The following is a 144,179-nucleotide window of genomic DNA, read 5'->3' on the forward strand; positions in this document are numbered from 1 at the left end:
AAGAGGCTTCATCTCGTTAAGAACATGAGCTTAATCAGCTCCATTAAGCTGATTGACCCTGAGTACTGGTTTATTTTCTTTCTCTTGGAAGGATTTGTTATTTTCAGCCTCCATGAGTGATTTAGCGGGGTGCCTCTTTGTTCCCGACGGACACAAAATGGGGAGAATTTTGCCAAAAGTAGGGCAACTCACTGGAATCATATGTAATAAACTTAAGTATCTAGTTTCTTTTCTTATACTGTGCTGGAAATATGTGCTTTGAGGCATTTTATACAGTATTTTCCCTCATTGAGTTCAAAGATATGAAGAAGATTGGATGTCTGATTTAAAACAGTGCAGATGTGGCTCAGATAGGATTGGTGGTATTTTTAGCACACATGAAGAATGGGAAAGAGAAACTGGACCAAACGACAGTAAAGTTTGGCAGACATGACGTCTTCCCTTTGAGCTGCAGCCGGTGAACAGACGGAGATGGGCAACATTTGCTCCATCACAAGCTTGAAAATACTTCCCATGGACGCGCTCTTCAGCCGGCGTACACAGTTTACAGCTCGCCGCACTTCAGGTCTAATGTTCCCGAGCCTCCCTTCACATTTCCACTTCAACACCCACTTTAATGCGTGCAAACGACTCCAGTTACTGTTTCATTACCGGCCTATAAACTCTACGATAAGTGGCTCAGTCACATCCATCTGAAGAACGTCCAAGACTAGCCCACAAAGTGGCCGATCCAGTGAGCAGCCTGCGTGTGTTTGGGCTGGACCTAATTCTGCATTTATTGCCACTGACTGGTCCATTGTAATCTCTATCAGATGGTGTCCCAGCCCTTTGTTTTTGAGTGGAGTACAAAGAGTGGAATCAGAGGCCTGCAGACTTTCTGAGGGGCTGAAGAGGAAAGGCAGCACTTTGTTTTATGTTCTAGTTCGGGGTTCATACCTGGTCAGATCAGAGGGGCATGTGTGCAGCTTTTTGATGAGGTATCAGGAAGAAACTGAAGAATGGAAACAAGTTTTTTACAGTTATTCTTTTTGCATTTATTTTACTCCCTGTAGATTTCCTTAGTGGTGAAATAGTTTTATGCACTGCAAGTTTACAAAAGCACTCCCACTGTAAGGTACACTTTTTAAGGAGCTTTTAATGGTATCAATCTTTCTTGAGACCTGCAGGGAAAAGAGGCCCTATAATGCTTTCCTGTAGTGTGTTATACAGAATGTGTGCATGTAAATGGTCTGCAAAGGTTACAATCCCTGTGTTCCTTACAGAGGGAGTTACTTTCCCGCATGAAACGCCTCCATTGGCTAGCGTTCCAACACATTGTACGTGATATGCTAAGGGTGGGGACATCTCTAAGCGGTGGACCAATCTCAACAGAGCCGGCAAGCTAACCAATCAGAGCAGACTGGGCTCTGGTTTCAGACAGAGGGTGAAAAGAGGTGCTGCAGCACAGGCAGTATGAGAAAAATAAAGAGCTTAGCATGGAGACATGTCAGAGTAGAGACACTAAATACAAATATGAACCTGGAAATCAAGCAATATTTGTCCTATTTTAGATGTGTTTGCTTTGGTGGAATAACTGACTAATCTATAGTCTGCCAGTAAAGCACTCTGGCCATCACCCATTCACACTGGTTAGAGACATGGACTGAAAACATAACTTCCCGAGGTGCCAGAGAGCCGTTTGTGACTCTCTGAGGCGAGCGAGAACCACCTTGTTGTGGTGAGTTGTTGAGTTTCACACGAACCTCTTCGCTCATTGAGGGCTCAGAGAAGCTTCTCTCTAATGGCTCGTAGATTAAACAAAACAAGACGCACATCTGATGAAACAAAGAAGAAGAAGCCAAACACAATGGATCTGGAAATCAGGAAACATCCAAGAAGCTAATTGCGTCGGGTAATGCTAATGCATGTGAACATTTATCAAGCTGCTCTGTTTTCCCTCCAAATCTAAGACACCCGCAGGAATGCTTTCATTTGTAGACTGCAGGCCGAGCTGTCAGCACGCAGCATTACAGTTTCTCAAAATGCTATGGAGCAATGAAAACACTCCTCCAGAAACTTAATTCTTCCCAGGATGACAGTACTATTTGGCCCGTGTCAGCTCCGTCCACTTCAAGCCAATATGTCTGCTCGTTTCTCCCCTCGTTCCCTGGACGCCGCTCACACAGTTCGTAGAAATCCCCTCTCCGTTCAAACAGCGAGGATTGTTTAAATTTATGGACGGGCTTTACAGGACTGTTGGGAACCGGCGTGCAATCACTGCGCTGCAATGAAATACTCTGCCTCCGCCGTAATGGGCTTCATTCTGACCCCAGTCAAGACTTTCAAACCAAATCAGGGAGTTTTCTGTTGCAACAAACTCTAGATCCTCCAGCTGCACGTTTTTTTTAATAGACAAACTCGTGTCAAAGTTGAAGAGGTGGCAGGAAGAGTATGCGAGGCCACAGGGGGAAGTAAAAAGTTCATGGAAATTAACTTGTTGGACTCTGAAGACAGATGAAGGGCTGTTTATTGAAAGGGTCATTCTCAGCTTGGTTTAAATGAACACAGTTTATCTACATTTACAGTTTAATTAGAAGCATCTGTAGCTTTGTTTTTTTAAAGGAAAAGTCGGACATTTTGAGAAATACGCTTTTTTATCGTCTTAAAGGGGACCCATTCTGCTGATGTTCAGGTTCATCAGTATGTAGTGTCTCTGACATGTCTCCATGCTTTAATGTTCAAAAAGGTTGTTTTTTTTCTCATACTGTCTGTGCTGCAGAACCTCTTTTCACCCTCTGTCTGAAACCAGAGCCCAGTCTGCTCTGATTGGTTAGCTGGCCGACTATGTTGTGATTGGTCAACGGCTTAGAGATGTCCCGCCCCTCAGCGTATCACGTACAATGTGTTGGAGCACTAGCCAATAGGAGCACAAGTTTTACATAGTGATGTCACTATGTTCAGGAAGTGAGGGAGAGAAAGGACAGTCCAACCCTTTGAGATATTTTGTAGGAGAAGTATAAAGTAATTGCCTTGAAAAAAAGAATCTGAATTGAAGTACAAGTACCTTCAATTTTGACTTAAGACAGTAGTTGAGTAACTGTACCTGATTCCAGCACTGTTTATAAGATTAACAAACAAAAATACCTGTAAATAAATCACAATTTGTATCTGCCTAAGTTGGAGCTATGTGCAGAAAACTAACGACACAAAGCCTTCTTTTCTTTTTTTTAAATCACCCGTCCTCTCAGTGTTTACGTGAGCTCCTGTTCCTCCACGCTCTGCTGCTGTGATGGATCGTCACACAGAGAGGAAAGTTTACTGAAAACAGAGGTCACACACACACACACACGCACACACACACACACACACACACACACACACACACACACACACACACACACACACACACACACACACACACACACACACACACACACACACACACACACATACAGACACTCACACAGACACACACGCGCACGCACGCACACACACACACACACACACACACACACACACACACACACACACACACACACACACACACACACAGACACACACACGCGCACGCACGCACACACACACACACACACACACACACACACACACACACACACACACACACACACACACGAAAGCAAACGTTTTCTACTTAAACTGAGGACATTTTGTTTAGTCTGACTTCCTGAAATCCTGTAACTTTTTAACATAAACTTGAGGATGAATTGTTCATTTATGTGTCGACAAAAGGATCCTGCTTCTTCGGTTAAAAACACTATTTTAAAAAGCCTCTTGGATCAGCAGTAAAATGCAACACACACATTAATGCAGCAGCAGTATTTTAAATACATAATAATGTTGCTTTTTTAAGAGTAAATGTTTGCTGGGCAATATTCTTTTACTTATTACTTATATATTTAACATATGTATTTAGTTTTATGTTTTTATATGTTTAAAGTAAAATGAAATCCTAATATATACAAAATAAAACTTAAGAAAATAAATAATAATAAAATAAAAATATATGAAACAAAAAATACAATATAAAAAATAAAGAACAGAAATAAACATAAAAATATAAACGTAAAAAATAAAAATAATATGACATTTTATATAACAGTACAACCCAGTCTCACGGCATTTCGTGGCATTTTTTTCGTGTCACAGAACGATTTTAAAAGCAATGTATTTCTAGTATGTTTCGTGCCTGCGCCACGTCTTTTTGTCCGGTCGGGTCTTGGGAGACCAGAAGCTGTGTGGTTCATAAAAACATTTTCTCACTCAATATCAAGCCACGATTATTGTTTTTATTTTAAATCGTATAATGTCGGACTTTCTTTGCCGTCCGTGAGGAAAATAAATGGGGCTCAGAGCCTCAGAATACTGAAATCTGTATTTTTTAAATATTTTTTTCATTCTAATTTGTTATTATTTGGTGCAGGCACGAAACATACTACCAATAGAAATACATTGCTTCTAAAATCGTTCTGTGTCAGAATACTGGAATCTGTATTTTTTTTAATCGTTCTGTGTGACACGAAAAAAATGGGGAAATCATGTTGGTGAACACGAATCAATAGATTAATTTCGTGACTATAACACGAAATGCCGTGAGACTGGGTTGAACGGTAAACCACTAACAGGGACATTTTGATAGCATGATAAATACTTCAATCTTTCATATTTTAAGTACATTTCAATTTCACTTAAGTCAAGTTTTAAATACAAGACCTGTATTTTCATAGTGTAGTATACGTTCTTTAACTAAAGGATTGAAATACTTCTTCCAGCTCTGATTAATACTCATTCAGCCTCCCTCAGCTTGGCGTCTTAAAGTCGGATGTGGTGTTTACAGTGTTGCCGGTTTAGGCCCCGCCCCCCACTAACGAGCCGAGCTAATTGAGGTGAATGTGATGCTGATGGTGGTGGTGAAAGAGTGAGCTGCAAGCGAACGCTCTCATTAAGCTGATTGATTTTTCTTTTCCTCACAGCTGCAGATTACATGTCACTGAAGGTCATTAGTTCCTCCTCTGCGCGAGAGAAATGAATCTGACCTGAGACCTGCAGACAGGACCACATGAAGGATTACGAGTGAAATGGATGGAGACTTTCAAACTGTGTTTTCACTTAAAACTTTCATCAGTTTGATGGAGGTGTCCGTCTGACCTCTCCATTTTCAGTCAAGTTCTGCTGCTGCTAATCTGCTGAAAATGTGGTGGATTCGACATTCAAGGCTTTATTGTAATGTGCACTTAAACTGCAGTGTAGATATCGCCATGAAAAACTGAGGTCACAGGCTCCTCAAGCAGTGCAACTTGAATATATATAGGACATAAAACAAATAAAAAAGATAAAATAGTGCAAGAGAATGTTTTGACATGTGCAAGTAAATATAGGTAAAATAGAAATAGAGTCTATATACAAGTAAATGGACTATTATATCTAGATAAATAATTTGCAAGATGCAAACAGATGAATGTTTATGGATGTTCTTTGTGTTTAAAAGTCTTATAGGGTAGGTAAGAATGGAGAAACCAGCTTGAGTGCGCTAGAATTTGAAAGTACGCAGCCGAAACAAATCTGCCCCTTCCTTCAGACTACCTTATAGAGCCCCTCCTCCAACACACACGAACGCGCACATGACCAATGAGGGCACGAGATAAGTTTGTGCACAGATGGAAGGCTGACAGGCAGGTAGGCCATCCAGTTATTTTAGCCGGGCCGGCTCAGATGATTGGTCGTGCTTTTTACAGCGCCACGGCTTCCACTGATGAAATATTTGTATGTATTTATTGTCAAAGCATTTCATGTATTCATTGCTATCGGGATGTTAAGAGCATTCCATGGAATATAACAAAAAGTGTTTCTGAAGTGAATTACCTACCCCACCTTTCATTCATATGTAATGTTGTTATGGCCTGTGGGATGAAACTGTCCAATGAAACGGTCCTGTACTTTAAAATACAGTATTTAGAGTATTTTTTTTACACCACACTGAAAATGCTCCCCTTCAAATAAAAGTCCTGCATTTATAACCTTACGTAAGTGAAAGTAAGAAAGTAAAAAGTGATCTTTGTACAGTAAAATGTCGTCTGTCTGTGTTTAATGAATGTATATGATGTTTTTGGATTTCACTCTTGTGTACGTAATGTTTTGAATAAGCAGGATTCAGCTTTCTGATTTGGAAATCGCAGTGTACTTTGTGGGTTGTATCAATGTGAAATTATAGTTTGTTGACTTGACTTGCTATTCTTTTATGAGTGAAAGCAAATCGATAAGGTTTCCATTAGCAGTGTGCGTCTAACGTCAATGCCTTTTCAAGATTTTAGATTTTTTTCACGTGCAGTTCATCTGCCATCTTTTCTTGTTACAGTGACTTTAAAAAAAAAAGGTATTTGTAATGCATTCAAATTGTATTTTCATAAACAAAACATTTTATAGATGGAGATAACATGGTCAACTTGATTAAGTTAGTTTAATGTAACGTATTTAGCGTTAACATCAGGACTGAATCAAGCAAGCTATCGTCAGGTGATGCTAACTTTAGCAAGCGTTAAGACTGCTGCTATTCCGGCTAGCGAGCTTGTTGCTTTCCTATGAGAAATGTCAACTTTTCATGAGTTTCTGAGAAAAAGCAGCCCTGTTTTCAGCTTTGTGACATTTCCAGCTGATCCGCGAAGGTTTAAACATTGTTTATTTATCTTAAAGTGGAAGAGAATTTTCTCAGCAAGTAAAGGAACATTTCAACCTTTCAGTTTAACCTCTACCTCTGCTCCTAATGTAACCTCTGTGGACAACATCGTCTGTGAATGACCTGCATGTTCAGGTGAACACATGATGATTGTTTCCTCTCCTCCAGGTCTCCTGTCAGGGTAAACTGACCCCCCCTCCTCGTCTCCTCATCTCCCCCACCTCACCTCCTCCCCCTCACCTCCTCCACTTCCTCTCTGGAGGTAACCATGATCCTCCCCGAGTCTCTGGATCCTCTGTCCGACACCGAACACCTTCCCCTGTTTGCCCCGCACATGGAGGAAACACATTTAATCCCTCCTGAAGCAAGCATTTAATTAAAGGCGATAAATTATCCAACTTTGTGTTCGCTGCTGCTGGATCCCACAGATCTGAGTATTGATGGACCCTCAGGTCACAGGTCCAGACCTGGAGGAGGCAGATTAATGTCTCCCTGGAATTTGAGGTCTGCTCAGACTAACGTTTGTTCCTCGAGTCCAAATTAGGAGTGGGTTTGTTTAGATAAACCTCGTTACCTCCGCCTGCAGCCAGAGGGGGTCATCTCCTCGGGACCAATTTATCACCATCTGAGCAATCTGCTGCATACTTTCCTGCTGAGAGAACACACGCACGCACGCACGCACGCACGCACGCACGCACGCACGCACGCACGCACGCACGCACGCACGCACGCACGCACGCACGCACACACGCACACACGCACACAAACACACACACAAACACACACACACACACACACACACACACACACACACACACACACACCATTACTCACACTCATAACATAACACTGACTTCCCTTTAGTCATACTTACTTGCATGTGATGTCCTCAACTATGCTTAGAAAAAAAGGTTTGTTGGTGTATTATGTGCTGTCATGTTAGATTTTAGACATACTTTTGATACTTTTTAATGCTCTTTGTGCAAGACAAATAAAGTATTTAATCATGCATTCATTCATTTAAAAAGAGCTCATTAATTAATGAAATATATAAGGGGTTTCCCACAAAATTGGTGGTCAGTGCAGGGGCAAAAGTCTACATACTGTCTGTACAATCCCTTAAACCAAAATTGTAACTGTTATTGTTGTATGAAGTGTTGATTATTCTTATTAATACATTTGGTAGTCGACATATATGTAATCTACTTGATAATTGACAAAACCATTGACTTTGGATATATTTTATGTCATGTAAAGGAGATTGTAAGGTTGTCAGTCTGGAGCTAGTTTTATACTTTTTGCTTGTTTTCTATAACAATTCATCTTATTTTATAAAATTACTTCACAAATTGTGTTTTTACCTGTAAATGCTTAATCTTGAATATACCACAGGGGTGTCCAAACTGCGGCCCGTGGTCCATTTTGAATTGGCCCGCAGTACATTATAAAATTACAATATAATTGAATATGGCCCACACATGAAACTTGTGCTTGTCTTAAATTGTACTTCTACGTAACATTTTCTAACAAATCTTAGTTGACAAAAAAAAGCCCAATAACTTATTAGTATAACAGGCTTGAAATATAACCTTCCTATTTCCCCTAATTGTCCCGTCAGTCCGTCCCCACTTACAGTATAACTTAATTTATGAGGCAATATACAGTAACTCGCCTCTATTGAGTGGCCTTTCATATATTTTTCTGTATGCCGCCCTCAGTGAAAAATGTTTGCACACACCCCTGATGTACCATGTAACTATAGCTTGGAAATAAATATATAAAGAAACCTTAAATGTGGACTTAAGTACGGTACTTGAGTTAATGTAAAAATTATTTTGAACTCCAATGCTTATCAATAGAGTAAATATGGCACTAAGCCAAAATGTACATGTTACCCCATTAAAAACAGACAAACCGGTTAGAAATCGTGACAATATTCACATTTAATATTCTCAAATATTATATATATATATATAATTATAATTTTTTTGTTTATAAACTGCAGTTATAGTATTAACTGTAATAAATGTCCTGCATGTGCACACGCTGCATTCACTCTCTGTGTAATCTGTGGGACATGACAGCTCTACATTTAACGTAATTAAAATAAAATAAAATGTCCTGTTATTTATTTTTGCTGCCGCCAAGTTGTTGTCACACAAGCCACCATCTCCAGAGACTTCCACATGTAGTTCCTTTTTTTGTATCTCATATTTGTTTTTGCATTTTTTAAGCGACGTACGTTTGATTCTGACTGGCTAATCACACACTTCGCTTTAAAAAACAGAGATGAAGGCAGTTTGCACGATCCCCTAAAGAGGGCAGTCAAACATGGGAGTTGAATCTGCCGCCTGTCACTCAGCTCACAGAGAGAAGCACAGGGAGCTCTGAGGACGCATGTTTGCTTTAAATCTCATGTTTTCTCCTTAAAAAATACTCTCAAGATGGTTAGAAGTCACAAAGAGCATCTGAGGAAGTTATGTTTGCTGCAGGAGGCTGAACATCTGCTCTCCTCTACTGCCTGCTCCGAATTAATTCAAGTAATTGATTTTAAGAGGAAGATAAATGATCTTCTTTGTGGCCGCCAGCTTTGAAATGAGGTGTATCTAGGAAACTCCCAGCGGATTGGGAAAACACATCCATTGAGGAGGCCAAGTGGAGCGTGAGGGGGAACTAATCTCTCCATTTAAGAGTTTGGAGCAGATTTACGTAAAAATCTCCCTCTGTTTTCCCCAACTCCTCAGTCAAATTCCTGAGGAAGAGTGAGCGGCAGGACTAGAACACTTCTCTGAGGTCTGCATGTGTGAAGTGACCGATTTGGTGGGTGGGAATTATTTTAGAAGCCAGAAAGAGCCAGCTGCTGTTGGCGAAACCCTTCAAGCTCTTAAAAATTACAAATTAAAGTAGTAATTTTAGTTTTCCCTCAGTTCTGCTGAAGGTTTTTTGGCTCTTTCCACTCAAAAAGAAATCCAACGGCTCCTCATGTGTGATGATTTGAGGTGAGTTTGAGCGAGCTGCCATGTTGGCATTCAGAAATGGAAAATTAACAAAATGGTGACCAATAGTGAGACGACAGAATATATATTTAAAGGTATAAAAGTTGGTTTTCTACATATGTCTGAATCCAGGAAGAAATTCTTTATGTGAAGTAACAACAATCTCAATTGAAAAATATTAGTTTGGAAGAAAAAAACAACATTTAAGCAGCAAACAGTCAAAAGTCCAAAGTCTAGCATAGCATTTTTAGGGATTTCTATAACTTAGTTTTGTGTTGTCGAATAAACTACAAGTCATAAAAAAAGAGAATTGTAAGGAAAGGGTTTTCAATCCACTCGTTGTTTCTTTTAGTTTTTAGAAGTTGATCTAGAAGTTAAGATTGAAAACAGAACAATGAGTCGTGATACAAGCAGCTTCAAACGTCTCAAAATGTGTTCCTTTACCCTACACATAACCAACCGAAAAAAAGTCCTTCTGGATTTTAGTAGCATTCAAAAATATGTGAAGGGCGCAGACTTTAACATCTGCCAACATCTGTGAGGCTGAATCACATGCAGGCCTTCAAGTGTGCATCTCTCAGTGACTTGAGTTTAGTGTTTATCTGCATGTTAATATATTCTTAAAATCAAAAATCCTGTAATGAGACAGCGTACCAACGTCCCTTATATTTAAATTACCAAAGCATTTAACCTTATTCCAGGAAATGTCCAGGAAGTTATTGGCAAAGTAAAAGACCTGTGAATTAAAGCATTACTGTAAATATATATATATTTATATTTTATAAAATTGGGATTAGAATTAAAATCTTAATCTCCTGTGACTCCTGCTGTCAAACAAAATGTCGTCAAGTAAAATTCGAGGAGGAAAACGGAGGCAAATGTTCTGAAATAGGAATACACAGGTAAATGTAAAACTCTAAAGTGCACTTAAGTACTTATCTGAGTTAAAGTAAAGTTAAAGGGCCCCTATGCCATTTTCTTAATGTCTTTCATTTTTTGTAAAGCACTTTGAATTGCCTTGTGTTGAAAGGTGCTATATAAATAAACTTGCCTTCCCTTGCCTTGCCTTGCCTATGATGCTCGTTGGAGTTTTCCATTTCCTATAGTGTGTTATAGTTTGTGTGCATGTAAATGGTCTGCAAAGGCTACAATCCCAGAGTTTCTCTCTGCCTCCATTGGACTCCTTTGTTTACTTCCTGGACATAGTGAAATCCCTATGTAATGGGGTGGGACATCTCTACCAATCACAACAGAGCCTGCCAGCTAACCAATCAGAGCAGACTGGGCTCTGGTTTCAGACAGAGGGTGAAAAGAAGCACAAAAAACAAAACTGTACCTAAAATTCAGCATAAAAGGTCCCCTTTAAAACTTCTGCTGTCAGATGTACGAACATATACTTGTTGAGTTTGACTTTAGTGCCGATAACAAAATACTTTGAATCCAGGAACAAATTTGCTTCACTTTTTTATTTTAGAACTCAAAGGGTTTGCGGGGCTCGAGGGAAGATAGAAGTCTATGAAAAAAAGACAAACACACACAGTGTGAAAAGTGAAAGTCCTTTCCTTTAAAACAGTACATTATGTAAAAAGGCAGCAGCGTCTCTCGTCCTCTGAGAGTCCGCGGTAAACAGCCCGGTCACGTGACCTCTGCCGTCCATTTATCAGAGATTCAGCCTCTTGGAAAACAGTTTGTTGACGCGCTTTGAAAGAACGCTTCGGTAAATACAGACATCAGCTTCCTGTCGGCCTGTTTGAGGAGAGGAGGAAGCTCTGCTGGTGTCAAAATGTCCACTCGAGGCTTCTGTAGTTCAGAGAGGGTACATCTGTCGGATCACAGGAAATCAATCCAGAGAGATGGAGTCTATGTCCTGACGCAGAAAGATCCTCCAGTGTCATGAGTGAGGACACAAGTGTTTATTAACCCTTCCAGTATCTCCATCTGTCCCCACAGTGTTTCTTTTGTGTTTGGTTTTCATGCCACAAAGCGTGGGGTCCTGCTCCACGCTGGCCAAGGACACTGCTGATGGAGTCCTGCAGAAGAAACAGAGGATAACATGTCAACAGGAAGTCAACGTTAAAGAAAAACTGAACTGAGTAGGATCATCTTTTGTTGGAGGATGAAATCAATGAGAAATCTGATCGGAAAGTCTGGAAGAAAAATAGATTCTCAAGACTCTGTTCTTTTTCCAATGTTATTCAGTTTTTCACTTCATGGCGTTGTCGTAAGGGATGCAGTTCACCACAAACATGTACAGCAAACACAATTCCCTCTTGCATTTCTCATCAAATCAAGATAAGATGAATTAAGAACAGATAGAATCAGTAAAGATTATATAAATAAGATAAGAAAAACTAAGTTAACCTTCTGAACAAATGGAGTTGAAGTGGTCATTTTCTTTAGTATCGGTAACATTTGTAGTACTATCTGTAGTATCTGTAGTATCTGTATAATGTGTAAAACTATCTGTAGTGTCTGTACATTGTGTAGTACTATCTGTAGTATCTGTGGTATCTGTACAATGTGTAGTACTATCTGTAGTATCTGTAAAATGTGTAAAACTATCTGTAGTATCTGTACAATGTGTAGTACTATCTGTAGTATCTGTAAAATGTGTAAAACTATCTGTAGTATCTGTACAATGTGTAGTACTATCTGTAGTATCTGTACAATGTGTAGTACTATCTGTAGTATCTGTACAATGTGTAGTACTATCTGTAGTATCTGTACAATGTGTAGTACTATCTGTAGTATCTGTACAATGTGTAAAACTATCTGTAGTATCTGTAGTATCTGTACATTGTGTAGTACTATCTGTAGTATCTGTGGTATCTGTACAATGTGTAGTACTATCTGTAGTATCTGTACAATGTGTAAAACTATCTGTAGTATCCGTACAATGTGTAGTACTATCTGTAGTGCGTGCGTGCGTGCGTGTGTGCGTGCGCGTGTGTGTGTGTGTGTGCGTGTATGTGTGCGTGTGCGTGTGCGTGTGTGTGTGTGTGTGTGTGTGTGCGTGTGTGTGCGTGTGTATGTGTGTGTGTGCTGCATGCATGGCTGCATCAGATCTCAGCTGACAGGTGTATTGTTTCCCGAGAGCCATAAGCTCAGTAATGGCAGCGGGGAAGAAAGGAAGGCTTCTTCTGAAGACTCTTTAATTGTCTTTGGTCCGAGTGATGTTGCCGTCTCACTGACCACATTTCCACGTTTCATCTCCTCCTCACCCCCTCCTCTAACTCCTCACCCCTTCCTCACCCCCTCCTCTAACTCCTCTCCACTTCCTTTCCACACATTAGCATCCTCTTAATCTTTCCTCCCTCCTCCTGCAGCTTAATAATGAAAACTGCTTACGGAGTAATTGGACTCGGTGTAATGAAATAAAGAGATGAGAGCGTTGTGCGTCCCTGGCTAACGATCAGTTCGTTAGACAGAATGTGGAGAGGGTCTCAGAGGATTAATTGACCTTTAAATCAGATGGAAATGCTTTAATTAGCGAGGAGGAGCCCAGAGCACTGTGATAGGAGGAGAGACATTTCATGACGTCTTGTTTTGTTTTTACAGCGCTTTGTCTGCTCTATTAGCTCTCGTAGTGCAGGAGAGTCATTAGGTAATCAATTTAGACAGGACTTGTATTTTATTTGAGTATTTCCATTTCTCTAAAAAATAACGGACTCAAACATTGTTTCTTATAGATTTAGTTACTTTGAAGATGTACATGTATAATGCAAAATAAAATCAACAAATCATTTTTGAATGAATTATTGTACAGTAGCTTAAAGGTGGGGTAGGTAAGTTTGAGAAACGGGCTCGAGATACACTTTGAGTTATATTCCATGGAATGCTCTTAACATCCCGATAGCAATGAATATCTTAAGTGCTTTGACAATAAATCCATAAAAAAATGTCATCTGTGGAAGCCGTAGTACTGTAAAAAGCACGACCAATCATCTGAGCCGGCCCGGCTAAAATAACTGGATGGCCTACCTGCCTGTCAGCCTTCCATCTGTGCACAAACTTATCTCTTGCCCTCATTGGTCATGTGCGCGTACGTGTGTGTTGGAGGAGGGGCTCTGTAAGGAAGTGGCAGATTTTTTCCGGTTGTGTATTTTCAAATTCTAGCGATCTCGAGCCGGTTTCTCAAACTTACCTACCCCACCTTTAAAATAAACGTTATCGACCGCTTGATGAAAATCACAAGCTACGCAACAGTAAAAAACATACTCAATATTTACGGATTGCATTAAAGTGATGTAGACATTATATCATAAATATAATCCAAATACCTATACAATATCCAGAAATATATAAATATATACGTTTTTGTGCATGTAAATGGTCTGTAAAGGCTAGAATAAACATAGTGACATCACTTTGTAACACATCTCTAAGCGGTTAACCAATCACAACAGAGCCGGCCAGCTAACCAATCAGAGCAGACTGGGCTCTGGTTTCAGACAGAGGGGGAAAAGAGGTGCTGCAGCACAGGCAGTAAGAGAAAAATAAAGAGCTTTTTGAACATTAAATTACATTTTATATTGTGTTTCTGCTGACGTCTTTCATTTTTGTAAAGCACTTTGAATTGCCTTGTGTTGAAAGGTGCTATATAAATAAACTTGCCTTGCCTACATTATGTAAACATGTCACAGTAGAGATACAAAATACAAATAGGAATCTGCAAAATATGTCCTCTTTAAAAAGGGGTGGAGAGAGAGAGAGATGCTAGATATCACATAACTAGAGGTGTTGAAAACCTGTATGAATGGATACCAAAAGAAGTAGGTGAAAAATGTGTAATGTGAGCGACTTGGCTCTAAAACCAGCTGACTCGTGTTACTCACGGTGTTTTCCCAGACGCTGGGCGTGTCCTCAGGCGGCAGGAGGAGCTGCTGGAGCTACATGTAGTGCCACTGCCCCTCCACTCCCATCCCCATCCCCACACCACCTGCAGAACACACACACACACACACACACACACACACACACACACACACACCACAATACACACAACACACACACACACACACACCAAACACAACACACACACAACACATCACACACACAACACACACACACACACACACACACACACACACACAACACACACACACACACACACACACACATCAACACACACACACACACACACACACACACACACCACACACACACACACACACACACACACACACACACACACACACACACACACACACAGAGAGAGATAACACATTAATGTCAGGTACGTGCTAAACATGAACTCTACGATACGATACGATAATACTTTAATGGTCAGATCAAGTCTAAAATTTGACTTGCATCACAGCAGCTCCATGTGTAACTGTGTGTGTGTGTGTGTATGTGTGTGTGTGTGTGTGTGTGTGTGTGTGTGTGTGTGTGTGTGTGTGTGTGTTTACCAGGTGGTCTGATTCCCATGTGTGTCTGTCCGTCCATAACGAAGCCTGCCATTGGCTGACCATCTGGGCCGTACGGTCCTGCATGGTTCACTGCGGACAGGCGGGGAGAGATTACTCTTTTTAATTATCTGGCTGCCGGCTGTCCCACAGTGATGACATCACACTCACACTGCGAGGTGGAGGACGGTGTGACAGCTGCTGTCTGTCTCACACACTGAGACACCGTCCTCTCGTTAGAGTGAGACAGTGTTTGAAAGTGAAATATCTAAACAACTTTTTTTAATTAAAAGTGGATATTCCTGCTCCCAAGAAGAAAAATAACAATGATTTTTCTGACATTTCTGATGGCCCTAACCTAAGTTGACTTATTTTTCATCACAGAACTTTAATATTCAAAGAGTTTTGGATTGTACAGTCAACAAATACTATTGTACATGCTAATGTGAGGCTTCTTTTTGCCCAGAACAAAGGACAAAAACTAACAAAGACAAACAAAAAACATCAACAAACCACTAAAATTCACCAGCTATGGTTACAAGTGGCCATTATCAGATGACGTTTACACATAAATTGTAAAGATCTCTTGGAAATCATTGCATTAGTTCACCTTAAACATTATCATTTAATATACTAACACTTTTTCAAAAACATCATATTCATAAACCTTGCAATTCTGGGAAAATCCTCCTACTTCTCACTTGATTCATAACCTCAGTTAACATTTCCCTGACGAGTTGCTTGTCTCAAATGCTAGTTTCAAGTCTTCTCTTACACAGCCTGACGTTCATTTTGTATTTAGAGTAAATAAAGACAATTAAGCAGCAAATTGGGCTACCTTGTGATGTACAGGTCACAACCAAGTTATTCTTCCTGTTTTTGTCTTACTATAACTTTGTGTCTTTGCAATTAATGAACTTTTATTTTGGTTGCCTAAAAACCTATTTTTCAGTGTCAGACTCTGCTCCACCATCTCGTGTCACAACAACATGGCGACGACCAAAAGGTCACAGTGACAACTTCCGATACTTAAACCAGGGGGGTCAAACTCAATTTCATCACGGGCCACATTATGGTTGCACTCAAAGGGCCGGTTGTAACTTTAACACTATATAAAAATACATAAATAAATATTTAATATATATAAAATAATGTATTATATTACATGATTGCCTCTGCATTGGATTATTATCAGATAGGGTAATAACTTCATAATTAACTACGTCTGAAAGCAGAAGTCTTGGGCAAATAATTGCAAGTCTCTTCAGTGAGAATGTCACAAAATAATTTGAAAAGAAAAGCAAAATTCGGGAAAAACAAAAAAAAAGAAGTGACATTTTGAAATAAAAAGTAACATTTTGAAGAAAAAAAAATCTAATTCTGAGAAAAAAATGCATATTTTGAAGAAATGTCAAATTCTGAGAAAAAAGTCAAATTTGAGATGCATTGTGGGACATGTAGTTTATGGGCAACGTGCTTCTGTAAAGTAGCATGTAACCGTATAATAAACATATTATATTCTTTGCAAGCTCTTGTGGGGCCACAGAAAATGAAGTCGCGGGCTGGATTTGGCCCCCGGTGGGCCAAAATTAAAAAATGGGTACTAGTCGAGGGCCGGACTGGTTCAATGTTTATTGCAAAATGTATTGAAATGAACTTATTGCACATGTTAAACCTGGAACTACTGTAACAAAGCTTAAATGATTGCCTATAAAAACAACATTAAACATTAAATAATCAGTTGCATTCATTTCTCATGGCTCTATCTGCAGCTTTTCCAGAGTCATTTCTTATGATTACATTTTCCCACAGGCCAACAACAGCTTCAACAAAACTATTTCCCTCAAAGAACAAACCAAACATGCCCTGTTGTCGTGAGAAAGAAAGTGCAGAAGGAAACATCCATTAAACTCAGTTTGCTCTGTGATGCTAGTTCAAGCCAGATACTTGGCATCTCATCTTGGGTGCAAGTTCATCAATGTTTGGGGTCAGGCTCTGAGCTGAGGAGATCCTCAGGATGGAGTGAAGGTGTGCGTGCAATATACCGGCGGGCCAGATCTAATAGTAATTAAACATTATCCTGTGGGCCGAAATTAAATCCACCAAGGGCCTGATTTGGCCCCCGGGCCTTGAGTTTGACACATGTGATTTAAGGCATATGATAAGGCATCTTTCTTCGTCTAAGTCAATACATAAAAAGTGTAAAAAAAGAAAGTATCGTGAGACTATAGAAAAAAACCCTAAAGACAAATAGAAATGAACTAAAAACAACAAAAATAAAGTCTTCAGTTTCACAGTTGAATTCTGTAATTGCTGTAAGTCGTGTTTTATATCTGTTATTTATGACATTAAGTCTCTCCCTTTTCTCTAAACTTGTTTATGCTGCCGTTTATTTCCCCTTTTCTAATCATCTGATCTTTAGAGGGAGGAGAAGAGGAGGAGGGGGTCTGTCATTAATGAATAATGAGATAACTTGAAATAAAATGTGTCCATCCTCATGGGGAAAGGTTTCATCTTGAGAGGAAGTGAGGGATGTTTTTCAAAGTACACTGTGTCACATTCCCAGGACTCGGAGTCTGTAACAGTTTCTCTTCGCCGTCGTTCAGCCGTGTGAAGATGCCTTTGTGTGGAAGTCAGCACCGGGGTAAAAGCTAACAAAGCTCAGGGGCCAAAAGGCTAGCGGCACTTTAGCCCCGCTTTAGCCAGGCTGCTATTTGTTTTAATCCCAGGTTAAAATGTTCAATGGAGTGGTCAGTCGAAGCGATTAGCGTCTTTGTCTGGAGGTAATCCTGCTGGGGTTTAGAGGCCTTTCAATCCTGGAGTTTAAGCTTCTCTGTTCGCTTTAACTCACCGGGAGAGAAGCCAAGAGAGCAAAAGACACAGAGAGAGAGGGGGGGGGGGGGGGGGGGGGGGGGGGGTCACCGTGGAGGCTTTTTCAGTTTGTTTATCTGATCAAAAGCAAGTGTGTTTACATGCATTTTGTCTTAAAGATATAATCAAGTTATTGGAGTATCTTAGATTTACAAATTAAGGTGACTACTGCAGTCTGAATTGGCAAAATGAAGATACTATTAACACCTAGACATATCTTTAATACAACATGCCTATAAACACTATAGGCATTTTGTATTAAAGATATGACTAGGTGTTAATAGTATCTTAATGTAGTCAATTGAGGCTGCAGGAGTGTGTTTACAAGCATTTTGTATTCAAGATATGACGGAGTGATTGGGAGTATTTTAGGTTTGCAAATTAAGGATGCAGAAGTGTGTTTACATGCACTTTGTATTCAAGTTTTGATTACGTCTTTGGAGTATTTTAGGTTTGCTAATTAAGGCTACAGAAGTGTGTTTACATGCAGTTAGGACTCAAGTTATGACTAGGTGTTAAGAGTGTCTTAGATTTGCCAATTAAGGAAGCAGGAGTGTGTTTATATGCACTTATAGTATTCAAGTTATGATTACATGTTTGGAGTATTTTAGGTTTGCTAATTAAGGATGCAGGAGTGTGTTTACATGCAGTTAGGACTCAAGATATGACTAGGTGTTAATAGTATCTTAATTTAGCATATTAAGGATGCAGGAGTGTGTTTACAAGCATGTTGTATTCAAGCTATGATGGAGTGATTGGGAGTATTTCAGGTTTGCTAATTAAGGATGCAGAAGTGTGTTTACAAGTTCTCAAGTGATGACTAGGTGTCGAGAGTATATTAGATGTGTAAATGACTGCATCATATCCTGGTTTCAGAGATCTGGATAAACCCGTATTCATGTTTGAATAGTCAGCTAGGATTCTATGAGACTTAATCAACATACTCTTCAATCACAGCATTTACAGTATTATATATTGTTGTTTTTCCAGATCTCAAATATCAAACCTCTCCTATCTCAATTGCTCCAAACGATTAAAACAAAGTATTATTGAATCAATTCCCACTGTGTCCCAGAATATGAGATGTTATCGTAAAAGCAAAGTTAAAAAAAGGTAGGTATCAGGCCAATAAGTTAATATAAAATATTTAAATCTGTTAAATGTACCTGCTCTATTTGACTGGTCGATCATTGGCTGAACGATCCGCCGCCGGGCGTTGATGAACCTGAGGAACAGAAGAACAGAAACACATAGAAAGTTTAGGAAAGCTGTTTCAATGTCCTGTCTGTAAAGCTTCTCAAGTTTAAAAAGAACTGTCCATAATGAGCCGAGGACTGCCATATTGCATTAAAATGTCATTAATTTGTTATATATAATAGCTAGAAGCGCAGGAAACCAATGGTTTTGCATCAGTTTGGTGGTTTCAGGAAGCTTAGGCGTGGGTTGAATAGGAAGAATGTTTTTTTATTAGCTAGTGATTCAGTTAATAAGCATAAACTTAGATTGCTGTTGGCTTAAAGTCAGGTTCAGTAAAGCTAAACTGTTTTATTATCTAGTGGTTTGGATAAGAAGCATCAACTTAAACTACATTTGGATGATCTTGTCTTGACAAAACGGCATCTCATGCAACTGGAAAAGCAGTTTATATGTATCTGATATTTGTATAATCCTGTGCTCCTTGGTATTACAACATAAGCTAAAAGTCAGGTTCAGTAGCTTAAATGTTTCTATTAGCTGTCGTTTGGTTAAGATGCATAAACTTAAATCGTTTTTTGATTGTAACCAAGTCTCGTTAATAAGTAGCTAAAACGTGGATTTAATAGGTCAAACGTTTTTGTATAAGCTAGTGGTTCACTTCAAAAGCATAAACCTAAATGACTGGAAGCTTAAAGTCAGACTTAGAAGCTCAAATGTTTTTTTTATTAGATAGTTGTTCAGTTCAGAAGTAGTGTCATGCTAGCTAAATGATCAGTTAAATCCCATTGATTCAAGTCCTGATTTACACCTATATGCAGTTCAAACAGATGAGGTCATTTGTCACAGCTCGGCCATCTGCTAAACAATGAAAAGCTATTGTTGTAACCAACAAGGCAACGGGCAAACTGAGTCACATTTCAGAACAACTCATTTTTTCCACAGGTAGCGCTGCACACACACAGAAGGGTAAACTGCACTGAACCAGAGTCAGAGACGCAGAGAGGCTGCAGGCGTGCATTCATACATGTCCCTTTCTAAGTACACTCTTGAAAGCCATCATCCTGGTATGTGTGACCTCTGACCTGGCACCTTCTGTGACCCCCCCGCCCCCCGCCCCCCCGCCTCCCTAAACTCCCCCTCTGCTCTGGTCTTCCTCAGCTCAAAGCCTGTCGACCCCTCCTGACCCGCCCCGGAGTGAAAGCTGTGGTTCCCCACTTGATTTATGTCCCCTACAACCACCTCCTCAACCCTCACCCTCCTCCTCCTCCTCCTCCTCCTCCTCCTCCTCCTCCTCCTCCTCCTCCTCCTCCTCCTCCTCCTCCTCCTCCTCCTCCTCCTCCTCCTCCTCCTCCTCCTCCTCCTCTTCCTCACCCTCCTCCTCTCAGCACCACTTTGGTTACAGTAAGCTTAAAACGTGGGTTTAATAAGTAAAAATCTAAAGCTTAGATTGCTGTTGGCTTAAAGTCAGGTTTAGTAAATCGAAACTGTTTTAGTAGCTATAGTGGTTTGGACAAGAATCATAAACTTAAACTACATTTCACCCTCCTCTTCCTCACCCTCCTCTTCCTCGGGTCCATTTCAACTTGTTGGGAAAAAGAGGGAGGAGAAGGGGGTCAAAAAGAAAAGAAAAGAAAAGAAAAGTGGGGGACGACCCTGTTTCCTTTTCAGCAAAACAAAGCCACGGCAGCCTTTTCAGGGAGTGAAAAAAAAGGGCAAGCGGGAGGAGGGGGGGGGGGGAGGAGGAGGGGGGAGGAGGAGGGGGGGAGATACAGAGGGGTTTTTTTTTTAGTAAAAGAGGATCTGCTTTAACTCCAACAGGAAGCTAAACTGTGTCACTACTTTTAGTACATTTTGGGGGGTTTCTTGTCGGATATCGATGGAGCTTCGTCCCTGAATTCACTTTTTACAAGATATGCAACAATTTGTTGATTTACTAAAATAATCACCAACAATTTTGATAATTGTTAAAGTGATTCTCAATGCATAAATACTGTAGCGAAACAATGTCTTCAAGCCTCTGAAATAGGTATCTTTCCTGCTTTTATATTTGTTATCATCTTTGGACATTAGACTTAGATAAAATACATTTAAATAAACCCCTTTTTTACGACTTTCTCAAATAATTGACTCGCTCTAGAAACTCTTGATACATAATTGATCCAGAAATGTTTTCATGTTGGATTATTGGATCATGTATTTTCATGGGGGCAAACTGTTTGAATCAAATCTTACTTTTCTCCAAAATAGTGTTTTCAGTCTGGTGCCTGATTTAGATCTACAGCTGTTGCTCAAAAAGAAATAACAGAAAGTGGAACAAGAGGAGAAAGTAAAAACAGATCCTTGGACTTGTCTGTTTTTGGCTGCTGAAAAAAAATTGTTTTAAAGATGAAAATGAGTTGCTTTCACTGGTTGGTGTCAGTGGCTGCAAAACAACAACCTCACATCTAGTATTTTTACATAAAAAAAACAGAAGTGAATTTCTGCGCCTGCCGCCTCCAGCCCTCCACCAGTTTTTGAGGATGAGGAGGAGGAGGAAGAGTTTGGGGGGTGTTTTCTCCTTTCTGTACAGTCGGACGCCTCCACTGAGGTTTTAAACAAAGCAGCTACACAACCACAATCACCAAACACACACACACACACACTTCAACACACTGCTTGTAAAACAGTCAGTAAGCCCCGCCCACCTCGGTGTCATTCTCAGGTCAGTACACCCCCCCACCCCCCCCCACCCACCCCCACCCTCCTCACCCTCAACAACGTGTGTTTAAATAAACCAATCCAGCTGTTTGCCATGAAAATGCCATTTACACCAACGGCCTCCACTACACACACACCTCCGTTACACACACACCTCCACTACACACACACCTCCACTACACACACACCTCCACTACACACACACCTCCGTCTCATTAACCAGCAAATACTTAAAATAAGAAGTAAAGCAACGCGAAAGCTGATCGGACAGTTTGACCAATAATTACAATAAATAATAATAAGATGATGAAATGAACATGTGTGTTTTTGTTTTTTGTGATGATTGTAAACCGCAAAAAATCTGTTTGATGTGTTTGGATACAAAGACGAGGAAGAGTAAAAGAGGTTATAGAACATTTGTGATGAAGAGGACGGGAGGGTAAAGCAACACAAGAAGAGGAAGCGATGCAGAGAAGATATAAAGAAGGAGATAATAGGATATGAGAGATGAGATGGAGCAAGGACACAACAGGTGAGGTGAGGAAACAGGAGAGGAGAGGAAGAAAGGACACGTCGGGAAATGTGAGGAAATAAGAGAGGAAAGGAAACAAAATAGGAGAGGAAGAAAAAGACATCTCAGGTGAAATGAGGAAACAAGAAAGGAGAGGATAAAAGGAAACGACAAGAGAAGTAAGGAAACAAGAAAGGAGAGGATAAAAGAAAACGACAAGAGAAGTAAGGAAACAAGAAGAGGAGAGGAAAGAAGGAAACGACAGGAGAAGTAAGGAAACAAGAAGAGGAGAGGAAAGAAGGAAACGACAGGAGAAGTAAGGAAACAAGAAGAGGAGAGGAAAGAAGGAAATAACAGGAGAAGTAAGGAAACAAGAAGAGGAGAGGAAAGAAGGAAACGACAGGAGAAGTAAGGAAACAAGAAGACTGTAGAACAGGAACTAAAGTCAAGCAAATGAACCCTTAAGGAGAGGAGACATACATTATAAAGGACATGACGGTGTCTCCTTCTGATTCTGCAGCATCAGGAAAACACTGCACACAGCTCCAGAGGCTCAACAACAACAACAACAACAACAACAACAACAACAACAAAAGGAGGGAGTGAGACTGACTGACATAACGGCTTCAGAGGATTAAGAAAACAACTTGAGTTTATCACTTTAGGATTGTGTCCCATCAGAGTCTGAATTCATATTTGACACTTACAACTAAACTTTGCTTTTCTGTTTATTCTCTAAGACTGACCAGATGATTAGAAGCAACTATAACATCTGCATTTTAAGGGACTTATTTGATCCAAGCAACAATGTGGGATTGTCATCGCTTCTACATCGAGTCAGACAAATGTAGTGGATATAATACTCAAGTAAAGTACAACTCAATTTAATTTATACTTGAGTACTGACTTGAGCACATGTACTAAGTTACAATCCACCACTGTTTGGGTAAGAAAGTGTAGGAAAAAAACTAGAATACGGGCTAGAGATATTACAAAAATAGGCAAAAACGTACTAAATAAACCGTGTATGTAAAGGGGAATTGAACTGTATGCTTACACTGTGTTATGGTTAAATCCCCAACAGTGAAACTTAGCAACGTCTTCATTTGTGTATCAGTAAACAGAAAACACCAACAAACCTCCTACAGGTCTCTACCTCCCCTCTCCAAGCTCCAATTAACTCTCCAATTAACCGCCTCCCCCTCTGAAACTGTAATTGGGGGATATTTGGAGACAAGGCAACCCCACAGGAATGAACTCAAATCATTATGCTGCTGCCTCTGGAGTGTGTGTCTGTGTGTGTGTGCGTGTGTGCGTGTCTGTGTGCGTGCGTGTGCGTGTGCGTGTGTGTGCGCGCGTGCGTGTGTGCGTGTGCGTGTGCGCGCGCGTGTGCGTGTGTGTGTGTAGGGGGGAAGAGTGTGTTGTTGACAAAAACTCACCAGTTGTTGACCTGCAGGTTGGTGAGGCCGGTGTCCAGAGCCAGCTGCTTCTTCTGCTCCTCCGACGGGTAAGGGTGCTGCAGAGGGACAAAACACAGACGTAAAACACACTGTAAAACATCACAGGGCTTCTTCTTCCTCTTCATCTTCTTCTTCCTCCTCAAAGAGTGAGAGCCTCAAAGCTGCTAATTAGCGTTAAAGAAGGGAGGCGGGGTTAGACTCATTAAGGGGATATGAAATGGAGCATAATTAATGGGAAGAAATGGTGAGCCAATTAGAGAGGGAAGCCAAGTGGAGAGAGCCCTGTTAATTAGTGTGTGTGTGTGTTTGTGCGTGCGTGCGTGCGTGCGTGTGTGTGTGTGTGTGTGTTGGGGGGGGTCGTTCAGGCTTGTTTCAGAACAGACCTATGGCTGCACAGCATCGTCCCTAGAGTCTGTTTTTGTGTGTGTGTGTGTGCGTGCGTGCGTGCGTGCGTTCGTGCGTGCGTGCGTGCGTGCGTGCGTGCGTGCGTGCGTGCGTGGCTTTCAAATGTTATGTTTTCTGTGTGTGTTTAGACTGTATATCTTTTAACGCTCGCGAGTAGGACTGTCCTTGTATTTGACTTTCACAGCTCATTTATCGTGGCCAAAGAAATTAACGATGGCTTTTTTATTGCACTATATTAGACGATTTAATTTAATGAATTACACTTAATTAGTGTAAAGTGGGGCATTGGTTACGTACGGTGGCTGACAGGTGCAAAAGCGCTACAACAGCCCAAACATTTGAACATTAAAAGGCCTTGGAAGACATCTTTCAGTTCTGGTATCAGCTAAAGTTCATGTAAAGCTGTGAACAATAAATAATGTTTAAGTGCAACAGCTGACAGCAGCGAGAGTTTCTTCATCTGAAACCGACTGAAAGCAGCTGCTGCAGATCCTCCGCTGCCCGTCCCTGACCCAGATAGAAACCCTTTCAGGAGCTATTTCCACTCTGATGTAACACGCAGCGCTGCTAAAGTTCAGAGCCATAAAACCCAAAGAACAGAGGGGAGCATCCAGAAGAAAACAGGCCACATGGCGGACACACGTGCGACCAAATATTTAAAAAATAACTTAAGAACAGGAAGTATAAGGGGGAGATGCTCCAAGATGAGTTTTCACTTTGGGAGACTTCCGACATTTTGGATGGAAAAATGTGGCCTAATGCGGGAAACACTTTATTTAAAAAGAGACTTGTAGTGTTTTGAGAGTAGTTGTCGCAATTGTCTCTTGTTTTAAATGATTGGACAAAGAACAGAGGGAAGCATCCAGAAGAAAACAGGCCACATGGCGGACACACGGGCAACCAAATATCTAAGAGATAACTTAAGAACAAGAAGTATAAGTGGAGATGCTCCAAGATGAGTTTTCATGTCCTACCTTTTGGATGTGGCCTAATGCGGGAACCACTTTATTTAAAAGAGGCTTGTAGTTTGTTATTTTTTTTTTTTAAGAGTACTTGTCGCATTTATTTTCTCTTGTTTTTAAACCAAATTGTTGACCAAAGAACAGAGAAGAGCTTCCAAAAGCGACTGGCCAACTACATCTTTGAGGAATAACTTATGAACAGAAAGTATAAGGGAAGCTGCTCATGACTTTCATTTTGAGAAACTTTTTACATTTCAGAAATTGTTCTCAAATATCGTGCACTTCAAATTTAAAATGTCCCTTAAATTGTCAAACGGTCCAGGCCTGAAGAATAATTCAGTCCATTTATTTACAGCCTTAATCTTGACTAAACGAAAAACAATAAAGACTTGTTCAATTAATTTAAATTGGTTCCAGGATGGCCTCCAATCCAACTTTGAGGGAATTCAGACGACTGGACCTCTGGGGATATTGAGGATTATATTTGTCTCATTCTCACTCTTTTAAAACTCACTGTGTGTTGTTTGTTAGGATTTTAAACCAGGTACACCTCAATAAAGCCCGCCTTTTTGCTATCGTGGCTCCCAAATGGTGGAAGGAGCTTCCCACTGATATCAGGACAGCTGAGAGTCTACATATCTACCGTCGCAAACTGAAGACACACCTGTTTCGCTTAAACCTTGCAGAATAATACAAAAAACCGAACTTTAGAGTTTTACTTATTCACCATCGATATTGCTTGTTTGAAGTAAATATGTCAGCACTGTTATTGTTGTCCTTAGTTTGAATTGTTATGGTTTATTGCACTTATTGTAAGTATCTTTGGATAAAAGCGTCAGCTAAATGCAACGTATGTCATTAAATTAATCTTAATTTCAAAAGTGTCTTAATTGCAAGAATGTCAAACATTTCTGGCACACTTTTTAATTACCTAAAATGCAAGGATGAGCCAACGTACAGTTAATAATGATAACGAATGTAATGAATGAGTGCTGAGGTTGATAAAAAAAATGGTAGAAAACAATAAAATGAGTGCAGAAAAAGCCCAACTAAATACCAAAAGAAAAACATAACATCAAAACTAACTAAAAAAAGTGTTTTAAAGCAGGATTTTTACTTCAGTTAATGCTTTGATTACATAACAGGTCTGAAGTAACGACAGGCTGAGTTGACGAAGTGAAACCAGAGTTTGTACAATAATCATAATGTTTTGTTTTCACTGTAGCCAAGCCGACATATAGCCGAGATATAATCGGCACACAGAGGGATTCCTCCACCATTCATCACCTCCTCTTTTACAAGAAGCTTTTTGATTTTAAGTAAGCCAGTTTAAACAGCCTCAAGCCGACACCGGAACATCCAGCACTCAGTTTGTGGTGAGGAGGGAAAGTCTTTGAAGTCTTCTTTCCTCCACCCTAACCATCATCCCTCTGCCAAAACTGCAGCGCGTTGCCTGTGATCTGATAGCAGGTAATTGGCCTAAAGTGCATCTAATTAGCCACAATGAGCGATAATCACGGGGGTTGTTTCATCACATTTTCAGCCTCTGAGTCTCAGTTTTCTCCAGGGCGGAGCTTTAATTGTTAACTGACGTTTTCCTCGGAAACAAGGCGAGACAAAGAAAGTGAAACAGTTTGGAGATAAATATAAAACAAACAGTTAAATGGGCAACACACACGCTGGTTCAGGAGAAAGGATGTCTCCTTAGCTGTGCCACCTCCTCATGAGTGTGTGTCTATAAGGTGTGTGTGTGTGTGTGTGTGTGTGTGTGTGTGTGTGTGTGTGTGTGTGTGTGTGTGTGTGTGTGTGTGTGTGTGTGTGTGTGTGTGTGTGTGTGTGTGTGTGTGTGTGTGTGTGTGTGTATGCGTGTGTGTGTGTGTGTGTGTGTATTTTGGGCCTTTGTGTGTAATTGTAAAAATAAGAACAGAGTAAAAAACAAAGTCAGAGTTTCTTTGACGAGCTAGAAGTTTGAAATGAGGTCTGTTGTTAACTTAAGATTTTCACAATTTGTTCGACAACATAAGATACGTGAGTAAACACCCCACTGGTGAACGTCTGAAGCTTCAACGTGTTATTAAAACGGTGGTGGCTAACAAGTGTCTAAATGAGTCGACTAAACGTCATCACGCCCAACATTAGCCGTCTTTAGCTTAGCGGTGGCGACGTGAAGTCATGTGACCGTGCTATAATTCCTTTATAAGCTAACGTTAGCTTTTTAATATTACTATGACAATCATAAAAGGTGGTGATTATCCTGCTGAGCACAACAAGGAAGTATCCTCAACGTATGTTTGTCACAGAGTTGCAATATTCCGAAATCCAATGGCAAATCCCTTCTTGTACATGGAGCAATTATGACGCTAACTTCCTGTTTGGCCTATACAAATATGGTTCCTCTATTCTCTGACTGCTAACAGCTCACAATTTAGCTTAATGAGGAAAAAAGACGGCTGCCCCTAGATGCACGAATAGCAAGTTAACACACATTTTCTATCATCCCTGTACAATTAGACCCACACTGCTACAGTACAGAGAAATGTCACTTCTTCATAATTGTTGGCAAAGACTCGGTAATAAAATACAGGTTCTTGCGACATCCCGCGTCAGGATCATCCTTCTGCTCTTCCTCAAGTCCCTTAAAATCTCCCAGCAGCAGCGGCAGCTCATCACACCCGTCACATGAAGCACAAAATCAACCTCAATGTTTAAAACCACACAGTCTTCCCTACACCAGATGAGGCGAGAGTTAAAGCACATGGAGCTCGGTTCACCTCCCAGTCTAAATTCAGAGTTTCCACTCAGGGTTTTAATCCGGAGCCTCCTGCTCATTATCAAATTATAATCCATTTAGCAAGGAGCTCAGCGGCTGGTCTGCAGTCAGTTTACTTTTAGTGTCGTTGTGAAGCTATATCTCAACTCAATAATGTGCAGGAATGACAAATATTTCCTGCACAGACTGCTACAGCTTGTTTAGTTTCCAAAACGCATATTTGACATAATATATTTCAAAATGTCTCTTAACTTTCTGTTGCAGGACTTGCTTTTATCTTGCACCAAAGAACCAACTCTGATTCCACGTTAACACATTCTTCGTACTGCCTGTCAATAAACAATTACATCAATACTAATATCAGTGTTTCCCACAGAATTTGATTCTATTTGTGGGGGCACCGCACCCCCCCACGGCAAGACAAGCCAAAGGCCCCTTAACCTATTCGGGTGGCCCACGCATCCACCCCCCTCTCAAATAAGAAATTACATGCGAGTTCATGGCTACTGTAGACAACGTTATTGTTGCTCTGTGTTGCGTTGTTAATGAGTGAGACACACCGGAGTTGAGGATCTGTGGGGTTTATTCTCACAAAAATACAATTTAGCCATTTAGCAGACGCCTTATTCCAAAGCGACTTACAATGACCAATTACAGGGACATTCTCCCTGGAGTAACTGAGGGCTAAGTGCTCTACTCAAGGGCACACTAGTAGTGGTGTTCCAGGCGGGATTTGAACTCGCAACGTTCCGATCATCAGCCCACCTCACTATCCATTACACCACATTATTTTTAATATCTTTTATGAGATCCATTTGTGGCGGACGATATTTACCACAAATAAATCAATGTATGGGAAACACTGAATATGCCTGTGACCTAAGTTGTCATGGCCATATCACTGTAGCTAATGTGCAAATGACAATAAAGCCATGAATTGAATTGAATAATAATAAAGAGCATTAACGTGAGGGCATAGTTACATTTAGGCGTATACAGATTTCCAATTTGAGCCAAATAAACAACACTTAATTTGACCAATAAGCATTTTCCGTAACCATCATTATTTTGACAAAAACTAAATCTTGTTATTGCCAACACTCATGGTTTAATGTACTCTCCTTGTTGAGATGATGTGCATGTGTACTGCAGGGCACTTTGACATCATTAAGTGTGTTATCCTGTTTTCAATGCCATTTTTTTTATTTGCAATAAAGTACAAACCATTTGAAAAAATCTTGAATTTGCAAAACAGGTTTTTAAAGCTTGGCTTAAAAAGCTAAATTCAACAAATTGCAATGGAAATGAAATGTAGCAACGTCCGCTACAGCTTCTGAACTCATTTTTTACAAAGATCTGGTGGGTTTCCTATACTGGAGAACTGCCTGCTTTTCTCAATGAACCATCTCCTACTAATCCCATTACAGTGGTGAATGGATTTTGCATTTTCTAACTCCATTTCTTAATATTGAGTATAAATGCGTGATACATTTGGACAGACATCAGGCGACTGCTAGGTGTGGTTACAGAAGCAACAAAACACACACTGGTGATCACCGGCTGTTGTCAGTGGAGAAACTTGTTCAACCAAAGAGGGCAGTATAACTTGAACTCTTTAACTAATTAAAATAGAGCATAATAACAGCAAATGTTATAAAAAAACACAACCCAGGGTTTTACAGAAGTGCTTGTTCTTTATCAATGTGTTGTAAAAATACCTGCAGCTTCCCAATCATTTGCACTTTTACATTACATTAAGCAAGTAAGGCTGACTGGTAGATCGACACACACACACACACACACACACACACACACACACACACACACACACACACACACACACACACACACACACACACACACACACACACACACACACACACACACACACACACACACACACACACACACACACACACACACACACACACACACACACACACACACACACACACACACACACACACACACACACACACACACACACACACACACACACACACACACACACACACACACACACACACACACACACACACACACACACACACACACACGACTCTTAAAGCATGTTGCACACCTTCAGACACACACTATTTCACGCTGTGTTGTGGGGGAGGTGTTGTTGTTTAGTGTCCCAGTAAACCTGTTAAGAGACTGTAATTACTACTCATTTAGAGAGTGTGTGTGTGTGTGCAAGTGTGTGTAACAAACATGTCAGCACTAGTCTAGAGTTGTCGACCTCTTTTGCTATGGTACAATTTAGTTTAATTGATGAATATTAAAGGAAAGAAATTATCAGAAAAAAGTATTTACGGGAAAACTGTTGCAGATAATTGCAGGAGAACGTGAAAAATAACATCTTATTAAACTGTGATATTAAAGGTTGGTTTGAATTGTGTCTTTTTCCCCTCAAAATGTTTTCCCGGGGTCACACCGACCGCTCGAAATCTTTCCCCCCATCTGTCGTCTGATTGGCCTCGCCTCCTCGCTTCATTATCTGACGGACGCTCATTTACGCTGTCAGGGAAGAAAGGCCGCTCCATGATGTATGGGACCACATGCTGGACATTTTTTGTGTGAGTGTATGTGTGTGTGAGTGTTTTGGGGGGGTTGAGAGGTCAATAAAGGCGACCCCCACAGAGAGCCAGGGGGGGGGGGGGCTGTCACAGAGGTAATGGATGATGTTTTCACTGCAGGGTGAACAGCCCTCCTCACACCGCGGGGAAATGGACGTCTGATCACAGAGGCCTCTATTTTTTAACCAAACACAGAGAGCTAGAGGCTCAGATTAGACGACCTGCAGTCCTGATTGTTGGACTTTTTATCTTAAAAAAAGGTAGAGATTTGGTTCATGGGAAAGTTAATAAATAACGACGTCCGACCTAGATGGATTGAATCTTTGTTGCAAGATTTTTCTGTATTTTTAAGACGATTAGTTGTTTCAGGAAAATTAAAATGCAATTGATTCATATTATTTATTACACTTTAAAGGAAAAAACATTCAGGGTGATTTGTTTTAAATACTCAATAACACCTTTTATCTCTGTGCAAAGTTAAAAATATCATTTAGGGGGAAACTTCTTTCTTAAAAAATGTAGATATATTAGCTTTAGAAACCCTTTTGTCACTGAGACAAGTTTGCTTTTGTTCCAGAAAATAAATCAGGTACAACAAATTCCCTGAACATACAGTAGCTTGAAATAAAAGCAGAGACTTTTCTGGAAGGGCCTTAAATCCAAAACTAGCTTTGATGAAATGAAGGTAGATATTCTGAGTTTCTAACACATGCAACACGTTTTGTTTTTTACATGCGAGCAGTTGCAACACAAGCAGCATCGTATACCACCCAAATAATAAGCAGCCAGGAAAAGGTTTTTGCTTTTCAGCCTCGATCATGATCCAAAATCTCCTCAGGCTAGCTAGTTTGCTAACTGCCAGTAAGCATGTGAGCTACTTGAGACTGGAAGTTAAGTCAAGAAGCGTATTTGAACCATTGACTGCTGTTATTTGTTTCATTGACTTCACTCTTAAGCCTCTGGTGAAGAGTATTTTTATGTTTGCGGTCTAGGCTATACGAACTTTCTATACGTTTTCTTAAAAGTCAGAACTGTGAAGATGGCTATTTTTGAGCCGTCAGCACCTATTTGCTTTTCAAAGTTCACACAAGTTAGCTTTCAATATACATCCCATGACAGCTTGATGCATTCTGCACTTCCTCTCTCCCTGGGGTGCATTTTGAGTTGTACAATACATGGAGGTAAGTACTTTCAGGCAATATTTTTTTACAAAAGCTTCCTGATGTTTTTTCTAACTGAGCAAATTGAAAATGTGCATGGAAATAATAGAATCTTTGGCATTTGCATCCAAATTGGTGGATGGAAACACACTTTCTAGGTAATATGATCATGTATTTCCCATTGGTGTTTCACAGGCATGACTCTGGTGAGGTGCTGTAACTGGTGGAGGGTGTTTGGCAGAGGTGGGAAGTAGTGGAGTACAAATACTTCGATACTGTACTTAAGTACATTTTTCTGGTATCAGTACTTTCTACTTCTTACATTTTGAACACAAATACCTGTACTTTCTACTTCTTACATTTTGAACACAAATACCTGTACTTTCTACTTCTTACATTTTGAACCCAAATACCTGTACTTTCTACTTCTTACATTTTGAACCCAAATACCTGTACTTTCTACTTCTTACATGTTGAACACAAATACCTGTACTTTCTACTTCTCACATTTTCCAAACAGGCTGGTTCCTTTAGTTTGAATGTGTGTTTGGTGGCGTGATCATTAATATTTAGAGTCATTGCGTGCCTATTGATTTGAACACGATCCGTGTATCCATCATTTCCTGGTCTTCTCTAAAGAAGAGGGACCAATGAAAACGTTGTCATGTTGCCGTTGTTCAGCATGGAAACATTCATTAGCTAACAATGACATTATTGTTCTATTAATATAAAGGGAGGTCAGGTACTCTTTAAAACAGCTGCTAGTTATGGGTACTTTTTACTGAAGTACATTTCAAAGCCCATACTTCTTTACTTTTACTTGAGTAAAGAAGTTTAGTCAGTACTTCTACTTTTACCAGAGTATTTTTAAACACGAGTATCTGTACTTCTACTTGAGTAAAGGATGTGTACGTTTGCCATCTCTGGTTTTCTGGAGGTTTGGTTTATCTCTCCACGTGTTGCTGCCTGCGGGTCGCCGTGGCCTCGCCGTCACCCACATCTGCATCTGAGGCTGTAAACAGCTGCTGATGGATGGATGGAGGTGTCCCGGTGACCTCTGACCCCTGAGGGAGGGGGGGGCAGGGTCAGCGCCAGGGCTTCCTGCTAACTCATCTGTCCAACCACGGCTCGGGAGGCCCATTTCTCAGACTTAAGTCCTTCTCTGTAATTGTGGCGCTCACTTTGAAGTTTGGCCTGACGGTTTTTTATTGTAATTCTGTTATGTTTTTAATAAAAACCATAACGATTAAAACTCTGAACAACAAAGTGAGAGCTGATATATCCACTTCAAGCGAGGCAGACGGTTGTATGTGCTTGAGAATTAGTTTCATGGCCTAAATTAACCTTTTAAAGTGCTTTTATTTTTGTATTATTTGTATTTAATTGCCACGGTACAGTTGAAGCAGATGGGTTTTCAGGTAGCTGTTATTTGGATGTTGTTGAAGTGCTTTTTTATGTAAAATAATTCAAATTCATCGTGAAATTATTCGCCTTTTCCAGCCTTTTGACGGTGTAACATTTTATATATTTTATTAGAAGAAATTCATACTTTTCCTTGGTTTCAATTTGTTAGTTTTCAAGGTTTTAATGGCAGTCATATATATATTTAACTCTTGGATCATTTACTGTATAAATAAGTAGTTTTTATAATGCCCATGAGTAGGCATAATATTTGCCAAATTAATCATAATATGTAACCAGATAAATGAATTAATAACTTGTATTTAATTGTATAAATAAACCAGCTTTGAGCAAAATTATGTCAAGTAGTTAATTCACTTATATTAAAGAGATATTTTATTAATTCAATTAGCTGTAAAATTAAGAAAACAAATAACAGCTGCAAGTTTTCCAGTTTCATGTATTAGTCTTTGCAGTAAATACACATTTTAATATCTGGAGATGTAGTTTTCAAACCTCTTAATTGCTTCATTATTTTCCTTATTCCTGCATTGAACGTACTGCAGTCGTTTTCTCCCGTCTCTTCACACCGAAACTGGAGTTTTTTCGTGTGCAAATATTCTGCCCGCTCTTGGACGTGCAAAGTCTTTCCAGCTGTTTTGATGGAGTCACATGTGTAATTTGTAAGCCAAAGCAGCTCTTTAATGAGTTGGGCGACTGTAAACAAATGGCAGCGTACACAAAGCTTCCACCACCTGTTTGTGCTCGGGTTTGTCGAGAAGTCATTTAAGGAGGCAAATAACATGTGTGAGCGACAGGGAGGTAGATTACGCACTAATTACACTAACAGGGAGGACGCCTCTGTTGGTTTCTGCACCTTCACACGAAATAAACACGTAAAAACGCAAGGGTGTGTGTGTACGGTGTGTGACGTGTGTGTGTGTGTGTGTGTGTGTGTGTGTGTGTGTGTGTGTGTGTGTGTGTGTGTGTGTGTGTGTGTGTGTGTGTGTGTGTGTGTGTGTGTGTGTGTGTGTGTGTGTGTGTGTGTCTGGTGTAAACAGCACGTCGGTTTGTGGCTCGGCTTTTATGAGCTGTGGCGCAGAGGAGGCTGCTGGAGTTTGTGGACGACTTCAGGGGGAGTAAGCCATGAAGCCAGAACGAACACACACACACACACACACACACACACACACACACAGAGGCAATGCTGCTGCAAGGCCTGAGACATGAGGATTTAAAAATGCCCCAAGATTATAAGTAATAATTACAAAAAAGTTATTTTAAGTTATTATTTTCTCATACTTTTTCTGGATCAGACAATATCCACATGTTGCTTTTACACCTTCCTTCATACACTCGTATTCAATTTACACGTAAGGAGTGCAGAGATCTTTTTTCACTTAAAGTCGATGCAATGAACTGAAAATGCATGTTTTTCTATGCAGTGAATTTCCACTTGAGTATCTGGAGATGTTTTTCTTTATTTCGTCCCACAGAGGGGACATTTACATTTTTTACAGCAGAAAAGAGCCAAAGACAGCTTAATGTTACCTAAGAAGCATGCATACACAAATATTAAAGATCAAAAGAATACAAAAATTACACAATTTACAAAATACACATCCTGTAACAATATACTGCTTCATTATTTTCTCCGCTGTGTGTTTTGTATTCCTGCGTTGATTGTACTGCTGCTGCCCTTCACACAACCTTCACCTCCTTCACCTCCTTCCCTCCTTCCCTCCCTCCTCAGGTACAGTTCCTCCCCCTCCCATCTGCTGCAGGACTCTCTGTCCTGGCAGCGTCTCGACCCCCGACGAGCAGAGACAGATTTAGCCTCTCCATGTTTGGAGGAAAGCGGGGAGGAGGTATTTCTGCTGGCCTCAGCCAAAACTATGAGTCAGCCATTGCTGGTTCTTCCACTTTAACTGGACGCTTCATTTCAGCCTCACACTCGTAAAAAATAATATTTCCCGTCAGAGGTTCGCACTATTAGAAATATTGGAATTTGATTTATGTATCTCGCTGATTCACAGACATATTAATATAAAGCTTTGTGGGAAAAACTCTTGATTTAATCCTTCAGACACACCCTGTCTTAACCCAAGGCCGAGCTGAGCTTTCACAGTAACCGAAGGAGTGGAAATTGAGCGTGATTGTGTCTCATTCTACTAAGTAAAAATCACGGATCTCGTCTTAGTTATTTACATTTTTCTAATTTTATAATGTGTTTCTGCTGCACCATTTCGTAATGCTCTTAATGTCTTCCAATTTTGTAAAGCACTTTGAATTGCCTTGTGTTGAAAGGTGCTATATAAATCAACTTGCCTTGCCTTGCATTTCTCGCTTGGTCTAATTAAAACGGTAATTCACCAAAGTATCAGTGGAAGATGTGCTAACTCAACTGGCTGTTTTCCCCTGTTGTCAGACAAAGTACGAGCCAATGACAAGAGCAAGACGTACGGCCCAATCACATTAAAGAGGCCCATTTTCTTTCTTGGGGTTTTTCCCTTTCCTGTAGAGTGTTATATGGTTTGTGTGCGTGTAAATGGTCTGCAAAGGCTAAAATCCCAAAGTTCCACCATTGTAATGCTTTGATTACTTCCTGAACATAGTGACATCACGATGTAACACTTGTGCTTCTATTGGCTAGCGCTCCAACATATTATACATGATAGGCTGAAAATATCAATAAAGACAATGTCTAAAAAAATAAATAAAATACATGATAGACTAGGGGGCGGGACATCTCTAAGCGGTTGACCAATCACAACAGAGCCGGCCAGCTAACCAATCAGAGCAGACTGGGCTCTGGTTTCAGACAGAGGGTGAAAAGAGGCGCTGCAGCACAGGCAGTATGAGAAAAATAAAGAGCTTTTTGAACATTAAAGCATGGAGACATGTAGAGACACTACATACTGATATACACCTGAACATCAGCAGGAGAGGACTCTTTAAAGTAGAGACACTACATACTGATATACACCTGAACATCAGCAGGAGAGGACTCTTTAAAGTAGAGACACTACATACTGATATGAACCTGAACATCAGCAGGAGAGGACTCTTTAAAGTAGAGACACTACATACTGATATACACCTGAACATCAGCAGGAGAGGACTCTTTAAAGTAGAGACACTACATACTGATATACACCTGAACATCAGCAGGAGAGGACTCTTTAAAGTAGAGACACTACATACTGATATACACCTGAACATCAGCAGGAGAGGACTCTTTAAAGTAGAGACACTACATACTGATATACACCTGAACATCAGCAGGAGAGGACTCTTTAAAGTACATACTGATATACACCTGAACATCAGCAGGAGAGGACTCTTTAAAGTAGAGACACTACATACTGATATACACCTGAACATCAGCTGGAGAGGACTCTTTAAAGTAGAGACACTACATACTGATATACACCTGAACATCAGCAGGAGAGGACTCTTTAAAGTACATACTGATATACACCTGAACATCACCAGGAGAGGACTCTTTAAAGTAGAGACACTACATACTGATATACACCTGAACATCAGCAGGAGAGGACTCTTTAAAGTAGAGATACTACATACTGATATACACCTGAACATCAGCAGGAGAGGACTCTTTAAAGTAGAGATACTACATACTGATATACACCTGGACATCAGCAGGAGAGGACTCTTTAAAGTAGAGACACTACATACTGATATACACCTGAACATCAGCAGGAGAGGACTCTTTAAAGTAGAGATACTACATACTGATATACACCTGAACATCAGCAGGAGAGGACTCTTTAAAGTAGAGACACTACATACTGATATACACCTGAACATCAGCAGGAGAGGACTCTTTAAAGTAGAGACACTACATACTGATATACACCTGAAGATCAGCAGGAGAGGACTCTTTAAAGTAGAGACACTACATACTGATATACACCTGAACATCAGCAGGAGAGGACTCTTTAAAGTAGAGACACTACAACCAAATTAAGAAGTAACTGGTATTTCCTCTGGATTTCAAATTAAACCATGTGGTACAAAGAAATGAATCAACCCAAAGCCAAGAATCTGAACGACTGAATACTGCCACAAATAAGACAAATGTTTTCTACGGATTGATGCCCCGAACAAAGCAAAGTGAAAAGAGAAAAGTAAAAACAGTCAAAGGGTCTCTTACACTCAGTTCAATCTTGAATACTTCTGGGTATTAAAAGGTTAAAAGGTATAACTTTCATTGTTTGAACTGACAAAGCTCACTGGCCAATCAGTTTTATAGTTTTGTTATTCTACAGTTGGACGTTTTAGCATTGATTGATTGTGGGCGTTATGCTGCTGCAGAGTTCATGAGCACGCTCCTCCCTGCCGAGTAAATAACTCATTGTGTCACTCCTTTCTTTTATTCATCTCAGCTACACCTGTTAGCACTTGTCTCTTCCTGTAATGCGTCATTAAAAACCTTGTATACATGTGTTCAAGCATGCATACCCGCTGATGAAGACAAGTTCAGAAGGTCACTTTTAGAGAATAATTAGGCGGGACTTTACATGTTCTTCTGAAAGAATATCCATCAATCTAAACATGAGACACCAGTGGCCATTGTTACATGGTGTTTTTCCACTGAACCCTGACGTTTAAATAGACAGAAATTGTTAAATGACATTCCTTTCAGTCATAAGTCAGAACTCTGCCTTTCCTCTGTCAAGACGCCTCTGAAGAAAAAGCCCACAGGTGAAATACCTGGCTGGCAGCAGAGGTCAAAGGTCATGACCCCTGTCCTCAGGTTGTGAGCAGGTGGGACGGTGAGAAGGTCAACGAGACTTCAAAGTGGACCGAAACGTCGGCTCAGAAGTGGAAGGTCACGGGTTCAAAACTCCCAAAACAGCCAGGAGAGCTGATTAAGTGTTTATTAGAGAGACTGTCGAGCCAGACTCTACCTGGGAGCTTTTCAACAACCATTCACACACAGTTACGCTGATTTAATATGTTCATTATTGTTCATATATGTTCATTATGTCTGATATTTTGAGTTAGTTTTTATGTCTTTTACTGCTAACTGTATGCTATGTGATATCAATTGTCTGTGAAATGTCTATGTGAAGCACCTGGAACTGCACTCATTGTATGAGAGGTGCTATACAAATAAAGATTATTATTATTATTCTAACATGCAATTATCTGTTATTTAATTTAAGCTCAAATGTACCAAACACTTTTATGTGAAAGAAGTAATAACTGATGACTAAATAACTTATTTGCAATTCCACTTTGACACAGCTTTAAAGTAATATTCGTGACCGTTCATTATGTCTTCCGCGTGAAATAACCTATATTTAATGATTTAAAAAAATTATTGCAATTTGACTTTTTTTTAATAACTCAGTGATCTGCTATTTGTGTATATATTCATTAAGTCTTCAAATTATTTTCAGCACAAATGAACCAAATATATGATATCATTTCTGTTAGCACTCACGATGCTAAGTAAAGCAACTGTTGTTTATTCTACTGAAGGGGCTAGCTTGGTTATAACCCAGCATAATAAAGTACCGATGCATACTGTAATGAAGAGTTAGCATAAAGCTAACTCAAATTCAACACACAGCATGCTCAAGTCTCTACAAAATAAAAGTAGTGAAGTTGCATTTTCAACATGTGCATAATAGGGGTTTAACAATCCATCGATATGGATCAATATATGTCAAACCCCACTGCAGTCAGCATGTCGTTGTGTCCCTGAAGACACTTCACCCCAAATTGCTCCTGTGGGGATTGTCCACAGTATTGAGTATGTAAGTCGCTTTGGATAAAAGCATCTAACAAGTAACATGTAATGTAATGTAATATATTAACTAATGATCCACGTTAAAATATAATTGATTCAAAGTGATAACATCGTTACAGATCAGCTATCTAGTGTATCTATCTCATCTTGAAGGTAGGCCTTTATTTTGAAATTCCCATGGCACGCCTTTTCATCATGTGTGTCCATATGCAACTCCCTCCCATAGAGTCCAGTATTAAAAATGTCTAATCATATTTTATTGTCTTTTCGTGCGCTGATACAAATGTTACTGATCGTGTTCAATGGGCTCATCATATCGTCTCATATTGATCACAGACGCCTGAATTGATTTAAATCGAAATCCCATTGCTGTAGACTTTGTGATATATCATTTTCTAAAGACTTGTTTAATCCTACTGGGATGAAACGTGTGATTCCCACCCCGAGTGTGTACATGCACGTAAGTCCTTCAGTTGAGTCAACTAGGAGAGAGTCATGTCTGCATATCAACACAAAGATCTTTCAAGGTACTATATATATATATAACTGAACATGACATTGCATCAAGCCTTTCACACACACATCTTGACTTGAGTAAGTAAATGCCAAACCCAGCGAGTGAGAAAGAAGCAGGTCTTACCGTCAGGTGCTGAAACAGCCAGGCTCTCAGGATGTTTGTTGCCACTTTGGGGAAGATGCCTCTCTTTTTGTTGTGCATTCGTTCTCTGTCGGGGTCGTCGTCGTCCCCCGTGCTCGGAGAAGCCATGCCGTTATCCAGGCCGTCACCTAAACCACACATAGAGAAGGAGAGAGAGATTTAATTGTATGTTCTCAACAAGAAATCAAAAAAATGTTTAACTGGCTGGTACACATGTGACCAACGTCAACAATTTAGCCCAGACCTAAATGTCATTAACCAGCATTTCAAAGACAAAGTGCTCAGGATATATCGGTTGTGGTTTGTTAAAACAACATTCAACGTCAGCGCTTCCTCACCAGCTCAACAAGGTTTATGGTGTTTACCAGCAGGTGCCAAACCTAGATGAACCCAAAGACCATAAAGGATTTACCGCTATATAATTGGCATTTTTCTGGCGCTGTGTACGCAATTTCCGTATCTTTCCATTAATTGGCGCTAAGGATCTTGCACATTATTGTAGTGTTTTTCTTAATGTTGAAGTCCTGAAACGTCCTGAACGCAGCAAAGTGAGAATAACACAAAATACAGGCAGAAGAGTAGAAGGTACTCTGCATATACAGACATGTGTGCTTGCTCTTTAAAGTGGACCTATCATGCTATATTTGAATAATATAGTGTAGGACCATACCTATATAAGGCATATTTATACTTTTTTTTTTTCAAAATACCAAACAGATCATGCATTTTAGCCATGCCTCATTTCGCTCAATTTGAATTTTTTTAGCTCTGTTTTTGCAAGGGCTGATTCTGTGAGAACAGCACCACCTACAGGCCTGGCATATGTACTACAGCGTCTCCAGCGCTTTCGAACGGCAATGGCCGTGGCTGTCTCCTCCTGATTGGTGGAGTTGGCCCAATAGCCGTAGCGCCACTGTCCTGACGTCAGGACAGTGTTCAAATCTGGATCAGTTTTTATCAGATCCGTTGCAGCCCCTTTTTTAGAGATTTGGGTATGGAGGAAAATAGAGAGGGTTGTGTTTTCTGACACTTGGTGAGTTCCCTGGAACACCGGGGACACATATTCATGTATAAAAGACGTACAAAAGTGCATTTTGCATGATAGGTCCCCTTTAAGGAAAATCCTGCCTAATGTGGCTTCAAAGAGCACGTAGAACGTAACACAGTTTTATAGCGAAAGCTTATGTGATGTTCTCTCGAAAAAGGCAAAGAAAAGTTCCTCGTTTGGCTTAAAGACGATATTTTAAAGGCACTTACATAAACAGAGGAAAAACTAAATTAACTAATCACAACTAGAACACATTAGCTAAATGCTCTTGGTATGTTTCAGTTTATTTACTGTATTTTCCTGTGATTGTAGAGCGATGTTACGCAGCAAGCTAGCTAACATTAGCACTCGTGTACACGGAGCCTCTCAGCACTTTTCTGAGGCGCCTCTCACATGCTTTGACTCGTGTCCTTTCCCTGCACAGATTTCCCCACTTGATGAGGGCAGTCTGGGTTTACCCTGCTTCGTAATCCTCTCTGTGCCCCCCCCCCCCCCCCCCCCCTCCATCCCCCCCTCAGTTTTTGGATGGTGGCACATAATGCTGCATTTCATCTAAAAGAAACACTAAAAAAAAGCTAAAGCCCGGTGTTTTTACTGCACTTTCTCTGCCCGTTTAATGAGGCTCATTTTCTCCTCAGTGTTTTTAACAGTGCCGGGCCAAGGTTAGGGCGACGGTCCCCGAGTCAGCGGAGGACCGGGCCTCCCTGCGCCCGAAACACAGCAACGCAGAGCCTGAGAAGGTGGAAATAATCATAAAAATGATGCGTAACTCCATAAACAAGCTCTCAGCCTCATTAGGAGGAACCGCAAGCTCCCCGAGGCTGATTTACACTCCACACACACTCCACACACACTCCACACACACTCCACACACACTCCACACACACTCCACACACACTCCACACACACTCCTTCTCTCTCCTCTCGATCCTCAGAGAGCTGAGAGAGGTACGACACAACCTGCTAATGGTTTGTGACGACTCGGCTTCATAACAACCTGTGAACTGAAGGAGAGAAAGACGTTTGTGGGCGATGAAAAGAAGGAAGAGAAGATGGATTTAGTCTGCTGCAGGATCAGACGTGTGTGGAAAATGAGGAGTAGAGAAGAACTGAGATGCACGTCCAAGAATGATCTCAAGTATTCTCATAGATGTCACTTTTACTTTAGTTACATTTCCATTAAAATATTGCAGGAATTTTAATCTAAGTTCTTTATTTTCTGCATCACTGCTTGTTCACATCACCTATTATAACGTAAACATTTGTATTTACAATATCACATAATACACCAAGCACCAATAACTTCCGTACAGCCAGTCTTTCAAATGTTCTCCCTCCCTATGTGTCCATCCCGAAGGTCTAAAACGTTGTGTCACAAATATATTTAATTTAATCTCTCGACCCCAATGTTTAAACAGAGCTCTCGTGCCCCCCTGCTTTAATCTTTTGCACCCGTTGGATATGTTTTCTAGCTCCAACCCAGTATGTATCGCTGAAATGTTCCAGTGTCCACTACCTGGACCATAACGTGTATTTAGAGCCAGTGCAGCCTCCTTTACGTCTTTCTCTCAGCAGGATACTTTCATTTTCATCCCAGTCGCCCGTCTCACGCTGAGGTCCCGTTTATTGAAGCGTTGGATTGGCTTTTCTTCATCTGACCCTCCCACTGACGCCAGCTGAAGAGAAATGGTCCAAACTGGAAAATAAAGACTCTCTTCGTCTCCATTTCTCTCTGGCGAACGGACCACGGATAATAAAGCTTTGCACAAACAGTTCTTAAAGTATAGCGATGGTCTGCTTTATGTGTTTGTTTTTGACTTTATCTCACATGTGCAGAGCAGAGCGACTTCGGGTTGTGCAGACAGAACAACTGTACTTCACATTTGATGTTTCTTGGCAAACTTTAAGGTTTTTTTATTAGGTTGTTTAAAGTGCATTCAACCATATTTTGGTGGACTATAACAACGTCTGCAGAGTAGAAGAGAGTAAGGAATGTACTTTGCCAGTTTGTTTTTGATTTACAAAACAAAAAGACACTTGTGCATGACGCTGAAGCTGCATTTTCTCATCATGAACTTCTTCCTATCAACCAGTTGTATTTTTACATCCTGGAAATTCCTTAATGTATATACCCATTGGCGGAGAGATAAAAGACCCAAGCTCCATCTTGGAGAAGACACTGCTAGTCATTGAAAAGCTTACTGCTCTGCCTTTCCCTCGATAAAGTCATTACAGTATAGTTTCATTACCATCCACCTGCCTTTCTTTTACCCATTTCCAATTATTGCATCAAGAAATCTAACCCTAAAGCCAAACACATAAACAATATTGTGTGTTACTCTTGACTAATTATAATAAAAGCTGTCAGAAACATGTTGACCTTCTAGTCAGAGCGGAGCATGACTCCTGACTTTTCCTTGTGTTTTTTTTAATATATATATCTGTTGTAATTTATTGTCTTTTATTGTGATTGTAGTAATGTGTTTTTATTACATGTACAGCACTTTGGCTCGACCAAAAATCGCTTTTAAATGTGCTTTATAAATAAAACTTGATTTGATTTGATTTGATATGACAACACAATGCACGCTAAGGGGTCATTGAAAATGGTGTCTCTCAGTGATTGTGATGTTATGTTAAATGTTTGTTGTTTGTTTTTCATGTATTGTGTCTTGATATTTGTCTGTTGATGTTACACATGGAGCTGCTGTGATGCAAGTCACATTTCAGACTTGATCTGACCAATAAAGTATTATCGTATCGTAGGTTGAATGATCAGGGAGCAAACATTAAAGAGGCCCTATTATGCTTTTTGGGGTAATAGAGCCTCTGCTTCTATACGTCCATAGAAGCAGTTATGGAAGTATTGGGGACGTTGTGTACGGATTACATTCCCTATACAATTAGTTTTTACGTCCAAAATTGACGCTAGAGGTCACATTTTGAATTGTAATCTCCCTCATTTGACCTGACACTGAAGTGCATTGCTCTCTCTCTTCAGTGCGCATTCAGCAACATAGAAGTCCCACTCAAAGTGACAGTGTTACGGTGTTATATGCTGATGACATGTTTCTCTGTTTATGTTCCACGGGACGGCAAATTAACACCGAGCCTCGGCCAAACACGCTGTGGAGTTTGGCCGAGGCTTCTGAGTCAGCAGATGTCATTTGAAGTCCCGCTGAACTGAGTTTTTTTTAGTCACGTCAAAGAAATCTCTTATTAACTACATTTGGCTTCATCGCGGAGGTGAACATGGGGAGCTGGCTGCGTGTAAAGTGAAGCTTAAAATCAGCCAACAGAGAGCGAGCAGAAGCAGCTTGAGCTCTGGCTCATGGTAGATGCGTTTCCAAATGAAGGTGTGACAGTTTGTCTTTAGTTAAATAGACAAAAAACAAAAAATGTGGAACTTTAATTGATCCAACCAATCTAGTGTTCATTATTCCAGACACAAGTAACCACAGCTCTGTATCCAACAAGCAACATGAGATTATGATGGTCCGTTTTAAAGGGGCCCTATTATGCCTTTTGAGGTGTTCCCTTTCCTGGGGAAGGCTAAGGGGCGGGACTTCTCTAATCTGTTGACCAATCACATTAGAGCCGGCCAGCTAACCAATCAGAGCAGACTGGGCTCTGGTTTCAGACAGAGGGTGAAAAGAGGTGCTGCAGCACAGGCAGTATGAGAAAGAGCTTTTTGAACATTAAAGCATGCAGACATGTCACAGTAGAGACACTACATACTTGTATCGACCTGAAAATGAGTTTAAAGGCTCCTTTAACCGTCCCTGGCGTCATTGTTGCTTAAAACAACGATTATATTAGAATTTAACAGCTACAGATCCCATGAGCACCACTGGCATGCTGTCAAAACCTCCAGAGAGTTGTTGAAAGTTCACAAAATAACTACAGTCTTTGATTTGAAATGTGTTCAGATGTCCAGAACAGCAGTACGGATTCATTAATCAGAGAAAATGCATAAAACACCGGGAACATTTCCAGAAAGGCAGATGAAAGAGATGAGGAAAAAACATTTTCTGGCTGAAGCTTTAAAAAAAAAGAAAAAGCAAAGAGCCAAAGTTGATCACACTATTAAGGCTAGTATATGTTTGGATTGTAAATGCTTCATTATCAAAAGTTTTATTTCATGAAACGCAGCTTGTTTTAGAGGTCAGACTCGCAGGTGAACGTGTCGGTGGTCCCCACTCAGTGGTGTAAACGTGTAAAAGTGTGCAGCAGATAGAAAACAGCAGGGCTTGTTTCGGTTGGCGCGCTCACAGATGCATGAAGCCAGAACTGCTGCACCCGCTGTGTGTGTGTGTGTGTGTGTGTGTGTGGTGTGTGTGTGTGTGTGTGTGTGTGTGTGTGTGTGTGTGTGTGTGTGTGTGTGTGTGTGTATGTGTGTGTGTGTGCGTGTGTGTGTTTTAAAGGGTGACTGCATTTAGTGTGTGCGTGTTTACTATACCAAAATAAGTTTCAGTTTTTCTATCATTATACTTTATGTGTTTGTATGTGGCGTCAAGTCGTCATTGTTTTGTTTCAATAAAGTTGCCAACCATTTTTCCTAATTAATGAGGAAATTGATTGTTGTCTGTAAAACGTCAAAAAACTTGGTATATTGATATATAAAAATTAAGTTTACAGTCATTTTAAACAAGATGATGTGCAAATATTCACATTTACAAGAATAATCAAATGGTCCCTAATTTTGAATGTGACTGAAATCAAATTACTAAACAACAGGGAGGAACATTTATATTTTAAGTTTTGTCTACTGACGACTCTTATTCTTCACTTTTATTGGTATGAATAGGAGCTGCAGCTAACAGTTAGTTTAAATGGATTAATCTTCAGGGTATAAGATTCATTTTTTGGTCTGTTTAAAGTAAGAAAAAAATAGAAACATGCCAATCCTAGTTTCCCAATGTCTAGTTTAAATGTCTTGTCTTTATCAAACATAACAATATTCACAGAAAAGAAAGAAAACGATATAATTGAGTGTCTAAAAATAACCTTTTCTGCCATCTTTGCATGAAGAATAACTTGTTTTATTGACTTTAAAATGTACTTTTTTTTAATGAATTGCTGCAGCTATAGTCTGAATATTGTGTGTTGTTTTAACTTTCTTCCCAAACAGCCAATCAAATCGGTTTCTTTTTAACCATATTGAAATAAAAGCACTAACGTCTCCATGCTATAATGTGCAGACAGTCAGATTGGAGACACATTTTTTTTAAAGAATCAATTTAAAGTAAAGCTAATGGAAACACTTTGTGGAAGTTTAGTGTGTATTTCTACATGTACAGTATATTTGTGTTTTAGAGTCCGTTTGTTTAAGTGTGTACTCTGTGTGTGTTTAAACAGTTTCAAATGTGAACGTATATGAATTCTGTTAGTACACGTGTGTGCTCTGCATGATGTGTTATTTCTATTCCAGTGTGCGTGCGTGCGTGCGTGCGTGCGTGTGCGTGTGTGTGTGTGTGTGTGTTCTGGGACATAAAGCTCTCTTTCTTTCAGCTCCTCTCGTTGCTCAGGTCGTCTGTCAGCCTTCATCACTCTCTAACTCAAACCTCTTTTCCTCCACCGTCACGTCTGAAAACCTCTGCCACCCTTCATAAACCACACACACGCACACGCACACACACACACACACACACACACACACACACACACACTACTAATAGTACTGTACAAATTCGAGGAACTTAGTACTGTATTTTTTACATTTCTCTGACACCTTTTCAGTTTACAGGTCTCTACCCTTCCTGTCCAGCATAAACCATCTATTCCCACACGTTTTATTCATCAATGTTTCTGAAAAGCTGAAGGACAAACTCTCCTACTTCTTAAGCTGAATAAAGTCTTTAAAAACCCTTTTGGATCAGCTGGAAAATGCATCGTCACAAAGCTGAAAACATGGATGTTTTTCTGACAAACTCGTGAAAATGTGACTTTTTAGAGACACAAACTTTCATACGTGGAGAATTACCTAAATGAAAGGATCTCAATATAGCATCCTCCCCCACTGGCATTCATAGAATTCATACACATTTGTAAAACACACAGAAGATATATTAATGGATGTATACGCAGAGGTGGGAAGTAGTGGAGTACAAATATTTCGTTACCGTACTTAAGTACATTCTTCTGGTATCAGTACTTTACTCCACTACTTATTTTTCTGACGACTTTTTACTTTGACTTCTTACATTTTGAACACAAATACCTGTACTTTCTACTTCTTACATTTTTAACACAAATACCTGAACTTTCTACTTCTTACATTTTGAACACAAATACCTGAACTTTCTACTTCTTACATGTTGAACACAAATACCTGTACTTTCTACTTCTTACATTTTGAACACAAATACCTGAACTTTCTACTTCTTACATGTTGAACACAAATACCTGAACTTTCTACTTCTTACATGTTGAACACAAATACCTGTACTTTCTACTTCTTACATTTTCCAAACAGGCTGGTTCCTTTAGTTTGAATGTGTGTTTGGTGGCGTGATCATTATTATTTAGAGTCATTGCGTGCCTATTGATTTGAACACGATCCGTGTATCCATCATTTCCTGGTCTTCTCTAAAGAAGAGGGACCAATGAAAACGTTGTCATGTTGCCGTTGTTCAGCATGGAAACATTCATTAGCTAACAATGACATTATTGTTCTATTAATATAAAGGGAGGTCAGGTACTCTTTAAAACAGCTGCTAGTTATGGGTACTTTTTACTGAAGTACATTTCAAAGCCCATACTTCTTTACTTGTACTTGAGTAAAGAAGTTTAGTCAGTACTTCTACTTTCACCAGAGTATTTTTGAACACGAGTATCTGTACTTCTACTTGAGTAAAGGATGTGTGTACTTTGCCATCTTTGTGTATACGTGTAGTATTGTCTCACCGTGGTCGCTGCTGTTGTCTCCGCTGTGAGACGTGTGTCCTCCGCTGGACGGTCCCGGCGTCCCGGCCGAACGAATCGATGCTGCGTCATCTTGATCTTTGCTCCATGAAATCTGCAGAGAGGAAAACCAACGAGACACAGATCAGATAATGAGCATAACACAGCCCCTTGAATAAAAAGTGTTCCACTGATTAAAAGCTTGTGTTTGATGGTGTTGGTTTTCAATCACATAATAAATGGTTGAGACAAAAAGAGGTAGGTACTGTAGGACGGCAAATACTATAAGACAAAAATGTGAGTGTTTGTTTTCATTATTGTTGTTTAAATGCAAGGGACACCTACAAAAATACAATAGTTTGAAAGTCACAACAATGTAAATAGATTTAACATTTATCTACTGAACTTCTTTGCAAAGTATTTTATGTAAATCATCATATGATAAGATAAGATAGGACTTTATTTATCCTGAAGGAAATTGTTGTGCCAGAGTTACAAAAATACAATAAACACAGCAGCATAATAATAATAATAAAACTGTAATAACAGTGCAGTAAAAAGAGCATGATATGAATTGATTTCATTAGTTTCTGACTATTTTAAAAAGCACCTTGTGGCACCCAGTGTCTTTGATTGACAGGTGATTGGTGCAAACACCCACTCAGTAACAAAGATGGAGATTAACACATTAGGACCAGAGGCAACGTGAAAATGAATCCGGTCACCCGACACTGAGCTGCAGGAGTTCACACTGCGGTGTTTAAAGGGTTAAAGGCTGACAAGTGGCTGCTGAGAGCTTCACGACCCGACTCCTTAGTTTCTGTCTCTCTGGGAAAAAAGAGGAAAGTCTTCATCGCCCAAGAGAAGAAAAGAGAAAAGATCAATGTGTGATCTGTGGTTAGACAGACGAACGCAGGGACAATAAAAACTGTTTTGGGAGGATTTAAACATTTTGGTTTTGTTTAACAAACCCTGCAGAGCTGCTAAGATTTAAGCCAGAATTGGAGTAATATACTGTAGTTTGACAAAAAAGTGTTGTTTAGTTTTTTGCGCACATAATTTCATCACTATTGTACCAAAGAATATAAGTTGCCGTTTAAGTCGTTACTGTTGAAACTATGGAAGTTATACTACAGATTGGCTGTAAAGTTTAATTAAGTAACAATAAAACATTGCATCAACATTGTTTAACTTCTGAATACTGAACTTCCCTAACAAAACCTTTACACTTGAATGTGTACCTACACAAATTGGATAGTGTTTAGACTTTTAGGCATTATTCACTAACAAAACACCTGTAACTTCTTTTAAAAATGGTATACATGATTTATTTCATTATTAAAAGTGATCCGTGTATCTGCTCTTTCTAATACTGCCATGACACTGTGGCCGTCAGCAGGAGAACTATGGAAGTTATACTACAGATTGGCTGTAAAGTTAAATTAAGTAACAATAAAAACATTGCATCAACATTGTTTAAAGGGGACCTATCATGCAAAATGCACTTTTTGATGTCTTTCATACATAAATATGTGTCCCCGGTGTGTCGGGGAACTCAAGAAGTGTCAGAAAAAAAAACCCTCTCTCTTTTCCTCCGTACCCAAATCTCTAAAAACGGGGCTACAACGGAGCTGATCCAGATTTGCGTCCGATATGACGTAATATTTTAAATGTGGACCCACGGCCCTATCAGAAACGTTGCTATCAGAAACAATGCCCGACTGTTTTGGACGTAATATGGTCGGTGTTTACATTAGCATCGCTAACACTCAGAGCTAACCTGTACTGGAGAGCATGTGTGTGAAGAAGCAGGAAATAAAAAGGAACTCACCTTGTGGTATAACCTGCAAGAGAGAAAGCCTTTGAGCTCCATACTGTTTCAGAAATAATCCTTGATAATCCATGATATGGCGTTTCATCACGGCAGTATTTAGTTTAGACGGTAGCTGCCGGGTCCCGCAATTTTTCTTTTTTTATTAAAGCTTTATACCCCAAATCAGCACTTTTCAAACAGGAAGTGAAATAGAGGGATATGAGGCATGGCTAGAATGGGTGATCTGTTTGGTATTTTGAGCAAAACACTTCATAGACATGTTTTTTCTATATTTGTATATATCTGAGACCTATGCTATTGGCTAGAAATAGCATGATAGGTGACCTTTAACTTCTGAATACTTAACTTCTCAAATAAAACCTGTACACTTTAAGTGAACCTTGATCAAAACACATTACTAATCATGAATGTGTACCTACAAAAACTGCATCGTTTTTTTTACTTTTATGCATCCAGTCACAAACAAAACACCTGTAACTCTTTAAAAAAATTGGATATATGACTTATTTCCTGGATAAAAGTGATCTGTGTATCTGCTCTTTCTTATTCTGCCCTGACACTGTGGACGTCAGCGGGAGAATAAATGTCTCCACACACAAAAGAGACCACATTTCGCCTGTGCTGGAATCACTGCATGGTTACCGGTGTCCTTCAGGATTGATTTTAAAGTGCTTTTAATGATTTACAGGCTTTACATAACCTTGCCCCAACATATGTAAGTGACTGTCTCTCATTGTATCAACCTGCAAGGATAGATCCTCCAATGTTTCACTTTTAAAAGTGTAAAGCACTTTGGGCTGCGTCAAGCATGAAAGGTGCTATATAAATCAATTGTATTTGTATTATGTCTGTGAGTTTCCAGAGGCCTGTACTACGAATCCAGTTCAACATACCCTGGATATGTTTGAGTTACCCAGCTTACCTAATCCAAAACAAACGCGCTCTCGCTAAGCGGTCCCACGACGCTGGTTATCAACTCGTTAACTCAAGCCAGCTTTGCCCTATCTAGTTATGTGCGCGTTCACATGAAAGGGGCGGGGTTAGCAACATTTGGCCAATCACAAACATGGACAAGCGTACTGACAGTAGTACAGGCCTCTGGACTCACCTGATCCATGTTGTTCCCCGACGACCGGAGGAAGTCCTCGCTGTCCGACTTGTTTCCGTCTTTGTCGTCCATCACCAGATCGATCGGCATCTTCCCTTTCAGACAGCTGATGTATCGATGGCAGAAGTTATCACACAGCTCATGGACCTGGAAATTAAGAAAGATATTAAAGGTCCCCTATTATACTGTTTTTCATCAATATATTACAGGTCTCAGATATATACAGAACCTGTCTCTGATTGGCTGAAACACCAAACAGATCATTGCAGCATCCCATAATCCCCTCTGTTTCAGCCCTGTTTCAAAAGTGCTGATTCTCTGTCTGTTACTTTAGATGAAAATAAGGAGCCCCTCCCCACGCCCCTCTGAGAGATATTTGGTTAAAAAGAACACAATGGTGCTCTAGGAGGAGATTCAGGTGATAAGGTGGGGGGGGGGGGGGGGTTACCTTGGTTGCTGATTGGCTAATGGTTACACAAGCCAAAAAATCGTTATGACATCACAAAGTGGCCAAAATCTGATCAGCTCATTTTCAGACAGGTTTTTATATAAATGGATCAGGACAAAAAGAGAGAGAATCTTTGTTCCTGAAACTTTCAGACTCTCTTTCCACAGAGGGGACGCATGTTGATGTAGCAGAGACATGAAGAAGTGGATTTTGCATAATAGGTGACCTTTAAGAATAAAAAACAATCTCAACTCAGACAATACTTTTTAAAATGTTAGGTCAACATTTTGGGATATTTGTGCACTTTGTGTCATATACTCAAGTGATTTGCTTAAGTAAAATCCAGCGTGTCGACATTGTTCTTGAGTGTTTATTAAAATAAAAAGTCTAAGGTCACTGAGACGAGTCTGACCTTCTCGAGCTCCAGGAGGTGGAAGCGAAGCACTTGTATCGACTGGACCATCTACAGAAAAAACAACAAACAAATAAGTGATAATAATGAACAACTGAGACAAAAATAAACACTTTGAATTTAAATATTTAAACTCTTGAAGTCACTCACCAAATTATCCAGCTCTGGGTTTGCTGAAAATAAAGGCCTCTCTGATCGTAACTAGACACAGAACAAATATGTATTATGATTAGTAAACAACACAGCCCACTGCCCTGTTGATTTGAGTTTCTAGTCAAATACAAGAACCCTAGCAGATGTACTATCCCTGGAGGATTTACAATTAAACATTCAGAATTAACAATACGTTTCATAGTTAGTTTGAGGAGCTGCAGTTCAACTTTCCATCTGAAATAACCAACCCTCTCATCTAGCAGATATCATGAGCTGCAGGATGCTAACATATTACCACATTTTAGCTCAATGCGTTGGTTGATAACTTTTGATTTCAGCTTAACCGCTTTCCATGTTTATTATTATTAGAATAATAAGCCTATAATCAAATTAGTTATTGTCATCAAGGCTTGCATGTTTCACTGACAATGAGGTCAAATGTATGAGTCTGTTCTACGGTGGCCGAGAGGTGCAAACGCTCCGTGCATTTTATAAAAACAATGCAACATGCAAATGAAGAAACATCTTCACAAACTTCACAACACATACGCAGCATTTAGAAAACATTCACAAACTTGACAAAACATTTAATATGTTTACTAAAAGTGCTGCAGAAACTAAACACAGCATGAAGCTCAAAACACAACGGAAACCAGGGGACACTAAAGAGTGACGCACACAGCTGGGACCGGATAGTTGCCAAGGCGAGAAAAACAAGGTAAACAACAACAAAACAAAGAAATTGTAGCGGAAGATACTGGAGGGTATATTAGTTGCATGATAATTGCAGTTCTAAACAACTTGTTAATGGGTCATGCTGACTTTAAAGGTCCCATGTCATGGCCATTTCTACTGATCATAATTCCATTGTTGAGGTCTACTAGAATAGATTTATATTGTGCAATTTTCCAAACTCACTTTGGTTTCTCATACAGCATCTCTGTATAGTATGTGTATTCACTCTCTGTCCTACATGGCTTGTTGGAGCTCCTGCCCCCCCCCTCCCTGTGAGCCCAGTGGCCGTCAGCGAGACACCGCGGAACCCAGCCCGAAACACACACACACCCGCAGCCTGGCTGGGAGTTTGTGTGTGTGCCCAGACTGAGTTCCGCGGTGTCTTGCTGTCTCGCCGACCCCACTCCAGTGAGCCAGCTCACACTGTCCCGCTCCTCGCAGCAGTGAGCCTCGCAACGTCCCGCCGAGTGTGTGTGTGTGAGGAAGTCCGCGGATTGGTCCAAACGTAACGGCTCCGCGGACCTAACGTAACTATACCCGAAATACGTCACTATACCCAAGAAGTAAACAATGGAAAAAGAGAAATCTCCAACGAGGTGTTCTGGGGCAGCATAGACAGGTCTTTTCTGTGTTAGAGTTTTACTCACTACAGGGTGTACTTTGAGGGTTTGTGACTCTGCAGACCGTTTACATGCAGAAAAAGCTACATAACACACAAGGGGACGGGTAATAACCGGAAAAGCATGACATGGGACCTTTAAATGGGTACATGCTATAAAGTCCTAATATGCACTTAATAGCTACATATCAAGCTACAAGACTGAAGTTAAAACCAATCCAGCTTAAACATCGATCACTTTAAAATGCTGCTCTCACATTAGTGCATTGATCATAATATTCTCATTCTGTATTGTGCACAGAGAGTAGCTTTATACTTTTAAAACTTTAAAGTACATTTTGCTGAAAAGACCTACTGTTATTGCAGGACTTTCGATTTCCCCTTTTTTAAGTAAACTATTCTTCTTGTCTATGATTCTGTTGCACTATATCTTAATGCTTTCAGTAAAGCACTTTGAATTGCCTTTTGTTGAAAGATGCTATATAAATAAACTTGCCTTGCCTTCTTCCAGAAAAATAAACAGACAATCCACAAGAAGTGGGATAAATCTGGGTTCAGCAGGGGCCTAAAACACATTTGCGCAGATCTGTTCTTTATTATCTCCAGCACATGGATGAAGAGCGTGTTCCTGTACCTGCTTGGAGAACACGGCGATGTCCTCGTTGAAGGAGTCCGAGGAGCAGACGTCTCCTCCGGCCACGCCGCTCTCTCTCGGCGTGTTCGTCGCCAATTCACATTTTTCAAAAATCAGTGCGAGGAGAGGGAATAAAGGATGCCTGCAGGAGAGAGAGGAAGAGGAGGAAGAGGAAGAGGGATCAGCTCAGACTGTCATACAAGTACCCATCGTTAATACTTTTGATTGCAGGACTTTTACATGGAGGTGTTGCTACTTTTACTGAAGTTATGGAGCTGGAAATACCGCCACTATCGAGCCAAATTTGTCAGTTTTGACCTCCTTGCTATCAAGTCTCTTAACCACTGACTCACTGATAATGTTTGTCTGGAAAGAAAACGTTTTCACAGAAGAAGAAAACTGTCCTCAGAGAGCTTTCTGTCCTCATTAGGTGTGTGTTTTTGTTGTGCTTTTTAAAGTGTCAGTGAACTCATCATCCATGTATAATGTGTCCTTTTGATTTTGATACTTGCTGCTCTCACTTATATACAAGATTTTGACTATTACCAAACAAATATTGTGATTGCAGGACTTCAACATCGATGTGTGGCTACTTTTCTTAAAGTCAAGGAGCTGAAAAAACTGTTTTCTTCACTTTTGAGACACATTTTTCAGTTTTGACCTCCTTGTGATCTAGCAGCAGGCTTCACTTCATCAACCTAACTCACAGATAAAGTTGGCCTGGCTCAGCTCGGCCTGGAATGGAAAAGCCCCGACAGAGAGAAGTCAAACAGATAAATCAAACCTGACCTTAACCCTAACACAGAACAAGTTTTTACAGAGGAAGAAACTGTCCTGAAAGAAGCTTTTGTCATCAGTTGTGTGTTTTTGTTGTACTTTTCACAGTGTCAGTGAACTCAGCGTACCCATAAATGTCATTTCTGACAGGAGTTATTTTTCTGCATCACGAGTTCTCTTCCTTTTGCTGCTCCAGTAGTTTTCATATATTTGTACGCAAGTCATACTCAGTTTCAAGACTTTGCTTGAGTTTTACACTGAGATGTTGCTACTTTCACTTAAAGATCTCCTATCATGCTATTTTTAGGCATATATTATGGGTCTCAGATATATAAAAATATATAAAAACATGTCTATGATGTGTTTTTCTCAAAATACAAACAGATCATGCATTTCAGACATCCCTTATATCCCTCTATTCCAGCCCTGTTTAGAGAAACCATGGATGTATAATAAGAACTGAATACAGCGTGGGAGGCGGGGTCTCGTTCTTTCCTATGAGAGCTGCTCATTGGCCCAACTTTTGAGAGAGCGAAACGTCACAGATTACCCATCATGCCTGGCTGTCAGAGCAGAAGAACCCGTATGTGCGCTCACAGAGCATGCGCCCTTTAAGCCCCGCCCCCGAGCTCCCACTCTCGGCTCACTAGAATGAATGGAGAGAGAAAATAAATCTAGATTCGGCTTTTAGTGCATTTTACAACTTTAAGGACCGAATGATTCTAATAAGGGCTATAAAATAGTTCATACTGGGTAGTTTATTTAGTTAAAAGTTAAAAGTTGTTTTGGGCCGGGTGACGTCACGGACTGATACGGAAGTTGCAGTACCGCCGTTTGGACACAACGAATATCGGACACAGAGTCCGGCGCACTTCCTGGGGGCTTGAGAGAAACGCGGATTGTGGGTCCTTAGCTTTAAAAAAAAAAAAAAGAGGAGGCGGAGCTAATGCCTGATCAGAATGCTACCGGAGATAAAGTAAAATTCTGCTGTGATAAAACGCCATCCTGTTCTAAACCACATCAAGGAATATTTCTGAAACAGTATGGAGCTCAAATTCTTTTTCTCTTGCAGGTTTATCACAAGGTGAGTTCCTTTTTTTATTTCCTGCTTTTTAAACACGTGCTCTCCAGTACAGGTTAGCTCTGAGTATTAGCGAGGCTTGCTAATGTAAACAAAGACGAGATTACGTCCAAAACACGTCAGGCGTTGTTTCTGATAGCAACTCTCTGTGGGTCCACCATCCGAAATTACGTAATATCGGCAGCAAATCTGGATCAGCTCGTTGTACCCCCGTTTTTAAAAGATGTGGGTACGGAGGAAAAGAGAGAGGGTTTTATTTTCTGACGCTGCGTGAGTTCCCTGACACACCGGGGACACATATTTATGTATAAAAGTGCATTTTGCATGATAGGTCCCCTTTAAGTATATTGAGGTAAGTCACTTTTTCCGCCAACAATTCAGCTGCATTTTTCAGTTTTGACCTCAGAGTTACTTCATCACACAAACTCAGATAATGTTAGTCTGGCTCAGCTCGGCCTGGAATGAAACTACATCAAGAAAGAAGTGTCCTGCCTTTTTGTCCTTATCTGTTTGTTTTTTGTTAGTTTGTGAACTTTGAATTTGATACTTTCTGCTCATTTCAAGACTTGTACTTTTACTGAAGTAATATTGTGATTATTGGACTTAAGGATCTGAAAATACTTTTTACGTCACTCTTGTAGACTCTCCTTGCACTCTTTCTATTCTATTTTATTTGTATTACTTGCACTATTTTAACTATTTCATCTGTTTTATTGTGTTGCACCGTTGGAGGAGCCTGTGACCTCAGATTCTCATCCACATATCTACACTGTAGCTATGAACACATGACAATAAAAGCCTTGAATCTGTTGAGCCACATTTTTGAGTTTTGTCTTCTTTGTGATCAAGCAGCACTTCATCAAACAAACTCACAGATAATGTTGGTCTGGAACGGAAAAGCTCAGCGCCTTGCCGTTGAAAGTCAAACAGATAAATCAAACGTGAAGCTAAACCCAGAAAAAAAAAAAAAAAGGTTTTCACTCTCCTGAAAAAGTTGCCACGTCATCATGATGTGTGTTTTTGTCTTTCGTCAGTGAACCCATCTTAAAGAAAGAAATCTAAAGAAACCTCAAAACACCTTTGTACAATTTAGCCTTTTAGGAAGCAAACTCCTGCTTTGCACACCTTTATTTTAATTAAAAGTATTTTTTTATATGTCTAATCTGTGCTATTTTTTGTTTGTTCTTATGTCTTTTATTGGTAACTGTATTCTGTCTGATATCGTGAAATGTCTATGTGAAGCACTTTGGACATGCACTTGTTGTATGAAAGGTGCTATACAAATTAAGATTATTATTATTAATGCTTAAATTGTAAGCATCAGTTTGCACGTACTACTTTAAAGCAGATGTGTGTCTCTTGGCGTAAAGAAGTGGAATTATTTGCCGAATGATTTAAAGGGCTGTAAGACCATTTTTATGTTTAAGGAAATAAAGAAAGCGTATTAGACAGTACGAAGTTGACTTTTGATTGTGTTCTGGGTTTATGTTTCAGTATTTGTAAGCAACTGTGACTGAAAAAATATTGCTTTTATTTCATTTTATTATTTTATTTTTTGTAAGAAGGGGCAGGTCAAATAAGATGTTCTTCTCCCTGCTCCTTTCCACCATGCGCTATAAAACAAAACAACCAGTATAAGTGTACATGTTTTGTTTTAAAGGTCCCCTATTATACTGTTTTTCATCAATTTATTACAGGTCTCAGATATATACAGAGCATGTCTCTGATTGGCTGAAACACCAAACAGATCATTCCAGCATCCCATAATCCCCTCTGTTTCAGCCCTGTTTCAAAAGTGCTGATTCTCTGTCTGTTACTTTAGATGAAAATAAGGAGCCCCTCCCCACGCCCCTCTGAGAGATATTTGGTTACAAAGAACACAATGGTGCTCTAGGAGGAGATTCAGGTGATAAGGGGGGGGGGGAGGGGGTACCTTGGTTGCTGATTGGCTAATGGTTACACAAGCCAAAAAATCGTTATGACATCATAAAGTGGCCAAAATCTGATCAGCTCATTTTCAGACAGGTTTTTATAGAAATGGATCAGGACAAAAAGAGAGAGAATCTTTGTTCCTGAAACTTTCAGAGTCTCTTTACACAGAGGGGACACATGTTGATGTAGAAGAGACATGAAGAAGAGGGGACACATGTTGATGTAGAAGAGACATGAAGAAGAGGGGACACATGTTGATGTAGAAGAGACATGAAGAAGAGGGGACACATGTTGATGTAGAAGAGACATGAAGAAGAGGGGACACATGTTGATGTAGAAGAGACATGAAGAAGAGGGGACACATGTTGATGTAGAAGAGACATGAAGAAGAGGGGACACATGTTGATGTAGAAGAGACGTGAAGAAGAGGGGACACAGGTTGATGTAGAAGAGACATGAAGAAGAGGGGACACATGGTGATGTAGAAGAGACATGAAGAAGAGGGGACACATGGTGATGTAGAAGAGACATGAAGAAGAGGGGACACATGTTGATGTAGAAGAGACATGAAGAAGAGGGGACACATGTTGATATAGAAGAGACATGAAGAAGAGGGGACACATGTTGATATAGAAGAGACATGAAGAAGAGGGGACACATGGTGATATAGAAGAGACATGAAGAAGAGGGGACACATGTTGATGTAGAAGAGACATGAAGAAGAGGGGACACATGTTGATGTAGAAGAGACATGAAGAAGAGGGGACACATGGTGATGTAGAAGAGACAGGAAAATGTTGCATAATAGGTGACCTTTAAAATAACTGCCTTGTGTGGAATAAACAAATAATAAATAATACAATTATTATTATTATTATTATTATTATTATTATTATTATTATTATTATTATCTTACCCATAAATGGCGTCTTTGTCCCTCTTGACGGCGTCCCCGGGCCCCATGCTGCTGCCGCTGGTGTGTGTGGACTGGGAGAACTGGTGGGGGGGGAACGGACCAGCAGCAGCGGCGGCGGCGGCCATGTGCAGCGAGCGGGCAGCGGCGTGATGATGATGATGGTGAGGGTCTCCGTACATCCCACCCAACCCCTCCAGCCCGTAGTGAGCCAGGTCTTCATACTGAAACACAGATAAGAGAAGTGTGACCTTTGACCTTTAGGATGTGTTCACTGACCCCAAGGGAAGGGTCAACGTAAGACTGTTAAACACCGGAGCTTTTGAAAGAACATCCATAACATTCATCTGTTTGCAACTCATATATATCAATATTCCAGTTACTTGTATATAGACTACTCTGTACTATTTCTATTATATTCTATTCTATTTTATTTACTTGCACTATTATCTGTTTTATTGTGTTGCACTGTTGGAGGAGCCTGTGACCTAAGATTTTCATTGACATAACTACACTGTAGCTATGCACACATGACAATAAAAGCCTTGACCCTTGAATAAGAGAGGCGTGACCTTTGACCTTTAGGAGGTGTTCACTGACACAGAAGAAAGGGTAAACGCAGATTTGTACACAAACAAATTATGCATGCATGCTAACTTCAGAACATTTTAAATAAATGATGCTAATGCAAAGTGGTGGAGACATAATTGGACATTTCCAAAAGTAGAAAACAGTAGTAGGGACATGTCCCAGCGTTCCTAGTATGAATGACTACTATGCATAGGTGTGATTTTCACTGGGATGCTGGGGACATGTCCCTATACCACTATGTTGGTTAAAATATTTCATTCACAATAGTCCCTCCCTTAAAAGTTCTCCAGTATTTATCGGTTTGTGAGCCAGGTCTTCATACTGCAACACAGATAAGAGAGGGGTCACCTTTGACCCTTAGGAGGTGTTCGCTGAAACAAGAGGAAAGGGCCAACACAGATATGTACACAAACAAATTCTGTATGCACGCTAACTTCAGAACATTTTAAATAAATTATCCTAATGCAAAGGGGTGGGAACATAATTGGCTATTTCCAAAAGTAGTAGGGATATGCTCCCAGCGTTCCCAGTATGAATGACTCCTATGCATAGGTGTGATTTTCACTGGGATGATGGGGACATGTCCCTATATGAATATGTTGGTTAAAATATTTCATTTACAAATGTCGTTCCCTTAAAAGTTCTCCAGTATTTATCGGTTTGTGAGCCAGGTCTTCATACTGAAACGCAGATAAGTGAGGGGTCACCTTTGACCTTTAAGAGGTGTTCTCTGACCCCAGAGAAAGGGCAAATGCAGATAAATGTGAACGATAAAACTAACTGTGTTTAAAAGCAGGGTGAAGATGTTTTTGTGTGATGATACAGTCGGTCTCATTTTCCCTGGGGACACTATTTTGGCAAAAGTATTTTGTTCACAAATGTCGCTTTATTAAAATGTCTCCAGTATTTATTGGTTTTTTCTTAATGACACAAAACTATACATTAATTGAATGTTGCAATACAACAACCAAAACAACCATTTAACACATTTCTATGCACCTTAATTTACGTTTTGTTTCTTTCACTTGTGATTTATTCTTCCTTCTGTTTTCTGTTCGTAATGCCCTCAGTTTGATTTCAGTATATGACATTGATGTGAGGTCGCCTTTTACTGATGTCTTTGGAAATGTTCAATAAAAATTGGAGGAAAAAAAAAACGTCCCTTATTTTGTCCACAAAGCATAATTAGTTTTAAAAAGGCTTGCTCGAAGAAATCCTACTAAATCTAAAGCACTTTTGGAAAGGTTAAGGGGCCCAATAATAAAACATGAAATGCAATGTGGCATAAATGTGCATTATCATGAGCTAAAGAAGAAACAAACCTGACATACGTATTACAAAATAACCTGAGAAGTCATGCATGTACTGATCAGTAACCTTAAATATTGCTTGAGATAGTTTCTTGTTTTTTCCCAACCTTGGTAAACATCTACTCTGACCTCCAACTGACCCCTCATTTACATCTTAACGTCTATGTTAAAATGTCCCCTTGAGTTATGGCATAATGAACACGAGAAAATGAGACAAACTGAACTCAACAGATGCAAAAATCAAAGTCGATTTTATAAAAGAAACCCGAACCTGACGGAGTTATTTGTAAAATCAAAAAGACCTGGTCTCTTCAGTTATTGATTCTTATTTACTCTTAGTTTTTTTCTATGTTCTTGGCTTTATAATGACTGTTTTAAATAGTATTTAAATACCCTTTAATAATGCGTCTCTTAGCACTTTATCTCAATGCTTTTGATGTTTTATGTAAAGTGCGTTGATGCTGAAATGTAAGGAAGAGGTGGGGGATTTTTCCATTTATGTAAAACAAAACAAACCTCCAACATGCAAAAATATAATGAATATTATATATATTCAAATGGGACAAAACTTCAAGAGAGACCAGAGAGAAGAGTCAACGCCTCTGTCAACGGAAAAAAAAACATAATAGGCAACAGGTGTTTCTGTTATTTCGTCCACCCCCGTTTACTTTCTCTAATATGACAAACACTGTAATGCTTTTGGAATATAACACGTTTTGAGACATTTAAACGCAGCGTTCTGTGATTAAAAATCCTATTCTCACGACCTTATAGTATTTTTGGTCACACATTATTATCTTAGTCTCCATAAAAAAGATAAAACAAGTCATTTAGTGAGCTGGATTAAAATAAAAGCACCTTGAAGCAGAGCAGTGATCCTACTTTGTGCCGTTTTACACATTAAACACAGATATTAACAAAATGACATTAACATCTAAAGACACCGGGGAATTAAAACGTCTCTGACAAACAAAACTAAACTGGCTAAGATTGCACTGCACAGGTGTTCATATTATTTTGTCCACCCCCTGTTTATTTGGTCTGACATGATCAAAGGTTTAACGACTGAACACAGTTATGTTTTTAGATGACATCATAAAAATGTATAACAGTACATTCAAAGCTATCTTTACCCTCAACATAAAAAATTAAAAAATACGCTTATATTTGAGGGAATCGTGTATAAAGGGGGTGGACAAAATAACATGAACACTTTAAAGGTCCCCTATTATACTGTTTTTCATCAATATATTATATGTCTCAGATATATACAGAGCATGTCTCTGATTGGCTGAAACACCAAACAGATCATTGCAGCATCCCATAATCCCCTCTGTTTCAGCCCTGTTTCCAAAGTGCTGATTCTCTGTCTGTTACTTTAGATGAGAATAAGGAGCCCCTCCCCACGCCCCTCTGAGAGAGATTTGGTTAAAAAGAACTCAATGGTGCTCTAGGAGGAGATTCAGGTGATAAGGGGGGGGGGGGGGGGGGGTTACCTTGGTTGGTGAGTGGCTAATGGTTACACAAGCCAAAAAAACATTATGACATCATTAAGTGGCCAAAATCTGATCAGCTCATTTTCAGACAGGTTTTTATAGAAATGGATCAGGACAAAAAGAGAGAGAATCTTTTTTCATGAAACTTTCAGAGTCTCTTTACACAGAGGGGACACATGTTGATGTAGAAGAGACATGAAGAAGAGGGGACACATGTTGATGTAGAAGAGACATGAAGAAGAGGGGACACATGTTGATGTAGAAGAGACATGAAGAAGAGGGGACACATGTTGATGTAGAAGAGACATGAAGAAGAGGGGACACATGTTGATGTAGAAGAGACATGAAGAAGAGGGGACACATGTTGATGTAGAAGAGACATGAAGAAGAGGGGACACATGTTGATGAAGAAGAGACATGAAGAAGAGGGGACACATGTTGATGTAGAAGAGACATGAAGAAGAGGGGACACATGTTGATGTAGAAGAGACATGAAGAAGTGCATTTTTGCATAATATGCTACCTTTAACACATGATGTAAATACATACACTAGGTTAAAATGAGGACTCTCTGAACATAATGAATCTTATATATCCCACTGCCTTATTCACTATACAATTCATTTTTTAATAATAGTCATATTTTCCACCCCCTCTACATTTTCTTAACCTCACTCTGCAGCAAACAATGATATTACATTGTATAGAAATAAAACAGAATTTGATCATAAATGTTTATGCCTGAACTATTTAAGTTAGTGTATTTCTAACAAGATATAAAAACAGATATTGTTGTTAAACAAAAAAAATGCTGAGATCTAAAAGGTTAAACAACTTATTTTTGTTTTTATTTTTAAACACCGTGTTTATGTGTCTCTATGTGTCTTCATTCGTGTAATTTAATTTAATTAGAAATCAGACTAATTAAAAAAACGTATAACGTGTTTAGTCTCATATCTAATCAATGGGAAAAGTCAATGTAATTAAAAATCGGTTTTAATTTCAAAATAAAAACAAGAGTTTAGTTGTATTCCAGTAGAAACTTCTATATGTAAAATGTGTATATTTGTGTTTACTTAAACTTTTGAATGCCTTCCAGACTGTGTTAATATATCAATAAAGCCAAAAAAGGATCGTAAAGTTAATTTCAATAACTGGAATTATTTCCCATTACTTTTTCTTAAAATATTGCTATTGTTGCTCTTAGTTCCCTTTTTCTAACTAACATTTAACGAGCAGCTCCAGGTCATCACTGTGACCATATAATACGTCAGATATTTAAAATGTAAAGTTAAATAAAGTTAGGAAAAGTTTTAATAAGCTCTCTTTAAAGCGTCTCTTTATATGGGCTCGGATCACACAGACCGCCGATCAGAAATCAATGAAACGCAGTTTAAACTTTGACCTCGGTGACCGGCCGTCAGTGAGGATAAAAACGATCTTATATAAGAAAGAGATGTTTATTAAATAAGTCTTTTAAGCAAAGTGTATCGAAGTGTTTGTGTGTTGAGCTCCATCAGTTCCGGCTGAACAGATTTAACGAGCCGTGAAACAAACAAACAAACAAATAAAAGTGTGTGTTCTCCGCCGCTGAAGCAGAGCGGCCTCGGAGCGACTGAACCCGGTCACACACACAATACAACCATTTTAAATACGGTTTATAATATCCTCTAACTTCAGATACAAACAGGAAACTTGGACATCATTTTAGTTTGGGGATAAAGAAGCGTTAGCAACGTTCGTACTTTTTATTCGAGGATTAAATCTACTTTTTAGCTGAAAAATGTTGTCATAAATCAACAAAATGATATTTAAATGTCTTTGAAAAGCTAATAAAATAGGTACAAACAGGAGGTATAAACGTCCAATTCATTTAGTGATAAAGAAACGTTTGCAAAGTTAGTACTTTTTTTCTAAAGGTGAAAACTTTTGTCATAAATTAACAAAATGATATTTAAACAACCTTAAAAAGCTAATAAAATATCCTCTAAATGCAGGAAATCAGAACTTAAAATCTAGTTTAATGAAGTTTGCAAATATAAGTTATGAGTTTTATCTGAGAACACTTTTTAACTATTGTCACAAAACAAAAAGGGCCTACAATTCACAGTGAAATGATAAAACCTTCTTTCACAAATTACAACAACCTTTATTATAACATTTTAAATTATTAGATCCTTTAAACTCTATGTTCAGGTTAGTAGAAATGTTGAAATGCAGCTCATATATTTATTTATTTATCTTATTTAGTGTAAAATAGTTTCTTATAAGCTCCGTTAATGTTTCATTGCAATTGTTTTTATACTTATTATACACATTACAAGTTGTAGTTTTAGATAAGTGCTGTGTGGATTTGTATGACCACAAATGAGATGTTTTAAAAAAGAAAACTATTAAATGAAGTGTTCATATATTTTACGCACATCATTACTAGTTTGTGAAATTAAAATGGAAAACATCAAGCTAAAAAACAACGTACAGTTGAATAAAACATATCACCAAATATGATATCATTCATAAATTAGTGTGAATATTGTTCGCTTAGTTTTGTGTTAATTTGATGAAAAGTTGTTACTTGTTTTCTACAAACTGAGTTTATTGACCAGTAAGTTGGAGTCAAAATAAGGACACTCATTATCTCTCTCATAAAAGTTGATTTTTAAGCACCCGTTGTTGAAAAAAACAAACCCGCTAATAATACCAAATAGGAGTTCATTTATTAATTAGGGTGAATAATGTTTGCTTAGTTTTGTGTACATTTAAAGAAAAGTGATTCCTAAATCCAAACTGAGTTTATTTAGTTTTGCAGCTGAAGTCAAAATGATTGTTTTGACACCGTTTTATTTTCTCTATCAGCTGTGTCTCTTTGCTGTAAAGCTGTACATTTCCCCTCTATAATTTTGATTCTGAAAACACTCATCATCTCTCCAATAAAAGTTGATTGTTTTTTACGCACCCGTTGCGCCATCGGCCCAGTTTCTGCGCCCGGACTCCAGGTGTCTCCTTCGGGCCAAAACACACATCCAACTCCCCGGTACCGGAGCGTTAATCACTTAATCCCGTGGAAGAGAGAAACGCAGAAACACGCAGAGTCCTCCGGTCTCTCCACCGGAACCGACCGACGGCGACTCTCCGCCTCCAGCAGCCCCGCAGATCTGCACTGCTCCCAGCCTCCAGAGAAAACAACCGAACAACCCCAAACGAGCTCCGTCAGCAGGCCGAATCCAATCATCCAAACCGGGGCACAAAGTGAGGCGGACCCCGCTGTCTTCATGCGCGGAGGTGCGTTCAAATCCCCATCGCAGCTCCGGAGCTTCCTCCTCCTCCTCCTCCCTCTGCAGGCCGCCAGGGTGTGAAGGGAGGGGGGGGGGGGGGAGGGAGGGAGGGGAGAAGGGGGGGGAATAGTTTATTTTCTCACTTAAAGGAGCAGAGACTCCCTGCGCGTCCACGAAGCTTCTGCAAGACGTGCCAATGCGCGCCCCTGAGATTTGAGCAATGAAATGGGGGGACAAATATTCAGAGATGGGAAACATATTCTTCAAGTAGATCTTAAGTAAAAGTAGGGTAGCAATACTCTGTTACAAGTACAAAAAATAATTAGCATCAAAATATACCAAAGGTAAGAGTAGTCATCGTGCAGATTGGTCAATTTCAGAATAATATATATGATATGTTTTATAATGATTGATCATTAAAGTGTTCTCAAAGCTGGTGAAGGTGCAGCTAGTTTGAATGACTTTGTATACTGCAGGGTAGCTTGTGAATTTACTCCAGGTGGAACTAAAGTCTGATTTAACACTTGATTATATTTCACATCATTCATCCAGATCTGTGAAGTAACTAATTAAATGCATGTAGTGGAGTAAAAGTACACCTTTTACCTCTGAACTGTAGTAGAAGTAGAAAGTAGCAAAATACTCAAATAAGTGTTTGTCATACAAGTATCTCAAAATTATACTCAAGTACTTGATTCAATGTACCACTGATTATGACTTTGCTTTCTCCTCTTAAAGGATGGTGCAGTAACGTCTTATTAGTTATACAGTTCGTGTACTACACTTATTTTGAATTAATAAGATAAATGTGTGTGTTTCTATAAAATACAGAAATAAGGCCAAAGTTTAAATGTTGGAGGGAAATAAATTGAAGCACATTTACTTTTTTGGCACAAGCTGCTAAACTTTTGTGCACCTCCGCCATCTAGTGTTTGTAAAGTGTTAACACCAGATGTTAAAAAGCTTCTGTGTGTAAAACTGTTGCACAGAACAGAAATAATTTGCTTTAATTGATTCAATGGGAACTTTTAAATCTGTCTCTCTTCCCAACTTTATGCAGGTATTAATGACAGCAGTATTTATTGAATAGTCTTGTGTTCCCAAAGGATTTTTTTATGACGACAACGTGCATCTTTGGAGAAAAAGAGCAAAACATGGAGGATCTAAATGCAACAGATATTTACTTGTATTTTCCTTTTTGGTTTTTCAATCCAATGAGCTGATGAATTTTAAAGAAGCTTTTTTTTGTATTACTTCAAGGATTATTTCTGAAACAGTATGGAGCTCAAAGGCTTTCTCTCTTGCCGGTTATACCACAAGGTGAGTTCCTTTTTATTTCCTGCTTCTTCACACACATGCTCTCCAGTACAGGTTAGCTCTGAGTGTTAGCGATGCTAATAGCCGCGTTCACACCGGAGTACTTTCACCGTACTTTTCGCGTTTTAGTTCCGTGAGTACCCCTTATGTCGCGTTCACACCAAAAATCGTACTTAATCTCGGGTACTTTTACCCCCATTTTTAGAGCCGGCTGAGAGAGCGTACTTTCCTGAGGGTGCAAAGTGTCTCAAAAGTGCCCCAGTGCTGATTGGCTGGGCGAATTGCAAACCACGCCCGTACAACTGTGAAAAATGTTGTGTGGAGACGCCATTGTTTTCCCTCGCTACAAAATCCCGACGGAGCGTTGGGTTTGTTTTTGAAAGCAGTTATGGCAAGCATCAAGAAATGATGAGGAGGTGTCGGCGCTTCTGGAGATCTACGCCGAGGACGTGACCCAGGGAATGCTACTGAAGCCAGTTCAGTAGCTTTCACTCGACCTGGGAATGAGCACAGCCCCACGGCACACACCGGCTAAAAATAAAGAAACTCGGGCAGGACTACAAACGGCGGATTCAGTGGCCAACGATGACGACCACGACGAAGGTAAAATCAACTACATGCACTGGGGTTTTAATCTGCACAATAATGGTCTCAGATGTACTTTTATTTGCTCAGTAGATCAAGCTAGCCATGCTAGGCGGAATAGGCTAACACCGGCCCCGAGCTAGCTACATCTAGCTAGCTAGATATTCTCGGCTGTATGAAAACGTTTTGACTTGTGAATAACTGTGTAGTGTTTCTGTAATTTGCTTCACTAACTCATGGCACTAATCGTCTGTTTCAGGCGAGGATGGACAACTCTCAGGATTGGAAACAAGCGAGCTTTGCATTCTAGATCACAGCGCTAGCTCGCCCCCCTTACCAGCAACCAAACGCAAAGGTACACACACTGTAACTTTGTCTTGAAAGAACGTTACGCATCGAACTGATGTTCACAATCATGTTTATTTCCTTCTTGGTACAATTATGAAACAGCGTGAAAACGTATTCGCCAAGACCGGCATTTACAAATGTCTCACACAAACATTGTAAACATCCGGGCTAGAGGTCACATGACTTCCGGTACGAAAACTTGCCTCAACAACATTAAACAAAATTCAAGCATACATGAAGCACAATCCTCCGTGTTTGAACCTCTTAAATCACTGCATAGCCGGTTTATTTGGACTGGATTATCCCAGAGAGGCTAAACATTCTTTATAACACAGTTTGAGATTTGTGAAACCTTAATTCTATTTGGGAAAATACAAAAAAGGGAGATTTCAGTGCTTTTTCGCATCCTGGCCACATTAGACCAGGTCCTGATCTAAAACCACTATACCTAGACTCATCAAATCTGGACTGGATTATCCCAGAGAGGCTAAACATTCTTTATAACACAGTTTCAGATTTGTGAAACCTTAATTCTATTTGTGAAAATACCAAAAAAACATTCCTAGTATGTTGTAAAACTACATGGCGACTAAACAGATCTTGTATCTTGCTTATTTTCCCCTCTTAGGAAAGCGGACACCGCCCAGGCGTTGGAGGACCGGCGTGCCGTGGTGAAAGAGTCGATGCACGGGGTTCAGATGGTGCTGTTCACCAAGGCCCAGGAAACGGAGGACAAGATGCTCACCAGTTCATTTTATATTATTGTTGTTACTGTTATTATATAGTCTTGATACAACTGACACTTTATTTTATATTGATAATGTTAATTTACATGTACAACTTCTATTTTATTTACATTAAAAATGTGAACTTCTATTTACTGTTAAACAGATCCTGTAGCTTGCTTATTTCTCCTGACACTTTATCTTTTGTGACCTGTGTAGCATCCTATACATCACATGTAAGTGATTATTCTGATACCATCATGTTTCATCGGTTATAAACTGGCAAAGCTTTATTTATCATTTATTTATCATCAATGTTGCAACCTTGTGGAGGAATGGCAGGGGCACATACACAAATATGATAATTTATATAATTTTAAATATTATTTGACCTAAAACTAAATGTTTTTATGATTGTCCTCTGAGGAGGACATGGGGATTTGCAAACCTTTAATTCCCCCCCCCCCATTTTACACAACACAAAATGGAGTCCACTATGGGCCGAAACTAACATTTATGTTTCCATAGTGTTTATGGCAGACGGATGCAGTGGGTCTCAGGAAGATATATATATACTAATAACGGTGGGTTTGCTGCTGAGCCTATTTACTGTGCATACAACACACCTGGCACAGTTTATTGTTATTATATTGCCACACTGTACCCTATTGTAATGTTGCCTGTCTTGACTGGAAAATAAAAGAGAAACATTGTCAAAATGTTTACAATTTACACGCTGTTCAGATGCCTCATAAAGCTGGGTCGCCGGTAAGGCAGTCCATTCGTCCCTGTACTCATTACTTTCACAAAGGTTATGTAATATGCAACATGCTGCCACCTGGATTGTGATCTTGTAGTCGTTTCTTTTCATCAAGCACCGCCACCTGCCCTTCAGTCTGCCAAAAGCGTTCTCCACCACCACTCGTGCTCGGCTTGTTTTGTTATTGTACGCAAGTTGCTCAGGCTGCATTAACTCAGTTACAAAGCTGTATAACATGAGCACAAACAGCACAACTTCAGTCGACTCCATCTCCATCATGTCTGAGGTCGGAAGGTAAACAACAGACGCCTAATGTACAGCGAGTGGGTGGGCGTCGCAGTATACGCGGGAAGTTTTTCTTCTTCTTCTTCTCTTGTTTTGTAGCGGATTGCAAACAACTTTAAGGTGCATACCGCCACCTACTGTACTCGCCGTGAAGTGGTTTGTGGCCTGCCAGTAAAGCCAAAGCAGAAGAAGAAGAAGTGACGTCAGCGGCTCATTTGCGTAATCTTCCCTCAGGGAAAAGTACTCCGTTGTGAACGCGATCTGTACTAAGTGCCCTGGGGTTAAAAGCGCCGGGGCTCTTAGTGCCGGAACTAAGTACAGGAAAGTACTTGGTGTGAACGCGGCTAATGTAAACACCGACCATATTACGTCCAAAACAGTCGGGCATTGTTTCTGATAGCAACGTTTCTGATAGGGCCGTGGGTGTAAAGCCAGCCTACATTTCCGATATTACGTCATATCGGACGCAAATCTGGATCCGCTCCGTTTTAGCCCCGTTTTTAGAGATTTGGGTACGGAGGAAAAGAGAGAGGGTTTTATTTTCTGACGCTGCCCACACCGGGGACACATATTGATGTATAAAAGACATAAAAAAGTGCATTTTGCATGATAGGTCCCCTTTAAGTACGGTGGCAGACGGACTACAACGGCCAAAAACACTCCCATTTTAGGAGAAATGCGCTGCAGTTATAAAAACAGTGCAAATATAGAAACACAAATGTGCCAAAACACATGCAAATGAAGACATATTCACCAACTTGATGAAACATTCGCAGCGTTTACTAAAAGCGCTGCATGAGCTCAAATCAATACCGAAACGGGGACAATAAAAAGTGATGCACACAGCTGGGGAGCGCTTGGTGATGTTCGGGGATTATAAAGTTGGCTAACTGTCACTCAAAACTCAAAATGTAAGTTTTATCGTCTTATTTTAGATATTATTACAGATCTGCTGTAATAATATACTGACAAAACACTTACAATGATGACAAACAGACTTACACAAGTTAAGAAATAGCTATAAACTCTGAGCAGCACATCAGTTTCATGCTCTGTGTTGGATATATGTTAATTTGCATTGTCTCTATAACAAAATTATAATATGAATTAAAGTAAAAGGCAGCAGGTGGATGGTCTACCTGCTCAGTGTTTAGCTCTTTAGAAAGTTAGTCTTCTATACTCAGTTTTTTTTGCCTCATCGTGTCCAGACAAAGTGACTTTTATCAAGATTATACTTCAGCCAGTTCTGTTGTAAGTTACAACTTGTAACTTACAAGTACAAAATGTGCAAAAACAACAATCAGCACTAAAGAGTTTTCACTTTATTCTACTTACAGCCTTCAGCACATGGTCTTCATTACAGTGTTTTACAGAGCAGGAAAAAAGCACAGGGTGTTTCTCAATGTCGAGGACGCTTGCTTGGTAGCACATGTCTTCCGAGTCACTTGCTTCAGAAGCGAGGCAAGAATCCTTCCGAGCCTGGGAAAACGAAGAATGGTGGAACAGGCTAACAGGTGTGCAGGTGTGCGTCATATGAGAGGCCCCGCCTTAAATGGAGCGCGATTTCCGCCAAAGATTTGGAAATTGGTCCGTGCGCAAAGCATTGTGGGGATTTTAAGACCGCGGAGTCTACACATGTGCAGCCTCGAAATTTCCCGCTACGAAGTACGCCGGCCTCGGTAGAATTCCAAGTATGCTGGACATTGGAACAGTCCTTCGGCGGCACTCGATGACGTAGTATCCTTGAAATAGTGGCTTTGGAGCAGATTTCCTCGACATTGAGAAACACCCACGGGGTGTTTCTCAATCGCGAGGATGCTGGCTTGGTAGTCGCGTACTTCCAAGTCACTTCCTTCAGAAACGAAGCAAGTATGCTTCCAAGCCACGACTTCGGAAAACGAAGAAGAATGGAACAGGCTAACAAGTGTGCCACTCTCTCTAACGGTTTCAACATAAACTGTACCGAAAAAATAAATACCTCACGATATCTATCTAATTATGAACTTGCTTTACTTTCACGGAACACATTTTTGGTGATAACAAACAAATGTAACAAAGTAACATATTTACCACATGTTCTACGCCACTACATACTTACATTTAAATGTGTGCTGCGTCGGTTCAGCCATTCTCCGCAAGGGTTTCTGAAATTGGTCCGTGCATTGTGGGGATTTTAAGGACGCGAAGTCTACCCATGTGCAGCCTCGAAATTTCCCCCAAACCAAGGACGCGGCCTCGGTGGAATTCCAAGTATGCTGGAGATTGGAACAGTCCTTCGGCGGCACTCGATGACGTAGCATCCTTGAAATATTGGCTTGGAAGCCAGTATCCTCGAGATTGAGAAACGGCCACAGTCTTTATATACACCACAAGATGGCTGAACATTTTTCCATTATCCAATAAGAAGTGAGCACACACATGTCCCGCCTCTTAAAGACACAGCGCTTCAATTCGAATTTCAAAATAAAAGTGCAGAACAAAGGTTTACATTAATACATGATAGATTAACCAAACAGTTTCAACCTTTTAGCAAAACAAAAATAGATAGAATTTATAGAATTAAAAATCTATGTTATTATCAAATAAAAGCTAATACTGCAAAAAATAATAGATAATTTGAAAATAAACACAAAACCTGTCTGTTGCTTTTCATTCATTTCTCTTTGATAAAACCTCGTACAGAGTATGACTCTTCAACCTCTCGTTTTAAAGAACTACTTAAATACAGAGTGTCCTAATCAATACCATTAAAAAACAAATATTGAATGTTTCTTTTACTGTTTCCCAATATCCCAAAAAGTCTATTAGTTTTTTAATAAGACCATTTGTTCTAAAATTAAACAAAGAAATGACAGAAAAAAGTGTGAAAAAAGTCAGACTTCAAAACAACTTTTTATGGATGAATGGTCAAATAAAAAATGTAAAACTATTTTTGCAGCACCTAACCATCTTTCAAGTCAAGTGTTTCATACTCAAAGGCAACTTATAATGTTAATGGTATCCCATGTTGGTTGTATGTTGGCCTTTCATAGTTTAAACTGACTTCACTTCAGTGTAAGGAGGCGTGTGGCGCAGTGGGCTAGTGCGTTGGTGTTCTGATCAGGGGAGCACAGGTTCAAACCCCACTGCAGTCAGCATGTCGTTGTGTCCCTGAAGACACTTCACCCCAAATTGCTCCTGTGGGGATTGCCCACAGTATTGAGTATTTGGATAAAAGCATCTAACAAGTAACATGTAATATATTGGGTATTCAATAGAGATACTCTATATACTGTATCTTCCGCTTTTGAAATGTATATATTTACTGTTTTTGTTTATTTTTCAATTTTATTTCAATCTTAATCCATCTGCAATATCTTGTTTATATTCTCCTAAATCACAAATATTTTTCCCAGGATGGGTTTAATAAAGTACATCTAATATAATCTAAAAAGAGATCTTAGTTAAGAGTGAATCATTTGAGATATAAGATGGATCTTCATATTGTCTGCTGAGATTCTCTTCAGTAGTTTTTACATGACTGAAAATCACCTTAAGCTCGGTGGATATTTATTAAAATCCCTGGACATGACGTCTAGAATCTGCTCTGGACTGTCCAAATAAAGTGAGGCCAACACAGAAAATACAGAGTCACAGTTAAATAAGGTCTAAGAAATATAAAGTATAACGTCCATGATATTTCTACTCAAATAAACACTCAGGATTGTTATAGTGAGGACAGATGTGGAGCAGATGTGAAGTGCAGCTGCAGTGACATGCCTCTGCCACAAGGTGTCACTAAAACACAGTGCTTTATAAATGTGACAGAAGGAGAGCAGTGGCTGGTTGTTCTGATGGACAGCTGATAATAAACTGATTGGAAAATAAACTGAGGCTCTTATTAAGAAAAATGATTAGCAGGTGCTTGTCAGTCCTATAGAGTCAATTATCAGAACTGAGAATCAAATATTACAGAATAAGGTTTTTATATTTTGTGTAGGTTCAATAGGTTACTCAGATCTTTCACTTCAGTAAAAGTAGAAGCCTAATACTACATTATTGACTACTTGTATCATTGCTATTAGAAGAATATTGTAGGACTTTTACTATTGTTGGCTGCCATCTTTTTTTCTAGTGTTTCAATTGTTTATATTAACGCTTCTACTTTATGCTAATCTCCAACACTGTATATTAGCCTAGCAATTTCTACAAATATATGAAGTTGGGGAGTTAGGCCACTAGTCAGGAAAATGTTAATGTAACTGAGAACAAATATAAAATTAAATTACAACTATTCAAGTGCAGTGACCAAAAGGGGTTAAAACCAGCAATATAATTATAAGTAAAAGCTGCTGTATGTAGAATGAAAAAAATGTTATGTTGCTCTGTTTCAAGTTAAGACTTTAAGAACTTGAGTAAGTGTGAAGTGCAGTGTTGTGTTTACTGACTGGTTTCATTATACTGTATTTTTAGGACTTTTCAGCTTTATTGTCTAGTTTGAGAAATAAGCTAAGAAAGTGAATCCAAAAGTAATCAATGTAATATGTCACTAGTAGTTACATACAAGGTAGGTTATTGTTTTTATTAATACTATTATTTATTATGATTATTTATTACTTTTACCATTATTTTCGTTATTATTATTATATGTTAATACACGTGACTTTGCAGTCCTTCGGGTCTGACGTCACCGCCCCCCCTCCTCCTCTTCCTCTCCTCTTCCTCTCCTCCTCCTCCTCCTGCTCCTCGCTCTTCTCTGTCTGCGCTCACTGAATCCAACATGGAGTAATGAGGAGGAGATGGGGCTCGTCCGGGGCCATCCTCACCGAAACCAGCGCACCATTTTCGGTCACCGCATTCCAGCTCGGGTCGGCGAGGGAGGAGGAAGAGGAGGCGGAAGAAGAAGAAAAAGAAGGAGAAGAAGAAGAAGAAGAAGAAGAGGGGGAAGAAAAGGCGTAGGAGGAGGTGGAAGAGGAGATCAGATGCGCGCCTCTTCGGATGCTCTCCAGTAGGCTAATTGAGGGGTGAAAGGAGAAGAAGAAGAGGAGGAAGAGGAGGTGGTGTTGGTGGAGGAGGAGGAAGAGGAGGAGGAAGAGGAGGAGATCTGAGACCACATAACGCACACCGGGATTTAAAAACCGAGAGGATCGCGGGGGAGAACTGGATTCGCCGCTCCTGCCGCTTCTGCCGCTTCTGCCGCTCCTGCCGCTGAAGGGCGAGGAAACATGAAGACGCCGCACCGTGCAGCCGCGGCGGGAGCTTATTATTACCGGAGGTGAAACGGGAAAAAATGAACGAGGACACGTGCCCAGACGAGTGAGTACACCGCCCCCCCCCCCCCCCCCCCACCACCTGACCCCCCTTTAATACATAATATAAAATAAATCATTCATCTATTTATTATGATTAGCCGCTTGTTTGCGCGCCGCCGCTGTTATTGATCACACGCTCGGTGCTGATGTTGTTATGGGCTCATGTCATGATGAGGGGGTTCAGGGGCCTTTCTCCTCATCCTCCTTCCTCATAAATCTTCCTCCTCCTCGTTTGGAGAGGTTGTTTGAGGTTTCTCCTGCAGATGTGAGACAGTCATCATAACAGTGGGGGTGCAGAGGAGGTTTTTGATGGACACACACATGTGACATTTCTTTATTAACGCCATGTTTGCATGTTGTCCTTGAATCATATACATGTGTGTTTAGCAGAAGCTCCCTTTCTGACCTCTTCAAATGAGGCCACTGTATGTTGTGACTCATCGTCAGGCTGCACATGTCTACAGGTTGTGACCAGTTCAACAAAAGGCGGGCATTATATCTTCTTATAACATGTCCTTATTATTATGAAAGGGACAGTTCACCCCAAAATCTAAAATACATTGTGTTCTTTTCACCTCCATTTGTATTTATGCATCCAGATTGTTTTGGTGTGAGATGCTGAATGTTGGATAAATCTTCCATAGAGATGTCTGCCTTCTCTGTGGTTGTGGTTGATAAAAATGGCAAAGAAATACATTTGAAAAACTGATGTCTCTTTCCAGAAATCATGACCCCTTTACTTACAATAATCCACCTTGTTGTGAGTCATTTAAAGTGTGTTGGAGTGCTAGCCAATAGAAGACAAGTGTTACATAGTGATGTCACTTTGTTCCAGAAGTAAACAAAGGAGTTCATCGAAGGCTTTTCAGGGGGGGAGTGTGAGAAACTCCCTCTGAAGGGAACATAGGGATTTTAGCCTTTGCAGACCATTTACATGCACTAAAACCTATAGAACACACTACAGGAAAGAGTGTATTCCTCGTGCTCAAAGCACCTCAAAAATTAATTTGGGAAATCAAGATCAATGTCTCGTTTTGAAAATCATGACCTGGTTACTCATGATACTCCACAGATCTTGTTGTCAGGTATAGGAAATACTTTGTTTCCCAACTATACGACCGCCATCCGTATCACCACACAGATGCTTTCCGTCATTTTTGGGATAGGGTTTGGAGTATTTGTCCATTAATTGGAGCGTGGAGCAGAGTCCTCAGCCAATCAGATTGTTTGTTCGGGGCGGAGAGAGCGTAGGCAGCAGGTAACCTGACGAAGCAGCTCCTTTCCTTCAGATGGCCTCGTGCTGAGCAAACCCCTGCAGGTAAACATGACTCATACGCGGCGTACAGCCAGATAATAGGCTCCACTTGTGAGATGTTTACCCAGACTGCACCAGGCCGTAGAGAGAAGCAGGTACCAGGCTAAACGTTAGCACAAGAGTGTGATAGATACTGGTTTTTTCGTTGCCTGTTTCGGTTTCAAATATATTTACTCTCTAAAATCTCTGTTAACGGTCTCTTCTGTCCGCCCAGCCAACAAAATCCATAAACATCTCAGGCTACGTAAAGGCTGAGCTTACATCCCCAAACTTGGTCATTTTGTTTTCAGGTGACATTTTATATTGCTATGATGTTCTTTTAATTATATGTAGAATTTGATTCAAATCAATTCAAAATCCATGAGTAAAGGACACAACTTTCGTTTTATTTATTATAGTCTTTTCTTTTATTAATGCAATGCAAGCTACAGAAAGATCTTTTTACAATCAAGATTTAACATTATGTCAACAGGTGAGGAAATGTGTCTTCCGCAAAAAATGTACTTCAAATATGTGGTGGATAAACCATGTAATGGAGACATGATTTCATATTTTCTTGTATTTCTTGTTATCATTTGGTCGATATATTTGCAGATACTGTTATATCCGTAACAAGTCATCAGCTCCAAAACCACTAATATAAACAGACTCTTCATAAGAGCAGGAGACGCAGGAAACTTTCTGTTATTTAAATGTAAGACCCATGCACTGGCACTGAATACCTGTGGAACTACACCACAGAAGACACGTGCAGCTGTGGATCAGTGCAGACAATGTCCCACCTACTGGAATGTGCCGATGCCCCCCGGTGCAGTCCAGAAGACCTGGCAGAACCATCAGCTGTGGCCTGTGCCCGATACTGGCAGAACGACATCTGAGATTGCTACGGACTCGAAGAAGACTGAATACCTCTACTTTGAAGGTGTGTTCAGAAAGAACATAAGACCAGTTGTAACTATACTGTCAAGTTAAGTTTAACCAAAAAACATCCGACAAAGCAGAGTCAAACGCAGAAGCATAATAACGACTAAATATACTCAAGCAGTGAGATCTCTTCAGAAGTCATAATGTATACTGTCGAATAGAAGCTAAATATGCGTCCACGCTAATTCAAATAGAAGGGGGAAACTGTGCAAGTGTCCCAGAGCTTTATGCATCCAACACCTTTCTGCACGTTACACCAAAACCTGAGATGCACCAAGTCGTCAAAGTTAAGATTACAAGTCTAAGAACCATGAAGATATAACAGCAGACAATCTGTAGCTTCTCCAAAATGAGCAGGAGGTGAAATGATACCAACAATATTAAAAGACATACAAGTCTATAAGCTCTGAAACTGCATTGGTGCAATCAGTTATCCCTTTGTTGTCAGTTACATCTAAATCTTTAACTTGATAAAGGGACTGCATGTATAATCAAATACCTGCCGTTCAGCCTTCAATGTGTAAGGTGTCCTCTCTAATGGAAGGTTAAGGTTAGTTGATTAATATATAGCACATTTCAGACACAAAGGCCATTCAAAGTGCTTTAGGCAATAACAAATAACAAATAAAATACATTCAACAAAAAGTCAATTCCTTAAAGAGATAGAAATTAGTTAAAAATATACATTGTAAAAACACATAATGCTGCAAAAAGTGCCAAGGTGAAATGTTAAAACATAGTTGAATGACATCCAAAAAAGCAGCTTTATAGAGCAACGTTTTTCGCAAAGAGTAAGTTGAGGTCTTTAAATGTTTGCTAATTGTTACTATATTTATGCTTTTCCGGATATGAACCCAACAGACCAAATGTTGCGTCCAGTAAAATCTGCTTTGAAATGATCTTCTCTTTTGTACCGAGCTTTTTTTATCTTTTGCGATACCTGCTTTTTTATTGTGGGTCAAGGACTCTTGGTCTCCATTGGACGGTTAGCGACAGGAACTCTCTTAGCCCCTCTCCGGAGGTGTTTTTGTGGGGGTGTTTTCTATTGATCGGGCTAACTGATGCCCCGGATCCGGACGACAGAGAGCAGTCGATAATGCTGGCAGGGGGGCGAGGGTGGGGTGGGGGGGGGGGAGGAAATGACTTTGGGGAAAGGTCAGCCAGTGTCCCTGATCCGGCTCCACCCACACAGGGAAACATCGATTTTATATCCGCGCTGACCTCCATCTGAGCGGCTGGCGACTTCAGAGGAAACACTGTGGTGGTCGTATACATGAAGAGATTTCAGGAGAGCGTCAAACAGAATTCAATATGATCATTTATCTCTTTCCAGCTGTGATTAAAAACACATAAAGAGAGTTGTTGTTATCATAAATGTTAGTCAGACACCCCTCAACTAACCTCAGGTGGCTAAGAAGGTGGATAGATGGATAGATAGATAGATAGATAGATAGATAGATAGATAGATAGATAGATAGATAGACAGACAGACAGACAGACAGACAGATAGACAGACAGACAGACAGACAGACAGACAGATAGACAGACAGACAGACAGACAGACAGACAGACAGACAGATAGATAGATAGATAGATAAATTATTTTGTTACAGGACTAGTGTGCTCAACATTAAAATACGGATACTTAAAAGTGGAAAGAGTTAACAATTAAAATGAAAATGAAAATGAAAAATAGTATATCAATCACTGTAAACAATGTACCACAATCTGGATAAATGTGTCAAATGAGTCATGAAACAAGATATCACTATAGCTGCGGTATCAGCACTGTCTTTTACATACAAACCATCAAATCATTTTAGCAACCTACACACCTTCTAGTCAATGCATTCGTCCAAACTCCACTGATGATCATGCAGTAATGGACCTTATTGCTGAACTCCACTCTACCTGCAGCAGGTGTTGAGTTTTTGCGTGACGATGACCGGACTCCGACCTGCAACGTGACGCCGCTGATGGAAGATGGATTTCCTTTTTTGGGTCCTCTCAAAATTGCGATGCACGCATTGCAGATTGACTTCTACTACTGTCCCGTTGTACACATCCGGCGACAAATAAAAACAGTTTAAAACATGAAAACGTGTCGCAGCTGAAGGTCAGGACTTGTTGGAAGTTCAGTGGCTGTGTTTGTGACAAAAAGAGAAGAGGGAACTCATTGAGAAGTTTGGCAGAGAGCGAAACACCATCTGCTGCTGATCCAAGAAACAACATTTTCTACGCTGATGACCATGATGTCACGAGTGTGCGTGTGTGTGTGTGTGTGTGTGTGTGTGTGTGTGTGTGTGTGTGTGTGTGTGTGTGTGTGTGTGTGTGTGTGGTGTGTGTGTGTGTGGTGTGTGTGTGTGTGTGTGTGTGTGTGTGTGTGTGTGTGTGTGTGTGTGTGTGTGCGTGTGTGATTGACAACATGTGTGTTCCTGAGGGAGCAGTGTGTGTAGTTATGTACTGTGTGTCTTGATGATGGAGCAAACAGCCCACCAGAGGCTATTATCTGCATCTATGGTCATCTCCTGCTGCGTGTGTGTGTGTGTGTGTGTGTGTGTGTGTGTGTGTGTGTGTGTGTGTGTGTGTGTGTGTGTGTGTGTGTGTGTGTGTGTGTGTGTGTGTGTGTGTGTGTGTGTGTTAGTGTGTGAGACTGTTTGTTTAAGTGCATCCACACACTGTTGGTAAAGTGCTGTAAGCAGCCGTTTCATTAGCTTGTCCTCTGAGGACGAGGCCGTTCGAGGGCAGGGATGTCCAACAGGCGGTTTGTGGGCCAAACTGGGCCTCTATTAATAACTCTGTGTTGCCTGTTTCCACTGCAGGAAGCAAGGACATTTCTTATTTAGGAACTCTGGAAACATTTTTGACTGTAAACAAGTGGTTTAATCACAATGAGAAACAGAAATCCTTTATTTGTCCCACAGCGGGGACATTTAGGATGTACAGCAAAGAGACAGTGAAGAGACAGAAGCAAAAATAAGATAGGCAGAGTAACAGAGTAAAATAAAGAGGCCCGATTATGCTTAATTGGGGTTTTCCCTTTCCTGTAGTGTGTTAGGTTTGTGTGCATGTAAATGGTCTGCAGAGGCTAAAATCCCTGTGTTCCCTCCAGAGGCAGTTTCTCTCACACACACTCCAGCATCTTCTTATCAGGACAAATGGACTCTTTTATTCTGGTGTGAGTTTGGTCTTAGGTTGCAGTTTAAAAGGGATATAAACTGGCTCTGTAATGCATTTCTGATCAGAGACTGTTAGTCAGCTTCTATCTCTGCACAGACGGCCAGTGTGAGGAATCATCGGTGATACAGCGCTTACGGAAAAGTAAGCTTGTGTCTAATGGAGAGTGTTACTGTAAACCTGCAAGAGACAGAACGCTGACTCTTAATGATGTCTTCATGTCTAATGAGCAGAGGTAGAAGTACTCAGATCCCTTAATTAAGTAAAAGTAGTAAATACTATGTTCGTAGTATAGTAGAAGTCCAGTAGTATTACCAACTAGAGAAGTAGAGAGAAAAGTGTGTGTTGAGCATAAGGGGCACGACTGCTCGGACAGACCATAAACAAAACTGACTGCAGCCTATGAAAGATATTTTACATCATCAGTCATTTTGTAAGTGAAGGTGTCAGTGTTTGCAAATGGAGGATCTCTCATTTTGGAACCAAACTTGAGTATAAAGTCCTTCCTGTGTGTGTGTGTGTGTGTGTGTGTGTGTGTGTGTGTGTGTGTGTGTGTGTGTGTGTGTGTGTGTGTGTGTGTGTGTGTGTGTGTGTGTGTGTGTGTGTGTGTGTGTGTGTGTGTGTGTGTGTGTCACTGCACGCTGCCGGCAAATGCAGTGATGACTCATGCTACACACACACACACACACACACACAAGCACCATCTGTTTGACAGGCAGGCTGAATCACACAGCGGAGGGAAGCAGTGTGTGTGTGTGTGTGTGTGTGTGTGTGTGTGTGTGTGTGTGTGTGTGTGTGTGTGTGTGTGTGTGTGTGTGTGTGTGTGTGTGTGTGTGTGTGTGTGTGTGTGTGTTGTGTGTGTGTGTGTGTGAGGCCGGTTAGGATGTGGCGTCGGCGGCAGCACCGCTCGACAGCCTGTCGTCAACGGAGACCGCTGTGACTCTGTGACCGTGGAAACAGGATGTACGAGAGATGTCTGAGTACTTAAGGCAAGACGGAGAGAGAGAGTTTTATTATTTTATTTTTTAAATCCAGACCTTTGTATGTTACCTCGACATGCTAAACAACCTAATCACTGTGTGGTGTGTGTGTGGTGTGTGTGTGTGTGTGTGTGTGTGTGTGTGGTGTGTGTGTGTGTGTGTGTGTGTGTGTGTGTGTGTGTGTGTGTGTGTGTGTGTGTGTGTGTGTGTGTGTGTGTGTGTGTGTGTGTGTTTGGTAGAGCTGCAACTAGTTTTCATGCAAAAATGGCTTTTCACAGTTCCTATTAAACTGAGTATATAATCACAGGTGAGTAATCCTAAATTAAAGGTCACCTATCATGCTAGTTTTAGGCAATAGCATAGGTCTCAGATATATAAAAATATAGAAAAAACATGTCTATGAAGTGTTTTACTCAAAATACCAAACGGATCACCCATTCTAGCCATGCCTCATATCCCTCTATTTCACTTCCTGTTTCAAAAGTGCTGATTTGGGGTAAAAAGCTTTAAAAAAAAAAGAATTGATTAATAAAAAAAAGGAGGGGGCTGAGCTCATGCGGGACCCGGCAGCTACTGTCTAAACTAAATACTGCCGTAATGAAACGCCATATCATGGATTATCAAGGATTATTTCTGAAACAGTATGGAGCTCAAAGGCTTTCTCTCTTGCCGGTTATACCACAAGGTGAGTTCCTTTTTATTTCCTGCTTCTTCAGACACATGCTCTCCAGTACAGGTTAGCTCTGAGTGTTAGCGATGCTAATGTAAACACTGACCATATTACATCCAAAACAGTCGGGCATTGTTTCTGATAGCAACTTTCTGATAGGGCCGTGGGTGTAAAGCCAGCCTACATTTCCGATATTACGTCATATCGGACGGAAATCTGGATCAGCTCCGTTGTACCCCCGTTTTTAGAGATTTGGGAACGGAGGAAAAGAGAGAGGGTTTTATTTTCTGACACTTCGTGAGTTCCCTGACGCACCGGGGACACATATTTATGTATAAAAGACATCAAAAAGTGCATTTTGCATGATAGGTCCCCTTTAAGTAAGAACAGCAAGGACGCCATTTTTTGTCCTAAAATATTCGTTGCTGAGACACGAAATAGATCAATAACACTTGACTTCCATCTTTAAAGGGACCAGAGCCAGGTCTGCTCTGATTGGTAAGCTGGCTGGCTCTGTTGTGATTGGTTTTCAGGATTTCATATTAGTATCTAGTGTCTCTCCTTTAAAGAGTCCTCTCCTGCTGATGTTCAGGTGTATATCAGTATGTAGTGTCTCTCCTTTAAAGAGTCCTCTCCTGCTGATGTTCAGGTGTATATCAGTATGTAGTGTCTCTACTTTAAAGAGTCCTCTCCTGCTGATGTTCAGGTGTATATCAGTATGTAGTGTCTCTACTTTAAAGAGTCCTCTCCTGCTGATGTTCAGGTGTATATCAGTATTTAGTGTCTCTCCTTTAAAGAGTCCTCTCCTGCTGATGTTCAGGTGTATATCAGTATGTAGTGTCTCTACTTTAAAGAGTCCTCTCCTGCTGATGTTCAGGTGTATATCAGTATGTAGTGTCTGTACTTTAAAGAGTCCTCTCCTGCTGATGTTCAGGTGTATATCAGTATGTATTGTCTCTACTTTAAAGAGTCCTCTCCTGCTGATGTTCAGGTGTATATCAGTATTTAGTGTCTCTCCTTTAAAGAGTCCTCTCCTGCTGATGTTCAGGTGTATATCAGTATGTAGTGTCTCTACTTTAAAGAGTCCTCTCCTGCTGATGTTCAGGTGTATATCAGTATGTAGTGTCTCTACTTTAAAGAGTCCTCTCCTCCTGATGTTCAGGTGTATATCAGTATGTAGTGTCTCTACTTTAAAGAGTCCTCTCCTGCTGATGTTCAGGTGTATATCAGTATGTAGTGTCTCTACTTTAAAGAGTCCTCTCCTCCTGATGTTCAGGTTCATATCAGTATGTAGTGTCTCTACTGTGACATGTCTCCATGCTTTAATGTTTATTTTTCTCATACTGCCTGTGCTGCAGCACCTCTTTTCACCCTCTGTCTGAAACCAGAGCCCAGTCTCCTCTGATTGGTTAGCTGGCCGGCTCTGTTGTGATTGGTCAACCGTCTAGAGATGTACCGCCTCTTAGCCTACGAGTCTTGAAGATATTGTCTTCAATGATTGCAATGTTACGTTAAATGTTTCCTTGTTTCTTTCTAAAAATGTGTTTTTGTTGGTGTTGCAAATGGAGCTGCAATAAAGAAAGAAAAAATTCATGATTCATATCGCGATTGCAACGTCAGTCACAATAACCGCACGTTGATATTTGATCCAGCCTTAATGCTAACTGATTGTGTCTCTGGTGTGTTGCAGTGACAGCTACATTGTGCGCGTCAAAGCGGTGGTGATGACCCGAGACGAGTCGAGCGGCGGCTGGTTGGCACAAGATGGCTGCCTGAGCCGAGTGGGCGTCTGCAGGCTGCTGGCCAGCGAGCTGCTGGGGCGAAACGCCTTCCTCATCCACGGAGAACGCCTCAAAGACAAGCAGGTCGCTGCACATGCATTGCACTATTACTATTCTATTTTATTTGTATTTACTTGCACAATTTTTTTCATACTTTATTTTTAAGTTGTTGACACATTACAACAAAAACATAACAATAATATATAGGTCACCAGAGGCAATACATTACATGAATATGTTCACAACAATTAGTCCAGTACTATGGGGCACCGTCCCCCAAAACGGGCTCCCAACAAATGTCTGAGCCCGTTTTTTGTAACTTTAAATCACATTTAAAGTTATAACCGGCCCTTTGAGTGCAACCATAATGCTAATGTGGCCCGCGATGACATTGAGTTTGACACCCCTGCTTCACATGCATTAACTCAAAGGAACCGATAAATTGAAGAAAGTCTGTCTGCACATCATTAGTTTACTTCAACCTTTAAAACCACGGATTAAGGTGCACTAAAAGTGTTTTAGTTTTAAGAAAGACTGGTCAGTAGCCTACAGTGAAAACAATTATATCTGTGAGTCTCTGAATCTATGCCAAAGCTGAAATGTATGGAGCCTGCTGAGGGTTATGTTTTAAGTGACATTTTCTTTGTGTGATTATTCTCCAGGTGATTCTGCAGTGTTTCCTGAAGAAGGACCTGGTCTACACGAAGGCCACGCCCACGTTTCACCACTGGTGGGTGGACAACAGGAAGTGTGGGCTGACCTTCCAGAGCCCGTCGGACGCCCGAGCTTTCGACCGCGGGGTGAGGAGAGCGCTGGAGGACCTGACCGAAGGTACAGATCACACACTTAGAGTAAAGTATACAGAAGAAGAAAATAGTATTGAGATACCTTTCAAGAGTCACTACTCTACTTTTTCTGGTATCAGTACTTTACTCCACTACAGTACTTATTTTTCTGACTTTTTACTTCTACTTCTTACATTTTGAACACAAATACCTGTACTTTCTACTTCTTACATGTTTAACACAAATACCTGTACTTTCTACTTCTTACATGTTTAACACAAATACCTGTACTTTCTACTTCTTACATTTTGAACACAAATACCTGTACTTTCTACTTCTTACATGTTGAACACAAATACCTGTACTTTCTACTTCTCACATTTTCCAAACAGGCTGGTTCCTTTAGTTTGAATGTGTGTTTGGTGGCGTGATCATTATTATTTAGAGTCATTGCGTGCCTATTGATTTGAACACGATCCGTGTATCCATCATTTCCTGGTCTTCTCTAAAGAAGAGGGACCAATGAAAACGTTGTCATGTTGCCGTTGTTCAGCATGGAAACATTCATTAGCTAACAATGACATTATTGTTCTATTAATATAAAGGGAGGTCAGGTACTCTTTAAAACAGCTGCTAGTTATGGGTACTTTTTACTGAAGTACATTTCAAAGCCCATACTTCTTTACTTTTACTTGAGTAAAGAAGTTTAGTCAGTACTTCTACTTTTACCAGAGTAATTTTAAACACGAGTATCTGTACTTCTACTTGAGTAAAGGATGCGTGTATTTTTGCTCTCCGAATAATGACATACTTCTTCTTGGACCTCTCTCTGCCTTTCTACTGAATGCAGACACAGGTCCATACTCAGATGAACGCTGCACTCCTCACAATATTACAGAAATGGTTGATTGAATACCTCCTCATATCTTATCATAGTTAAAAAAATGTATGTGCATTGTTGCCATTAGAGAGATTATCTCATGTGTTGGGGAATAATTTGCTTAGGTATTCAACCTTTGACAAAGTTCATCATTTTCTCCTCTCACCGTCTCCTTTCCCATGGCATAAGTTCTACGGCCTTGGGTATTGCTGCTATCTCTCTTAAGGAGGAGCAGCTTGGGTGCATTGTTGTTGCCAGTCTATGACAGAGCACAAGCCGCCATGAGGTAGTTTACTGTTCAGGGACGTAGGTTCCCTGGCGCACATTCTTTTCTATGGACGAGAGCTCTAGTTAGATTCAGGGTCCATAATTGTTTAGTCTCACTGATAAAGAATGTTGATTATTCTCTCTGAACTAGCTAAATTCATGGGTCTGGGGAGAGTTCTTCAGAATTGACGTGGCAACTCTACCGTGAAGTCAGAACCTCTGACTCTTTGACTTGTTTTGTGAATTCTCCGGCCGTAACTCCAAATAAACCCATCAGTGTTTGACATCAAAGCTCCAGCTCTCCTCGTGTCTCTCTGAGTCCTGACTCCAAGTGCTTCAGAAGTTTCCCCCACATCATGTGTTAAGAGAAACTCTGGATAACTGTGTTAGGGAAAGGTCCCAATAGCATCGTACATGACAGAGGAATGGTTCATTGTTAAATGTATGTGGGATGCACATAAAACAGCTATGCATGGGAGGAAATGTCACCTTGGTTATTTTAGCTATAGGAAAACAAAATGAGGAAAAACAAATTGTGAAACCAAACCAGACTAAATAAAACACGAACCAAAATGACTTCCTGCGTTGGACTAGCCAATTGGACTATATCATGTGAAAGCACCCTAATGCTAACCAAACATGGCTGATACTTTCTGGATATTTCTGTTATACTGAACAAATTAAGATAACGCTGTCTCACTTCCTGTCACACTGATTCTCCTGTGCCTCCTGCAGGGTCGACCACGTCTTCATCGACGTTGCAGAATGAGGCGGAGCTCGGAGATGACGACGTCTTTACGGTGAGAAACTCTCCCTCCTCCAGCTGGTAAACAACCGGTGAACTCTGAGGATAACGTGACTACTGGAGTGAAATCAATGTCCCAGATTTTGTCATTTATTTGGCGATATTGAGGGATATCTGTGTAAAGCGATTCTTGTTCCTGATTTTCATTCTCAATGTTTCTATAGCGTGTCAGGAGAACATAGGGAGGGGCTGTTTTTTTGTTATTTTGGCATCGGATTTGGACAGGAGATGCTGCTTTTGTTTTCAGCGTTACGAGCAGACTGTGTGTCTGTGGCCTTGGGGGGGGGGGGGGTGTCGGACAGGAAGTGTGATGGTCGGCAGGGGTTTGGTATCCTGGAGACACATGTCGCCGTCCTGTTTGGAGTTTGTCACCAACACAGGAGCAGCACACACACTTCAGTTGGGAGGGTTTTCTTTTAGACACAGACTACGTTTTCCTCATTTATTGTGCCACATTTCCTCCCATGCATAGCTTTTTGATGTGCATCCCAGATAGATTGAACAATGAACCATTCCTCTGTCATGTACACTGCTATTTGGACCTTTCCCTAACACAGTTATCAAGAGTTTCCTCAACACATGAGATAATCTCTCTAACGACAAAAATGCACATCCATTTTTTGTAACTATGATAAGATATCAGGAGGTATTCAATCAACCATTTCTGTAATATTGTGAGGCGTGCAGCGTACATGTGAGAATGTACCTGTGTCTGCATTCAGTAGAAAGGCAGAGAGAGGTCCAAGAAGAAGTACATCTCATTATTCGGAGTGACAGTTTTGAAAATGGGAGACAAAGGGGATGACATGCGTAAATGTTCCCAGGTCAGATTTGAACTTGGGTTCCTCATTTGGGGTTTCGATTTTAACAAGAGATGCAGATTTTGCCACTAATGACACTGGTTATACTGGAGTAATCTGAGTTAAATGTACCGCAAGTTTCTTCCCTCCATCCTCAGTCTGATGAGGGGTCAAGGTCTTGCTTCCTCTTTCAGGGTCCAGTTTTTCCGTCTTCCGAGTGGCTTCAAAGAAAAAAGGGTGTATTGTTTCCTCAGGATGTCCAGCGCTGGAAAAGAGAGTCTCACCTGTCACTAATCCGTCACCGAGCTCTTGTTTACTTAGCTGGCTTCGTTTAAAGCTGAGTGAGGGGAACGTGGCTGCAGATCATTCCTCTCCGTCCTGTCGGCCCGTCTGGCTCCCTGAAGAGGACGAAGAGGAGGAAGAGGAGGAAGAGGAGGAAGAGACGCCTGAGGATGTAGATCAACCTTCGTCAGGAGTCAATAAAAACCCTCCCTGTCATGAGGACGTGCTTTCTGTCGTGTCAAATTATCATATAATCATTTAAAACATATCGTCTTATACTCTGATTGCCTTTTACACTGTTAAATTGTATTTGTAGTCTTGTATGTGTTTAACAGAGACATATGTTAAAGGTGGGGTAGGTAAGTTTGAGAAACCGGCTCGAGATACACTTTTTGTTATATTCCATGGAATGCTCTTAACATCCCGATAGCAATGAATATCTTAAGTGCTTTGACAACAAATCCATACAAAAATGTCATCTGTGGAAGCCGTAGTACTGTAAAAAGCACGACCAATCATCTGAGCCGGCCCGGCTAAAATAACTGGATGGCCTACCTGCCTGTCAGCCTTCCATCTGTGCACAAACTTATCTCGTGCCCTCATTGGTCATGTGCGCGTTCGTGTGTGTTGGAGGAGGGGCTCTATAAGGAAGTGGCAGATTTGTTCCGGCTGTGTATTTTCAAATTCTAGCGCACTCGAGCCGGTTTCTCCAAAATGACCTACCCCACATTTAAGGATTTATATTTCAGAAGGGCAAAAGGAAGTGTAAAAGGGGGATATGCAAATGTTAAGGACTGGAGGTTTTATGGTTTAATGGTGGGATGTTTCCTTTCATGAGTTTATAGTGTGACTGTAAGCTGTGTTCAGGGTGCAGAACTTCTCTATCCTCTGAGGATGAAGTTGCTCTGCTCCTGCATTTGAGATAGATTTCACTTGCATATTGACTTTCTTTATTACTTTATTAAATAAAACAAAAGACAAACTTTTCCATGAATCATTAATCAGTTTTTCTTAAGAATTTCCTCCACACTTTCCTCTGGAGGTCCATAAATAACGGAGGAGATGTGGAGGAACTGCGGGAATGTGTTTGTTGGAGAAGTCTTTCCACTCACAACTGAGAAATGTGAGAAAGCAGTTCATTTATTTTTGCTGTGAAGTTAGGCAGTTTTTTCTGGTGTTTGAAGGAAGTCTTCTTGTGTGATCTCAGTGAGCCACATGCAAGCTTCAGCTCTGATCAACCCTGAAGATGACTCCACACACGATGCTGAGCAAAACACCGGACTGGGACTCATTTAACACAGACCCAAGACGTGTTCTGACACACTGCTTCGGTTCTGGAGGTCTTTTGCCTAATTGCAAAAGTCTGGTGGTGTGGAGCTCAGGTGCTTTCAGAGAGGAATTAAGCTGAAAAGAAAATAGGAAGATTTTTACTTCAAGATGTCCTCATCATAGTTTTAAAATGTTGCACACAGTGTGTAAAGTCCTCATGTTGGCCTGTAGTCACTGGTGTCCTCTCTGTCCTGCAGACGGCCACCGACAGCTCGTCCAACTCGTCCCAGAAGAGAGAGAGAGAGCCGGCCATGCACTCGCTCGCCCCGCACAACTTCTGCGAGGCGCGTCGACACCATTGCATTCTGGGACATTTCTACGAGCACCACAGGCCCTCGGATCACTACTTCCTGGATCAGGTTAGCTAGGGTTTGAATAACCCAAGATCGAAAATACTTTTTCTTTGACCATATTGACATAGAATCACAGATAGGTTTATTTAATAAAATGTATCTTAATTAACCCTAAAAAGTTCAATTTTTTTTGCACAATAGCAGCACCCTGAACTGAGCAATACCCCAAGTAATACCTGTTTTGATATGTAAAGATGATTTAGAAACTAAAATCCACAGAAGGAACTTTCAAAAAGCTGAGTGATCAGTGCACAAATGTTAATGTGCTTACACTAAAGGAAGGAGTTCAGCTAAGGTGAAACAATGACAAAAAAACCTTTGATCCAGATTGTACAGAACCATTATTTAAAATGTTGCACATACAGTATGTTGAGATGTATTTGTAGAACACATTGAGGACAACCTACCACGAAGAGTCAGTAACATCGGACCTCCGTTAGCAGCTGTGTTTCTGTGTCTGCTGACCTCATGTATCTCTGGAGGATAACATCTAGGATTTAACACAGGGGTGTCAAACTCAAGGTGACTTCATTTCATGTGGCCCACAAGAGCTTGCAAAAAATATTATATGTTTATTATACGGTTACGTTCCGCTTTACAGAAGCACGTTGTCCATAAACTACATGTCCCACAATGCATCTCATTTTGTGACATGCGCACTGAAGAGACTTGCAATTATTGGCAATTATGTAATATAATACATTATTTTATATATATTATATATTTAGATATTTATAAAGTCTTAAAGTTACAACCTGCTGATGTGGCCCGCGATTAAATTGAGTTTGAGACCCCTGAAACAATCACAAAAAACGATGAACTCCTTTGATCCAGATTGTACAGAAACATTATTTAAAATGTTGCACATACAGTATGTTGAGATGTATTTGTGGAACACATTGAGGACAACTTACCATAAAGAGTCAGTAACAGCGGACCTCCGTTAGCAGCTGTGTTTCTGTGTCTGCTGACCTCATGCATCTCTGGAGGATAACGTTTTAAACCCCTCCTCTGTGTCTCTTTAGGCAGTGCACATGTTCCCTCGTCACGTCAGCTTCCACGTGGAGGAGGAAGAGATCGTACGCATCAACCCCCGCGAGAGAACGTGGCTCACCACCGGCTACGAGGATTACCGCCACGCCAACTCCACGCGGGCCAAAATCTCACAGCCAGAAAACCTCGACGCCTACGTACATTTCGCCAAGAGCGAGGCGCCCAAACACGACTATACCTACCCGTACCCGCTGAGCTGCAACGTGACGAGGGGATGCACCGGCAAATCTAACTGCATGGAGTCGATCGGGGGTCGAAGGGCGGTGGTGACGCTGCAGCCGAGAGCCCTGCAGGTGGTTATATCCCCCTACGTGCATTGAGCAGTGCAGTGATGATGTATTGTTGTAGGCCGACCTGGAAGTAAGCTGCGCAAGGGTTCCCTCGACGAAAAAGCAATGGGATTTCTCCATAGGATTTGGGAATATTGTAAAAAATAAGGTCTGTGGAAAACAAGCCTGTTTGATAAATGCACGTTTTGTTCAGCCGGATAATCTCCACATGTCTACCCTACTTTTAAAATGTTCGAATCATAAATCTAATCGCCAGATGCAAAATGCTAACGTTATGCTATAAACGAACTACAGCCGAGTACAGCAGGGTCGCACGACTTCAACGTCACGGCAACTTAAGATCCATATTCAAACATACAGATTCTAAATGTTACAAGTTGAAGCGTTTGATTTAACAGTTTGCAGGAGGCAGGTACTTGCTTTCAAGCAGAACAGGGCAAACAAACTTAGAGGAGTGTTTACGTGTTCGGTGTAATGACGTACAACGTCCTCCACAACTTCTGTAGTCCTATTCAGCCACTTGTTAACAACCATCGTTTTTCAGACACGTTAACTCTTCAGAAATCCCCAGTGGGGTCACTGCTGATGTATTTAATGTTGGAGAAACAAACGTTATCCGTCTCTTAAATTTGTCTCAACCACAGACCTTATTTCCAGCTATTTTCCAAAATCCTATGGAGAATTCTCGTTGACTCTGAGACGAGGGAACCGGAAGTGGTGAAATGCTAACTCACTTCCGGGTTTTAGGACTCATCACTGCACCGCTCTATAGAGGTTACAGATGGCAAAACTAGCAAGCCACATGAATGTCTGGGAGCAATTAATTGTATATGCTACACAAATATGTGTGGATCAAGACAAAAAGTGAGCGAATCTTCTTTCCTGAAACTTTCAGAATCTCTTTACACAGAGGGGACACATGTTGATGTATAAAAGACATGATGGATTTAGCATAATAGGTGACCTTTAATGTCTTTCATTTTTGTAAAGCACTTTGAATTGCCTTGTGGTGCTATATAAATAAACTTGCATTGCCTTTCCTTGCAGCCCAAAGGCAAGCGGAGGAAGGAGGACGGAGAGCGTTCGCGGTGCGTTTACTGTCAGGACATGTTTAACCACGAGGATAATGGACGAGGTCGCTGCCAGGAAGCACCGGACCCCATCCAGACGTGCATCCGGAGGGTCAGCTTCATGTGGTGCGCCGACAGCCTGCTCTACCACTGCATGTCGGACACGGAGGGGGATTTCTCCGACCCGTGTTCGTGCGACACAAACGATGAGAGATTCTGTTTGCGATGGACGGCGCTGGTGGGTTTGTCGCTGCTGGCACCCTGCATGTGCTGCTACGCCCCGCTCAGAGCGTGCTACCGCTGCGGGGTGGCGTGCCGGTGCTGCGGTGGGAAACACAAAGCTGTGGGTTGAGGCGTCTTCTAGTTAACTTTAGTCCATTTGCCAGCTCATAGAGTACTGTTGTGAACCTGGACATGTTGAGTACCCCAAAGTTTTATGATGGAAATGTATAGTATGGGTCCGCAGCACAAAGAAACTGCCGGATGCTAACTTGCATATGTTGGGCAACACAACACTGTGGGTTGAGGGCGTGTCACTTTAGTTTAATTGCCAGCTCATAGAGATCTATTGTGAACCGGAAATGTTGAGTTCCCCAAAGTTCTATGATAGAAATGTATACTATGGGTCCCCAGCACATAGAAACTGCCGAATGCTAACTTGCATATGTTGGGCAATTTGCATAAATTGCATTAATAAGGCTAATCAGACAATAGGTTGAGGCATCTTTTAATTAACTTTAGTCCATTTGCCAGCTCATAGAGTCCTATTGTGATGCCCGAATTGTTGAGTACCGCAAAGTTTTATGTCAGAAATGTATAGTATGGGTCTCCAGCACATAGAAATTGCCCGATGCTAACTTGCATATGTTGGGCAATTTGCAGAAGTTGCATTAATAAGGCTTGCACAATTAGCATAAGTTGCATTAATAAGGCTATTCAGACAAATAGGTTGAACATGGCTTTGCAGATTTGGACAATTTTGGAGTAGTTTTCTGGGTTATTGAGGATGTTGAATGAATCTATTTATGACATTTTCAGGATCATAAATGGCCATTTTAACCAGAAAGTGGCCGCATTTGTACTCCCTGTGGGCTGATTTTGATACATTTTGGGTTGATTTGAAGATTCAAGGGGACTGAAAACTGACTTTTCGATCATAAAAATGTCAGTTATTGCAACTTATGACAATTGTACAAATTGCCCAACTTATGCAAGTTAGGATCTGGCCTTTTCTTTGAGCTGGGAGCCAGTACTAAACATTTCTAACATAAAACTCTGGGGTACTTTACATTTCCTGGTTCACACTGCTGGCAAACACACTACTACCCGATCTGTACCGTAAACCAGATTTGTTCTAAACATTTGCTTAGATTTACGGCGTTGTGGAAAAATTACAGAGGTTTTTAAAAACCGTTAGTGTCAATAACAACGTCCAAAACATACAATTCTGTACTAGTAATCTACACAGTATTTGTAGTATCTAAATGTGGTCCATGTTGTCATACTAAAATGTTCTTACATGTATAAAAACAGGATCATATAATTACCATAATATAATACTGTGAAAATATCCATTCTGCATAAATAGCACTTTTACTTTTGATGCTTGGAGTACATTTAGCTCAAAATTGTGCTAACGATGACTTTTACTTTTGTACTTTAATTACAATTGATGCACTTTTAAGTACAAATTTGAAAGCAGGACGTTAACTTGCAGAAGAGTATTTTAGGGCCATATATTGTATTTATACTTTAAGGCTCAGAGTACTTCTTCCAACACTTTTCTTTGTTAATGAAGGACTTAATTATTCTAGACATTCTTTACCAAAACAAGAGATTATTTAAATAAGGACACAGTTAAGTCTTCTATTTTGTAACCAATCAAATCAAAGATAATGTTATTTTATCTAAAATCCCAGAAAAATGTTGTAAATCGCTTTGACATTATTGAGTTAGCATCATGGGAAGTAGCGGTATATTTGCACATGCGCAGAAAAATCTTGTTTTCAGTACAGATCGAGTAATGGGAAGGCGTCGTAGGCTCAAGTAACACTGAAAAACTGACACCTTGACTTTAATTAAATGTATTATGTCAACAAATGTAACATAACTGTATTAGGTTAGTTGAAAGCAATAATATTAAGTTTCAATCAAATATATTAGGTTCAACTTAATATATTTGCTTTCAACTAACCTAATACAGTTATCTGAAATCTGTCGTTATAATACATTTAATTAAAGTCAACTTTAAAGGTTTTTTCAGTGCACAGGGACAGCAGCAAAGACTCATGGGAAATGGAGGCCGCTGTGATTTTGTGTTTGTCGTTTGTCTCGTCTCCAATTTCCAGGAGCAGAAGAACTTTTATCTCAACAGATGAAAAAGGAAAGAAAGACTGAACAGAGAATATTAATTTCTATATAAAGTTATAAATATAAACATAAATATATATCTTTATATAGATATATATTTATGACAGGTACTTTATATTTTTACACTCATGTGTTTTCAAGGCTTGAATATGTCATTTCTTCAGCGTGGTGTGAGGTCAGTATGAATGTTATTGTGTTTGTTGAAAGGACTGCAGCAAAACCTTCAAACAATTTAGGGTGCTGACAAATCATTTACAATAAAACATGGACAGATCTAGGATTAGTTTAACAGGTGTTTATTCAAGTTAGACAAGAACATGACAATTAGTTTCATGTATGTGTGTTAAATATGGAGCTGGACGTTAGCATAGCTTAGCATACGGTCTTGAAGCAGAGGGGAAAAGCTAGCCTGCCTCTGTCAAAAGTTAAAAATCTATCATCTACCACTAAAGCTACAAGAAACATGTTATATGTAGGTTAATCTCTACACAAACAGAAACATTAAACAGGTCTTAATTCAAGCTGCATAAGAAGGTAGAGTTTCATGTATCTCTGTTAAATATGGAGCTGGATGTTAGCCTAGCTTAGCATGAATTCTTAATTCAGAGGGAAAATGCTAGCTTGCCTCTTTCAAAAGTCAAAAATAACATATTCCACTAAAGCTACAGGTGAACATGTTATATCTAGTTAAATCTGTACACAAACAGAAATGTAGAAGCAACAGCCAGGCTGCTTCCAGTCTTTATGCTAAGCTAGGCTAACTGAATCCTGACTCCAGCCTGCTTAAACGCACCAACATGACATTAGTTTCAATCCTCTCATCGAATTCTCGGCGGGAAAGCTAATGTTTCTCTCTCCAACATCTTATTTATTTTCAATTTGTTGTGAGCTTACTTGTATTTTTGTTACAGCAGCTTCTCCTGTAAAGATGGATGTTTTATTTACCTGAAACCTGCTCTGCTCACCTCCCTCTAAAGTTAACAGATAAACCAGTTTGGCCGACCAGTGAGATGGAGATTCCCAGTCTCGAATAATTCAGAAATACTGTATATGACAATTCGCTTTAAGATAACGTTGTATTTAAAGGTCACCTATTATGCAAAATCCACTTCTCCATGTCTCTTCTACATCAACATGTGTCCCCTCTTCTTCATGTCTCTTCTACATCAACATGTGTCCCCTCTTCTTCATGTCTCTTCTACATCAACATGTGTCCCCTCTTCTTCATGTCTCTTCTACATCAACATGTGTCCCCTCTTCTTCATGTCTCTTCTACATCAACATGTGTCCCCTCTTCTTCATGTCTCTTCTACATCAACATGTGTCCCCTCTTCTTCATGTCTCTTCTACATCAACATGTGTCCCCTCTTCTTCATGTCTCTTCTACATCAACATGTGTCCCCTCTTCTTCATGTCTCTTCTACATCAACATGTGTCCCCTCTTCTTCATGTCTCTTCTACATCACCATGTGTCCCCTCTTCTCCATGTCTCTTCTACATCAACATGTGTCCCCTCTGTGTAAAGAGACTCTGAAAGTTTCAGGAAAAAAGATTCTCTCTCTTTTTGTCCTGATCATTTATATAAAAACCTGTCTGAAAATGAGCTGATCAGATGTTGGCAACTTAATGATGTCATAACGATGTTTTGGCTTGTGTAACCATTAGCCAATCACCAACCAAGGTAACCCCCCCCCCCCCCCACCTTATCACCTGAATCTCCTCCTAGAGCACCATTGTGTTCTTTTTAACCAAATATCTCTCAGAGGGGCGTGGGGAGGGGCTCCTTATTTTTCATCTAAAGTATCAGACACAGAATCAGCACTTTTGAAACAGGGCTGAAACAGAGGGGATTATGGGAAGCTGCAATGATCTGTTTGGTGTTTCAGCCAATCAGAGACATGTTTGTATATATCTGAGACCTATAATATATTGATGAAAAACAGTATAATAGGGGACCTTTAAGTCTGAAAAAGTACATTTGTTCTGTTTGAAGTTACAAACAAAACACAAGTTGCCCAGTTAGACCTTAACAAATAATTTCCTGCTGTACTGGTCATACTGGTCTGTCTTTAATGTTAAAGCTGTAACAGAACAAGGCTTTAGGTTTTAAGCTTAGTGTGTTAGTGTGGCTGGGTATCAAAATGATCTTTTTATTTTCATTGATTGTATACATTTCCACAGAAAGGCCAGAATATAGTAATAATCAGTCTTACTGTTACAATTAAACTCAAAGACATTTTCCCCACATTTCGCTTCTTAAACACAAACAATTTATATTTTTTAATTATAAGTCAATGAAAAGACTTAACTAACAAAGTGTTTCAATGTAGTAAACATAAATTACTGCTGCTCCAACAACATACTGTATTTCCATATTTAAAAAATAGGCAAAGGAAGGAACCATTACAAAATATTTCAGCAATAATTAAATTTTCAAGAAGAGGTTTTGATAGTTTCAGGACTGAGAGCTCATTATGTGGTGCTACTTAATTTCCTGTGAGCATAGAAACAATCTTTATATAGTTTTTTTAAAGCTCTGTGTTTCATTCCACCATCAGTTTATCGAGTATCTCTCATGTTATAGGAATTGATCTTAAACCTCAAATGTAAAGACTGTTTGCTCATTTCACAGACGCATTTTCATCAGTGTCAGCGAGAGGCAACAGGGTTGTGATACTTCTTAAGCTAAAACTAATGAATAAGCTGGAGCAGTTCTGTATGGACGGACTCAAAGGAGACAAAAGCTTAACAGAAGAAGAACAACATTGAGAAAGTGCCCATGTGACGTCATGAAGGAGGGAGCAGGTGCTTTTCCTTATTCTTTCTTTGAATGTCTAACGTGTGTCTTTTTCAATCACATGAAAGCCAACTTGTTATCTTCTGAACGTGTAGACAAGTTAACAGTTTTCTTTCTCCTGCAAGTTACAAGTCTTTCATTTTTGAAATATACCTTTTCATAGTAATTGAAGGTTCAAACCAGTGGCTACCTGAGTGGTATGACGTTAATTAAATAATTACTAATGGACGAGGTTGGCAGTAAATCATAAAACATGAAGACTTGGTGGGAAACTAATATATACATCAGTACGCTAGTTTAATGCACCACAAGTCTGAAGCGAAGAGCAATCAGGAGTGAAGGCCTCTGTTTTAAAGCTGTCTGTCTGTCTGTCGATCAAGCTTCATAATACCACATTTATTTTTCTTTCTGTGTCGAGGAAAAGGAACCGTCAGCGTGTGTATTAAAGGAAAGTGCCTGAAGCCTCCTCTTGATTTACGTCCTGATGTATAAGGTTGTATTCATTGGTTTGTCTTTTTTTATATAATTCACATTTTTACCTATGTAAAAAACAGAATATATATATATATATAATATATGTATATGTATCAAGTGTATGATGTACATTTTCAGTTCTATTTTTTTATTGTTTCTAATATGACGGATGTAAATCTCTTCTAACAGAAAAAGAGACGATGAGACGTGTATAAAAAACATCATCTGGAAACGAATGCAGTGGCCTCTCTTTCTGTGTGTGTGTGTGTGTGTGTGTGTGTGTGTGTGTGTGTGTGTGTGTGTGTGTGTGTGTGTGTGTGTGTGTGTGTGTGTGTGTGTGTGTGTGTGTGTGCGTGCGTGTGTGCGTTGACAACAGCTCTGTGGGTTTGTCAAACTACGGGACGTCATCAGATTATTGTTGCATTTCTAAATATGGGGATTATCAGAATAAGAATGTTACTATACTTTTCAGAAATAGAGAAATATAATGAAGAAACACACACACATTGAAACACTTCACAAGTCTCAACACAGGGTGAAACGAGTCTCAATTAAAACCATAGCTAATCTTCCAGAAACGTCTCCATTGGACTTCTTTGTTAACTTCCGTAACATAGTGACATCACTATTTAACACCCACGCTTCTATTGGCTAGCGCTCCAACACATTGTACGTGATTGGTTAGAGATGTCCCTTAGCCTATCAGAGCAGACTGGGCTCTGGTTTCAGACAGAGGGTGAAAAGAGGTGCTGCAGCACAGGCAGTGTGAGAAAAATAAAGAGCTTTTTGAACATTAAAGCATGGAGACATGTCCCAGTAGAGACACTAAATACTAATATGATAAGTACATTTTCCATATCATACGTAAATACTTAATTATATACGGGCCAGCTAACCAATCAGAGCAGACTAGGCTACTCAACTACGAACCATATTAGCGTTTATTGTAATGCTGGGATCTCTAGTGGTCCAAATGATCAGATGAAGATCATATGATATCATTGAAAGCTCCACAAAGCTTACTTGAAAAAAAAAAGGTAATAAGCATTTTTATCAAAACCATGACAGATGATTTTAAATGTGAGATTTAAGACTTTTGGTTATCAATTAGAATAAGCAGAAAGTGCTCTTCAATCCACTTCAAAGAGATTAGCTTCTAGAAGATATTTTAAATGTCAGACACACACACACCCAGGATAGGAGGGTTGGTGGTCTGCACAGTCACATTTGTTTCAGATTTCATCCGCGTAAACAAAGCGAGGCAGGCAGACTCACTGGGGCCTCTGTAAATCAGGCCCAGACCCTACACACACACACATACATACACCCACATACATGCACACACACATGGTGATTAGGTTGTTTTACGAGTGCATCTTCAACTCTACAACCAAGCTTGATTGCTGCTTCATTTTTTCTTTAGTTTGACACTGTACGTGTGTGTGTGTGTGTGTGTGTGTGTGTGTTAGTCTATGGAAGACAATGTGTGTCTGTTACAGATCGACAGTCGTGGAAAAATAAATGTAACTAAAATGAGTTGCGCTACAGTGTATAAATTCCACCTTAATTCCAAAGATTATGTCAGTAAATCCCTTTAAAAGTGACATACCATCACAACTGTCCCTCAAAGGAGGAAACAAGTAGGAAACAAAGAAACAAACCGAAAAATTAAAACGGAAGAGCAAATGTCTCTTAATACCGTCTGACTTCCTGTCTGTGGCTCTCAGCTCCAAATTCATTGGAAAACAGTGGATTTCTTTGGGACTACTTTCAGCAGCGGATTGATCCACATTTGGTGCTCTAGTGAGTATTTGTGGCAGCAGGATAGTGTGTGTGTGTGTGTGTGTGTGTCAGTTTAAAGGTGGGGTAGGTAATTCACTTCAGAAACACTTTTTGTTATATTCCATGGAATGCTCTTAACATCCCGATAGCAATGAATATATTAAATGCTTTGACAATAAATACATAAAACATATCATCTGTGGAAGCTGTAGTACTGTAAAAAGCACGACCAATCATCTGAGCCGGCCCGGCTAAAATAACTGGATGGCCTACCTGCCTGTCAGCCTTCCATCTGTGCACAAACTTATCTCGTGCCCTCATTGGTCATGTGCACGGTCGTGTGTGTTGGAGGAGGGGCTCTGTAAGGAAGTCTGAAGGAAGGGGCAGATTTTTGTCGGTTGTGTACTTTCAAATTCGAGCGCACTCGAGCTGGTTTCTCCGTTCTTACCTACCCTAACTTTAACAGTGAGGCTCATTTGAGTGTTTTTAATATGTTTGTGACAATAACAGAGCTCTGTGGCACAAAGGAAGTAGATGTGTGTTTGTCTCCAATAAGAAAACTATAGAATATCACCAGAATCTTTATCTAAAAAGGACTAAAATAGCTTCTTCTTCATCTTGCTGAGGAAGGTGTCATTGCTAATATAAGACAACAGAATTAAAAACACAGCAACACCAGGCGTCTATAAATCACTTTGCTTTATTTAAATCAGCGGTTGGCAGTTATGTTATAAACAAAACATAAAAAGGACGACCAAAAATAATATCCGACAAGAATAACTGTAGTTGGCACTCGATGACCGTGTTCGACAAGAGGAAAATTATACATTGATATTTATATATGCAAGTGCCTCCAATATACACATAAGAACCGAGAAGGAAAACCACAAATACCAGCTTTTACGTGGTTTTCCCTTTTGCCTGACACCAGATTCTTATTAATATTACAAAATAATATATCAATAACCCACAAAAATCACCTTCGCCTGTAACCCCAAACCCACAAATTAATCTTCAGTTCAGTCGAGAAGGAGGGGGAGGTGTGGTCACGATCGAAAAGAAAACTAAGGTTTAATCAGAGGAATGCAAAATCAAAAAGAGAGACTGATTTTACTCTTAAGTTTTCTAAATAGTGCAGGTTCAGTGATTGAGATGCACAAACACTACAATGATCTCATTGGTTGAACATTATCGGGTCCAATTGCAACTACGCTGAGGCTTCTGGGTAATGTAGTACCACAATCGAACGAGATGATTTTTCAGCAAGCTGTAATATAATCTTTTATCTCAATAAAATGTTCATTATTGTAAAAGATATTTGGGGAACAAGAAATGTTTGTCCTCTCCAACCTATCATAAAATGGTAGTCATATTATCTTTTATGATTGTTGGGAAGTGAATTAATCCCAAATGAACCATGTGATAGTCATTTTGTTTTGAAAACCTGTCAAAATAAGGGTTATTACAATTGTTTTTTTAGTTATTTGATGATTTCTGTCCGAAGAAAACCTTGAAGCTTTGGCATCCAGAACAAACCATATGTTTCTCTACAGCAACTACTTAGATAACTAGTGAAATTATGATGTAAATGTAATTCATACTGTAAGATGGTTAAGAGGTTTGCACGAAGGTAATATAACATGGCAGGGCGCTTAAGTTAAGAGTATTAGCCATCCTGTCACTTTTTATTTTTACTTCAACACCAGATCTGTTTTCAACCAATGAGATTGTTCATTTCTATGATGCCAACATCCTCAATTAGCTCTGTACGATTCAATAGGCCACACCTCCTTTCCTCCTTCAAGACCAAGACAGGGAATTACTTCCTGTTGGACATTTCCTTCTTAATTCACAATATATTTTATTTATTCCCCCTCAACATCTGACCCAGAACCAGCCAATCAGTTTGTTCATGTTTAAAATGATAGTCCGATAGAGATGGCTGAGCTGTGTTCAGCTGTTGAGGGCAGAAAGCTTCAATGTGACCACAGTGAACATGGGGAATGAAACCGGTCAACAGTCAGACGTATGACAGTCTGTCAGAGAAACCCTGGTGTCCTCAGAGACAAAAAGCACAGCAATGATAAAGAACATCAAGAGAAAAGAAATGCATGTTAAAAAAAAAAGAAAAAGGGAATAGAGCCTCAGTGGTTTTGAAAGCATGGTGCGTTATTGTTAAGAGAAATTATGTAGATTAACCGTCCTGCATGAAGACTAAAGAATGACTTGAGGCTTTGTTATCGACAACGAATGAAAACCCTTCTCATACAAATCCTCTGTGATCTAGAAAGGTTGATTTGTTGGTAAACAGAGACACATCCAACCCATTAAGAGCTTCAACTGGACTGTTTCCAAATCCTACACTCTTTTAAATCACCATCCTTTTCAACACACGTGATTCAGGAAGAAGGAAAGAAAACTAGAAGACTGAGAAACATCCAGCTTTCTTAAGATGTTTCCCAACTATTCCTTTCAAATCTTCATAGTTCAATCTTGAGAAACACATGGACTCCCGCGCTCAAGAAGCAAGCAATCGAGACAAGCGAGGTGCTGAGTGAAACTGCACCTTACAGTGACTCACTGCCAAACAGGAAATGAGAGGGGGGGGTGGGGGTGTTATTTAATAATCAGTGTGTAAAAACACTCGGCATGTAATGGTCTATTTGTTCTTATATCTAATCTCTGTAATGCTCCACACTGTGAGCATTATTTTTTAAGCCGACATCTGTTTTGACAGATTAGGCAGCACATTTTTAGCAAGGCGGGGGGTCTCGTTTTGGAAAGGAAACACATCACTCGTAATAATAACAATAATCATCGTCGCCTTCAACTTGAAAACAGCCAGGAGCTTTTTCTGGCCTCCTGTGAAAGGCACTAGAAACAAAAATACTCGCACATAAGCTGCTATAAAAAGAAAAATGAGAATATCCCCCACTTCATCAAAGTGAACAGCCTGCATCTTAATGCCGTAATAACCGTTTTTTGTTTTTGTTTGACATATTTGAAAAAGCGCTTATTTGCTTACTTGGCAAGACTTTCATGTCAGTTCAGAATAAAGCTTAGACAGCAGCTAGTTAGCTTAGCATAGGACACAAAACCCATCTACAAGCACCTCTAAAGCTCATTGATTAGCATGTCCTTATATCTCTTTTGAACTACTTGAATTAGGTTAACTAAATACTGGAGGTGCCTCATATCAGTATTTTCAATTCCTCTCTTTTCTTGTCTATTCATGGTGAATGGCCTTTTTAAAGTTTTTTGTTAAAATGTTTACAAAACCCATCCTTGCCTTCAGTGACAACTAAAGCGTGTGCCCTGTGCTGGTTGCCAGGTTTTGTTACTTTATAAAAGACTGCTTCCAGTCTTTATGCTAAGCTAAGCTAACAGCGTTCTAGCATCAGTTTCATGTTGAAATGAAAGATATGAGAGTATAGGCTGCATGTACATGTATTAAATTGAATACAAGCCGAAGTGCAACATTATGAAATGTTCTGAATAAACTCTTGTACAAAGAAGTCAAATCCAATATCCAGTATTTTACAGAAAGATGATCCCTTTAATATCGGGAATCATGTCGCAATTGCAAAACCAGACAATATTGAAATGGTGCAGCCATGATGAAAGGTTTGCCAAGGAAGCAAATGTTACCTAAACTCTGGAACTAAATGGAGGACTAAATGGCGCCATCTTGTGCATCTTCAAACACATTTGTCAGTATTTCTTTTTTTTGGAGGGCATATATTCAAGAGCTCTGTTAACACCTCCTTCACCATGAGACTTCTTACCCCGTATCCTTCATCCTCTTCCTCCCTCCTTGCTTTATAAAAATGAGCGTGAATCGACGACACCCCGAGGTGAGCGATGCGTGGATATCAGCTGAGAGGTGTAGATGGAGGGAGGGGAAGTGTTTCTGTTTGTTTTGTGTTTTATCTGACGGTGACTCCGAGCTTCTCCAGCACGCGCGTCCCTTTCTCCTGATACTCCTCCCTGGTCATCCAGAAGTTGTCCTTGTCCTTCATGATGTCGGCCAGCACGGCGCCGCCCAGGAACACCATGTGTTTACGCCGGGGGGGGGTCCTCTATCCGGATCTTGAATTTCTGCGGAGACAAAGCGGAAAGTAGGGTGTCAACAGAGCGCTGACGGAGTGCTGGCACCCAACAGCGAACACCCTCTCTGTGTCTGGGTGTGTGTGTGTCTGTGTGTCTGTGTGTGTGTGTGTGTGTGTGTGTGTGTGTGTGTGTGTGTGTGTGTGTGTGTGTGTGTGTGTGGCTTTTCCCACTTTTAAATTACACTGCACATTTTTTGTTTTTCAGAGTCCTGTGTCAAATTCGTATTGGACTTACTTCGTGTATATATTTATATTGCTTGTAAACTCTTATTTTTTACATTTAATAACATGTTTATTTTACACCTTATCTCCTCTAATTGTGTTTTTATATGCACCATTAATCACCAAAGCAAATTCCTTGTATGTGTAAACCTACTTGGCAAAAAACCCTGATTGTGGCTCTGACATTAAGCTTCATTTTATCCCGTTATATCATTTTAACTGAAGTCTGCAAATTAATGTACTCCAACTACGATACATTTCCAGTAGCCGGTTATTATTAGTAATGAAGTCTAGGCCTTTATTATAAAAGTCTGATACTGCAGTGACTGGAAAATATTCACCAGACATCATCATGAGGCTCTTCATCTTAAGAAAACATCATCACAATTTGACATATAAAAATACCCTTTGACATAACTAAGAGTACATTCAGAGGCAACAAACCTAACTAACAGAGATCGGTTTTGGACATTTTTAGACATATTTTAGTAAAAGTCATCTTTTTTTAAAAGGGACAAGTGGTGTCTTCCCTCGATGCCTCATGTTTTAAATCAAGACATATCCTGACAGGACATATACATTCAAATGACAAATAATAATATGGTAAAACAGAATATGAAATAAAATAAAGTAAAAAATAAAATACAAAATAGTTAAAAAATTAAAATAAAATAAATTAAAATAAATAAATTATACAAAATTAATTAATAATAGTAAAGTAAATACAAATAAATAAAAGCATTTTACAAAGGAGTGACATCTTTAGCAGAGAAGGATCGGTTACACGGGGACATTTTCCATAATGTTCTTTTGAAACTCAATGAAGTTCAAACTGATGTTTTCAGACGCTTGTACTCACAGATAGCTTGTCCACGTCTCCCTTCAGCACTCTCTCCAGGTACAGCTGCTTCATCTCGCGCTCCAGGCGGGACGGCAGGCCGGGGTACATGGTGGAGCCTCCGGACAGGACGATGTGCTTGTAGAACTCAGACCTTATTAGAGAAAAACAATGAGGTTAGGTTTTATTTCGTCACTTAATCCTTGCTAGCTGTGAGAAGTGTTCATCTTGACAAAGTATGTGTAAACATGTTAGTCATCATTTGTCTCAGTGTCTTATGATGACCTTAATTCTGTTTCAGACGGTTTTTCTAACAGTCTAAGGAACGAAAATCAACAATGGACATTTTTTAACTAAATCATATCTCAAAGGTTCAATATTTTTACCGACTTTTTGAGTTGTCTTAGTTTTTAATACAACTTGTCAACATTATTGTTGGTTTTACTATCCAGTGAAGAGATATCAATGCAAGGCCAGTTTATAATGCAGCACATGTCAACAAAAGGCATATCAAAGTTCTTTACAAAAAGCATTTAAAGGGGACCTATCATGCAAAATACACTTTTTGATGTCTTTTATACATAAATATGTGTCCCCGGTGTGTCGGGGAACTCACGCAGCGTCAGAAAATAAAACCCGCTCTCTTTTCCTCCGTACCCAAATCTCTAAAAACGGGGCTACAACGGAGCTGATCCAGATTTGCGTCCGATATGACGTAATATCTGAAATGTGGACCCACGGCCCTATCAGAAACGTTGCTATCAGAAACAATGCCCGACTGTTTTGGACGTAATATGGTCGGTGTTTACATTAGCATCGCTAACACTCAGAGCTAACCTGTACTGGAGAGCATGTGTGTGAAGAAGCAGGAAATAAAAAGGAACTCACCTTGTGGTATAACTGGCAAGAGAGAAAGCCTTTGAGCTCCATACTGTTTCAGAAATAATCCTTGATAATCTAATATGGCGTTTCATCACGGCAGTATTTAGTTTTTTATCAAATCAAACCCCAAATCAGCACTTTTGAAACAGGAAGTGAAATAGAGGGATATGAGGCATGGCTAGAATGGGTGATCTGTTTGGTATTTTGAGCAAAACACTTCATAGACATGTTTTTTATATATTTTTATATGTCTCAGACCTATGCTATTGCCTAAAAATAGCATGATAGGTGACCTTTAAAGCATTAAAACAGACAGAACATGTGTGACTCAAAGAGGGATTTTTACTTGTCCATCAACTATAAAGACGAGCAGTCGCTGGCAGCTCACCTGGTGTCGATGTCTGCGGCCTGGATGGTGTTGAAGAGCAGCTCGGCCACCCCCACCCCCTCCACGTTGATGAGGTGAGGCTGAAACAGAGCCTCGGGGGCTTCGAACCTCTCCCCTCCCACTTTGATCAACCTGCCGTCCGGGAGCTGAGGACACAACAAAATACCAGCCGTCAGAAATGTGATAACGTCTAAAAACATTTAGGTACTGTCCTCATTATCAGTGAAGGAACAAAAAGAAAACAAATATATATATGTTAATAATTGAGTTTTTGGGAGAAGGGGTGGGATTAAATAAGTGTAAACTTCTTCCCACCCCTTTTCGGATGTGTAATTAAGTAGATTATTTGTTTATATATAATTTGTAAATTAGTAATACTTTTGTTTATCAATTTGACACTGCTTAAGTTTGTATAGTATAATAATTCTCATGTTTCATTTCATTATTATTTTTATTTTTTTGTATTATTGTTTTTTATGGATTTGCACAATTTAAAAATACACAAACAAAACAGAGAAGGCAAAAAACCCATTGGACTTATTTAAAGCCTCTACCTAAATAATATTAAAAATCACAATTGTATATAAAACACAAGATCAGTACACAAACAATTGCTTGAATGCAATAAAAATGGCAAACTTTAAGAACACTATACTAAACATTTTAATTAAATAACACTGGTGTGAATGTGAAAACCAGGCATCATAGAGTGGTCTAATTATTTTTCAGGTATTTTTAAAGTAGTGCAGCGAGGTCAAAGTCAACTTTATTGTCAATCTTCCAGTTCCAGAGAGATCGAAGTACCGTTTCCCACAATCCCGAATATAAAAACAAACATATATAAAAATATGTGTGCAAATATGTATATACCTAGGCTATATATACACAATCAAAGACACATTTTTACATGTGCACACATTAAGACCTAAATAAAAGCACAACAATCAGGTAGAGATTCAGTTTCTAATCATGACGTTAACTGACCGTGTACGACTCCACCAGCACGGTGGTCTCCAGCGCCAGCTTCTGCTCCTGCTCGATGTTATAACCCACGTAGCACAGCTTCTCCTTCATCATCCTCACCGTCTCAAAGTCTGCAGAGTGGTTGAAGGCGTAACCTCGCAGCAGCAGCAGCTGGAAGACGGATTTCATGGTTATCAAAGCATCAAAATACATTCATTTAACATTTTACAAAGAATAAGCCACTGTGTAGAACAACTAGCGCTTCAACAAATAGGTTAAGTGAATGCAATACATGTACAACAAGATGGAAAAGACCTAAATATGTGACATGACAGGTAGTGAAAAGATATTAATTATTTTAATATTGAATTCGTTTTTTTTCCTCGAGGGTTTTCCTAAACACTGAATGCTGATTGGATAAAAGGACATTTTTTAATGCACACTTAGGTCTTGATTTGCTTAGATTTTCTGCACAAATGTGTTAAAAATCTGCATTAGGGAGCATCCTACTTGTGTCCATCCACCTGACAGTTGTGACAAGATGCTAATTAGACAGCATGATTATTACACAGGTGTTCGCTGGGCTGGTCAGAATAAATGGTCACTTTATAATGATCCATTGAGGCTAATATAAAGACAGTCCATCACTGTGTGTTGCTGCTGGTACCTTGATGAGGTAGCGTGTTATGTCCCTTCCTGCGATGTCCAGACGTCGGGTCAGGTGAGGCAGCGAGAAGCCCTCGTACACCGGACAGATGTGAGTCACACCGTCACCAGAGTCCACCACCACTCCAGTCAGCAGCCCTGAAACAGAAGAGTGCAAGGATGTGTATTACTTAGTATTCAAGGTGTGCATGTGCTACCAATACCTGTTAATCTGCATTGCTCTACAGCTCCACTGGTAGTCGAACTATGTAGCTCCATGAGTTTTAGAATTTAGCTAGAGGCTTTTGTTAGTAAAAGTATTTCTTGCTTGGATTTTGCTCAGAGAATAATAGCTTTTTTAGTTTAGCTGTGAACATGAGTGCTAAGGAGACAAACTAACCTTGAGCGTAGAGAGTGAGGACAGCCTGGATGGCGATGTAAACTCCTTCAAACTGGTACGTTTCAAACATCACCTGGCAGGAAAAAAACAGAAATAAGGTAACTATAAAAGCATTAAAAAAAATTGTGTTTCTGCCACATTTTCAATACAAATCAATTAGGATGACCTTAGGGCCCATCATCCTGATCCAGTCTCTCAGGCCAAAATGAAAACATGATGTGAGACTTTACATGTGATTGTACCACAGCCCACCTCTATAATCTTTTCTCTGTTCTTGGTGGGGTTCATGGGCGGCTCGGTCAGAAGGATCTTGCAGTCGCGGGAGTTTATGTTGAGTTTCTCGGGGCCGAAGGTGTAGTCCCACAGATGCTTCATGTCGTCCCAGTTCCTGACGATGCCGTTATCCATGGGATAGTTCACCTCCAACATGGAGCGCAGCTCGCTGGCTTCATCGCCCACCATCAGGTCCTGTGAGGGGTCAAAGTTCAATAGATCAGTTAGGTATTTACCTGCTGTTTCCTTAGGCTAATGATCTTTTAAAGTATCCCACAGCCACAAAGTTTACAATTCATCAGCTGAATTATCAAAATCATTTTCCTTGTGTCTTACTTAAAGGTCTCCTATTATACTATTTTTAGGCATATAGGTGTCAGATATATAAAAAACCCATTCTAGCCTAATACCCCTCTATTCTATACAGCCCTGTTACAAAATTGAGAAAAAGATAGAGGTTTGTATTTTCTGACACACATTTTTATGTATAAAAGAAATCAAAAAGTGCATTTAGAATAATAGGTGACCTTTACTTAAGATAGTAAGTTAATGAAGTGAGCCTCGGCAGTGTTTGGTTAAGGTCCAAAGCTGCAAAATCTTTGTATATTATGGACAATAATTATTGCGCTTTCATACATGATCACTTGTGTTAATTAAGACCCAACTTGTTTCCACTTTTCACCATCCCTCCTAATACATCTAATGAAAATATTGCAGTTACAAGGATTTCCATGTTACCTTTATTTCAATGTTGCCAACTTTAGCTGTGGAGCGGATGATTGGCCGGCCAACCAGCGCTGGGAAAATGTGTTCGGGGAAGTTGGAGCCTGCAAAGCCGCACTTGACAAACTAGGAAGGGAATGAAAGAAGAAAAGAAGGAAAAACAATTGTTACAAATACAATATTTGAAGTATAATAGATGTTAAATAAGCAAAATCCTTCACTAGAGCAACATCTTGTAGGTTCAAAAGGGATATAAATACACACTGAGGCGACTTGGTACCTGTGAACCACAATGTACATAAGAATATGATAATGAACTGAGATTGAAACTCAACTCAATTCCTAAATAGCACTGTATGTAAGAGATACAAAATATGTATTAAAAACGTTTTTACTTGGATATAACAGAACTGCTTTGACTTGAATAAAAGTCACTTTTCCTGAATAGTTTAGCATTTATAAAGGCTACTACAAACAAAATCGGCCATTTAAAGACATGCTTAACAGTGGTGGAAAAAGTATTCAGATTCTTTACTTGAATAAAAAAGTACTTCTACCACACTGTATAAATACTTAATATCAAGTAAAAGAACTGCATCGAGAAGTATTAAAGTAACGATTAGGAAAAGTAAGTTAAAGTATTAGGAGTTAAAGTACTCGTAGGTAGCTTAAAAAACCCAAAATGATTAGCAAATCTTCCGATTTAAGAAGCTGTAGGTGACTGTACTTAGTGACACTGATCATTCAAACTGAGTGTCTGCACTTTCTAACGAGGGCGGGGCCGACTGAAGAGGCTACTGAGCTAACCTAGCTAACTAAAACAGAAAACAGAAAAATGGGGATTCTGTAGTAAAGATTATTAATTATTGTATTTCTAACTCGTCCTTTAAGATGGCTCCTGGTGGTTTTGCTTCGTAATATTAAATAAACAAAGCTAAAAGGCACTCAGCTAGCCACCGTGGCTAACGTGTACTGAGCATGTACGGAAATGGTATTAATTGACTTCATGACTTTGAAATGTAAACTACTAAGGTGTCAAAATGGAGTGTTAGATTGAACAGGGGATTGTTTTAGGGTTTTTTTAAGGTTAACTGACAGTGCATAACGTGACCAAAGTTACAAACCAAAGCTAGCTAAACGGCTAAACTAACCGTTAGCTACCAGATTGAACAAGATTTGTATAGAATATTGGGTATTTAATGGTGTGCTACTGATAAATATAACCAAAATGTGTCATCTGTAGCCCTGGTGTAGATGAATGGATCCAGCTGACAGACACATTCCTCTCACAACCCACCCAGACATGCTAACGCGTTAGCCTGTTAGCTCGATAATCACTTCCTGTTTCCAGTTTTCTCTCCGTTTGCTCATCAAATTGCAGGAGCACAAAGAGCGACACGGAGGGAGATTTAAATCCACCGCCTGTTCTCAAACTTACCCCGGTTCCATTGTCACAAACAACGATTTTTCTCCCTTGACTGTCCATGTTTGTTCCCTGAATTCAGCAGCAGCCTCCTGCCAACGTCAAGCTAACCAACCGCCGGAAGCAACACACCTAACACTTCAGGTGGGGTTCTTTCACAATAAAAGCCCCATCTCCATACATACTCATACAGTGGTGGGACTGAGTAGTATTCTGGAGCTTTTATTGAAGGTACAAATACTTATACTATACTGTAAAAACACTCCACTATAGCTAAAATACCAGACTCAGGGACAGTTTCCTCCCACAGGCCATACGACTGTTAACACCTGAACTTTTGAAAGAACATCCATAAACATTCATCTGTTTGCAACTCATACAGTATATCAATATTTCAATCACTTGTATATAGACTATTCTGCACTATTTCTACTATATTCTATTCTATGTTATTTACTTGCACTATTATCTGTTGTATTGTGTTGCACTGTTGGAGGAGCCTGTGACCTAAGAATGTCATTGTCATATCTACACTGTAGCTATGTACAAATGACAATAAAAGCCTTGAACCTTGAATACCTGCCCTGAGTAGATTAGAAGTGGAGGCTGCGCTCCATCAGGACCAAAACCTCTCACCACCTGAACAGTTTCTTCCCCTCCGCTAATGGCCTCATCAACAAGGCCCGGGACCCCCACTGACACTGACTTCTTATCCTCCCCAAAAACATTATGCATTACATTAATGCATGTGAACAACATCTTGTTGTTTTTTGTCTTTCTTAAAGGTCCCCTATTATACTGCTTTTCATCAATTTATTATAGGTCTCAGATATATACAAACATGTCTCTGAAGTGTTTGGCTCCAAACACCAAACAGATCATTGCAGCATCCCATAATCCCCTCTGTTTCAGCCCTGTTTCCAAAGTGCTGATTCTCTGTCTGTTACTTTAGATGAAAATAAGGAGCACTCCCCACGCCCCTCTGAGAGAGATTTGGTTAAAAAGAACACAATGGTGCTCTAGTACCCCTTTCACACCAACGGTGTTTCAGGGCCGGTTCGGTGCTGGTGCTTGAAAAGCACCGGGTTTTCCTGTTCACACCGCAGCGGAGCAGCGTCATAGCTCCGGAATCCGGTTCGTTTCGAGCACCAAAAAGTTGTCCGTCTAGAAGCAAGAACCGCATACGTCACGCTTACGTCGGAGGGGGGCGAGATTAACCTGAGCTAACACTTAAGGCGAGTACGGCAAATAAAAGTTGTAACAAGCAGTAGTGCTGAGCAAAGTGACTAGAACGCAACCACACACTTGTTAAAAAAAACACACTTTATAAAGTCAGGCAACACTAACCAGGCTTCGTGTGATTCTGTTTATTTGTACCTTACTTTGACCATCCGTTCGCTGTTATTGATCATTGTGGAGAGCAGGCAGACGTTTTGTTTGTTATTATAGCAGCTATCGGATGGAATCAATACATGGGCTGCACAGGTTGTCATGTCCGACTATCACAAGTAGAATCATAATGAAAAATACGTCGGTAAAAAGTGCCTGTAGAAAACTGCTTAGCAAGTAGTCAGTTTAGCTTCGGTTGCTATGCTAACATCACCCATGTTATACCAGAGAAACTTTCATAACAGCGTTGTGATGCCAAACAGCGTCAATTCAGACTGACACCAAACAGCGTCAATTCAGACTGACACACATTCACTTAAGGGGAACTGGGGATATGTATCAGCTGCTTGTGTGACAGTCAGACAGTGAATACTTTAGAGCCGTGTGAGCTAACCCGGAGCTAACGGGAGAATACACTCGTGGAAGAGCAGCCGGCCAGCACTGCAGCGGTCGGTAAATGCCGCTGAAACGCATTAATAAACAATGAACCACGGCACTCTGGAGAAAAGTATAAGGTTGGAGAAGTCGTTATTTAATTTAATCTGGCTTCGTATGATTAAAAGCAACGCAGTCCCCGACCCGTTGTTATTGTGAGGTGAGCTCCGGCGTTGGGGAGAAACTCAGCGACGTAAACTGTGACGTCATGACGCAGCAGCGGCAGCACCAGTCGGGCTCTGAGCGGTGTGAAAAGAGCCGGCGCTAAACCGAAGAACCGGTTCTGAACCAGAAAAGCTCTAGCACGGAGCTTGAACCGGAGTTGCGTTGGTGTGAAAGGGGCATAGGAGGAGATTCGGTGATAAGGTGGGGGGGGGGGTTACCTTGGTTGGTGATTGGCTAATAGTTACACAAGCCAAAACATCGTTATGACATCATAAAGTGGCCAAAATCTGATCAGCTCATTTTCAGACAGGTTTTTATATAAATGGATCAGGACAAAAAGAGAGAGAATCTTTGTTCCTGAAACTTTCAGAGTCTCTTTACACAGAGGGGACACAGGTTGATGTAGAAGAGACATGAAGAAGTGGATTTTGCATAATAGGTGACCTTTAATACTGTGAGCCATGTTCATGCTCAACTATCTGACAGCTTTTTGCATATTTTTGCACACGTCTGCACAGCTCTCCACTTTAAAATATAAAACACTGCAGTTTATATATAATAATTGTCCAAAGTGTTTTTGTTTTTTAGCTTTTAAGGTTATTTGTTTAGTTAAATTTGGTGTAAATACTTGTCTTTAGCATCGTTTTTTTATTCTAAATTGTTTCTTAAAAATACTTATTTTTTATTATCCTTATATATATTTTTTCTTTTACCTACTTTGCAACTTATTTTTTTAGATTGTTTATCTTCGCACCACCAGATACCAAAGCAAATTCCTTGTATGTGTAAACGTACCTGGCAATAAACTTGATTCTGATTCTTTATATTCCACTCATAGCAGTTATGATAAAACAAATATTTAACCCTCCTGTTGTGTTAGTTTCCCCCCCTCTTACTTTGGGTTTCGCGCTCAAATTTGACCGATCCTGTTTTAACTGCTATTACAATAACACAAAAACCATTCATCATCACCAAATTTCATTTAACACCCTTTCAAACTGTAAACATTGTATCATACTACTGGTATACATGAAAAACTGCAGTAAATATACAAAGAATAGACACTGAACGTGTATTGCGTGTGCCAGGTGTGATCCATGTGGGGGGATGGGCACATAAGAGCAGGAAATGTATCAAATTGTACTGTTTGTGTGTGTGTGTGTGTGTGTGTGTGTGTGTGTGTGTGTGTGTGTGTGTGTGTGTGTGTGTGTGTGTGTGTGTGTGCGTGCGCGCGCACGCGCGCGTGTGCGTGCGTGCGTGCGTGTTTTATCTGATCCGGATGGTTACTAATTCCTTTTCTTTATGGCGATATATTTCTATATCCAGTTGACCGGGAACACCATGGGTGTTACAAAGTTGACTAAATCATCCAAAATTAAATGAAAGTGGTGATCAGCTATTTTATATGTTCAAATGTCTACTGTGAAGAATATCATAAAGCCTTAATGCAATCGAATGTAAAACCAAAAAGTTATGATTGATGAAAAACCCCAACACAACAGGAGGGTTAAGCATTTCTTTGTGTAGCCCGTGATGGAAAGGAGCAGGGAGAAGATAGTCTAACTTTACCTGCCCCTCACTAAAAACAGATGGTCTGTCAATCACAGCTGCTTGATACTTACAGTAACCTGAAACCAACAACACAATTGAAAGTCAACACAACAACCTACCATCAGCCAAACAGGTTACCTGACATCTTCATACTGTCTAATTATTATTTCTTTATACAAGGCCATCTCCACTGAACATGGTGGGGGTAGTATTCTGATCCTTTTATTGAAGTAAAATGACTGCAAATTAAATTGCCCTGAGTAGAGCAGACGTTTATGCTCTACGTAGTTATTATTCTAATGTGTGCTATGCTCTTAATGTCTTTCATTTTTGTAAAGCACTTTGAATTACCTTGTGTTGAAAAGTGCTATATAAATAAACTTGCCTTGCCTTGCCTTACATTTCTCTGATTGATTCAGTGGGGTATGTTAAGGAATAATTCTTCTAGATATCTAACCTTTTGCTCTGTGACGTGTTATGATCTACTCTGACGTCTGTTATCTCCTTTAAGGAAAGGCCTTGGTGCCATATGTGTTGTTGTCACCAGTTTGTGACCGGTCAACTTGTCTGGCACGAAGGGTAATTGTTGTGAGAACGCTGAGGCACTTCTTTATCGGTGTTTGTGGGCTCTAGGATGTGAAATCCTTGAGGCCATGAGTGTCGGACGCAGGTGGCTCAATGTTCCCAGCTGTTTAGTCTACTCCTTCAGAGATGTTGATTTCTCTCTGTGAACCAGTTAAAAGGTCTAGCATAGAGAGAGGCTCTTCAGAATTGACGTGGCAACTCTACCGTGTAGTCAGAACCTCTGACTCTTTGACTTGTGATGTGAATCCTCCGGCCGAATACTCTGAATAAACCCATCAGTGTTTGACATCAAAGCTCCAACTCTCACCGTGTCTCCTTCCTGAGTCGGTGACTCCATGCATTGCTACACAGAAGTTTCCTCCACAGGGTAAAACCAGTCCACCTGTTCCAGCTGACCTGACTGGAATGTACTTATACCTGTTGCAACATCCTTTCCAGTAAAAGAAACTGAAAGTATTTGAGAGCAAAAGCAGAGCAATAAGAAAGAAAGAAACATTAATCTGAGATCGTAACATCTGCTTTAACGACCAAAAGGCTCTTGCAAACACTGGTGAGTACTATTGATCATATTTTAACCTTTCAACAACCAGCATTTACAAAAATCTTTACTTAGACAGGATTTTTCTCTGTTTTTCACACGCACTCATAGCAAATATTAAACCACCACAGATCGTGAATATGAACATTGTTAGATCCATTGTAAGCTTGTGTGAAAATAGTGTTTCAAAATTATCTTTCTCTAACAATATATCAGACACATTCTTGTCAATCTTTTTTGTTTAATTAAACATTTGTAGAGATGAGAAAAGTCACACAGCTGAGTTTGTATACATGTTCGTTTGTCGTGTAACTGTTTAAAGTAAACTTTAAAAAATTGACCTAAATTAGTTTTCATGCCTTTGTTTGAAATGAACTCGACTTTATTAAATATAAAGTTTGGTAAAACCTCACAAATGAGTACCAATATAAAACATTTGTTTATTAATGAAAGTCATTACTGCTTCATTTTGGTTTACCAGATTACACATATGTCCAATTTGACCTATTATAACCAGTGTGTTGTTTAAAGTTTCAAAAAGGGCTGCTTTTAAGATTTGGGTTAGGCTACCTGTATTATAGGGTGATCCTGACACTTTAGAGAAGGCGGGGTTATTATGCAACCTCTTACATTTGGCTGACTAATAACCTAACAGATAGGTGTGCCTGCTATGGCTTACTGGTATGAACATCACAATAAAGTGAGGCAAGGTCAAACTATTTTCCTATTTTTTTTTCTTTCTGAAGAATCATTCAAGTACATCAGGCTTATCTCCGCAGCAGTATCTCTGACCAACACTGGTAAGTACAGCTGTTATTGTTACATAATGAAGTACAAAAAAAAAACATTTCCATTTATTTACTAAAGTATGGGTAACACCAAATATTCAGCTGTTTGTAATGTAATTTGTAATGTAGTTATATGACAAAGGACTTGAATCCTAAACTAAAGGACCCTGTCTTGACTTGAATATTCAATTTGAGTAAACTCCTTTAAGCAAATGGCTGGCTGTTTTTACCAGTGGCTTTAATTTAATTGTCCTGCATCGTCATTTACTGATTACAACCAAGCTAGAATAAGAATGGTTTCAGAAAAAAGATTATCTGTCCCAAACATTTGATAAAACTCAAAACTTTGATGGATTTCTTGCCACACTTCTCACTTGTGTTCCCTGTGTTTAGATATGGCTACTGCCAGTTGCCTACAATCTGAAGATCAGTTTCTGTGTCCCATCTGTCTGGATTTGTTAATTGATCCAGTCAGCACACCATGTGGACACAACTTCTGCAAGAACTGCATCACCAAACACTGGGATATAAGTGACAAGTGCCAGTGTCCCATGTGTAACAAGATGTTTGACAAAAAACCTGAAATGCGAGTCAACACTTTCATCTCTGAGATGGTAGCTCAGTTCAGACAGTCGGCTCAACAGAAAGCCAGCAGCAGCAGCAGCAGCTCAGAGCAACAAGTCTTCAAAGCAGGAGAAGTTCCCTGTGACGTCTGCACTGAAACCAAACTGAAGGCCCTGAAGACCTGCCTGGTGTGTCTGACCTCCTACTGTGAGACTCACCTGGAGCCTCATCTGACAAAGTCAGGCCTGAAAAGACATCAGCTGATCGACCCTGTGGAGAACCTGGAAGACAGAATGTGTCCGAAGCACGATAAACCTCTGGAGCTGTTCTGTAAGACCGACCACACATGTGTCTGCATGCTCTGCCATGTTTCAGACCACAAGATGCATGATGTGGTTCCTCTGAAAGAAGGATATGAAGGGAAAAAGGCAGAGCTGGGGAAGACAGAGGCTGAAATTCGGCAGATGATCGAAGAGAAACAAAAAAGTATTCGGAGGGTCCAACGAAATGTTAACTATAGCGAGAAACATGCTGAGGAGGAGATAGAGTTAGGTGTTAAAGTCTTTACAACTCTGATGCAGTATTTTAAGAGAAACATGGCCTGCCTCCTTAACACAATTGAAGACAAGCAGAAGACAATACAGAAACAGGCTGAGGATTTTATCAAAGAGCTGGAACAGGAAATCTCTGAGCTGAAGAAGAGAAGCTCTGAGGTGAAGCAGGTCACACACTCTGAAGACCACCTGCATTTTCTACAAAACATTCCATCCCTGAAAGTTGCTCCACCAACCAAGGACTGGACAGAGTTCAGCATCCCTCCATCATCATATGAAGGGACTGTGGTGAGAGCTGTGGTTCAGCTGGAGGAGACACTCAGTAAAGTGATAAAGGAGCTGCTTAGAGCTGATCTGAAGGCGTTCCAGAGGTACGCAGTGGATGTGACTCTTGATCCTGATACAGCACATCCTACTCTCATCCTGTCTGATGATGGAAAACAAGTTAGTCATGGTAATGTAAAGAAGAATCTCCCAGACAAAGAGAGATTTTCTCATTCTATTTGTCTTTTAGGAAAGCAGAGTTTCTCTTCAGGCAGATTTTACTTTGAGGTTCAAGTTAAAGAAAAGACCAAATGGACTTTGGGAGTGGCCAGAGAGTCGATCAACAGGAAAGAGAACATCCAACTGAGCCCTCAGTGGGGTTACTGGACTATATGTTTGAGAAATGGAAATGAGTACAGCGCTCTTAATGTACCCCGAGTCAGTCTCTCTCTGAAGTCTCAGCCTCAGAAGGTGGGGGTGTTTGTGGATTATTCAGAGGGTCTGGTCTCCTTTTATGACGTAGAAGCTCCAGCTCTGATCTACTCCTTTACTGGCTGCTCCTTCACTGAGAAACTCTTCCTGTACTTTGGTCCTTGTCCTAATGATGGTGGTAAAAACTCTGCACCTCTGATCATCTCTACGATCATGTCCAGCAGTGGCTCAGTCAATAGGGGCTCAGTCAGTAGGGGCTCAGTCCGTAGGGGCTCAGTCCGTAGGGGCTCAGTCCGTAGGGGCTCAGTCCGTAGGGGCTTGAACTGTGAGCTGTAGGATTGCCGGTTCAAGTCGACCAGACCTAAATATGGAATGTGGACTGCTACTTGGAGAGGTCCCAGTTCACCTCCTGCCCTGCCGTGGTGCCCTTGAGCAAGGCACCGGACACCCCCCTTCCCCCCTCACTCCCATTGCTCCCCGGGCGCTGTACAATAGCTGCCCACTGCTCCTATACTAGACTCATGGTACTAGGATGGGTTAAATGCAGAGGCCAAATTTCACTGTGTGCTGTGTGCTCTGCATGTGTGACCATTAAAGAGGGTTTCATACCTCACATTATATCTAATCTATCGATCTATAAGTGGCTCCAAGTAGACGAATAATTCGATGTTGCATGAAAGGGAGTGTTGAATACGAGAACAATGGGAACACTCAGTGGTTTTAGTCGGTTTTTCCTCTGAGCTGATTGATTATGATCATTCAGTTTTTATATCATATATTTTTTAACTTCAAGTCTTTATAATCACTGGGTTAAAACACAGGTTTCTCAATGCTAATGATTTCACTTCTGCAAACACTGTGGGAACCAGTGATGTGTGTGGAAGTGTTTGAAATGTGTACATTGTCAGATTAATGAAATTTAAAGTGGAATATATCACACTTTATGTAAAGGTGAAGGTTGTTCAGTTATGGGGTTTTGCGCTGTACATTGTTGTTATACTACGGGGATTTTTTTTTCTCTAACTTAATCACAAATTCTTAAAGTGAAAATAAGCATTGAAGACTTTAAAGTCTAGTGTAATCTTATCAAAATAAACAATGCTCAAGATTGCTAAAATATAGTGTAATTTACAAAGATATAAGAGTCCATGAAAGGTGTCACATCTATGTAATGTACCTTAATTGCCTGATCAGTGTACATATACAACTCTATGTAATGTAAAATGTAATTTTGTCACAGATGCATGCAAACGATATCATTTTGTAATCCGTGTTTCCCACATTAGTTATACTTTTGATATCTTTATAGAAAACAAATAAAAGCAAATGGAACCTTTTCAGAAGTGAGATTTAATTTGGTGTACTTGAATTATTTAGATAATGTCCAGATATTTCACAATTTGAGCAGCATAGAACAGAAAAATGAGACTACCACACAATACATTTATTTTATAATTTACTCCAATTTGAGAGTGTACTTCTGTTGTAAAGGTTAAATATATTACTTTATCTAATATCAGAAATTATATAGATATATTACAACCTTTAATAATGTTATTCATCAGTATTGGAATGTTTACATTGTGACTCAAGTACTGTACTTGAGTAAAACTTGAGTTACAATTTTAATCTTATTCAAGTTCAATCAGGAAAGACTTCATTTTGTTTAAAGAACATTTCTTGACACATGTCATAAGATAAATGTTAAGTCTTTGGCGATTAGACCCCGATCCTGAAATCGTATATCTAAAGGGGAAATGCAGCCGTGAGCATATAGGGAACCCCCCGGGGTCTAGACACTGGTGATGATGCTGAAGATCTGGATTTGATGAGGAGATGGGATGAAGAGGAGGTGTGATGAGGTCTTTGGATTAGCTCTCCTGGCACTGGATGTGATGAAAGGAGGTGGATGGGGAGGAGGCGGGTGGCAGCATGAACACCTGAAATCACAACTGACTGCAGGAGAGAGGAGAACCATTTTAAAGTTTGGCTGCAGCACGGTGATTGGCTGTTGAGATTGAGGTGAATGTAATACAGTAGGTTAACAGAAAGCCTGTGATGAGCTGATTGTATGCAGCTGCGGAGTGAATGTATATCAGTCTTCCTGAAAGAACTTGCGCTGAGCTTCATTTAATTTATTTTTCTACTTCAGTTAATATCACAAGGAAATGTTGTACATTTTACCTCAACACTTAAATATGTTAAAGTTAAATTAAGGTTTTCGCACACAAAACAAATACAATTATACCGATAATTAATTCACAGAAAATGTATTTTTAATAATTCAAGGAAAGTTATTTTTCATGCAAAAATATTTTATGTCTCCAGCAGTGGCGTCGCCTGGCCTGGGCATCCGGGGCTTTAGCCCAGAATGTTTTTTCTGTAGCCCCGGACAATTCTCCCTCAATAATATAATACATTAACCGTGCTTTACGTGAACCTCATCATGACACAAGAGAGGAAGGCAGCACTGTAATTTCCCGTGTTCAGTGAATGCAACAGAGGCATGACACCAGACCAATCAGAGAGTTGCATGGAAATAAACGTGTGCTTGTGTCATTCAAGCTCGGCTCTGTGTGTGTGTGTGGCAATAGAGTGGCGAAGTCCCTCCCCTTCCGGTTGAGCCCCATGGGACCTTATTTCGGAAAAGTTATGCATTGAAGTCAATGGAGAGAGAAAGATTATCTTTCGATCCCGTTTGAATTGTGCCACGAATTACACATATGATGTTTGTCAATTTAAAAGATAATTTTGCAAGTAAAAAAAAAAAAAAATGTGTCGTAAAACTGTGAAGTAACACATTTGTTTGTGTGAAACGCTCAAAGAACTACATCTGATCTCTGGTCAACAACACACGTCACCAAGATGGCCGTCACTACTGTCTTGTCAACACAAGAGACTACCCTCACTATCACTACAATGAAACACGTCCTGAAGAATGTCATGCAAAGCTGCCTGCCTGCCTTCCTTTGATTCTCTCTGAACTGCCTGGTCGTTTTAATGTTTAATGTCAACCATTTGTGCAGATAGCATGAAGTAGAGAAGATCGCTAGCGTTAGCGTTAGCATTTCTCCCCCGGGCTTAAATTGTGTATTATAGAATGATCACACCGGTGACAGTACTATTCAAAGGGTTCACGAAATATGACTACTACTCTTACTGTTTAACATTTTGGGTTACTTAACGTTACTTCATGTTAAGGCTAATACAAATGACAAGGCTGTAATGCTAACTAACGTGCTAGCTACTAGCTAGGTAGCTAACTTGATCCACACACTCCTCTTTCATCAGACGGGAAGCGAAAGAACGAGCAAGACCCATTGCTGGTATAATAACAACCTGGTACTAAGCACACAGGCATCTTGTGAAAGTTATCTTATCTTAGCCAGCGCCATATAGATAGATTCTATCTATATGGCGCTGATCGTATATATACGGTATTATACGTGTATCGTAGTGTCTCAATTGTGACATCACTTACGTGACTCTGGGATTTGTAGTCTTTCTAGTTTCGTATTTTTCAAAGTCTTATATTTCAACAGTTTTAAGACAAACTGTGACTTTTTTGACATGGAAATGATTTTTTAAGATTGACAAACATCATATGTGTAATTCATGGCACAATTCAAACGGGATCGAAAGATAAGTTTTCTCTCCCCATTGACTTCAATGCATAATTTTTCCGAAATAAGGTCCCATACCCCGGAAGTAAGTGGGAGGGACTTCGCCACTCTATAGCGCATTGTGTGATAGAGAGAGAGAGAGGGAGAGAGGGGGAGGGAGGGTCCGGTGTCAGCATGGACTGTGTTGTTAGCATCTGGTTAGCTAGCTGCACTAACGGACGTAAGGAGCTGTTTGTTCCACAAGAAGCTGGAGGAGAGTCCTCTCCTCTCAGACTGAGAGACTCAGGTGAGCTAAAGGACTCTCTGAGTGTTTAGATAGTTAACTTTAGTCTAAGTTATCTCAGTGGGTCTCAAACGGTTTGGTCACAAATTATTCAAAAGATTATTTCCGCGGCACACCTTCATATGATCATTATAGTTATTAAAAAAAAGAGAATAAAGGAAAAACAGTTATGAAATACTATATGGCAGTAAAACAAGAATAGAGTTTAAAAGGGGAGTGATTAGTAAAATATCCATAAAGAAAAAGTACATCTGTTTACAGTTCTGCTTCATATGGGTGTTGAGAGAGGTATCCATAGATCTCTTCATTTTGCTCTCAAAGTGCACCAGATTGATGCATTTAACTTCAATATTTAAAAAAAAATCTTCCCGGGGGAGCATCCCCCCGGACCCCCCTAGAGGAGGTGAGCCACCCACTCATAAAAAATACCACTTTACCCCTGCCTATATGCCGTGAGCTGATTATCGAGCCTTCATTGTACAGTAACAGTCTACTGTGTGTGTGCTTGTGGGGAGTGTTGCAGTAAAAAATGCCACTGTAGTGCCGCCGCCACTGTGGGCTAAGCCCCGAATGTTTTCAGGTCCAGGCGACGCCCCTGGTCTCCAGATTTACAAAATAAAGATTTTGCTGATTTTTCTTTCAATTAATTATGTATAATATGGGGGTTTGGACTGATCTCTGAATCATTTCAATGAGAGTTTTATTATAATCGTGACACCAAATATTTTACAAAATAATCATCAGATTAAAGGTGGGGTAGGTAATTTTGGAGAAACCAGCTCGAGAGCCCCTCCTCCAACACACACGAACGCGCACATGACCAATGAGGGCACGAGATAAGTTTGTGCACAGATGGAAGGCTGACAGGCAGGTAGGCCATCCAGTTATTTTAGCCAGGCCGGCTAAAATGATTGGTCGTGCTTTTTGCAGTACTACGGCTTCCACAGATGACATTTTTTTATGGATTTTTTGTCAAAGCACGATATTCCTTGCTATCGGGATGTTAAGAGCATTCCATGGAATATAACAAAAAGTGTATCTCGAGCCGGTTTCTCAAACTTACCTACCCCACAATCCATCATTTAAAATTATGATTTATTAGATTTATCTGAACTGTAAAATTATACTTTTAGCCTACATTTAAGCCATCTTTATGATTTTTATTTAGGATTTTTACATTTTATTGCAGGACTTTCTGCACTAAAAGTGAAGTATTAGTAGGCTACATTTAAATAATATCCTACTTGCATGTTAGCTGCAATTTGTCCCTTCAATAGCGTTTTATTTGTCAGATAGTTTCAAGATTGTTATCTTTACGGTGTTCATATTTCATAATTGTTTATTTTCTACTCTTTTTCATTTCTAATGATGTGCAATGCCTTGTTTTACACACTGCTGTCAGGAAAACATGTCCCAATTTGGGATCTATAAAGTATATCCTATCTTATCTAATGTTATTTACTGAATAACTTGATCTGATTAATTGTTTCATCATGGAAATACAAAAATACTGTAAATTGTACACCTGACTGCAGTGTAAACGCCCATTGCCACAAGACTACACTACCCATGATTCCCATCGTGGGGTATTTCCGGGTAGGTATTGCTGACACGCATGCGCGGCAAATTTCTGAATTGCGTAACGTCACTTGACTTGTGTCACTACGCGCCTTTGCGTACCTGATAGGTCATCAAAACAAAACACATATTTCGTCTACACGTGTTTCTTGTCAACACTCAGTGGAGTAAACTATTAGACATGTCCAAAAAACAAAAGACATTAAGCAGCCACTTTGGTGTTTTGCTCCCTGCAAAATATCTTCGGACTTTCTTGGACTGATATTGAACTGGGTGCTGGCCGAGCCGCAGGCCATCACCGACGGACCTGGTCCTTCAGCAGAGGACAGCCGGGGACGCTCCCGCCGATATCAGAGATGTCTCTGCTATGTGTGGGAGGTAAGAGAGGACATTTAAGGGCCAGAGTTCCCGTTAGAATATTTTTTTGCCGGTCAACATGTCCGTTAAAGTTGAAATCTTCCGGACAAAATTAGATAAGTGCCGGTTAAAGGTCTTCTTTGTTATTTATTGAGCTTTAAAACAAATTGATATGATTCGACATTAAACAAACTAATTATAGTAGATTAACTACATTATTCAAAAGTGTACAGTAATTTACAAAAACGCGGGAATAATAAACGGAGCGCTCTCTCCTTCTCCTGACAGCCCGTCAGTATCATGCAGCTCGCGGATCCAGTAATGAGTGACCCGACAGTAAAACTAAACATATCTATAACTAGTTTAGGTAGTTTGAGAGGTAATTAAAATAGCTACGTGTGATTTTCTAACCTGAAGTGTGTTTTGCTCTGCTCGCCGCTGCAGGGGATCATGCAGAGCTGCGTGTCGACTCGTCAGCAGCAGCCGATCTCTCTCTCCTGTCAGATTAGACTTTACTCGCATTTATGTCCATATCGATCAGATCTAGCTAGTTCTAGCTAATGATATGACTACCTGCTTGTTAAAAGACACCTAAACAATAAGCGTCGCTATGCAACCGGATGAGGCCACAAAGTATAGCGCAGCATTATGCATTTGTTTACATGCCCACCGGAACCCCGAGGCATTACCAACAGATCAACGCACAATCAACCCATACAGGACATCTCTTTCTCCACATTAAGTGTTAGACATTAGAATTGACAATTTTTGTCTGTCACATACTCTTTTGTCTGTCACATACTATTCTTGTCTGTCACATAAGTGGCGCAACTGATGCGGTATTGCGCTAAGGGAAAATTATTTTGACCGGACATTTTGACCGGAGAGATTTAGATTTGCCGGACTTCAGCATATTTTACCGGTCATTGTCCGGTAATTACCGGCTAACGGGAACTCTGTTAAGGGCTATGTTTGATGTCTTTAAGTATCACCTGCTGGGGTTTAGCTGCTGTCTTGTGCCTTAAATCGTTTGTTTACGTCCCTCACTTCCGTTTCGCTTCTCATTTGCAAGCTGAACAGCTGATCAGAGTGGTTTCTTGGCCCGATAGCTTGTGTCCAACACAATTCAACATGTTGAATCGGCCGGGTGTCGACCGTGAAAGGCCAAATAAGGCGTGTCACGGCCGAGGGTTCGGGACACACCAAATTGACTTTGGGCGACAAGGAACCCGTTTTCGCCCAACAACGCAAGACGGCCGATATCGGCCCGGTGTGTAGGGGCCTTGCCAACCTTGAGACCTCAGAAATCGGGAGCATTTCTGGAGGAAAGGAAAGGAGTGAGCAGAGGGTAGAATTGTCGATTCTTGTTCTGTTTGCTGTGACTATCTTCCTCACCCTCTCAGACTTTCAGTTGCGCGCGCTACGCTACCATGGAAACCAAACAATGGTGTAGCTGTATTAAAGTCCGAGTGGAAACAGTCCTGAGTAAATCTGATTTTGACCCCGGGAGGAAACCGGGAGAGGGCAATGAAATCGGGAGTCTCCCGCGAAAATCGGGAGGGTTGGCAAGTATGGCTTAGGCTGAGTGAGGATCACTGGAGGACAAAGTTGGTCGCAGTGTGCACAGACGGGGCTGCTAACGTCGGTATGTGCAACGGAATTGTGCCAAAACTACGGCAACTGGCTGCGGAGGGAGACTCCCCTGTGCACATTCTGGAGAACTGCGCAAAATCAGCTGATCGCAACATTCACGCTCTGTGGTCAAGCTGCTGCAGTTTTATTTACTACAAAGTGGAGCAAAACACAGCTGCAAACTTACTCAGGGTGTTAATGGAAGAGTTTGAAATCAGACAGAGGTGGAAGAAATACGCAGATCTTGTGTAGGAATACTCTGTTACAGTAAAAGTCCTGGATTCAAAATGTTACTCAAGTAAAATTAGAAAAAGTATTCTCATCAAAATATAGTTAAAGTACCAAAAGTAAAAGTAGTCATTTTGCAGATAAAGGTGCAGCTAGTTTGCATGATTTTGTATACTGCAGGGTAGCTTGTGAATTTACTCCAGGTGGAACTAAAGTCTGATTTAAGACTTGATTATATTTCACATCATTCATCCAGATCTGTAAAGTAACTAAAGGTATTCAATAAAAGTAGTGGAGTAAAAGTACACCATTTACCTCGACCCTGAAGTAGAGTAGAAGTACATAGCATAACATAGAAATACTCAAGTAAGGTACAAGTATCACAAAATTGTACCACAGTACTTGAATAAGTGTACTTAGTTACTTCCCACATCTGAAATCAGATATTACTTCAAGTCATGTGATAATTTCTTAGTATTTTATCCTTCAACTCAGGGCTGTTCACCTACCGGGATACAAACCGGAGGAGCCAGGCATGGAGAGAGGTGGCAGAGAAACTGGTAGGTTTTCGCCTGTTTGGGGAGTTTATATCCAGTTTACTTCGTTTGAATGGACAGCAGGCATAGACAGTATATTTAGCCAGCATGCAATGTTGCATAAAATAGCACCATAGACATGAATTAAAAATCGCTTTTTAGACATTAATGTCTATGGTGAGATTCATACACGGGAGCCTTTTTAAAGCCTTTTTATCCCGCTGCAAACAGAACCCCCCCCCCCCCCCCTTCCCATCACAAACTTTACACAGACCCCCCTTCCAATTATCAACTCCTGTCTTGTTTCCGTAAACGCTTGTGTCCTGTGCAGCTAAAATAATAGACATCGCTTTTTCCAGCTGACAACCCCGACTTTCTGGTCACTTCTTCCATTTTCCAGCCCTTGGGGAGAGAGAGACACGGGAGATTCATGTGATTGGTTGTTGGTCGCGTTGCTCGCGTTAACTCCCCAAGCTCAAGACACGCCCACCGCCAAGCGGCAACGCACGCCGCCGTGTGTAGGCGGCTGCGCGAGCGGGATATGGGTCATTCCAGAATTGGAGAACAATTTAGACACCAACATTTTTGAAAAATGAACCTTTCATTTTATTATTTTTTGTTATGTATTTAGGAAAAACAGATAATAAACCATCAAAAAAAGTGATTTGCCCAGCTAAGGCATCAAATGTATATTTTCCAATGAAGAATTAACCCTGTTACTCTAATTATAGTAACAGGGTTGCAAGTAACAGGGCTGAAAATCAATGCTAATTTTTGCTTTTACCTCAGGAATTAATGCTAGCTGCACAATGTAATGCTATTGTCAAGGAATGGACACACTTAGATATTTAACTAAAGAAAGATACATTTGAAATTAATTTGTTTTAGTCTCATAATTTGAGTAACAGGGTTGCGTTTGTATGAGTGCCACACTCCTTCAAGAGTGACAAGATTGGAAATATATTACAAATAAAAGAGAGGACTTAGTTTTGGTCTACCCATGGTAGTAGCACATGGCTTGCTGATGTCCTTTCCACTGTGTCATGCGACAAACAGTTTTTTCACTTCCTCTGCCAAGCTAAAAAGGTTTCGGTAACAGGGTTGCGCGTATGTTGAGGGACACACCTTCTGTGCAAAATTACTGTTATTTAAAATATGTTTATGATTTAACAAATTGATTTTACCATTACGAGACACATATATCAATAGAATAATACCAAAAAAGTAAATAAAAACCCTATTTTAAATGTTATATTTGACATGCAAGTTGGTCACCAAGAAGCTGGGACAAGAGAAAAGGGCAATTTTAGGGGGTGTTCGAGAGCTATTTGATATTTTAAATAATATTTTGAAACCACTTTTTCGACAACTTTATATGCATCTTGTCTCAAGACAAGTATATTTAACACAACAAGTGCATGTCTTAGCTTTTTGGGCATGGATTATTAGATTTTTTATATGGGGGACATGAAATGTCCTCCAATTCTGGAATGACCCATATATGTTTTCTAGAAGTGAAACGAGGCAGCAGAAAAAGGATAGGTCTGTGATGTATCTTGTGAAACAGAACAACTAAATAAATGCAACGAAGAAGAGCTCGCCTCTCTCCAGTCATTTCGATAAAGTGGGTTATTGAACCCGAAGCGTGTTGCTTCTGCCCTAGGAGACGACAGAGAGTCATCCCCCCTGTTTCCTCGACTACGGTCTGGGAGCTGACAGGAAAGTTCAACAATAGTAACAACACTTTATAATACAGGGTTGCCAACTTTGGGTACCTGGCTGGAGTGAGATTTTGATATCATGGGTTTAATTCAGTTTAATTACACATATGCGCACGAAATGACTGCTATCGTGTCAGCAGCGGGACCTTAGCATATAGGATATATATATACAATATATACAAATACACAATAATGGACACAGACTATAAAGGGCACACAGTTTCATTCACTAATGAAAGTCAAACATGTTTGTTTCCACTGTTTTATTGTGTGCCTGTCGCGATAAACAATTAATTGACTTATCGTACGATAAATAATAATGAACTCCATAACTTTTCTGACCTTGATAAATTGCCATTTACATGAGGATGTGACTAGCAGTTTGAAAGGATGTACTTGAATTATTATTATATATTATCATTATGTCAGTGGTCTAAAATGGTCATACAACGGTGCCGACAATATTATCGTTTATCGCCTAATAGAACAATAAGCAGCAGACTTTTACTTTTTTATCATTTCTACTGGATCTTAGATCTGCGCATGCGCAATACGGGTCGGCAGTTGCGGCTCCAGAGTATTTTTGTTGCGTAATCTATGGTAGGGCTAACCATAGACTGTATATAGGGGCTAACCCATACAGTGGTGGGGCTCAAGTCAGTATTTGCAATGTAATTACATACACGCTCCCCCCGACAGTGAAACGCCACGCGTGAGGTTTAGATTATTTCCCTGTCTCAATCCAAATTGAACTGTATGAAATAAAAAGGCACATTTGTCTTGTAGTAAATAAAAAGGGCGACCTGGAGCCAATCCTGCAATTTCCCCACAGGTGAAAGAGTTGACATGCTGAAAACCCAACCCCTGCAGGGAGGTCTGGGGGGATTCTCCCCCAGGAGATTTTTTAAAATACTAACATAAAATACACATTCTGGTACTCTCTTGAGAAGAAAAATAAATAAATCTATTACTACACGACATATTTAAAAAACAATGAATGCCATTTTTGTTTTTTGTTACTTTGTTCTGAAAGCTGAACCTGCTGCTCCTCACAGAGAGAAGAGGGAAGAGGCTGTGTGAATTACTTTACATTGTGGATAAGGGTGGATAGCCCCCATTGTTCTGTGTGTCAAAATGAAAGACAGCCCACACACCTATCAATCATCAAACCGTGGGGTCTTATTTCATTACGTGTTGATTTCTATCAACACGTAATGTTGTATTGATGTATAGAGATGTACTACCGCAAAAGTATTCTCCGTCGGGACTTCCTGCAACAACACACACGCCGTTATCGTGATTCTGATTGGCCAGAAGACATTATCAAAGATGTTCTATTGAGAAGACGATCACTACGTGACAAAAGTTTTCAAAACCGTTTCTAGTCTTCGGTATTATTGTTTTTGGCGTGAGAATAGTTTGGGCAGCGTGAGAGCGTGAGATTGAGAGTGAAAGCGTGTGTCACACGCCAGATGCGTGAGAGTTGGCAACCCTGCTTTATAACCTGTTGTCAACAATGAATCCCGAATAGTAAGTGGGCATTTTTATTGTTGATTAGTTACTTTACTTGCCCCTCCCTACAGGCAGATCACGCAGACTGCAGAGGGTGCTTCATTTTGCGGAAGGAGCATTATCGGAAGAGCAAATGCGGCGCAGACAGTGTACAGTTTTCGCCGCTGCGAGGCTCCACTAGCACCCCCCGCCCCGTCAACGCTCGCGACACAGGGGGCCTCATCATATAACTTTGCGTGTTTGCTGTTTACTCGTTACTTTACTCGACATCCTCACTTTGGATTCGGAGGTCCTCCTTAGCTATTAGCTTCACGCAGGGGCGGATCTAGAAAAATATTCATGGAGTGGCAAGAGGGTGTCAGGAGATTTGGAGGGGTGGCATCCCCTGGCAGAAGTATAGCTGATTTAATCGCAGTCATATCAATCAATGTTAACTTGGAAAGCCACAATATTTATATTTTAACTCAATAACATTAGGTGACATTATTGTGGCACATCAGTAAAGCCTTAAATATAAATATAAGGTGGCAGACATAATTTAATGAATTTTAACTGAACATTAACTGAATGAGTTTGTTTCACTCTTAGACCAGCAGGTGTAACAGATGTAAATATGCAGTGGGCTTTATTTAATTTAATTTTGTATAATCACACAAATTCTGTGTTTTATATTGTTTTATTCTGTGTTCTTCATTTTATTGAATGTTAAATACCTGGCAAGGTCGGAGATCAGTGGGCGGAACCTCTGAAGTGTGGTCGCTGTGTTGCAGGAGTTTATTGTTGTGAGGACTTTCCCCTCTATATATTGTGTCCCTTACGTTTCCTCTTCCCTTTTTGTAAAATGTTCCACTTGAGAGGAGTCACTGTGAGGGAAATGGATGTAAAACTGATCGTTTTATCTGTTGTCAGTAATTAAACAGAGATCATCTCAACTTTACGCTGGCTCGGGTCTCGTCCATTAACAACACAACGCAGAGACCGCTTAACCACACCGGTTACACAGGGGTACCAAATCTATGCACAGACTGCTGCAATAAGTACATTAATTAACTGTCTCATCGATGTTTGTCTGAATTAATATGATAATATTAACAATCATATTATTCCTATCAGCTGTCAATCACTGTTATGATTCACATATTCATTTATTATTGAATAAACTATATTTTTTGGAGGAGTTAATGATGAATGTTCCTCAAGATGCTTGCTCACCCTCCTTCAAATTTGAAAGACAAATTACTATCATATATCAAAATTCAAAAGGAATCAAAAGAACAGTTCAGCGCCCCACGACTTTATTGCAAACAGTTACAACCTTGACTTTACATCAGAAAGAACAAACATTAAAGAAGTGACTAAGTTAGGGTTACCAAACGTGTATTCAGCTAAAACATATACATCGCTGCAGTTATTATCCAGTGGAATGCCCTTACCTACTGGCCTAGTTAAATCAAAGTGGTTACTTTTTTTTGGCTGGGCAGTGTAGTTTTACGTCTTATTTGACTTTCTCAGGACTTAAAACTGTTTTTTGGGGGCAGACCCCCACAAAGAAAAAATATATATACACACATACAAGGTCATCATCTTAAAGGGCCCATGTCATGGCCATTTCTACTGATCATAATTCCATTGTTGAGGTATACTAAAATAGATTTATACTGTGCAATTTTCCAAACTCACATTGGTTTCTCATACAGCATTTCTGTAAAGCAGGGGTCGGCAACCCCTGGCACGCATGCCACCCCTCGCACGCATGCCACCATTGGCACGCGGCACCGTAACCAGTGGCACACTATAGGAATAAGTGGAATAAGTGTGCAAAATATTAAAATTTTATTTTCGGATCCTGAACGAGACCACCGACAGAGCGCGTCTCCCCGTTACCTGCAGAAGGAAGCCATGCACGCAATGCAGCCCCGCTCTCTTCAACTCCAGGCGACTTTCTGCCGCTTTCCTCTGTGGTGCAGTGCTGATCGTTTCACCACAGAGGAAAGCACTTCACAAATTGCAGTACCCATAAGGAGCTGTACAAATGCCGCAGTTTTTGTGTGGCTGTGTCTTTAGTTGAAAGCCCAGTGGCGATCTGCTCATCTCTCATCGAATTAACATGCTACACAGGGGCGGACTGGCCATCTGTGTGTTCTGGAGAATCACAGAACGGACGATCGTCCTTATTATTATGCCATTTAAACCAATTATTTAAATTTGTTTGTTAAATTCGGCATCATGTAAGTTGCGCTGACGGGTCCACACACTGCTTCCCCGCAGATAATACACAATCGTCGGCACGCTGATAAAATAATTTTTTTTGAATGGCACTTCATATCAAAAAGGTTGCCGACCCCTGCTGTAAAGTATGTGTATTCACCGGTATTCACTCTCTGCCCTAAACGGCTTGTTTGAGCTCCTGCCCCCCCCCCCCCTCCCTGTGAGCCCAGTGTGCTCCGATTGGTCAGCTCGGCCACTCTGTTCTGATTAGTCAACCACCAGAGAGGCTCCGCCCATGTCTAACACAGTGTTTTTTTGGCTCTGAGCGGAGCATCAGTTTTTGTATAAGCTAACCTACGTTTGCTAGTTGTTCAGTGTAATATGCCAACCTACTATGAACACAAGCTAGTGGTTCATATTAGGCTAGCAATAACGTGTTTACAATTGCAATCTTATACGGTAGTCTGCTACGTGTCGGTCATTCTTTTTAGCTTGCATAAAAACAATGTTTTTCCTAGCATGTCTAGCTATAGGTAGCCTTGTTGTTTAGCTTTGTAGCATACATGCTAGGAAAGCCAACTATAATGTAATTAAGTTTCGCGACTGACCGTACGGTAAATCACCCGGAGTATACTGTATATGAGTATTTCGTGTGTGAATGCAAACATTCTCGTGCTATGAGAAACATGTAAGGCCATCTGCTGACATTGTAGTTGATATATGTAAACGCTAGCAACTTCGTTAGCCCAGTTAGCACTGTGTCAATGGCTTGTTCTGTGTAATAAAACCACTATGAACAAAAGCTAGTGGTTCATATTAGGCTAGGAAGAACGTGTTTACAATTGCCATCTTATACGGGTAGTCTGCTACGTTCGGTCATTCATTGTAGCTGGCATGAAAACAATGTTTTCGCCTAACATGTCTAAAAAAAATGGAGGGATTGACCAATCAATCTTGTTATGGAAACAGCTCCTTATATCCATTAGAGTAGCTAGCTAGCACCAGATGCTAACAACAACGATCTCCGGTACCGGCTCGCTCGCTCGCGCACGCACACACAATGGCTCGTGCCACACACACACAGAGCCGAGCTTGAATGAAACACAGAGACCCAGAAGTAGGATACTTGTACTGTACTGTACTGTAACATATTATTTTCGAATGAACAATTTTTCAAATTATGAATTTCACACATAAAAAAAAAAAAACATACATTTCTTGGGGGTGCTTAGGGGGTGCTATGGCTATCCTAGGGGGAGCTGCAGCACCCCCTAGCGCCCCCCTGGCGCCACCTATGATATGATGTGTCCTATTGTTACACCCAACTCTGATCATAATCAACTATAAAAATGCCCACTTACTATTCGGGATTCATCGTTGACAACGGGTTATAAACTGTTGTTACTATGAAAGCAGCAGGACTTCGTCTTGGAATAACCTCAGATTATTAGTAGTGGAGAAAAGCACACCGGTTTTTGTTTTTTGTGTGTCAAGAACAGAGTTGGGTGTAATAATATTACTTTTGTCGGTAACGGAGTAATGTAACGCTTTTATAATTCAGTAATCACACTACAGTTACTAACATTGCCCGACACGCGTTACTTCGTTACTTTTATCAAATCTGTAATCTCACACTACAGTTAGCCTACTAACATAAATAATGACTAGATTCTCCCTTTGACAGACAAGAGGGATTTCCGCAGCAGGTTTATATTTAGGTAACATTTGCGCGACTTGCACGTCCACATGCAGTGCATAAACGAGGGGTGGAGGTATGCCCATTATTTTTAGTTCGTTCGTCCGAAGAAAGGACAGGAATGTGACGGTAAGGTGCAAACTGTGTCCAGGCCAGAAGCTTTTATCCACTGCTGCAAACACAACGTCAAACCTCAACAAGCACCTGCAAAGACAACATGCTAACGTGAAGCTAATAGCTAAGGAGGACCTCAGAATCCAGAGTGAGGATGTCAAGTAAAGTAACGAGTAAACAGCAATCACGCAAAGTTATATGATGAGGCCCCCTGTGTCGCGAGCGTCAACGGGGGGGGGGTGCTAGTGTAGCCTCGCAACGGCAAAAACTGGCGCGCTTACACTGTAGGTGCGCCGCATTTGCGCTTCAGATGAGGCTCCCTCCGCAAAGTGAAGCACCCTCCGCAGTCTGCGTGATCTGCCTGTAGGGAGGGGCGGCCCTGCGAGTAAAGTAACGAGTAAAGTAACGAGTAAAGTAACGAGTAAAGTAACGCGTTACTTTATGTAGAGAGTAACGAAGTAAAGTAATATATTACTTTTTTTTAGCAAAGACCCCATCTCTGATCATGATATTTCAGTACCTGACAAAACATCGTTTTTTTTAATACTTTTTATTTAGATTAAAAAATAAAAAAGTGCCTTTTTTAACAAAATAAACTATTCGAAAATATTTATTAAATAGTCAACTTTACAAAAATGTAAATAAGACAAGGATCAAAGGGCACAGGTGTAAGAACATGACAACACATTCAACCCAAGATTAATTTATAAAGTATTTGTTTTAAGCATTACAAATCTAACAAATCTAACAAGCCAATTATGTGATCAAGGAGTTGTTTTGATAATTATTTTTGCGTTAATGTTGTTTCTCCTCCTCTCTCCTCACAGTGACTATGTATTCAAGCTGCTCCTGATCGGGGATTGTGGTGTCGGAAAGTCTTGCCTCCTCCTCCGGTTTGTAGTAAGTGTTTCAGCCACTGCTACAACAGGCTTTTATGTTTTCGACCTGTCACATGCTGTGATAGTTGTTTGTGTTTTTGTGTTATCCTAGGATGATACGTACACAGAGAACTACAAAAGTACCATCAGTGTGGACTTCAAGATCAGGACCATCGAGCTGGACGGAAAGACCATAAAACTTCAGATTGTAAGGAGAACGTAGCGCATTCGGGCTGTAAAAGAGATAAGCAGTGATACACGTTGAATTATCTTTGAATCTGTTGGACTGACGAGATCTGTTTTTCTTCCTCAGTGGGACAGGGCTGGTCCGGAAAGTTTCTGCACCTCCAGTTACTACAGAGGAGCACTAGGCATTATAGTAGTTTATGATGTGACGGATCAGGTCAGTGCTTCACAAATAATATTTGTTTTTATTGCTGTCGTCATCCAGTCATACAGTAATGCTAATAACTAATTAATGTTATTAACAAGATAAGAAACACTTTATTTAGGGTAAATGAAAGGTTACTAGAAAGAGATGAAGATACAAAATAGAGGATAAAAATAGAGTAATAACAGTTTTTTTTCCAACGTTAATATCTGTTTTAACTGTCCTCTTTCTGCTGCCTTCCCTCAGGAGTCCTTCAATAATGTCAAACAGTGGCTACAGGAAATCGACCTTAACGCCAGCGAGAACGTCAGCAAGCTGCTAATAGGCAACAAGTGTGACCTCACGAAGAAAGTTGTGGATTACACCACAGCTAAGGTGAGGCAATGCACAAAGCTGAGACTCTTTGAGACACTTTGTCCAGATATCTGTATCCAATGGGGAAATGAGATAAGTACGAGCTGACTGAGCAGCAGTTCGGTCGGTTTTCTTTAGCCACTGTAGTCTCACTGTGATAGCCTTGAAAATGTGATGTGCTCAGTTTGTATTGTGAGGTTTGAAAGTGGAACAAATATAAACGTGTATGCGATATTTGTTCACACCAATCTGAGTAGGGCGTGTCGACGCTCATCGTCGGCCTGACGCCCATCGACGGCCATAATCGGCTTGGTGTGTCCGGGCCTTAACAGCGACTCAGGTCAACTTGAGTCAAAGTCAAAATGATTCAACAGTTCTGATTTGGCTCTAACATCCTCAGGTTATTCAGGGCACAAAATGACCGAACCATTTAAATGAATATTTCCTGTAAATAACCAGAAATGTTCTGTATGCTACCTAGACTCTTAACTCCACCTCACACAGCTGTAGTTTGCAACTACAACTAAGAAAACTAGTAACTTAAAAGACTGCACGTTTTGGTTGAAAGCTATGGAAAAAGCAAGCAAGTGGGACTTTTTATTACATTACATTACATGTCACTTGTTAGACGCTTTTATCCAAAGCGACTTACATACTCAATACTGTGGACAATCACCGCAGGAGCAATTTGGGGTGAAGTGTCTTGACCAGGGACACAACGACATGCTGACTGCAGTGGGGTTTGAACCTGTGACCCCCTGATCCGAACACCTACGGAGAACCCACTACGCCACACGTCCATTTATACAATGGACACTAAAGATTTTCCTTGGTCAGAGAATATTTAACTCAAGTTAAATTGAAAATCACCATGAAAACCGAATGGTCTCATAAGCAACAGTTATTGAGTTTTTAGTGTCACACGATCATCCTTAGCAGATAGTATGTTTTCAAGATATTTCATTTATTTAATATCCGTTGATTTTAATCTCTTCGATCTCCAGGAATTTGCCGAAAACTTGGGCATCCCCTTCCTGGAGACCAGCGCCAAGAGCGCCACCAACGTGGATCAAGCCTTCATGACCATGGCGGCGGAGATCAAGAAGAGGATGGGCCCCGGGGCCCCGGACGGGTCCTCGGAGAAGTCCACGTGAAGATCCAGAGCAAGCCGGTCAACACCTCCTCCGGAGGCTGCTGCTGCTGAGACCCATATCTGTGATGGTTTCATCTGAATAATACCCAGAGAGAGACATTTTGAAACAGCCTATCTCCTCGCTGATGGTCTTGTTTGCTCATATCATGTCATGTAAAGGCATCAGCACTATATTGATTGTTTCATAAACACAAGATGAGAAATCTGAGTTCTTCTTTCACCACTGCTTAAAAGTTTATGACAACCCAGAATATCAACAAAGGAGGGAGAAGTACTCAGATCTTGTACTTAAGTAAAAATAAAAGTACCAGAGTGTAGGAATACTCTGTTACAGTAAAAGTCCTGCATTCAAAATGTAACTCAAGTAAAAGTACAAAAGTATTAGCATCAAAATATAGTTAAAGTACCAAAAGTAAAAGTAGTCATTGTGCAGATTGGTCCATTTCAGAATAATATATATGATATGTTTTATAATGATTGATCATTAAAGTGTTCTCAAAGCTGGTAAAGGTGCAGCTAGTTTGAATGACTTTGTATACTGCAGGGTAGCTTGTGAATTTACTCCAGGTGGAACTAAAGTCTGATTTAACACTTGATTATATTTCACATCATTCATCCACACCTGTGAAGTAACTAAAGGTATTAAATAAAAGTAGTGGAGTAAAAGTACACAATTTACCCCAGTTGGCAGCTTTGTTTTGAACAAAAAATTGTGGCTCATCGGACATTTATGAGAGAAAATCCCTAATGTCCGAGTGCAAGTGAATGCAGCACAAAACGTGAGTCTTGTAACCCCTCCCCCGGCCCTGGCGCAAGCGTGGAAATATGATTGGCGGCGATTCCATTTGAACAGGACGGCGCAAAACGAGAAGCATTAGGACAGTCTATGATTCGGACCCAAGTACTGAAGGAATGAGGTTTTTGCGGTCTACAATGACAGAGAAGAGACTGTCAAGTTTGGCTGTACTCAGCATTGAATCAAAACGCACTAAAGCTGTTGATCTTAATAAGTTTGTGAGGCGTCTTGCTGAACAAAATGGTAATCGCCGCATTCAGCTGTAATAGGCATGCCAACTTGATGCTCTGCTCACGGATGAGCATAAACAACTGTTAAGATGATGACCTTGTATGTGTGTATATATTTTTTCCTTTGTGGGGGTCTGCCCCCAAAAAACAGTTTTAAGTCCTGAGAAAGTCAAATAAGACGGTGTGTCACTTTGATTTAACTAGGCCAGTAGGTAAGGGCATTCCACTGGATAATAACTGAAGTCTAAAAGAATGCATGACTGAAGTGATGGAGACCATGTTTGAAGGCAAACAAAAAGAGGAAATAACAGGTCAAATCAAGCAAATCCCTCTCAGATTCCACAGCAAACCAGAAGAACATAAATACTGGCTGGTGATTTGATTAATCAGCTTTGTGATGGAATAAAAAATGCACAGTGCATTTCCTTAGCTGTGGATGAGTCCACTGACACCACTGACAATGCTCAGTTGCTGGTGTTTGGGAGTTTGTTGAAGATGTGTTGGGCCTGACGAACCTCAGTGGACACACAAGGGGGCAAGACATTTATAAAGCAATAATGGGAATGCTGAATGAAAGAGGGTGCAGCTGCCTTTATTCATAACTGTGCAGCTCTTACACTGCGACTCTGAGGGATCAAGCACAGACACAATAACAATGAAAACTGCTGCATACAGATTATTTTTGTTTTTGCAACCTCGTGTTAAGAATCTTGTTGCAATTGTTTAAAAGTTTGAATGACCGTAATAAACTGACCTTTGTCTTATTGGAAAAAAATGTTGGACCTTTAAGATTTGTATTTGAGTACCCCTGGTTTAGACTATATTCTTGTAAAAAAAAGTGCATGCCCAAACGGTTTAGACCAGGGGTCGGCAACAGGCGGACCGCGGTCCGGATCCGGACCCAGGCGCCGACCTATACGGACCCGGACCTATAATCAATACATTAATAGGGGATTTCAATTTTGACGGGGCGATTCTATTTTAGAAAGAAAGAGACATTAGATAAATCTAACCAGTCCAAGAGCCACAATCTTAAATCCTCAAAGGTCCTTCAGGGGCTTTGTGCAGAATGTGGCCTTATTGATGTATGGCGTCAACTAAATCAGGATGTCAAAGATTACACTTTCTTTTCAAATGTCCACAACTCTTATTCTAGAATAGATTCTTTTTTTATTCCCTCAAAATACATGCATAGGGTAAAAGAATGTAAAATTGATTCCATTAATATTTCGGATCATGCAAGAGTTCATGTAACTATTCACTTGGAGAGTGGAGAATTTGTATCCAGGCGCTGGAAATTTGATAACTCCTTACTTAGAGACGAAAAATTCAAATTAAAAATGCGAATGTGGATAAGGTACTATATAAAAGAAAACAATGACCCCTCTATAGATCCGAATATTATTTGGGAAGCTGCAAAAGCTACTTTAAGAGGACTTATTATCTCATACACATCCTTTAAAAAACGTGAAAAAATTAGGCTCAGACAAGAACTTGAAAGAGAAGTAAACAGATGTGAAGCACTTCATAAATCCGCATCAACAGATGAAAACTGGAAACAATTAAACACAGCCAGAGCTAAATTAAATATTGACATAACAAATGAAAATATAACACAAATGAATCTTATCAGACAAAAGAATTATGAATTCGGCAATAAACCAAGTAAACTACTTGCCTATCAATTAAAGAAGGAGCAGGCAGAAAGGGCTATAAAAGCAATTCGTCTGAAAGACAATGAAATAAGCTACCACCCAAAACAGATGAACCAGACTTTCTATGAATTTTATAACAAATTATACAAATCTCAATCTGATTACTCACAAGATGAACTGGACAATTATCTCCATAACATTAATTTACCTACGTTATCTGATTTAGATCAAGAGTATCTAAACTCATCAATTACAGAAGTAGAAGTTCTGGCTGCAATTAAATCTATGCCTATAAATAAAAGCCCAGGGCCAGATGGCTTCTCGGCAGAATTTTATAAAGAGTTTTGGACTGAACTTCAACCTATATTTATGTCAATGGTTACCAACTTCTCTCACAACAGAACACTTCCTCAAACAATGAATCTTGCATATATTACTGTACTACATAAAGATGGAAAAGACTCCTTGAATTGTTCTTCATTTAGGCCTATAAGCCTCTTGGATCATGATTATAAGATTATCACCAAATTATTAGCAAAACGACTGGAAATTATTTTACCTAAACTAATTAGTCCTGATCAAACAGGTTTTGTCAAGGGCAGATATTCTTCTGATAATATAAGGAGACTTTTGAATATTATAAACCATTTGGACACCTGTCAGAGGCCTTCTCTGCTTCTTTCTTTAGATGCCGAGAAGGCGTTTGACAGGGTAGAGTGGAATTTTCTTTTTGCTATCTTGAACAGATTGAATATGGGCTCTCGGTTCATAGAGTGGGTCAAATCAATTTATAAAAATCCTAAAGCAGCGGTTATCACTAACTGCAGTTCCTCGGATTTTTTTCCACTAACAAGGGGGACAAGACAGGGATGTCCACTGTCGCCTTTGCTTTTTGCTATTGTAATTGAACTACTGGCGTCATGTGTGCGAGACAAGATGGGTATTAAAGGAGTGAAGATTAACGATGAACACAAAATGTCTCTGTATGCTGACGATATCATTCTTTACTTAACAGACCCAGAAAATTCAGTACCACATCTGCACGACACGATAGAGCAATTTGGAAGATACTCAGGATATAAAATTAATTTTAAGAAATCTAATGCTTGTTTCTTACATATGACGCCAACAGCAAATCTGGAAAAGTCTTGTTCTTTTCATTTGTCACCAGGTGGCTTTAAATACTTAGGAATAAATATAACACCACACCTGGATAATCTGTTTAAAGAGAATTACAATCCGCTCATTGACAAAATCAAACAGGATTTATCTAAATGGTCCACATTGCCAATATCACTGCTAGGAAGAATCAATGTCATAAAAATGAATATTCTACCGAGATGTAATTTTCTTTTTCAAATGTTACCATGCTATTTATCCGCTGACTATTTTAAATCTCTCAATATACATATCTCAACATTTATCTGGTGTAATAAAAAACCAAGAATCAAGTTAATTACTCTTATGAAACCAGAAACTATGGGGGGACTTGGTCTTCCTAACTTTCAACACTATTTCTGGTCAGCTCAATTAAGAAATGTACTATCATGGTCTCTGGGAAGAAATGATTCACTATGGGTTCAGATAGAAGCCAATGTCTTTGACCCGCTGCCAGTGGAAACTCTTATATTTGTTAAAGATTTCAATAAGGTGAAGAATATGGACAAATGTTTTACAGTGGTCAATACACTTTTAGCCTGGAGGGACTGTACAAAAAAAGCTCATGTTAACTCTGGTATTTCCATCTTTTCTCCTATTTTGAACAATCCGGATCTTAGCAAATATTTGTTGTCAATCGATATAAACAAATGGACGAAATCAGGTATAAAGCAATTGAAACATTTGTTTCACAAAGATATAACAATGAAATCATTTAATGATTTAAGAGCAGAATATGACATTTCAAATAAGGATTTTTTCAGATACCTGCAAATTAGGAACGTGATCCAATCAATTATTAAAAGCAATAAATTGAGACCGGGATTGTTAGAAGAGGAGGAGATATTGATGTCATCGAGCACGATCAAAGGTAAAATTAGTGAATTTAATGCAGTTTTTTCTAAAAGAGCTCAGTCATCATTTCTAACCTTAAAAAAGATCTGGGAAAAGGATTTAGGGATACAGATAGATGAAACTACTTGGCTGAACATTTGTGAAAGAACACATTTTCCATTCACAAGCAATAAAATCAAAGAAGCAAACTTTAAATTTATCAACAAATTCTACCTCACACCCATAAAGATGCATAACATTTCCAAAGAAAACTCTCCAAAATGTCCGAGATGTAAAATAAAAGAAGGAACATTTATGCATCTGTTTTGGGATTGTGATGTCTTGAAACATTTCTGGGATTCGATTCATGCTCTCACAAAAGCCGTTTTAGACATCGAAATTAGCCTAAATCCATGTTTTTTCCTGTTAAATGACATGCCAAACTTTAAACTGAACCCAAAACATTACAGAATACTAATCACAATAACATATTTTGCCAAGAAATGTATACTTTTATTCTGGAAGAATGAACGTCCCCCAACATTTAAACTTTTCATTGATCAGATAACACATTTTTTACCTCTGGAGAAAATGACATTGGAAAAATATAATCGTGGACATATTTTTCAAGCTCTGTGGTTGCCATTGTTTTCGTATTTGGAAATTTACAAAAATAAGGTCAGCTCTTGTTGTTGGTCTCCATCACCTTCACAATCCTGTCTACCAAGCCAAGCATTGAGTGGCTGTTCTGCTCAATTCTGCTGAAAACCTGTAGGAACTCAGTTTTGGCAGTATGCACCTCCTGAAGCATCACCTGGCCCTGCTCCAGTAGCCTTTCCTCCCTCACGTCACTTTTCTCCATATACATCAGAAGGCCAGATGACGAATCCCGCTTCCTTTTAACTACAAAGGGAAAAATAATTAAGTCAACACAGTATTCATGACATGTTATGAGATGTATATTATATACTGTGTGATGAAATGTTGTATTGTTATTATGGCTGCAGTTGCATAACTTGAACAACTACAATGACTATGCCATGATAAATGCACATGGCAACAGGGAACAGTATTACTATAGTGATCACTGTAAACCTTACCCTGTTTGTGTCGGCCCACTGGCTGGATTAGGTTCACCAGACATTCCTGGGAAGAGCTGCTTGTCGTAAGAGGAGACCCTTCCATCCGCACTGGCGAGCTACACGCCGACGGTAGTGGTGGTTCCGACACAGTATACGCTCCAAACCAGATATTTCTGTAAACACAATATAAACACAATGAACAAAAGTAGCCCTTCAACAAATCATAAATCGTTAGTGAGAAGAAAGAAGATACATTGGAGGCGTTAGCTGTCTTTGCCATGGGGATACCTTTGTTTATTATTGTTAGCATTAGCATGCTAGCGCTATTATTGGTTTGGATGCACATCCGGTAGCTGTAGTGAGTTTGGTAGAAATATACTGTATAATAGTACAGTTATAGAAGATGATGCCATATTTGTTGAAGATTTTTACAAATATTCACCAAAATTATTCAAAACCATATTCTTCCAAACTCTCTACTGTAGTATGACCACCAGGAGACTATTGATGTGTGTAGTGAGTTTGGTATAAATATACTGTACAATAGTAACGTTATTGAAGATGATGCCATATTTATTGAAGATTTTACATTATAAATATTCACCAAAATTATTTAAAACTATATTCTTCCAAACTCTCTGCTGTAGTATGACCACCAGAAGACTATTTATGTGTTTAGTGAGTTTGGTAGAAATATACTGTATAATAGTACAGTTATTGGATATTATTGTATTCTCTTTTTTCGGAGTTGCACTTTGCAGACGGTCCCTGAGCACTCGTTTCTTCTCCGGCTGCGGAAAGAGACCAATTTAATGTGTCCTGCTCGGAGGACGGCGCATATTGGCTTTTTTTGATCAACATGTGATTGTAGTTCGTTGTCAACCTTACCACGGTACTTAGGAGACGTAATTTGTGTCTGAATAACGTTTTGTTCATCAGTTATTGATCCATGAAATCCGAATCTGCCAATATCGTTCTAACTTTACTGAACTATATTAGTTCCGATTATGCTGTTCTGCCTGCAACAACCAGTTTAGCCAGTTCTTGACACACACAACAAAAACCGATGTGTTTTTCTCCACTACGCCGCCAGCTCTGAGGTTATTCCGCGACGAAGTCCTGCTGCTTTCATAGTAACAACAGTTTATAACCCGTAGTCAACGATGAATCCCGAATAGTAAGTGGGCATTTTTATTGTTGATTAGTTACTTTACTCGCAGGGCCGCCCCTCCCTGGCAGATCACGCAGACTGCGAACGGAGGGTGCTTCATTTTGCGGAGGGAGCAGGGTTCGAGTTATAAACTGAACTCTATGGGGGTCTTTAAAACTAACGCGTGCGCGCACGCACGCACGCACACACACACACACACACACACACACACACACACACACACACACACACACACACTCAAACACACACACAGCAGCAGCCCTCTACTTGCTACAAACTTAAATATGAAAAGGTTCAACTACGCACGCACACATCATCTCGGCTCGCGCAGCACGCTCACAGGCATAGATTGCGCAATAATGTATTGTTCACCTTGGAGGTGCAGTGCAGGCATATTGTCATTCAAGAGATGCGTAGTTCTTTTGGAAAACATGTTTTTCTTTTAGCCCATTTACCTCGTTAACGTAAATAATACTCATTACATTGACACATGCATTATTTGAGATTAAAATAATGGTTGTTGGTAATGTATTAGCGACCCCCACAGATGTATGATTTCACTGCGTCCGTGGGAGCTCAGGCCCCTCCTTATGGGAGCTCAGCTCCCATTGGCTCCCACATAACTCGAACCCTGCGAGGGAGCCTCATCTGAAGCGCAAATGCGGCGCACCTACAGTGGGGTCCGTCTGCGTCGCGTTACGGCCACGTTACGGCCACGTTACGGCCACGTTACGGCCGCGTTACGGCCGCGTTACAGCGGCGTTACGGCTGTGCCGCGGCGTTTGCAAAGATCGCGGCCACTCTAGTCAATGGGTGCTATTCCACCAGACGCACCGCGTTACGGCACAGAAGCGTCCCAGAAGCGTCTCGGCGCTGGGCTCCGCTCAAAATAGGATGCAAGCAGTGTTCGAATTACCCATTTGCTTTCGGGGGAGCCCTATTTTTCAGTGCACATCCTGCTACTAAATATGTCACACGCACGCTCTGTTGACTGGCGCAGCAGCGCGGATTCGATCAATTGCTATAAAATCACTCTGCTACTACTACAGGCGGTATTACTACGCCGGCGGCTGTGGCCGTTGTTGAAGCCTCTTCAGGCTCCGCATCGGCAGGCCTCTTCCTCGGTGTGGAGCTGTCAAACTCGACCCTAACGCTGCTACAGCCGGCCAACTAAAAGTTGTTCCGTTCACGTTGTCATTTTTAGACTCCTTCGCTTCTTTGCTTGTGAATCCAAAAGCTGCAACGCTTGGCTGTTTTCGTTTTGCCATATTTTTTATTACAAAGCCAGAGTTAAAAAAATATCAATATGAACATTTCAAATACTGCGCCGGCATCGCCACCGTAACCACTGACACAGACGGACCCCGACTGTTGCGTCGCCTCGCGTCTCTGCGTTTTGGCCAAGAAGCACGTACGAACTGCGCATGCGTGAGTGGCAATAACTCTCCTTACCAGCAGGCGGCGGTAGTGTGTATTCGTCATTCAAAAGAGGCAACAACCGGAAGACAGACTGCGTGATAAGCGAGAGAAGAAGAACAGACTGCTTGATATAAACAAACAACAAATAGCATGTGAGTTCCATTTTCACTCTACAACGAGAAGCTCATGGGGCTTTCCCGAACCTGTGTCGAGAGCTGGAGTTAAATGAAATCTCAGATTTGCCTTCTTAATAGTTTGTTTGGGTCCGTCACTTCCGTTTCGCTTCTCATGCACTGATTCGCTAGCCAAAGGCAGTCTTTTGCCGACTGCCTTTGGCCGACTGCCCTTTCGGCCCGAAAAGGCGTCGGTACGGCTGAAAAGACCCGACGGTGCGGGACACACCAATCTGAGTAGGCCGTGTCGACGCTCATCGTCGGCCTGACGCCCACCGAAAGGACAGGAATGTGACGGGTGAGTTGCAAACTGTGTCCAGGCCAGAAGCTTTTATCCACTGCTGCAAACACTACGTCAAACCTCAACAAGCACCTGCAAAGACAACATGCTAACGTGAAGCTAATAGCTAAGGAGGACCTCCGAATCCAGAGTGAGGATGTCGAGTAAAGTAACGAGTAAACAGCAAACACGCAAAGTTATATGATGAGGCCCCCTGTGTCGCGAGCGTCGTCGACGGGGGGGGGGTGCTAGTGGAGCCTTGCAGCGGCGAAAACTGTGGAGCGCTTACACGCCGCATTTGCGCTTCAGATGAGGCTCCCTCCGCAAAATGAGGCACCCTCCGCCGTCTGCGTGATCTGCCTGTAGGGAGGGGCGGCCCTGCGAGTAAAGTAACGAGTAAAGTAACGAGTAAAGTAACGCGTTATTTTATGGAGAGAGTAACGAAGTAAAGTAATATATTACTTTTTTTTAAAGTAATATGTAATGTAACGACCCCATCTCTGATTATGATATTTCAGTACCTGACAAAACATCATTTTTTTATATAGTTTTTATTTAGATAAAAAAAAAAAGTGCCCTTTTTAACAAAATAAACTATTCGAAGATATTTATTAAATAGTCAATAACTTTACAAAAATGTAAATAAGACAAGGATCAAAGGGCACAGGTGTAAGAACATGACAAAACATTCAACC

At 40.2% G+C, this 144,179-nt stretch overlaps 5 protein-coding genes and 1 pseudogene across 5 annotated transcripts in view; 4 read left to right on the forward strand and 2 right to left on the reverse strand.

Moving 5' to 3' along the window:
• Positions 1-11,190: 11,190 nt before the first annotated feature.
• LOC117481811 (homeobox protein Meis1-like) lies at positions 11,191-64,836 on the reverse strand. The gene is made up of 13 exons (XM_034129707.1): positions 64,478-64,836; positions 58,128-58,348; positions 53,422-53,563; positions 51,431-51,481; positions 51,281-51,331; positions 50,421-50,567; positions 47,482-47,593; positions 39,510-39,655; positions 23,790-23,866; positions 19,112-19,170; positions 15,078-15,167; positions 14,502-14,614; positions 11,191-11,696 (listed from the first exon to the last, which is right to left on the reverse strand). The coding sequence occupies exons 1-12, from the start codon at positions 64,487-64,489 to the stop codon at positions 14,556-14,558; spliced, it is 1,167 nt and encodes a 388-aa protein (XP_033985598.1). The 5' UTR covers positions 64,490-64,836; the 3' UTR covers positions 11,191-11,696; positions 14,502-14,555.
• An 8,713-nt stretch (positions 64,837-73,549) lies between these two features.
• On the forward strand, positions 73,550-94,388 carry spred2a (sprouty related EVH1 domain containing 2a). The gene is made up of 7 exons (XM_034129708.1): positions 73,550-74,111; positions 82,864-83,038; positions 83,617-83,785; positions 85,622-85,686; positions 88,300-88,461; positions 89,481-89,801; positions 90,846-94,388. Exons 1-7 carry the CDS (start codon positions 74,086-74,088, stop codon positions 91,218-91,220), a joined length of 1,293 nt encoding a protein of 430 aa, XP_033985599.1. The 5' UTR covers positions 73,550-74,085; the 3' UTR covers positions 91,221-94,388.
• A 4,584-nt stretch (positions 94,389-98,972) lies between these two features.
• Positions 98,973-109,285, reverse strand: LOC117481813 (actin-related protein 2-B-like). The gene is given in 10 exon segments (XM_034129710.1): positions 98,973-102,364; positions 102,366-102,389; positions 103,482-103,614; positions 104,731-104,876; positions 105,715-105,864; positions 106,361-106,497; positions 106,739-106,811; positions 106,991-107,206; positions 107,750-107,860; positions 109,173-109,285. Coding segments are annotated over 10 exon segments (1,185 nt in total). The 5' UTR covers positions 109,221-109,285; the 3' UTR covers positions 98,973-102,217.
• Positions 109,286-113,744: 4,459 nt separating this feature from the next.
• On the forward strand, positions 113,745-116,848 carry LOC117481814 (E3 ubiquitin-protein ligase TRIM69-like). Its single transcript, XM_034129711.1, has 3 exons — positions 113,745-113,832; positions 114,567-114,620; positions 115,002-116,848. The coding sequence occupies exon 3, from the start codon at positions 115,004-115,006 to the stop codon at positions 116,756-116,758; it is 1,755 nt and encodes a 584-aa protein (XP_033985602.1). The 5' UTR covers positions 113,745-113,832; positions 114,567-114,620; positions 115,002-115,003; the 3' UTR covers positions 116,759-116,848.
• A 9,341-nt stretch (positions 116,849-126,189) lies between these two features.
• On the forward strand, positions 126,190-135,046 carry LOC117481817 (annotated as a pseudogene).
• A 6,195-nt stretch (positions 135,047-141,241) lies between these two features.
• Positions 141,242-144,179, forward strand: part of LOC117481816 (ras-related protein ORAB-1-like) — a 7,824-nt gene continuing 4,886 nt past the window's right edge. Inside the window, exon 1 of the mRNA XM_034129713.1 lies at positions 141,242-141,618. Coding sequence (XP_033985604.1) covers positions 141,605-141,618 — 14 coding nt within the window. The 5' untranslated portion in view covers positions 141,242-141,604. The remainder of the gene's footprint in view (positions 141,619-144,179) is intronic.

The sequence above is a fragment of the Trematomus bernacchii genome, unplaced genomic scaffold (assembly GCF_902827165.1).
Source record: "Trematomus bernacchii unplaced genomic scaffold, fTreBer1.1, whole genome shotgun sequence".
Classification (NCBI taxonomy): Eukaryota; Metazoa; Chordata; class Actinopteri; order Perciformes; family Nototheniidae; genus Trematomus; species Trematomus bernacchii.

Coding starts and splice junctions, on each gene's coding strand:
- LOC117481811 (XM_034129707.1), bottom strand. Junction 50,568..51,280: donor ACCTCCTGGAGCTCGAGAAG/GTCAGACTCGTC, acceptor CTTAATTTCCAG/GTCCATGAGCTGTGTGATAA. Junction 39,656..47,481: donor AGACAACAGCAGCGACCACG/GTGAGACAATAC, acceptor TGTGTGGTTTAG/GTGACGGCCTGGATAACGGC.
- spred2a (XM_034129708.1), top strand. CDS start 74,086: ATGAACGAGGACACGTGCCCAGACGA. Junction 85,687..88,299: donor GAGATGACGACGTCTTTACG/GTGAGAAACTCT, acceptor TCTGTCCTGCAG/ACGGCCACCGACAGCTCGTC. Junction 88,462..89,480: donor ATCACTACTTCCTGGATCAG/GTTAGCTAGGGT, acceptor GTGTCTCTTTAG/GCAGTGCACATGTTCCCTCG.
- LOC117481814 (XM_034129711.1), top strand. CDS start 115,004: ATGGCTACTGCCAGTTGCCTACAATCTGAAGATCAGTTTCTGTGTCCC.